General features: G+C 42.8%; 6 protein-coding genes across 16 annotated transcripts; 3 read left to right on the top strand and 3 right to left on the bottom strand.

Annotated features, from left to right (window-relative positions):
* The first annotated feature begins 4568 nt into the window (after positions 1–4568).
* UBXN2A (UBX domain protein 2A) lies at positions 4569–28950 on the top strand. Of its 3 annotated transcripts, none has more exons than XM_081906577.1 (7): positions 4569–4716; positions 14390–14440; positions 19835–19973; positions 21776–21885; positions 23085–23222; positions 25741–25899; positions 27718–28950. In XM_081906577.1, exons 2-7 carry the CDS (start codon positions 14400–14402, stop codon positions 27908–27910), a joined length of 780 nt encoding a protein of 259 aa, XP_081762703.1. In that variant the 5' UTR covers positions 4569–4716; positions 14390–14399; the 3' UTR covers positions 27911–28950. The 3 variants fall into 3 exon arrangements, with proteins under 3 accessions (XP_081762703.1, XP_081762704.1, XP_081762705.1); XM_081906578.1 differs by having other exon boundaries at positions 21776–21889; positions 23089–23222; XM_081906579.1 differs by lacking the exons at positions 4569–4716; positions 14390–14440 and having other exon boundaries at positions 19875–19977.
* Positions 28951–39406: 10456 nt separating this feature from the next.
* MFSD2B (MFSD2 lysolipid transporter B, sphingolipid) lies at positions 39407–67878 on the top strand. 2 transcript variants are annotated; one of them, XM_081906322.1, is made up of 14 exons: positions 39407–39806; positions 43003–43128; positions 45362–45486; positions 51069–51192; positions 53519–53597; positions 54370–54533; positions 57515–57608; positions 57710–57831; positions 59453–59536; positions 60089–60169; positions 62851–62960; positions 64146–64289; positions 66171–66347; positions 67379–67878. In XM_081906322.1, the coding sequence occupies exons 1-14, from the start codon at positions 39738–39740 to the stop codon at positions 67425–67427; spliced, it is 1548 nt and encodes a 515-aa protein (XP_081762448.1). In that variant the 5' UTR covers positions 39407–39737; the 3' UTR covers positions 67428–67878. The 2 variants fall into 2 exon arrangements, with proteins under 2 accessions (XP_081762448.1, XP_081762449.1); XM_081906323.1 differs by lacking the exon at positions 39407–39806 and adding an exon at positions 41055–41143.
* A 3878-nt stretch (positions 67879–71756) lies between these two features.
* On the bottom strand, positions 71757–81503 carry LOC309366997 (WD repeat and coiled-coil-containing protein-like). Of its 2 annotated transcripts, none has more exons than XM_081906173.1 (4): positions 81161–81503; positions 76436–78354; positions 75349–75466; positions 71757–72077 (listed from the first exon to the last, which is right to left on the bottom strand). In XM_081906173.1, the coding sequence occupies exons 2-4, from the start codon at positions 78329–78331 to the stop codon at positions 71782–71784; spliced, it is 2310 nt and encodes a 769-aa protein (XP_081762299.1). In that variant the 5' UTR covers positions 78332–78354; positions 81161–81503; the 3' UTR covers positions 71757–71781. The 2 variants fall into 2 exon arrangements, with proteins under 2 accessions (XP_081762299.1, XP_081762300.1); XM_081906174.1 differs by lacking the exon at positions 81161–81503 and adding an exon at positions 80397–80484.
* Positions 81504–81608: 105 nt separating this feature from the next.
* Positions 81609–132987, top strand: FKBP1B (FKBP prolyl isomerase 1B). 6 transcript variants are annotated; one of them, XM_081906685.1, is made up of 6 exons: positions 81609–81756; positions 82658–82771; positions 110088–110135; positions 129413–129515; positions 130749–130861; positions 132293–132987. In XM_081906685.1, the coding sequence occupies exons 4-6, from the start codon at positions 129509–129511 to the stop codon at positions 132419–132421; spliced, it is 249 nt and encodes an 82-aa protein (XP_081762811.1). In that variant the 5' UTR covers positions 81609–81756; positions 82658–82771; positions 110088–110135; positions 129413–129508; the 3' UTR covers positions 132422–132987. The 6 variants fall into 6 exon arrangements, with proteins under 6 accessions (XP_081762811.1, XP_081762815.1, XP_081762814.1 ...); XM_081906686.1 differs by having other exon boundaries at positions 81621–81661; XM_081906687.1 differs by lacking the exon at positions 81609–81756 and adding an exon at positions 81873–82082.
* On the bottom strand, positions 83560–101789 carry WDCP (WD repeat and coiled coil containing). Of its 2 annotated transcripts, none has more exons than XM_081906210.1 (3): positions 99749–101789; positions 89877–89997; positions 83560–85293 (listed from the first exon to the last, which is right to left on the bottom strand). In XM_081906210.1, the coding sequence occupies exons 1-3, from the start codon at positions 101657–101659 to the stop codon at positions 85127–85129; spliced, it is 2199 nt and encodes a 732-aa protein (XP_081762336.1). In that variant the 5' UTR covers positions 101660–101789; the 3' UTR covers positions 83560–85126. The 2 variants fall into 2 exon arrangements, with proteins under 2 accessions (XP_081762336.1, XP_081762337.1); XM_081906211.1 differs by having other exon boundaries at positions 89877–89994.
* A 3324-nt stretch (positions 132988–136311) lies between the features above and the next one.
* SF3B6 (splicing factor 3b subunit 6) lies at positions 136312–139934 on the bottom strand. Its single transcript, XM_081906676.1, has 5 exons — positions 139876–139934; positions 139781–139842; positions 138407–138525; positions 137722–137860; positions 136312–136423 (listed from the first exon to the last, which is right to left on the bottom strand). The coding sequence occupies exons 2-5, from the start codon at positions 139808–139810 to the stop codon at positions 136334–136336; spliced, it is 378 nt and encodes a 125-aa protein (XP_081762802.1). The 5' UTR covers positions 139811–139842; positions 139876–139934; the 3' UTR covers positions 136312–136333.
* Between the last annotated feature and the right edge of the window lie 2630 nt (positions 139935–142564).

Genomic DNA, 142564 nt, shown 5'->3' with positions numbered 1-142564 from the left:
ATTTGAACAGCCGACCTTCTGATCAGCAAGTCCTAGGCTCTGTGGTTTAACCCACAGCGCCACCCGCGTCCCATAGGTGAGCATAAGCCCCAGTAAACTCTATGTGATACTTATTTCCAATTAAACATATCAGTAGCATAGGGCTACCCAGGACTGATGCCTGAAATGGCTTGGCCAAGAAAACAATTACAACTGCTAATAGGTGGAAGCTGAAGACTGTGAAGTACAGTACTGGGAAAGCAACCAAAAACAACACCCCTACTTTGTCTTCCTTTATCACATATGTACAGTTCAGTTTTTCCCAGGAGGTTCACACAGGCTTGGCCTGGGTTTAGTACAGTTAATCCCCAAGTGTTCCAGAATGAATCTGAGAGGCAATCCCCCTCACTTTACCATCCTTCGTTCGATCTATGAATTATCTGTGAATTAAATCTACAGAATGTGTTCCTCCCCCCACCCCTGGAAACAATAGCACTACATTCAAGGTTACATGGCGTTGTCAGAATAAAGCATTGAAAGGTAATATCTGCAAGGTGACAAAGTCTTTTTATAACCTACACTATAGAAAAATCAGACACATTAAGAGGAATGACGCTGTAATTCTGTGCTGTGCTGGTGTTCACTGTTTGTGAGAGAGTTATTTGATTTGTGTGTGTGTGTGTATCAGTGCTGCTTTGCTTTTGGAAGTGCTTGGAATGGATGTGTTTAGTAGCTGTATAGGGACGCAGGTGGCGTTGTGGTCAAACCACTGAGCCTCTTGGGCTTGCTGATCAGAAGGTCGGTGGTTCGAATCCCCGCGACGGGGTGAGCTCCCATTGCTCGGTCCCTGCTCCTGCCAACCTAGCAGTTTGAAAGCACACCAGTGCAAGTAGATAAATAGGTACTGCTGCGGCGGGAAAGGAAATGGCGTTTCTGTGCGCTCTGGCACTCGTCATGTAATCATGCTGGCCACATGATGCAGAAAACTGTCTGTGGACAAACACCGGCTACCTTGGCCTGAAAGCGAGATGAGTGCCGCACCCCATAGTCTCCTTTGACTGGACCTAACCGTCCAAGGGTCCTTTACCTTTACCTGTAGCTGTAACATTATAGTCAACAGTTTGAATCCCTGTGACGGAGTGCGCTCCTGTTGTGCGGTCCCAGCTCCTGCCAACCTAGCAGTTTGAAAGCACGCCAGTGCAAGTAAATAAATGGTACCACTCCGGCGGGAAGGTAAACAGTGTTTCCGTGCACTGCTCTGGTTCACCAGAAGCGGCTTAGTCATGCTGCCACATGACCCGGAAGCTGTCTGCAGACAAACGCTGGCTCCCTCGGCCTATAAAGCAAGATGAGCGCCACAACCCCAGAGTCGTCCATGACTGGACCTAATGGTCAGGGGTCCCTTTACCTTTGATATTATTGTTGGCTCTGTCAGGTGTAGCCATGACATTCTGCTCATTTCTCAGCTGTGCAAATCCTTGCATAGGGCATGCTAGAACAATTACACGGGTACAGCAGTGCTACATAAGTCCCTTGCACTACTGCGAGCTCAGTAGCCCTTAGTAGCAGCAGTGTACGGTAGTGGCAAAAAACCTTATGCTGGTGATGGTTCACTTGGAATCTTACTACATCAACTTCCAATCTAGCAGTTCGAAAGCACACCAGTGCAAGCAGATAAATAGGTACCTCTGTGGCGGGAAGGTAAACGGTGTTTCCGTGTGCTCTGGTTTCCATCATGGTGTTCCATTACGCCAGAAGCGGTTTAGTCATGCTGGCCACAGGACCTGGAAAGCTGTGTGTGGACGAACGCCGGCTCCTTCGGCCTAAAAGTTAGTTGAGCGCAGCACCCCATAGTCGCCTTTGACTAGATTTAACCATCCAGAGATCCTTTACCTTTTTTACCTTACTAGAGCCTAGCATTGATTTATATTTCTTTCTCTCTCTTTTTTTTTTAAAAAGCACATTAATCTCTTTAACATGTATTCCAAATTCTCAAGCAAGCAGTATGCATTGGAACAGTGCCCAGAGGCCCTTTCAGGATTAGGAATCTGTGTATTAAAGCAGCAGAAACATATGGTGAGGGGGGAAATCATTTTCTGAGCAGTTTGGAAACAAACTGATGGGCCCAGAGTTTAGTGATCTCATAGGCTGTTATAATTGTTTTTTGCCAGTATTTTGTTCTGTTTGACTACAGCCTGTTTTTTTGTTTTAAAACAAAGGAGTCCTTAAAATGTATGCTAGATCATTTTTTCCACATTACTGGATAAGAATCTAGGTTTTTTTTCCACCTTCCCGATGTAGTAAACAAAAAACTTAGCTATGACAATCCCTGCAACTTCGTGCAATTCCTCAGGTGCTTGTGGTTGAACAGATTGTTAGAAGATCCTAATGTTTCCTCTTTACTGGAACACACTTGGTAGGCTCTGGCGGGCATTTTAACCTGCATGGGTATTGACATTGTAGTTAAGATGGATTTAGACAGGACAGGATTAATGGAAACAGAGGTACTGCTGGAGATTCCCCTTATCAGTCTTGGCATAATTGCCAGGGAACTCATTTTAGAAAAGGAGGTTGGCTGATTCTTCTTAATAGCTGGCTTTTCCTCCGGTGTTCTGAATGACTGGGAGACATGTAAAAAAGGACAGGACTTTTTTCTGCACCTTTGCTGATGAGTTCATACAGGTCTGCATGGGTTTGGGGTAGATGCCAGTGGTGGGCAGAGCCAGAGACAAAGGTGGGTGGAGCAACATGTAAAGGTAAAGGGACCCCTGACCATTAGGTCCAGTCGCGGACAATTCTGGGGTTGCGGTGCTCATCTCGCTTTATTGGCCGAGGGAGCGGGTGTACAGCTTCCGGGTCATGTGGCCAGCACGACTAAGCCGCTTCTGGCGAACCAGAGCAACGCATAGAAACGCAACATGTACTCTTACCTTTGTACCATAAGCCACATCCCAGCCACAGCTCGCTACATGCACACACATCTCTTCACACAGGCAAACAAGAGACATGAGCACAGTTCAAGAACGCATTCTTGGCATGCAAGAACATTCAAGGAAGGTGCAATAAAGGCCAGTGGATGGTGTGGCCTAGAGATGGTCATGACTTGGGGGCAGTCCCCACTTATTCCCTGAGTCTGAGGTTCCCAGCTGCTGCTGTAAGCAAACTAGCTACCTAAGAGCATAAGAAGAGCCCTTCTGGATCAGACCAATGACTCACATAAATTGTAGAGTTGGAAGGGACTCCAAGGGTCATCCAGTCCAAGTCCCTGCGATGCAGGAATCTCAGCTAAAGCATCCATGACAGATGACCATCCAACCTCTGCTTTAAAAACCTCCAAGGAAGGAGAAAAAAACTCTCGGAATCTTTTCCGCTGTCAAACAGCTCTTGTTGTCCAAAAGATCTTCCTGATGTTTAATCGCCTTTCTTGTAACTTGAAGGCATTGGTTTGAGTCCTACGCCCCAGAGCAGGAAAAAAACAAGCTTGCTCCATCTTCCATGTGACAGCCCTTAAGCTATTTGAAGATGCCTATCATACCTTCTCTCAGTCTCCTCTTTTCCAGGCTAAACATGCCCGGCTCCTTCAACTGACTTGGTTTCCACACCCTTAATCATCTTGGTTGCCCTCCTCTGTACATGTTCCAGCTTGTCAATATCCTTCTTAAATTGTAGCACCCAGAACTGGACACAGTACTCCAGGTGTGGCCTGAGCTATACTATTACTTCCCTTGATCAGAACACTAGGCTTCTGTTGAAGCAGCATAGAATAGCATTAGCCTTTTTTTGCTGCCGCATCACACTGTTGACACTGTTGAGCCCCATGTTGGGCAAAAGATTCCTGAATCGTGGGGGGGTTGGACTAGATGACTCTATTGGTCCCTTCCAATTCTATGAAAAATCTCAATAGAGTTTGTAATAACTTTCATGTGCAACATAAGCAGCCAAGTGACTGCCAGCACCACACATCTATAAAAATATGTACGGTGTAGAACTTTCCCCACAAACTAGAGAGTTCTTGTGCAGAAACACAGGCGTACATAGGCTCATAATGCTAACTCAATCAATATTCCATTACACTACTAATTTGTCGTCTCTCTTAATCTGAGTTGCATTTAGTCTATTTTACAGTAGTATTTACAAAACATTGTCTAGTCAAAAGTCAAGGCTGCTCATTGTGGCACATAAATGTGCAACTGGGATTTTCATCCCACCCCAATCTCCAGGACAAGCTTCCAACAGAAACCTTGAGCCTTGCACCTTGTTGCTAAATGACTCCTGTGGAAATCCGTGGGGATAATAAACAAGGAAGGACAGGCTCTTTATGGGGCACAGCTCCACCGTTCCTCCGCTGTTTTGCCCACGAGAGCCCTTCCTATGGAAGAATTCGCGATCCTGTGCGTGTTTGCTCACAAATCTCTGCTTGCAAACAACGTGCAGCAGCAGCAGTAGCTGCGCGCGCCGCCGATTGCAGCCAAGGCGCGACCGAGACCGCGTCGCCCCCGCGCCATTGACACCTGAGCAATGACGGGCGCCGCGCCCCCGAGCCCCTGGCGCCGCCTCTCCCGCTCCGCCCCCGCCAGGGCCCTCCTCTTTGGTGGGCGGAAAAAAAGGAGCCGCCGGTGCCGCCCCTGCCCGGCTCGCCGTCCGCCGGCGCTATAGCGCAATCGAAGGGAAACATTGCAGCGTGGCGGCCGCTTCGGTGGGGATCGGGCTGCTCTCCTCCCGCAGAGGGGGCGGCAGGTAAGGGCCAGAGCGAAGGGATGGCGGGCCTCTCGCAGGCAGCGGAGGATACAACCGGGTTTGGGGGGGGAGGTTCCATCCCCTACGGAGCTCCGGAGAATTCTTCCCGGCGGTGCCCTCGGGGGTCAGGGACTTGACGCATCCCGGGGCAACAGCATGACTTGGCACTTCGGGGGTTCGGCCAAGTTGCGCGCAGGCAAGGAAGGCGCGTCTCTTTTCCCCTGGCGGGAAGGGTCGATGTTCCACCGGAGAGGCGGGGTAGGGGCTTCTGGCTTCCGGGGTGGGGTGGGGGAAGAGACTTGGGCCATTTGGGTGGGCACCCACCGGGCCGACGGCGATCTGTCCTTTTTCTGCGCCGGGGACCATGGAGCGGCTTCTTGGGCTGCGCCGAGATCGCCCCGTCGGGTTTGTAGGTTTTGGTGTCTGAAGTTCCAGAAAGTTTATAGCGTCTGCTGCGTTATGCAAGGAGCTGTGTCCCCCCCTCCCCCCAAAAACAAACCCTTACAGGCAGGTCCGGAAGCATGTTTGCTCACGAGTAAGCCCCCTCGCCCCTGTTCAGTGGATCGGTAAATGTGGTTTGGTTGTAGCGTCCCATCCTCCTCGCCTTACGTCTACTTAAAGGTCGTTCCCATTGCGTTAGGTGGCGCTTACTTCCAAGCGCGCATAATAAATAGGATTGCAGGCACCAAACTTCGGATCTGGGTATAAATGCACCTGGCTTTGAACATTTTCGGAGGTTTTATAGCACTCTACACATTCACTTATATTATTGATTGGATTTATATACCGCCCTGTACCCGGAGGTCTCAGGGCGGTTCACAGAACAAAACCAAAATTTAAAACCTCAAAATAAAAACAACGCAATAATCCTGTCTTGTTTGCGCTTCCTTGTTAGGTGCGAAGTTCAAGCATCTGTGGCCTTTTCGCTGTCAGTTTTTATTTTTTATTTTTCAGCTAGATGTTAAGAGCAGCGTGGGGCCCTCCAGATGGTGGTTTCCATCTGCCGTTGGCTCCAGCCAGCATTACTAGTGGTCAGGGATGACGGGAGTTGTAAGGTAAAGGTAAAGGTACCCCTGCCTGTACGGGCCAGTCTTGACAGACTCTGGGGTTGTGCGCCCATCTCACTTAAGAGGCCAGGGGCCAGCGCTGTCTGGAGACACTTCCGGGTCACGTGGCCAGCGTGACATCGCTGCTCTGGCGAGCCAGAGCCGCACACGGAAACGCCGTTTACCTTCCCGCTGGTAAGCGGTCCCTATTTATCTACTTGCACCTGGAGGTGCTTTCGAACTGCTAGGTTGGCAGGCGCTGGGACCGAGCAGCGGGAGCGCACCCCGCCGCAGGGATTCGAACCGCCGACCTTTCGATCGGCAAGTCCTAGGCGCTGAGGCTTTAACCCACAGCGCCACCTGAGTTGTAGTCCCAGATAAAAACCAGCACTGTTAATGGAGCTTGGAAGTGGAGCGGCGGCAGTCACAACAGCTGCTTCAAAACTTCTCAGTTGCCTCTTCCATGCAGATGGCAATATAGCCTGCCGATAAGAGTTATTGCAATTATGTGTGCGGTTTGTTCAGTCGCAGTACTAAAATGTATAGGTAAAGGTGATGGGACCCTTGACCATTAGGTCCAGTCGTGACCAACTCTGGCCTTGCGGCGCTCATCTCACTTTATTGGCCGAGGGAGCCGGCGTACAGCTTCGGGGTCATGTGGCCAGCATGACTAAGCCGCTTCTGGCGAACCAGAGCAGCTCATGGAAATGCTGTTTATCTTCCCGCTTTCGAACTGCTAGGTTGGCAGGAGCAGGGACCGAGCAACGGGAGCTCACTCTGTCACGGGGATTCAAACCGTCAACCTATTGATCGGCAAGTCCTAGGCTCTGTGGTTTAACCCGCAGCACCACCATGCTAAATATTACTATGAAAATTTTTGAGGTGGCAACCAGCAGCATTGTCCTTTATTATAACAATGTGCTGCTGTTTTGAGGATAATCGGTTTAGTTGTAGTATTTACTATATTTACTAAAAATTGTCACAGCCTACTAGTGCTGCATCTCGGAAGGTTGGTGGTTCGATCCCACCTGGGGATGGCTTTGGGCAGGATTCCTGCATTGCAAGGGGTTGGACTAGATTACCTGCGGGGTCCCCTACAACTCAACAATTCTATGATTCAGTAGTTGTAGAGCAGGCACCCCCAAACTCAGCCCTCCAGATGTTTTTGGGACTACAATTCCCATCATCCCTGACCACTGGTCCTGTTAGGTAGGGATGATGGGAGTTGTAGTCCCAAAACATCTGGAGGGCCAAGTTTGGGGGTTCCTTTTGTAGAGCATGGGCTTTGCATGTAGAAGGTTCCTGAATCAAGCCCTGATATCTCCAGGAAAGGCTGGGAAAGACCCCTATCTGAAACCCCGAGGAGCTGTTACTAGTTAGTGTGTAGACATTAACAAGTTAGATTGGTAAATGGAAGTTGGTATCGTGTCCTCATGTCCCTTCTGCCTTTTACCAGAAGGCTCATATAGCCACATCTTTAAAGGGGGTGGCTGGATAACAACCTTAGCGGCAAAGCTATTTCTCTCATGTATCTTGGAAACAGGATTGTTGACATGGCAGTGGGATTTTCCGAGAACCTTTGCACAGATGTAGAAGTAATGCAAATGTGTGGCGAAAGACATATAAGGGAATCATGACAACCTGCTGCTTTTCCCTTCTCTGTTGTTGTTTTGCACCATGATTCATCGTTGTCAGGGTAGCTGCAAACATGACAAGATACAGGAACTGCATGATGCTTTGGTCACACCGTAGCCTGCATTCTGGCCATGCAATGAGTTGCTGGGGGTATTATTGGTCTTTTATTTATATCAGGCATGGCCAAACTTGGCCCTCCAGCTGTTTTGGGGACTACAACTCCCATCATCCCTAGCTAACAGGATCAGTGGTCATGGATGATGGGAATTGTACTCCCAAAATAGCAGGAGGGCCAAGTCTGGCCATGCCTGATTTATATGCGGTTTAAAACAAATTATGGTATCTGCTGCCCAACACTTTGGGGGAACCGTATGACACCAGCCGTGCCGTTGGGAGTTGGTTCATCTGTGATCCAGGGCATGGGTGTAGCCAAGGCTACGCTCATGGATGCAGGCCATTCTCCACTAATGTTCCCTCCTGTTGACAGGCCACATAGTGCTGTTGTGGATGTTGCTGGCTTGCAGCTCCCATTGGTCCCTTCCAAGATTCTTCAGGGGTGATGGGAATTGCACTCTATAGCTTTTGGAGGATGCCCTATAGGCTGCAGGTCATCCTTTGTAGAAGAGGTTAAATGGACTCAAATTAGACAATAAATGCTTATACCTAGAAGCCAGTAGGAGATGGGGGTTGGAGTCCAGCAACACCTGGAGACCTGCAGGTTCCTCATCCCAGCAACAGGATATTCTTAAACCAAAAAATAAGTTTCAAAGGAGGACTTCAATGTGATGCTACCAAACTGGAATTCAGCAAATTTGACAAATTGGTTGCCGCAGGTGCTGGAAATGGATAGAGAAAGTTCTATGGAATGGTTGATCATGCACACATTTGATTTGCATACATCTGCATGTATTTGCGCTCTATCGTTTGACTTTTTTGCCTTGCTTTGTTACAAAAACAAACAAATGCATGCCATTGGGGGAAAGAGACTTCTTTGTACTACTTAACTCATTTCATCTGTCAATAAATGTTGGCTATGGCTCATGGAAACATGTTCTGCAATAATTTGTTTTTGTTGACACCTGGAAGATCTGTCAGTACCTGCTGATGGTAAAGCTGATTGGAAGTAATGTAATGCTGTAGCTCAGAAACTTGAGCTATGAATCGGGAAGATCCCAGCTCAGATCTGGAGTCTGCTATGATTTTGGGAAGTAGGCTAGGTAAGCCAGTCTCTACCTCAGGCCCCACCTGCAGAAGGGGGGGCGGGAGAGGTGATGAATTGCTGAAATAAATGCTGAATAGAATGACATTTTCTAATTTAAATATTTCCCTGTAAAAGTACAGATAGAGCCAAAAGGATATAAACCCATACCATCAAGTATGATCTATAAAAGCCAATTAAGACTGCAATCCTTACCTCGCAATAAGCCTGATTGAATTTAACGAGGCTTACTTCTAAGTAGACAAATATAGGTAGTATAGGCTATCACTCTTAGGTCTTCAGTCTTACTAGCGGGTCAGCCCTACTGAAGGCAGTGTGTCTATGCGCCTGTTAAGTGAGTATCAAAATTCTTAGAGAGCAAGCGTCAAATCCCGACGTGTTTCAGATTAAGCATATTAGGGGTAATGTCAGAAATAAAGTTTGCCATCTCAGTACTTGGGCTTCCACTATCGGTAGCTAACCTGGTGAAGGTGTTATGCTTGAACGTGATTATTTTGAAAATGGAAATGTTTTGATCAGTTATCTGGTAGGGTTGTTCAATACCCAGGTTTATTGGCAGGTGTGCCTTTAAGAGGGCAACTGGCTGGTGTTGCAGTGCTGATGGCATGTCTCTGAACTGCTGCTAAGCATCCTAGCAGCAAAACAGCAAATATAAACTTGGATGGATGAATCTAATTGTAGTGAGAAGGAAATGGAAGGCGGGCGGGGGGGGGGGGGGGAGAAAAGCCCCAAAGTTGTAAGTCTATTTATTTATTTATTTACTCATTTCTTTTTATTGAGTTTCATATAATTAAACAAAAAGGAAAAACAAATCCACAGTTACAAAAAAATAGAAAAAAATAGATAGAAAATGTCTAAACATAACATAAAAATATTGTCCGTTTCCATTACAGTTCTTTGTCTTCACATTTGTTTCTTTATATCTTTAGGAACTTAACTCATTCTTCTACTCCCTATTGACCTCCATCCCTCCCGATTTCAGGCTTCTTGATATACATAATTTATTTTTCCTGCAGCTGGTGATTGTTGATGGTTTGCACATCGTAAGTCTATTTTTTTTAAAAAAAATGGCTTCTTTTAATTCAGAATATTCTTTCGCTAGTTAAAAAAGTCTTGTGTTCCAGGCTCTTTTTATTAAGAGTGCTTAGTTTTCAAACAAGTAGGGAAAAGCAAACATGGTGTGTTTGCCAAAGGGCCAAACCAGGCATTTGTCTTTAGCAATTTCTTCTGATTTTTTTCTGTTTAATACTAAGCAGGGGGGTGATTTTCACTGGGACCACAGCACACAGGATGGAGAGGCTTAACCCTTACCTCCCCAGCGTTGACTTCAACAAAAATCTGCTTCCCCACATTGCAATTAGCCTTGGTGGCGGTGGGACTCGCACTGGTACCAAACTGGCCAAAATGCTGTAACTGCTAGTGGTGGCACTATTTTTAGCAGGTGGAAATCCTGCTCTTTCTTTCCCACGTGGCCCTTCTCTGAATTTTACCCTAATTCAGGCACCCCCAAACTTGGCCCTCCAGCTGTTTTGGGACTACAACTCCCATCATCCCTAGCTAACAGGACCAGTGGTCAGAGATGATGGGAATTGTAGTCCAAAAACAGCTGGAGGGCCGAGTTTGGGGGCACCTGCCCTAATTCTTCTGCGGATCTTTTTTGCTGAACTGATTAGATTTAGAATAAGGATGTTTTTTGCGCTTCGCAGCAACGGAGCCAACCCAAGGAATAGAAGAAGAAGAGTTTGGATTTGATATCCTGCTTTATCACTACCCTAAGAAGTCTCAAAACGGCCAACAATCTCCTTTCCCTTCCTCCCCCACAACATACACTCTGTGAGGTGAGTGGGGCTGAGAGACTTCAGAGAAGTGTGACTGGCCCAAGGTCACCCGGCAGCTGCATGTGGAGGAGCGGAGACACGAACCTGGTTCCCCAGATTACGAGACTACCGCTCTTAGCCACTACACCACACTGGCTCTAGGAAGCTCTTGCTATCTAGGAAGCTGTTGGTCATTTTGTGGGTGTTACATCTGCCAGAGGCTTATCTAGAAGAGTGCTCTAGACCATTCTGGGCTAGGAGAACCAAGTCTAGCTGCATTACATTGCCTATTGGTGCCATGAAAACACATATGGGTTGGGCTAGGGAGATAGATGGGAATTCTGTTTCCCAGCCCCTCATTACAACTGTACATGCAAGCAGTTACCAGTTTCCTTTGACCTGATTTGGATTAATTTCTGCACAGCACCTTTCCCGGTCTACAGGATTCCAGAACACAAAACAGTATTCTGATTAGCTATTGTGCATGTGTTTAGCTTGCTGCTGTTAATTTGTGAAATTTGAAGTGCAGCTGCTTCTTAAGCTCTCCTGGCTTGACATGCTTTGGGCAAAATGTTCTGGAAAGCACAGCAAGCTCCCGTTCGTTTATGGGCCCCGTAGCAGATTTCTCTTATAATTATGGATAACCAAGAATTTTCTTCCTGGCCGTACGAGTACCGATCAGATGAAGATGTAAGCTATTTCTGGCATGGTCCCTGCATGTTTTGGAGAGGTGCCATAGTTTCTTGTTTGGATTGCACTGTTATTTCTGTGTTTGCAATTATATGTACAAGGGATATCCTGCGGTCTCTGTGTTGTATTGTAGCTTTTTTCTGCCTGGAGAGACAGAAAAGACCATTGATGAAATATACGGCCCAAGCCTACTGCCATGCAAACACCGCAGTGTGTGCTCCGGACAATGGCATAAGAAGGCACATGGGTGATAAATCCTAGCGTTGTACCTAGGAGCTAGATGCAAATGTTGCTTCTGTGTGGAAGTGCATTGCTAGAAGAGACAGTAGCCCCCTTGTCCATGGGCATAATCACTGGGGCAAACACACACCTATGCCAGCCATTCCATGTTGGCAGGGAAACAGTTGGTAAATTAGACTTCAGCTGTGGTGGCACAGGACATGGTTTCCACTGTTGTAAGTAATGCCATTGTGGACTCTCATGCTACCAAGGTATTAAATTTTCAGTGGGCCAAAGTACCATGTAGAAGATCTGTTGTTGGATGCCCCAATGTTTTCTTTTTTAATGAAATGGAGCCACAGGGAGCTGACAATATCAGGGTTCTTTTTCCATGTATATTTATATTTTAATGAATGTTTCATTCTTTTTATTGTGTTTTTTGGTGCATGCTACCATTTCCCACCTATGAGGTATAAAATACTTTTATCAATACAGTGGTACCTCGGGTTACATACGCTTCAGGTTACATACGCTTCAGGTTACAGACTCCGCTAACCCAGAAATAGTACCTCAGGTTCAGAACTTTGCTTCAGGATAAGAACAGAAATCGTGCTCCGTCGGCGCGGCAGCAGCAGGAGGCCCCATTAGCTAAAGTGGTGCTTCAGGTTAAGAGCAGTTTCAGGTTAAGAACGGACCTCCGGAACAAATTAAGTACTTAACCCAAGGTACCACTGTATTATGATGGTGATTTATTCCAAATCTGAGCTTCTGTTTGCCACGAGTGGAGATGTATTGTTTTACCTAAAAAATCTTTGAGGGGTGATGGCAGTTTTGATTGAGAAAACTGCACCAAGGAGTGAAACATCCCTTCCTCTTGGTCAAATCAGCAACCACCCATGGCTACTTTTCATTTAAAAGAGAGTTCTGGCCACACACCTCCTATATACCATGTAGCTTGGCACAAAGATTTTAAATAATCTGTCACATATAAGGACACAGTGCCAATTCCAATCTGCTGGTTCTGCTGTTGCAGCTGGCTACACAGACAGACTCTAATTGATGGCTTATCCTTGTGCGACAGCAACTTAACACATATTAATGTTCAAAGAACAAGAAAGACAGGAGCAGTTATCCTATTCATCATAGTGTCACCCTCAAACAAGACACACTTGCACAGAGGATGACACTGATAGTACAGTAATATCATGGCTGTGTGGTTGGCAACTCACTACTTTTACTTCTTGGTCTCTTTGCGGATCCGTGCTTCTCATATGCATAGGGCATCAGTTGCATCAGGGGTCCCCAAACTAAGGCCTGTGGGCTGGATAAGTCCCAAGGGACTCGTTTATCCAGCCTGCAGCGCTGCCCGCTGCCCACTCTTACTGGCGCTGCGCTGTGCAGCTGCCCACTTCCGGGTCGGAGGAGCACCAGAAATAGCTTGTATACATGCGCAAGCATTATTTCCAGTGCACATCCGGGTTGGAAGAGGCTCATGCTCATGCGCACAAGCTATTTCCGGTGCTCCTCTGACCTGGAAGTGCGCCGGAAATAGTGTATGGGCACGCGCTCCTCCGCTCTCCGGCCCGCCGCATAATCGGCGCAGGAGACACTGTTGACCCCTGAATTAGAGGATCTTTATGAGTTGTGGATGGATACTTGCGGGGGGGGGGTGCACATTAATAATGGCACTCAGTGATTTGCACTTGAAAAAGGAATGGTTGTGTTAAGGGGTGTGAGAGAGAGTTGGCTTTGTGCGAACTTCACTCCCTACACTCTTGGTCATATGACCATAGAATCACAGAATTGTAGCTTTGGAAGGGAACCCACGGGCCATCAAGTCCAACCCTCGAAATGCAAAAATCACAGCAACCATCATCTTATTTCTCCTTGTATATGCCCAGTTGCTCGACTGAGATTCGTTTGTCAGGGATGATTATGATGATGATTAATAATAATAATAATAATAATAATAATAATTTTATCATTTATACCCCACTCATCTGGCTGGGTTTCTCCAGCCGCTCTGGGCAGCTCCCAGCAGAATAGTAAAAGCACGATAAAACACCAGACATTAAAAACTTCCCTAAACAGGGCTGCCTTCAGATATCTTCTAAAAGTCAGATACAGTGGTACAAGTACCTTAGTCTCAAACGGCTTGGCTCCCGAACAAAACGGCTCCCGAAAGCCGCAAACGTGGAAGTAAGTGTTCCTGTTTGCAAACGTTTTTCGGAAGCCGAACATCCGACACAGCTTCCACTTGACTGCAGGAAACTCCTGCAGCCAATCGGAAGCCATGTCTTGGTTTTCAAACAGTTTCGGGAGTCAAACAGACTCCTGGAACAGATTAAATTCGAGAACCAAGGTACCATTGTAGTTGTTTATTTCCTCGACATCTGAAGGGATGGTGTCCCACAGGGTGGGAGCCACTACCGAGAGAAACAGTTTTACTGGGTGGAGCAATATATATGTTTTCCATTGGAACATATTTCGGGGAATTTTTGTCTCTAGTCGCGGTTGTCCATCAGTGTCAATGAACCAAACGTGTGGTAATCATGTCGCTTCTTACCTGAGTGCAAAGTGGGAGTTTACTGGGATTTGCCAGTCAGGCAAGCCTCCCTTTTATGGTATGTGCATTGTGTGGGATCTAATGCTTATTGGTTTTATTGGGAGCAAGTTGCCTGGCACCCTCCTCTGCCCCCTACCCAATTTCCACAAGCCCTAAAAGAACACCATGTACCCATTTGTGTTCCAGTCCCTCACATGCCCAGCTATGGTTGGGAATGTTTTTTGGAGGGACGATTGACATTAATAATGAACTTGGTGGTTTGTTAACTATCAGAGTAGTGCCAGTGCATGGACCCATAAGTGTCTTCCTGTTCTTTTTCAAAGTCAGTATCTGTCAAATTACATAAGAATCGGAGACCTTCGTGGGAAAAGCAATCTGTATTTCAAACAAATTACTTCAATGGTTCCAAAGTCTTACTCAGTCAAGAAAATCTGTGTTGCTTGGCTTTTATAGATTTTTCTCTCTCTCACCCCAATGCTAGGTGCAGCACAATGCAAGAAGTCAACAAGTCTGAAACTTTGAAACAAGAATGGTGGGTATTTTTCGGTTACGTTGCATTTTTCCTGTTTGTGATCTCATGCCTTTTAAATACGATCTTACAACGAAACTGATTTTTTGTTAATAGATAAGCCTTTGGTAATGGAGTCGAGATGTGACCCATGGGGCAATTAGGGGTCCATTATTGCTTAGGTTGGAACGAATTCTTGAGGCACATACTTTGAGGGACAAATCCGCTGGGGGCTTCAAATTGCTATCAAGCCAGCTGTTATTGGGAATAATTGTCTGGCAGCCGCAGCCCTGACCCAGGCATTGTTATTGATTTGGTCCGTGTCGTGCTTCCAGAGGAGTGTTGCTTTTTGCCCTGGTGGTGAAAGTCCAGACAGATTCTGACATAGATACATCAGTCATATAGGGGAGTCTCCCTCCCTCCCTCCCTCCCTCCTCTCTCTCTCTCTCTCTCTCTCTCTCTCTCTCTCTCTCTCTCTCTCTCTCTTTATTCCAGGATGGAAGATCTACAGCAGGGCTGTTGAGGGAAGGAGGGATGAGTATAAATTAACTTTACCCAACCTTCCACGAGTGGGAGCAGTCAGTCAGTCAGTTTCATTGCACATAGTTTTACTGCCGCAGTGTACACAGAATCATTCAACAATTAAAAGAAAATATACTGGATTGATACAAAAAACTTAAAACATTTATATTATCAAGACATTACCTACTCTAAACAGAGCTATAAAAGTACCTTAATATACAAGTTAAGACATTAAACAATAACATTTATAAGCTGAAATTATCAGATGGCCACTAATATATTAAAAAATAATGTTAATTAATACAATGCGCAATTATATTTGGAGTTTGGTGATAAAGATAGAATATAGCTTGATGTAGATAGGGTCAAATAAATTCATCTCCTTTACAGTTGGTGGCTACCTTGGCTATATAATTTGCTCTAATTTTCCTAGCGGCAGTTGCAAAGAGTGCTACACGCCAGGTCACACGCTTATCTGTGTCTGCGAGGAGATATAAAATCATGTCAGAGGGGTTCTGGCCAGGGGACCTGGGCATTATAGGTGCTAAAAATCTTTCTCTTGCTTCATTATATAAGGGGCAGCGCAAGATATAATGCATGAGGTCCTCTGCTTCAGGACATCCCCCAACCAGTGGCAGCAACTCATAAGAACTGGGAACTGAAGATCCAGCCCATGCAGGGATGAACCATAGCATAGAGAACTTGGGAACGGACGGCACAATAATTACCATGGAGGGCTAGGCGAGAGGGGTTTTCTGTTGGGGAAGGAGCTTGTGTAAAGAATAAGAGGGAGAGGGGAATTGATACATGCAAGTAATTGGGTGCCTGAATGAAAGATGAAGGTGGTATCCAGTCCTTTTTTTCTTTAAAAAATGTTTGGGGGTACTGTCATTTTGACTCAAGAAAATCACCATTTTATAGTTGAAATCGGGAAAAATAAATACAGTAAATGGACAAAAGTACAAAGATTCACAAAATGTTTAGGGGTATGCGTACCCCTGCGTCCCCCCCAGAAAAAAAGCACTGGTGGTATCCAACTAAGCCCCCCCTGAGAGCAGCAGACCCATTGAAATTAAGTTAGGTCCATTAATTTCAGTAGGCTTACTCTGAGTAAGATTTGACCGCAACACCTGAATTTGGGTATGTGCTTGGGGACTAGTGGACAGATCCAGGCGTGACGCAAGAAGGCCTAGAGGTTCTGTCCGTCTGATCGGCCCGCTGATGTAAATATATCTAGATTCTAGACCAAGGGAAACACTGGCATTTGAATGATTTGGCTACTCTGCCCATACGATGACATCTAAATTTGGGAGACAGGCTGCTAGTAGTGTTAGTCCCAACCCGCCCTGGCTGGAACAAGGCCTTAATCATTAGTTGTTGGATACATTGCGTGTCCTAAAAATCCTTTGTCCTGCGGAGCCTTAAATGCTTTGTCAGGCTAGTTTGCTTCCTGTTCACGGTTTCCTCTCCTCTTGAAGGACACAGCTGCTGCAGCTGCAGGCTGAAGGGAGCGTTATGGCTTCTGTCACGCCACGTTATTAAGCCTTCTCCTTTATAATAAAGTGCCGAGGTAAGCTTGCTGTTAAAGAACAAAGCTGCTCTCTTCTGATCTTTTGCTTTGCAAAAGCAACATTTTCCTTCCAAAACAGCTTTTGTTTGTGGAGCAGATGAATGGGTTTTCCCACCCCACCCCACCCCCACGCACCCAGCACTTGTACCTATACAGTATATTTTAGGAGCGTTAAATGCTCTCTTAAATGTTTTGTGTAATTGTGTGTATATGTTTGCAAGTAAATGTGAAAGATCATGGGTGGTATCCAGTTGCATAATTGGACTTGGAGCTGAACAATGTATGTTCTCTGCCCTCTTCTCTCTCTGCACAACCCCTAAATCTGCTTCAAAGAGTGGGAGGAAATCCCAGAAAATATGTAGCGATGGTGCACAGAAGTCGTTGAAGTAGTGGAACTATTTAGTTGGATACATCACTGCATCGGGCTTCTTTCCCTTTCCTTTGCTTAAATTAATAATAATAATAAAGTGGTACCTTGGGTTACATACGCTTCAGGTTACAAACGCTTCAGGTTACAGACTTCGCTAACCCAGAAATATTACCTCGGGTTAAGAACTTTGCTTCAGGATGAGAACAGAAATCGCACGATGGCAGCGCAACGGCAGTGGGAGGCCCCATTAGCTAAAGTGGTGCTTCCGGTTAAGAACAGTTTCAGGTTAAGTCCTGACCTCCAGAACGAATTAAGTACTTAACCTGAGGTACCACTGTAATAATAAAAATAAAAATAAATAGATAAAACAATAAAACAATTAATTTATTATTTATACCCCACCCATCTGGCTGGGTTTCCCCAGTCACTCTAGGCGGCTTCCAACAAAGTATTAAAATACAGTGGTGTGTTAAACGTTCAAAGCTTCCCTAAACAGGGCTGCCTTCAGATATATTCTAAAAGTCTGGTAGTTGTTCTTCTCTTTGACATCTGGTGGGAGGGCATTCCACAGGGCGGGTGCCACTACCGAGAAGGCCCTCTGCCTGGTTCCCTGTAACTTGCCTGTAATAAATAAAAATAAATAAATAAATTATTGGAAACTTGGGGTCAGTGCAGCTTTGGCCCTTTTAAACTAAACAACAGTCACAGTGATAGGGGTCATGCCCCCAGCCTGCCTCCTCCATCACAACACACAGAACATACAATGCCACAGCATTCCCAGTGGGAATCTACCCGTGGCCCTCCTATCCGCTGTTCTGTGAACCCAATACAGAAATGGGAGGTAGGAGAGCCTACACCAGTGTTTCTCAATCTTGGGTCCCCAGATGTTGTTGGACTACAACTCCCATCACCCCTGAGCTCTGGCCTTGCTAGCTAGGGATGATGGGAGTTGTAGTCCAACAACATCTGAGGACCCAAAGTTGAGAAAGGCTGGCCTACACAATGTGGCACACACAGAGCTCCCAAGGCAGGGGGTCTGCAGAGAGAGCGCAAAGGCCTCCTGGGGCAAGGGTTCAAGATCCACCCCGAGGTGGAAAATGCTCTTTTGAGAAGGAGCCAAAGGAGCAGGCCAGGCAGGACATGCAACTAGGGCAGCCGCAGAGACTCATTGGCAGTGGCTGCTTTTTTTCTGGTGACTCCTTGCAAAAAAAACCATGCAGGTTTGGGAAGCCTCAGTCAAGCTGAGATTATTATTTTTTAAAAAACCAATTTAACCAAATGTCATTCTATAAAAAGTTTATTTTGGAAGAGGGAGAAAGAGAAGGGGCTTCACTCTATTTTCTGCCTGAGGAGAAGAAAAAACCATTTGAAACTGAGAAAACGTATTGGACACAAAATCCAAAACACAGTTTCCTCTGGAGCACTTCTGAATCCCAGATACTCTATAGGTCTGCATCAGAATATAGGGGTTTGTTACAGCCCCGTTGAACATAGTGGAACAGACTTCTGAACACATAAGATTGCAAGGTAAAGTAAAATATCCATAGAGCTGTTAATCAGTATAATGTCTAACTCGCTTTTGCATTGTGGATCTTTGTTTATGCATAAAGTATAAATGGACCACTTCAGACATGCATATTGTATTACCATCTTAAGTTCTTTAATAATTTAGAATTATTAAGATCAATAATTAAATGTGTTCCAGGTTTGTTGTTGTTTTAAAAAATGTGCACATATATATTACATATAAACATAATGACTACCCTTCAGTAATGCTTAGTTTAGGTCTGTTCTTAAGCTAAAGGTGTGCTCTGGTCCATGGGGTCACGAAGAATCGGACACGACTAAACGACTAAACAACAACAACAACAACAACAACAAAACACAGTGTTACTAGATAGTTGACTGTGGAGGATATCTCTACTTGCTAATGTTGTCACCCAAAGAGTATTTTTCGACTGAAGACCAGGGACCATATTTTATAAATAAGAGAGAAGGAGCTGGAGATAAATCTGCAGACTGAAACACGAGAAGAAGTTGAGAAAGGTTGGAGAATTGTCTAGTATAATCTGCAGCAAGGCAGGATCTTAGGGACCATATGTGAACAGTCCTGCTCTCCTCATATATAACATATACACTCCACTTGATTTTCAAAGAAGCACAAGGTGGCTTGCATTTGAAAACATAGAGATAATAAACTAGGGCCCATTAAAATGACACATATTTAGTCCTCTTGTCTTACTACAAGTAATAAGACTGCCACAGTGACCTGAGAGTCGATACACCAGGATAGCTACACTTGCAGTTAACAAAGGAATGTGAAGCACGTCTAGATTGTTCATATCAAAATGAGCCAATTGCCAGGCCACATTAAATCTGGTTCTAAATTGGAAGCAGCCTGTGGACTCCTTTTGCATATGAACTCCCCCACTGCACATCCCACCCTACCAAATTTGGCCTTATACGTGACACTTGGTAGCTGGGTTGAAATATAACCAGAAACACCACTAAGTTTACTTTGAGAACAAAAATTATAAATCTGAACTGGGACATTATAGAATTCAAGGAGACTTGTATTACAGAGCGGGCTATTATAGAGTGCAAGCGCCAAAAGTTAGCTACCTCGTCTGATTTGGAGGATGGAGGTGGTTTTTCTGATTCCAGGTACGTTACTGAGGCTGCCTTGTTAAGCAGAAGATACTTTCAAATAAATATAACTAGCTGTTGCTGGTGTTTAGGGATTTGTGAGCCTCCTGTTCTATGGCTGGCCTGATCTATGATACTCCTATCTTACTGCGCAGTATTTAGGACAAGGTGCCCGCTCATAATATTCTGGAATGCTTACAAGAATGTTTGGTTCAGATTTAACATAACTGACAGGCCAATAGACATGTGGTTTAAGTCAAGCAATGTGTTTCATATGCACCTTCCTTCCCCCCCCCCTTTTTTTTTGCAGGGCTTGCAAACCTAGAACTGATGACCAAATTCATGATGGTGCAGACCAGAAAGGCTGTGATCTTTTTATTGATGACCTTTTTGAAGAAGCACAGAAATTTGGAGCTGTATGCACGCAACAGTCTCAAGTTAAAAATAGAGTATGTGAGTTAAAGTTGTGTACAATTTTGTTTAAGGTTTTTCTTTTAACGTATGCAGTACTACAAGCTGTCTTCTTCTTCATTTCATTCCTATGCCGCATTATAATTTTAGGGGGGGGGGATCAAAGTGGTTTACAACCTACATTAAAATATCAAATAAAACCATCCAGAATAAAACATTATTCTGTACTGAACAAGTTCAAGTATACATTCAAAGCAACATAATTAATGGGAAGTCAGATATAAAATGCACATTTAAAACAGCATACCATATTTTTTGCTCTATAAGACTCACTTTTTCCCTCCTAAAAAGTAAGGGGGAATGTGTGTGCGTCTTATGGAGCGAATGCAGGCTGCGCAGCTATTCCAGAAGCCAGAACAGCAAGAGGGACCGCTGCTTTCACTGCGCAGTTCTGGCTGTTCTGGCTTCTGAGATTCAGAATATTTTTTTTCTTGTTTTCCTCCTCCAAAAACTAGGTGCGTCTTGTGGTCTGGTGCGTCTTATAGAGCGAAAAATACGGTAATTAGCAAGAGGATAAAGTATTATCATAAGCATAGAACATATCTGCTGCTATTGCTGCCAAATCCTGGTTCAGCGCAGCAGTGGCTGTGGAATGTCAGTCTCAATGACTTGAGATGGCACTAAAGGCAAAGGGACCCCTGACTGTTAGGTCCAGTCGCGGACGACTCTGGGGTTGCGGCGCTCATCTCACTTTACTGGCCGAGGGAGCTGGAGTACAGCTTCCAGGTCATGTGGCCAGCATGACTAAGCCGCTTCTGGCGAACCAGAGCAGCGCACGGAAACGCCATTTACCTTCCCGCCAGAGCGGTACCTATGTATCTACTTGCACTGCGTGCTTTCGAACTGCTAGGTTGGCAGGAGCAGGGACTGAGCAACGGGAGCTCACCCCATCACGGGGATTCGAACCGCCGACCCTCTGATTGGCAAGTCCTAGGCTCTGTGGTTTAATCCACAGCGCAACCCACGCCCCTTGAGTCTGCACTAAGACACAGCTAAACTGTTGTCTCCAGAGGACCCACCCTCCACTTGAAATCTACCACCCACCCAGAATGCAAGTAACAAAGATAAGGAAAGGGTGTGTGTGGAATATATATGTGTCCCCATATCCATGCCCTTTATTTTCCAAATCTGCAGATCCAGATGTTCTGGTATGATTTTCTAGTCCCAGTGCATACTAAAAACCAACTCATTCCTTGTTGGTGACAGCACTCGCATAGATTGGTCTAGGTTCAGTTGTTGCAAAGCCAATAGCTGAGCAAATGTTCTGCATACAAATGTTCCCCAGTGCAATTCCTGGTATCTCTGGGAAGGGGTGGGTGGGAAAGGGCCCTGTCTGAATCCCTGGGGAGTCACTGCCTAGTCAGGGGTCAGCAAACTTTGGTAGGCAAACTAAGGTCCGGGGGCCAGATGCGGCCCAATCGCCTTCTAAATCTGGCCCGCCGATGGTCAGGGAATCGGTGTGTTTTTACATGCGTAGAATGTGTGCTTTTATTTAAAATGCATCTCTGGGTTATCTGTGGAGCATAGGAATTTGTTCTTTTCCCCCCTTCAAAATATAGTCCGGCCCACCACATGGTCTGAGGGACGGTGGACTGGCCCACGGCTGAAAAAGGTTGCTGACCCCCTGTTGTAAATAAACCCTGAGCTGGTGGGCTAATGAATGACTTGGCATAAGGCTGTTTCCTATGCCACTCTCTTCTGTTTTATTTGGCTATGTTTAATGAAGCTGATGCTTGCTTGTTGTGACATAATGTTCATTTGAGTTTATTTTGCTTTGCAGGTTGATACAACAATTAAATTATGGAAAAATGGATTCACGGTGAATGATGGCGAGCTCCGAAGCTACACAGATGTTGCAAACCAACGTTTCTTGAACTCGATTAAAAAAGGGCAAGTCAGCTTTGTATGTTGAGCCGAATTGCACAAGCACAGCTTTGTTTCTGCTCTGGTTTAGCACAGGGATGAGGAGGCCTGGGAGGCAAATGCAGATTTCCAAATTTGACCCTTGGGATTTTTCCTAGACCATACCACCTCCCCAGCCACATGCACCCTCTCCCTAGGTCATGCCATTCATTGTCCCGCCTTCACATGCTTTTGCCTTGTTGAAATATGTTATTGAACTCTGAGAATGCCTGCTGTGTGCCTGGACAGTTCCCCACTCCAGGATTAGTGTAGTGTATGAACCTGGGCTTGCTCCAGACAGACCGTGAACTGTGAACCCAAGAATAAGCCATGGTTATAGCTCATAGTTTGTCTGAAGGGGGCAAACCACGAGCCCTTGTTTGCCATAAACCATGGCCTATGTTGTTGCTCTTATGTAACTGTGGTGGTAAAGAAAAATAGGGGTGGTTGGCTTTTGCTGCCCAACTCCCCAAGGGACTGAGTCCTCTAAGTCATAGATGAATAGTTGGAGGCAGGATGCAGTGAAAGCAAAGCAGATCTTTATTTTTCTGTTGCAACAGAGTTCCCTCCCTCCTAGCAAGGAGGCAAGAGAGACCCAGAACCAAGAAGAAACATCTCTTTTAAGGGTTTGCATTTTGGCACGGAGGTCATCCCCTCTACAAACAGTCAGAAATTCCATCACACATAAGGTGGGGTTACTATGGCTCAGGCAGGCCTAGGTGTGATATTCCTGAGGATTTAGCAAGTTTCACATAGTTCCAGACACAATTTACACAAAACATCAGCATTTGATTAGACAATCAGGATGCTAGTCAGACATCCCTCAGTGCAGAGCAAACAATAACAATTAATACAAAAGGGGTTCAAAGATATAAGAGAGGAATCCTTTCAGGAACTTCCCCTGATTGCTATCTGTTCTCAGGCAAGGGAGATTAAGGAGGCAGAGGAAATATTTAGTGTCCTTAGAAGAGCGAAGGTGGCTTTTGTATTGCTCTCCTGTACTATTTTAGATGTGGTTTATATACTTACTTATGTATGTGTGTTTACCTTGTGCAATTATCAACATCTATTCTATATTTGAGACCCTAGAATTCCTATAACAGTGGCTATCATTTTTCCTTTCAACTAAAATCTTTAAAATATCATTTTCCACACGCATAGGAACTTTTTCTATGTTTATTTTACAGGGAGCTGCCTCTTGAGTTGCAGAAGATTTGTGATAAAGAAGAGGTGGACATTAAGGTAGACGATAAGAAGAACGAGGTGTATGCTTTGAGGAAACCACCGTTCCATCCTTTCTCTGGACAAGGCTACAGATTAGGAAGGTGAAGAGCCCGGTATTTCTATAAAACTAAAAAATGGTTTGGGGAAATAATTAAGGTTGTTGCTCTTGCTTCCTTCTTTGAGACTGCAATCCAATACTCACTTTTCTGGGAGCACTCAGCGGGGCTTACTTCAGAGTAGACATGCATAGGATTACAATATCAACAGGGTTTTTTCATAGGTTTAGCCTGCCTCTCAGGATTTTGATTATAACTTGTAAAAGAGAGATAGGCAACTTGCTTTAAGACCTAGCCCTCTTACAGTGGCTACTGCTGCAGTTGGCTTAGACTAGCACAGGGTAGTAGTAGTAGTAGTAGTAGTAGTAGTAACAACAACAACAATTTATACCTCACCTCTCACAACAACAACAACTTATACCTCGTCTATCTGGCTGGGTTTCCCCAGCCACTCTGGGCAGCTCCCAACAGCATATTAAAAACACAATAAAACAACAAACATTAAAAACATCCCTAAACATGGCTGCCTTCAGATATCTTCTAAAAGTCAGATACAGTGGTACCTTGAGTTACAAATGCCTCAGGTTACAAACACTTCAGGTTACAAACTCCGCTAACCTGGAAGAGCTACCTCAAGTTGAGAACTTTGCCCCAGGTTGAGAACGGAAATCGTGTGCTGGCGGCACAGCGGCAGCAAGAGGCCCCATTAGTGAAAGCACGCCTCTGGTTAAGAACAGTTTCAGGTTAAGAATAGACCTCCAGAACAAATTAAGTTCGTAACTAGAGGTACCACTGTAGTTGTTTATTCCCTTGACATCTGATGGGAGGGCGTTCCACAGGGCGGGGTGCCACTACCGAGAAGGTTTTACCTCACCAGCAACTAACAAATCATTAGTAATGATGTTAACTGTCTAATTCTAAACATCTATTCAGAAGCAGGTCCTGCTGAGTCCAATGAGGCATATTCCCAGTAAAGTGTGTACAGGATTGACGCCAAAAAGAACAGTAAATGCAGAAACTGCTATAGCAACAACCGTAGCAACAGAACAGCTCCTTTATCAATCACCACTGTGCTTATTCCCTTTCAAAGTGCAGGGCAAGAGTTCATTAGGATGCCTAATCGGTCCTGCTGTTCTGACAATATTTAATTAGCCGCGTTAACCCAACCTGTTTATCTGACTAGCCATTGTTGTTGGGAAGATATTGAACCCTATCCAGACCAGGTCACTTGGGGGAAAAAATCCCTTATGCTGATCCATTGGGACTGTGTCCCATTGTAAATATGTCGCAGATGTGACCTATAGTGGGGGAGGAGATATCGGCCAAAATGATCTCTGCTTCTGATTAAGAAATAGTCCTCTGCCATTACATGTACAGTGACGTGGGTGGCGCTGTGGGTTAAACCACAGAGCCTAGGACTTGCCGATCAGAAGGTCGGCGGTTTGAATCCCTGTGACGGGGTGAGCTCCCGTTGCTCAGTCCCTGCTCCTGCCAACCTAGCAGTTCGAAAGCACGTCAAACTTCAAGTAGATAAATAGGTACTGCTCTGGCGGGAAGGTAAACTGTGTTTCCGTGTGCTTCTCTGGTTCGCCAGAAGCGGCTTAGTCATGCTGGCCACATGACCCAGAAGCTGTATGTCGGCTCCCTCAGCCAGTAAAGCGAGATGAGTGCCACAACCCCAAAATCGGCCACGACTGGGCCTAATGGTCAGGGGTCCCTTTACCTTTACCTTATTACATGTACAAGGCAACAGGTCGGCTCCACCATACACATGCAAACCTGTCCCATGCTTTCCATTAAAAATGAAGTTTGTATGCTGAGGAAGGAAGGTTGCAATGTTAAAATGCTACTTCTGGGAGCTGTTCTGTACTTGACAATGGCACGGACCCAAGTGTGCTCCTTTTACTGGAAGGGGTTATCAAAAAAATACGCAAGTTCTCCCTTATTTCAAAGTTTCGGGAGGTGTTGATGGGTAGACACAATCTTATTGATTGATAGAGCTTAATCTATTTTCTAGAAATTGTTTTTTCTCATGCATAGTTTTGCCATTCAGATTTCTTGTGTATATTATGATTGATTGATTTAAAATAGTGATATCTCTGTCTTTCCAGTAAAAATACAAATAAAGTCCATGGTAAGGTAGAAAGAGAATCGTATTTCAAACAATAAAGCCACAAAGAGGCAAATTATAAATCATTTCTCCCTTGAAGTGGGAACTGAACTAGTAGAGTGCGTATTAGCTTAAAAGCAGAACACGGATTTTAATGAGATAGAAGTTTTTACATACTTATTCTTGAGGTATTCTGCCAGCCTCAAATGCCCTTTTTTTAACGTTACCAAATAGATTGAAAAATTCTGTCTGCTTTTAATTTAAACATCATTTAAGGATGTAGTGAAAATGCTGTTGTTTAATCTATTTGTTGTTGATGGGATTAAAGCTATCTAGCCTTTAGAAGCATTTTGAAGTCATCAGAAAATAAGAATAGCCAGTGTGTGGCCTGACCCTTCTTGGAGAGGTGATATTACCTTGTTTGAGTTCATGTTGTTTTCTTTTACTTTGCAGTGCCACACCAAGAATAATTTCTAAAGTAAAAAGAGATGTAGAAGAAATTGAAAAGAGAAAACCAACAGTGGTATTAAATCATTCAGAACCCATTACTAGTATCCAGATCTGGCTAGCAGATGGAACAAGGATAGTACAAAACTTTAATATTTCTCATAGGTAAGAACCGATCGTATTAACACACTCCCTTACAAGTGCAATGCAATCCTGTACATGTCTATTTAGAATTATACTCTGTTGAGTTTAAGGCTTACAGAGGAAGAGATTGTAACATGGAAAGAATTCCATGGAAAGAATCTCAGACCTATCTGGGTTTTCAGAATGAAGTCATCAAGACCAGACATTTAGTTTTGACTTAATCCATTTTTCTTAAGTCCCAAACATGATCGTTTTCAAAATGAAAATTTGTAGTACAATACTGTTTTGTTTTCGGCAGTTCGAATCCCCGTGACGGGGTGAGCTCCCATTGCTCGGTCCCTGCTCCTGCCAACCTAGCAGTTTGAAAGCACGTCAAAGTGCAAGTAGATAAATAGGTACCGCTCTGGCGGGAAGGTAAATGGCGTTTCCGTGCGCTGCTCTGGTTTGCCAGAAGTGGCTTAGTCATGCTGGCCACATGACCCGGAAGCTGTATGCCGGCTCCCTCAGCCAATAAAGTGAGATGAGCGCTGAAACCCCAAAGTCGGTCACGACTGGACCTAATGGTCAGGGGTCCCTTTACCTTTACCTTTACTGTTTTGTTTTGTGCTGGCCAGTTAGCACAAAGTCTTTGGATTTGTGACAGCTTAGAATCATATATTTTTCAAGTTCTGGTTATATCCAATGTTGTAAACCCTGCTTTCTTGGTTTCATAACACCAAGAACTTGTTTTTACATAGTTTCACATAAGGGCTAACAGTGCGTTGCCTTGCCATCATCATTTCATCATTTTGTTCAGATCACCAGAACACCTTCTATTGTCATCTTACAAGTATTGCAGGATAAGGAAGGGGGTACTATATGAACAGATATCCCTGATTGCAAGCATGCTTTGTACCAGAAGACATATGTTAACAATGAAAATTCTGGTTGGCAGAATTCTCTTCTCTACTGCAGACAGAACAAAACATTCCCCTTGTCTCCTGTTCCTCTTATTTCTCAGGTTTAGTTACTTTGGTATGAAGTTCTGTGCATGAATACGTAGAGAGTCCTGTTGAACTCACTGGGAATGATTTCTGAATAAACATGCGTAGGATCAGCCTATTTGAAAGTTTGAAGAGGCTCTGAAGAAAAGCACTTCATCTACTTTGGGTTAAACACGTTATTACATTTCCTGTAGGATTGTTGTGCATAAAGCAATGGCAAAATTTAGTTTATATGGGAAGGGCAATCTATAGATTTGAGTGTGATAAAGGATTATCCTTCTTGCTATTAATGGTTGGGTATATTCTCAAAGAGCAACACTAGCAGCTCTGCAGTAAAATCCATCAGAATGCAGCTTAGTTCATTTGGATATTTTATTTATTTTACAAAATTAATAAAGTGAAGAAGAAGAAGAAGAAGAAAGAAGAAATCTCTAAGCTGTTTACATACCAGTTTGGATAGTTTATGAGAATTGCTAAAGATCAGAGCTTCTCTCTTCAGTTGAACCAACTGGCAAATGTTTAATGAATTTATTCTCATAAACATTTTGCACACTTAACCTAGTGGTGAAGGAGGCTGAGTTGACACAAACCAGATTCTGAGTGGACATGCCACTCACTGGGCAATGTAAGCGTTCTGTCAAAAACTTGTTTCCCTGAACCGCCCTTTCCTTACTGTATTTGTACCCTAAATGATTCAAAATAACGGTGGTATACAGCTTGGTTTTTACTGTTGTAGACCTGTTGAAATTTACAGACTTTTTCATGCTCTTTAATTTTAATATGTCAACTCGATGAGTAAGACTTCACTGAATACCACCCCAGACTTTAAAATATATATATTTGCTTCTCTTCCTAGAATATGGCACGTCAGAGATTTCATAGCAAATTACCAAGGACAACAAGGAAGAAGTCATTTCACGCTGACCACATCGCTTCCTTTTCACGAGCTGCTGAACGAATCTCTCACCTTAGAGGAGGCTAATTTAAAAAATGCTGTTGTTGTTCAGAGACTTAAAAAAAATGGCGAGCCTTTTCAGAGTTTGTCCTAGCATCCTTTCTGAAGATTGCCTAAGATACATTAGCGGTGGAGTCTTGGAGAAGAAGCAGATGGTACCCACCAAACAGTTGCTCGGCTGGGTTTGTTTTACCAAAGCCCAGGAGGTTTATGTAACCCCAAAAAGAAATCAATAGCAATATTTGTGGTGTGGTGTATAACATCTGCAGCGCTTGTTGGAAAAGTCATATAGCATGTGCTGTACTGACTCCAGTGCATTCTCTCTCTTTTTCTATTTATCAACCTAAGTGGAATATAACGGGCAATAATTCACCAGGACAGCCATCTTAAGCTGTGTGTTTTGTCAGCTAGATAGCTGTGATAGTCTTGCAGAGGGGCATTCTAGAGAAACTGCTAGGCTTTTGTTTGCACTTTTAGTTACAAACTGGGGGGAAAATGCACCTTGCTTTTCAAAGGTACTGCCGGTTGATACTATTCTTGCTTTCTGCTATAGCCCAATATGCTTTATTGTTTCCTCAGTGCCACAGTGCAGAATTTATGGGAGGCCAATACTAACATTTAAAGCTAAAACTAATTTTAACATCTGAGGCAGCAGTTTCTAAATTTTGAAGTAGTTGCTGCCTTCCTTGCAAACATCTGCCAATTCATGTCTTACAATACGATCCTATACATCTCTACTCAGAAGTAAAAGTTCTGCAGGGCTTACACTTACGTGAGTGTAGGACTGCAGCCTTAATCTCGTATTGTGCCATGAGATCCATACATTATGCTCAGTCTTGAAAAATTTATTTGAAACTGAACTCCACTGATAACAGTGGAACTTCTGCACTTATGTGCTTGGGATAGTAGTTTTAGCTAGTGAGATGGAAGTGTATGAGATGAACAACCAATTGTCTTGAGAAGTATTAATTCAAAAGTTCAGCTGTAAGTTTGGCACAGGTCAGGAAGCTTTGTGGGCACTTTCCCACAACTAATCACACATGCATTATGAAATGGTACGTTCTCATTGTGAGATCATACCATGTCACAACTGAATAGTCTCACTGAATAAAAGGAACATGTTTTCACCTTGAAGCTTGTCTTAAAACCATCCGATGTATTTGGCATGGGCTTATCTGAGCATGTTGCTTTTTAAGAGTTAGAATGCAGGTGTTGCTGGATTACACCCCTCCTCTGGAGGAAATGTTGTTGTTGTTGTTTACCTTGAATGATAGTCAGGAGTGCTGCAGGCAACAATGGCCTCTGTCCCTCTTTCCTTCCCTCCCATTGGTCAGTGTGAAGATGCACCTCTCTTTGGGGCGGGAGGGGCAGCTCAGAGACCAGGGGTGACAGCAGCGGCTGCCCAGAGGACTACCAAGGGGAGAGGGGAGAGGAGGCTGAGGGAACCCTCCACAAGGGAAGGTGTTCAAAAAAGGGTGAGAGGCTGGCAGCTCCGCAGGCAAGGGGTGACCTAACTGGGCTCCTGAGCCCCACAGGGGTGCCGCAGAAAGAATGTAGTTGGTCAAGGGAGCTGCAGACTCAAAAAGGTTGAAAACCTCTCCCCTATGGTAAGGAGATAGAGAGAAATTCAGGTATTAATTCTTCACAGCTGCTTCATGACAGCAGTGGAATGGTCATTGAAGAAGACAGGTCTGGGAAACAAAGAGCCATGTTAGTCCTAGTCAAGCCATGGCGTCTCACCAGAGCCAGTGTGGTGTAGTGGTTAAGAGCGATAGACTCGTAATCTGGGCAACCGGGTTCGCGTCTCCGCTCCTCCACATGCAGCTGCTGGGTGACTTTGGGCCAGTCACACTTCCACACTTCTCTGACGTCTCTCAGCCTCACTCACCTCACAGAGTGTTTGTTGTGGGGGAGGAAGGGAAAGGAGAATGTTAGCCGCTTTGAGACTCCTTCGGGTAGTGATAAAGCGGGATATCAAATCCAAACTCCTCCTCCTCCTCCTCCTCCTCCTCCTCTTCTTCTTCTTCTTCACCTTCACCTTCACCTTCTCCTTCACCTTCACCTTCCCGCCCACAGTGCAGATACAACCAGACGTATTCGGAAGCAGAGGAGAGTTTTAAGGTGTTTTCGGGTTTTTTTAGGCTTATGTATCTTTATAAGATGAATTTGCCTGATTTCCAAAAATAGCAGCTTTTATCCCCATCCCACTCTGTGGCAGGAAGGGCACTGAACAACGAGGACATTAGTTCTCATCTTCTAGTTATAGGAATGTTTGTCAGAAACAGGTGGCAATCGCATTTTGGGGGCACTGCTTATCTGCATCCTGGTTGTTAAGACTGTCGCACATAGATACTACTAGAGGATGGGAAACAGCCTTATCTGTGAGTTGCCATTCTTGGTGGGGCAGTCCACCTGTCAAAGAGTTCTTCAGACATACAGTTCCCCCTCATGACTGTTGGGTACAGTTATTTTATTTTTTTGTTCTCCATGCAACTCTGTTTTAGGTCCATGAAGGCCTATCTACTGTATTGTATTTTTCACCTGTTAAAGTTCTGCTGATGTTAATACTGTTGGGTTGATGATTTATTGTCAGCTGCAGTGGAAGTTTTCTTACAGCTGAGGTGCCATCCTGAATATTGGGCTTGGTCAAAAATAGCTTCTGCCTGATGACCAAGAGAAGGAGCCTAGTGCAGTAGTCAACTGCCTCACGCTGATACCACTGAGCAGAGGAATTGACAGGGAAGTCCTCTGTTGGCTGGAGAAAAAGAGTGCAGTTTTGTTAAGCCATAGCTCAGAACAGATTCATGCATTTCGAAAATGATGTAACCAGACTCCACATCACAATGGCAACGTATGCAAGGGCCAATTGGAGATGTCTTTCCCAGTGGCTTATAAAAACTCTAAATAAGAGTGAGGAGAATGACCTGTGTAATTGTCCCAATTGTTCATGTTCTGCTGAATCCAGCTGTGTAGAAGAGGTTTCACAGCAGATGTTGGTGGCGGATAGAGGGGTAGGAAAGGCAGGAGAAGTTCTGTTGTGCATGCAAGAAGAGATGTTTTAATTTTCACCTGATACTGCAGTTTAGTACTCCAAACTTCAGGATGCATACACAAGGTCACCCTGTAATTTAACCATGTCTTAGCCTCAAAGGATCTCCCCCGACTCCAAATATCTGGTATTATTATTATTATTATTATTATTATTATTATTATTATTATTATTTATTAGAGATATTTGTATACCATTTTTACTAAAACCAGAACATTATTAGGAATGCACATTTTCTGACTTCACTAAGTGAGTCATTCCAGATTATTCAGCTGACTAAACTCTGCTCTTAGTCATTTTTTCTGTAATAAGGAAATAGAACAGGGTTTGATCTGATTACCATAGCCAACATGGAGTTTGCACAGGGAGATGAGTACTTAATTTTTTAGCTCATTTCAGGAAAGCTAACCTGGAATGCTCTAAATGCCATGAATGTAGGTTTATATTGCCTTCAGGTTTGAAAGCCTCTTGGAACATTAAACTGGTTTTTATTTTTTATTTTTATTTATTTATTTAAACACATACCCCAATAATGTTTTTTTCTTTTTAAAAAAAAAAAAAGATTAAACATAACAGAGCCGTAACTAATGGACATTAAGTGTTATTGTCAACACTGTCTCTAAGAGAAATCTCTCTTTGAAAGTCCTCATTTTCTTTTAAACTGTATTTGTCATTTTCTTTTAAACTGTATTTTAGACTGTAATTGTCTGCACTTTTGAAAGAAAATCAAAGAATGAATAGGAGAAATCGCATTTCTGACAGTTTCTCAGTTACGGTACTGTACCTTCTTTGTATAAAAATGGAAATGTGTTTTACTGGAGTGCGTTAATGGGGACTTCCATTATACCTGATGGAACCTCGCACAAGACTTACACACTTTCCTTCTTCCATGTGGAATATTTTGTCTTGTGTTAATCAGCCCTTTATGCACGCAGAGACATTCGTTTTTCATTACAAAAGCTTACCCAAATATGCACGAAACCACTAAAAAGAAATATGCTGGCATGTGTGTGCACACATTTATATTTGCCAGTGCTGTGAGTACACAAGTACCCATGGAGCCCTTCAGTTCTTCTCCCCTTACCTTCTCCCATTGAAATTAGGCTTGAAAGAAGTATTCTATTGTAGCCAATAGTATAAGTTGCAGAGTGTGTGATGCCCAGGATGTTTGCAAGTGTGTTCATGGGCCCTCCTGATATATAGTATGTATGTTTGTGTGTATACACACATACAAACACACATGCACAAAGTTATATATTCAATCTTCTTGTATGTTTACTATGATGCACTTGTACTGTTCGTAGTGTGGGAAAATGATTGCTTGTACATGAGAGCATGAGCAAAGTTCTTATTGTTATAGGGTGATTTCATAGCTAGAAGCATCCTTGGAACATGAACAGCGCGTGGACAGCTCGTGATGTCCTATATGATTGGCTAACGTGGCATGGCCTGATGCTCGCATGGTCTAGTGCGAAGGTTCTTATCTGCTTGCTAGAACAAATTGCTTGGCTTGTACTTTGTATCTTTCTGATTTCACACAATAAAAAGCTGTGCTGCATTAGCCCTAGGAGCAGCCATATTTCGGAACCTACAATGGTGAGAGACTGATTTTTCTTTGGATGCCGAGCTGCAACTCGACAATTGGTGCCCCGTGTGACTGCCTTCGGACTTCACGTTGTTTTTCATTATTCAGCACTCACCAACACGTCGTTCATCCACGTAGTGGATCCCTGGTGAGTGCTCCCGTGTGATTTCTTTCGGACTTCATGCTGTTTTACAACGTTCAGCCTCACCTCGCCCGGCAGGGCTGCAGACGCGTCGTTCATCCACGTAGTGGATCCCCGGTGAGAGCTCCCGTGTGAATGTGATTCTGGACTACGTTACGAACTTATCAGCACTTATCTCCGCCCGGACAGGGCAAAAGGCGCCTCCCTCATCCTCCTAAGGATCCCTCCGGTAAGTGCTCCCTGCTCTTTTTGCAACTCTTGCAATCATGGGAAAGTCTCTCTCTGCACCACAGAAAAAAATTTTTAAAGACCTTAAATTCCTTTTGGCCAGTAACAAACTTGCTGTTCAGAAAGCTGACCTTAAGTCCCTTATAATAGCCCTGGACACTCACTGTCCCTGGTTCCCCCAGGACGGAAATTGGGAGTTAGACGATTGGAAAAAAATTGGACACTTCTTTCAAAATCATCCTCAGATTGATGTCAAGGTTTTGCATGCCTGGTGTAACGTCTACAAAGCTATGTCGTGCTTAACTCCTTCAAACATTCTTCTGGCTGCCGCAACAGCTTCTTCGCCCGCCCTCCCAGCTCCCACTTTGCCTGCCTCAAACCTGCCTCCTAAACCGCCGGACATTTTCCCTTCGGCTCCTCCTGTCACTCCCCTGCATTCTTCAAATTCTGCAGCACCCCCCGCTCTTCCACCTCCTCTGCCCAAGGCATCTGGCACCGTTTCCACCCCACTTCAAGAATCTCTTCGCGCCGCTGCTCCGTTGCTAGCTTTTGATTCTACAACTCCTAATCTTTTTCCTGTGATTGCTCCTGCCCCCCCAGGGGGAGGCCCAGCCCGGCACGAACAGTTTGATTTGAGATTCATAAAGGAACTGTATTCTTCTGTCAAGGACAATGGCCCTGCACCCCCAGCCCCCATCATGCTGAACCAAACTGATGTTCTTGATGGGCTGACGGGAGGAGGCGATTTTCTTATTATTGCCCAACAGTTGGCCCCTGATCCTATGTATTGGGCAACCACCATCGCTGCTGCCCAAGAAGCTTTGTCCTCTGTTCCTGATGACAAGAATGAGCGTGGTGGCAGCATCAGACAGGGCCCTACAGAGCCTAATGGACAATTTGTCAATCGCTTGAATAACACTCTTAAGCGGCAAGTTCAAGACGTAGCAGCCCAAGAAGTGATCGTACACCAGCTTGCGTTTGATAATGCAAATGAGGACTGTAAGCAAGCGCTGCGCCCTTTGATGACAACGCCAAATATAGCCATTGCAGATGTGCTTAAAGCCTGCCAGTCAGTGGGGACTGAGACGTATAAAGCTTGCCTGCTAGCCACGGCTCTGTCCTCCACCGTGTCCAAAAATCCTGCAAAGGATAAAACCTGCTTTGGATGTGGCAAAGTGGACCATTTTCGTGCGCAGTGCAGATCTACCGCACAGCAATGTCACTCCAGCACAAAGTGCCCCATCTTTGATACAGGCCAGGACTTGTCAATTTTCTGAAGCACATCTTAGATCACATATTGGTCACCCTGGTTATTTGGCAACAGGAATTTTACGCCTGCTGAACTTCATTTCTGGAAGGAAGAAATATTGCAGCGTCCTTTAGTGTCATACAGGTTGCTTCCAGATCCACAGTGGAAGGGTCCAACTTCTTTGATTTCTTGCGTTCGACCTTGGCGCTCTTCTGTTGCCTCGTCTTCGCCCAAGGAGACACCAGCACCTTGAAACCGTATTTTACGCTGTTTGCCGGTGATGACCTCTCACCTGACCTCAACCCACATTGCAGTTGGAGACATCGCCATATTGATGTGCCCTGGATTACGTCACCTTCCACAGCGGTTCCAGTGTTTCCTGGCACGTTGAAAGGCCATCTTCAACCCTATCGCGTTGGCCCCCCTTCCCCCTGGGAAGCCACCGTTTCTACCACTTATCGTTACAGTTTTGCCGCCTCTTGTCTGGGAAATGAACCTGGCTTTGAAGGATGCCCTCGTCAGACCGGCATCGCTTGGGTTTTGCCCCCCAATAGCGACCATCCCATCTGTGTCACCACGTTTCGTTGGGTTTGGATTTTTGGCTCCGCAATGCACGGAACAGTACATAAGGCCTATTTACAGCAAATGGGCTCCTGTATCTGCAGAAATGGCTGTGTGGCTTCTCCTGGTTTGTGGTTTTTGCATGCCAATAATCGAGCCACGAAATATCACGCAGGTTGCTCGGAAACAGCTATTGGAATAATTTGCCATTCTCACCCTTATTGCCCCCCCGAGCAACCAATATGGCATCGTCCTGAGTGGCCCCACAATTCCACTTCACACGGATGGAGCCTCTCCGTGAACTTTGTAAAACGCCGCTTTCGTCGTGCTGCTTTTTTGCAGAAGGCCAGGAGGCCTGAACTTTATCATCAGATTTGGACTAACAATACTTACGTTAGAGACATTAATCATTTTGCTTCTATGCTTAACCTTTCTGATTGTTGGATGTGTATGCATATCCCTCCTCAATCAAAAAGATCTGGCATTTTATTACATGGTATTCCTATAAATGCTTCATATAAGATTAGCAATAATATGAAGGACAATCGCATAAGTTTACCTCCTGTATCTCTATCGCTTGTAGAATTAGCTCCTTATTGTTTTCATTTTAATCACAATAGCAAAAAATTTTTAGGTCATTATCCATATTGTAATTGGACACATGAATACATTAATGGATCTTCTTGTTTTCTTAATGTTACAACCATGAGTGGCAGACCAAAGGTTTTAATTAATAATGTCACAACTTACATGACCTATGAACAACAAGCTGCGTGTAGAGACTTTTATGTTTGGTTCGACTGGATGAGAAAGAGCAGCAGAACTGCATGTTTACTTCAATCTGATTTATGGTTATTTTGTGGCACACGTGCCTACAAAGAAATCCCCTCTGCCTTTTCTGGTACCTGCACGTTAGGTATAGTAGTACCCTTGGTATATAAAATAGATAAGCTCCCAGCGGTCCGTTTGCGTAACAGAAGGGAAGTACTATCACCTATTTCTCAATATACAGGGACGGCCATCTCTAGGTCCCTTCTGCCTTCTTTAGGTGCAGCCATGAATTACCGTGATTTGCATAAATTGGCAAACTGGACAGAAAATTTGTTTAATTCCACCATTTTGGCTTTAAAAATGATTAACAAAGAAATATCAGAAATAAGAAATGTAGTTCTTCAACATCATTATGCTTTAGATGTGATCCTTGCTTCTAAAGGTGGAATTTGTGCCTTAATTTATTCTCATTGCTGCATGTATATAACTGATCAATCGACCAATATCTCTGCTACTATTGATCATATGGAACAAATGATAGCCCATAATCCTTTGAATCCACCTGAAGGTTTTGATCCATGGGAGTGGTTGTCTTCTTGGTTACCCAATGGAGTGTGGTTAAGAAAAGTATTATTGATTGTAATTGCATGTATTGTTGGTTTTATTATGGTGTGTTGTTGCATTCAATGCATACCCTCTTTGATTTCCCAATGCACTGCATGGTGGTACCGACCACGGCCCACCACAGGGGTTACAAGAGGAATTTATGTTGCAAGGTGTAGACGCTTCGGCAAGGAAGTGTACGATTTGGACTAATGGTCCCTCTTTTCCTCTAATAATATAAACAAGAAAAGGGGATATGTGGGAAAATGATTGCTTGTACATGAGAGCATGAGCAAAGTTCTTATTGTTATAGGGTGATTTCATAGCTAGAAGCATCCTTGGAACATGAACAGCGCGTGGACAGCTCGTGATGTCCTATATGATTGGCTAACGTGGCATGGCCTGATGCTCGCATGGTCTAGTGCGAAGGTTCTTATCTGCTTGCTAGAACAAATTGCTTGGCTTGTACTTTGTATCTTTCTGATTTCACACAATAAAAAGCTGTGCTGCATTAGCCCTAGGAGCAGCCATATTTCGGAACCTACAATGGTGTGAGACTGATTTTTCTTTGGATGCCGAGCTGCAACTCGACATCGTAGAAACAGCATATTTTGTTAGTGAAGCATGGAACAATATATAGAATTATCCAATCTACTAATTGCTTTAGTGATTAGAAAATCTGGATAGTGTTCTCTGTTCTTTGCTACACGGAATGGTGTATATACTTCTCAAAGCAACTGATTGTTGTGTCTTGTTTACCATAGATCCACAGAAAGCAAGTGCCTGCTAATATTGTTTTTTCTTCATGTGAGAAGGATTTGCTTTTTTGAAGTATTAAAAGAACCAGATGGTATTTTCCCCTGAAAAAAGTTATGTATTGATACCAAATTGTTGACGTTAATTAATATGCATACCTTTACGTAACTATGCGTTGAACTGTAGGACACCCAATCCAGTAACAACATCAACTTTATATACAGTATGTTGAAAATCACACATACAGTATCTGTTTCGTAGTGTTCCAGTGTTATAATACTTGTTTGAACTTAGTGCCTTAATATCGTAATATGCAGCAAAGTCAAAATGACCTGGTAATAAGAGATGAGCAGTGTTGTTTCAAGAAGCTGGGCATTCAATTTTAGATTATAAAGCAAATTAATTAGTGCATTTCTTAAAATTGCTGGAAAATGACTTGGCATAGGCAATAACCTTCCTGTTACAGTTCTTAAAAAGTGGTAGGAGACATAAGGATTGCTTTAACTTGCTGAGCTGAAAAGCAGGCAAACACAATTCTGCAGGCATTACTCTCCTACCACCTTTCAATTTTGGAGGCAACTGTGGTTAGTTGTGTTAACCATGGTTAGCCCAAACCCGTTTACAGACCCATTTGTTCAGATCACCATAGAAATAGCGATGTGCAGTGCTCTCTCATACATGTTGTTTCCAAAGTAAGTTCAATGAGCTCACTGGGACTTGCTCCCAGGTAAGCATGTAGACGCTTGCAGCCAGAGAGAACTGTGATATCCAGAGAGTTGAAGACTGAAAAATGGGATTCTACAGATGCAGGACTCACAGCGAAATCACTATGCATGCCATGACCGAAGCAAGCTTCTCAAAAGGAGCTGCTGTGTGCTTAGGTTGCAGCTGCAATTTTTGGACTGGATGCAGTTTAAACTCTTCATTTGTTATGATTTTGAGCACAATACGAAGATTTTACTTTGAAACATATTTTCAGCACAGTACCGAACTGGAAAGATGAGGCACAATATTGATAGGGGGCTATTTGTAGAACTATTTGTATTTATAAAAGTTGTAGGGTAGTTGGTTTTTTCTGAGGGGGTGGTGGAATGAATACTATTAAAAGCACTGTTTCAAGCCTGAATTGTCTGTGGCTATATTTTGTCCTTGTAATTCACACATGGCTTAAAATTTGATATGTCTTTAAACAAAATAAAAAATTACTAGACATCTTTATTGAAAGTTAAAAGTACATAATTATATGTGCACTAAACATGGTGAGATGTAAATAAAAGAGAGAAAAAGAAAGAGCACCCGTGTAGAAGGGAAAGTAAAAGAGGGGACCCCAAACTCTATACTTTACAATTGTTACTGTACTTAACCAGATCTTAACTTATTACAGTATTTGTAAGAATGGATTCCAAATGTCATTGAATTTGTCCATGGCAAGTCTGCATTTATATGCAAGTCGTTCATATGTTGGGAGTTTGTATAAGTCTTCAGTTCAGTCGTACAAGGGAACCCCATTTTTATTCTTCCAGTCCATCAGTATCAGTCCTTTTTGCCGTGGTAAAATCTGATATGTGCTGCTGGGGAGGTTCAGGAGTTTCTGACGGTAACTTAATGGCACAGCGCTATAAAAAATGGGCTGAATCTTTTCCAATGCAAAAACTTGGCATCCCTGGTATATAGCATTTATGAGATTGCCGGAGCGAGACAGCACAGGCCCATGTCCAAAACCCTCTGACCTCAGCCATGAAGCTTATTGGATGATCTGAAGACTTTGCCCTTTCGGACTAGCCTACTTTGCAGGCTTGTGAGGACAAAATGAGAGGAGAGACGTAACCCTGGAAGATGCCTTGTCTTGGAGGATAGGCAATGCCTTAGAGGATAGCAGGTGTAAATACCCAGTTTAGCCCAGAAAGATTGGCCTCTATGCATCTTTTGCCAGCGATTCTGTTTGAACACCATGCTCAGGCTCCTTAAGTTTCTGTTGTAAACACAAAGCTCAGGGGTTTTATACAACAATATAAATGTGGGCCCTTGCAGTTCAGAATTGTTTGAGAGAGAAAAGGTTTAAAGGAAGCTAACGGATGGAAAGCGAGCCAGGTCCCAACTGAAGAATGGCAATTTAAGTTGACAATAGGCACGACTCGCAGACTTAACATAAGGAATAAGAGAACACAAAGAAAACGTGTTTAAAGAAGATTGGAAAACGTTTATTGAATACGTGGGAAATGTGTTGGCAGCTGAAAACGCTGGCAGCATTAAAATAAATTCAACAGTGTAAACAAGTTTTGATGGATGCAATAATGGCATAGTGTTTGTAAAACATGCTGGGATTTATGATATGTAAAACGAACCATGGAAAGAGAAGGGAAGCCATTGATATTTTGAGGATGTCAAATGAGTATTTTAAACCGTAAAAGAGAAAACTTAATAAAATTATATACAAGAAAATAAAGGAATCCAACGGATGTGACCCAAGTCCACACCAGAGGAACCGAGTTGAGGCAGTTCATCCGTGTAGAAAACACGCAGAGGCGTCCATTCGGACGTTGGGCACAGAACCCACAGCATTCAATGGGTTTCATATTTATTTATTGAACTTATGTACCTCCCTATACCCCGGGATATATACCAACATATATACCTCAGGGCGGTTCACGGAGGCAAGGAGCACTTAGGGGTTGCAGACTGAGTTACACAGAGGCTTTTTTTTTTTTTTTTAAGCACCGGGTGGGCTCTGAGGAACTGGAGGGGGCGGGAAAGGGTCGCGCGCCTCACGGGCCGCGGAGAAGCCAACTTGGCCAGGGCCGGCGGCGGCGGTTCTTCTAGGTCGATGTTGAGCGGCGAGGGGCCACCCCGTGGGCCGCTTCTCTCCCTGCCCGCCCGGGCGAAGGGAGGCTAGAGCGCCGGGCGGGCGGCCCCGCCCCTGGGCGAACCAGCGCCCGCGGGGCTCCGCTGTCGAAGGGCTGCCGTTGCCGCCGCCGCGATGGCCGGCGCGAGAATAAGCGGCACGCTGCTGCCCGAGCCGAGGCTGGAAGGGGCTTGCGACGAACAGGTGAGTCCAGAAAATTCCCTTCTTCCACACGGAGCGGCGTCCCGGCTCCCTCGCCTGGCGCCCCGAGGGGAGAGCTGCCTGCGCTCTCGTCCGTCCCTCGGGGGAAAAAAACACCACGTCGAGGCAGGGAACACCGCGAAGTCTCACCATCAAGTGCTTTTACTTAATTTAACCCGGTGGCAAAACTTGTTTTTGTTTAATCCGTAAACCGCCTGGAGTCCCGTCAATGAGAAAGGCGGGCCTAATAATAACAATAATATAGTAATTCCCCGCATCTCTTTCTTCACAAAAATGTAGCTTCATGTATCATTCTGAAGATCACAACCTCAAGCTTAAATTAAGCCAGAAGAAGTAATTGACTTTCTTGCTGGGTATTCAAAATGCTGTGAACAGCTCTGACATCTAGGTATGAAGGTTAATAATAATAATAATAATAATAATAATAATAATAATAATAATAATAATAAATTTCCCACATCTCTTTCTTCACAAAAATGTAGCTTAATGTGTCATTCTGAAGATCATGACCTCAAGCTTAAATTAAGCCAGAAGAAGCAATTGACTTTTTGGTTGGGTATTCATAATGTTCTGAACCGCTCTGACATCTAGGGATGAAGATTAATAATAATAATAATTTTTTTAAAGAATTCCCACATCTCTTTCTTCACAAAAACGTAGCTTCACATGTCATTCTGAAGATCACAACTTCAAGGTTAAATTAAGCCAGCGGAAGTTATTGACTTTCTTGCTGGGTATTCAAAATGCTTTGAACTACTCTGACATTTATGGATAAAGGGTAATAATAATAATATTATAATAATATAGTTTTTCTTCTCACTCAAAACGCGTAAGGAAAGAGCAGGAGTGGGGAAGCCTTTTTTTACCATCAGTGTGAACCAGCTGATTTATGAAGTGGTAGCTAACCTATTGTAAAGGCTGCGTAAGGTTTTTTCTGAGTATAGAGAGAAGTTTTAAGAATAAGAATGAACAAAACAAAAAGATCACAGGGCGTGAAACTCCAACTGAAATTAAAATACTGCATTCTGTAAATTAAATTAATTGCAAAATATTATAGATAGGTGCCTGTTTTAAAAATGTAAACCTTATTTGATTTTTTGGTTTAACATTGCAATGCAAACAATATGCATCTACAGAATTGCCCATTCTTCTGTGATAAACCATCACACACCCATTATTCAAACCCCTGCAAACTTAGTGAAAAGTAAATGAGAAGTAGAAGAAGAAGAAGAAGAAGTAGAAGAAGAAGAAGAAGAAGAATAATGTGGGGCAAGAAGAGTGAGTGGCTTTTAAATGTCTTGCTTTCATTCAATGAGTAGGTGAGAGAGTGTGAGGAAAAAGTCTTGCAGTACAACAGTACAAAACCTGCACTTTGCGTACAGTGCGATCCTGTACATTTTACTCAGAATAAGCCTCACTGAGTTTATTGGGACAGATAAATGTGCATCAGACTGCAGCCTAAAATATGTTCTGGTTACTTCCAAATGAAGCGAATATTGAACAAACAACTTAATATAAAAAGCTTCGCTCCTTGCAAAATGTACAATTTTTTCAAAAGATATTGTATTCAATTGTTTTCTTGCCAAAAAAATTATTTATTTATTAACTTTACCCCACCTTTTGATTCAAAATAATCCTTAAAGCAAATTACAGTTGTACCTTGCTTCTCGAACAGAATGCGTTCTGGGAGTCCATTTGACTTCCAGAACCATTCAAAAACCAATGCACGGCTTCCAATTGGCTGCAGAAGCATTCTGCAGCCGATTGGAAGCCATTCCGGACATTCAGCTTCCGAAAATCCTTCGAAAACCAGAACACTCACTTCTGGGTTTCGATCGTGCGGGAGCCGATTTGTTCGGGAGCCAAGGCATTTGAAATCCAACGTACGACAGTAAAACTAACTCAGATACAATTATTTCTCCTCCCCTGACAACATTCCTCTTGGCTAGTATGTTTTCTCCCCACCACCAATGGTCCTTCCCACTGTGTCCTGTTGCCTATTACTCCCTCCTGTTTTCACTGTTCAGAGACGGAAGGAGCTGGATACAGCAGGTGTGCTTCAATATTTATTTAGCAGCACTGAATGCTAGGTCTAGTACCTGGAAAAGCGTTGTCCCTGAAATAGTACAATTCAAAGAATAGTACAATGCAGTATTACTGAATGCATCAAGAGCATGATACTGAGGACATTCCTAGTTGTTTCCCAATTTATTTCTTATCAATAAAAAAACTGCAAGCAAATTTTTAATCTAAAAGGGTAGCCCAGAGAAAAAAGTTTGAGCACCACTTAGTTAATCCATCAATAAGCCAGTTTGTTCCTTAGAACAATAAAATAGATAAATAAAGACGAGGAAGGAATGGAACACTGGAAATTCTGTGGGTTCCAACAAGTACTGTACATGCAAAGAGAATGGAAAATGGTTGGATTTTAGAAGGCTGGAAAGCATGAAACCAACTAATGCTCACAAGATAATTTCAGAGAGTTTGTCAAAATTTCCAGTGCTCATTTCTCATTGATGAGGCCAGCCTGTAGCTTTATCTCTGAGTCCCATGTTTTGTAGTTCTTTTTCATTCTTTTCAAACTTCTGCTAGTTCAATCCTGGTCCTTTCTGATAATGAAACAGCAACAACATGGGACTGGGTGGATATTTATTTGACTGGCAGATTTTGAAATCAGTAGCTGAAAATAACCCTGTCTATGTATAGTTCTTTGTTAACAGTGTTTCAAGAATACACAAACTAAATATATGCATTAAGGTTTGCAATTGCCACTATTAATATTATTATTTTAAAAAAAACCCTGTTTGAAAACAGTGCTGCTTCTGTTCACCAAGGGGTGGCACAGAAATGGGTGTGGCGAGATTAGTGACAGTAGGAGAGTCTGGTCTGGCAAATTTATTTTAAACATTTTCTTTACAAACAAAAAAGGGCAGACAAATTCCTTCTTATGGCTAGGAGCTGCAGTGCACAGTTGATCGCCATGGCAACCATATTTGTGGGCTCCTGATTAAAATTGATTCAGACATATTGTTTCTCTGTCAATTATTTTTTAGGTGAGCAGATGCATTCTGTTGAGAGAGAGAGAGCAAGCAAGCGGTTGGAATCTATTCATAACTTTTTGAAATTTGATCGCTACTGTTTCTGTACTTGATCTTGGCCTGTCTTTTCACCTTTTCAGCTCAGCAATGAAGACAAGCTTTCGGTGTGCAGCAAATTGTGCTATGGCATTGGAGGTGCTCCAAACCAGGCTGCTAGCAGTGCCACCTCTTTCTTTCTGCAAATCTTTCTCTTAGATATAGCAATGGTGAGTAGTTATGTAAGCTCCAGGCACAAGTTAGAGAATGTCATCCTTGCCAGTGTCATGTGTGTCAACTTGGTATTCACGAGAGGTCTGGAGGATGGCAACACAAGAAGAGGCCTTTTCTGCAGTGACTCCCCATTTGCAGAATGTTCTCCCCAGGGAGGTTAGGCTGGTGCCTTCATTGTACATTTTTTGCACCAGGTAAAAATGTTCCTCTTTAACCAGACCTTTGGCTGCTTGACATCCGATACCCTTTTAAAATGTGTTGCGGGGGATTATTGGATTGTTGTGGTGGTGGTTTTAATTTTTATTATGTACTTTGTGTTTTTATATAGTGCTTTTATCTTGTGAACCACCCTGATAACTGTGAGTATAAGGTGGTATTAAAAATAAAAAATAATAAAAATTAATAATATTGAGATAATTGAGCTTGTAAACATCTCTCTTTGCTCCAGTTAGGAAGATTTGTGGAAGCACTTGCTGAACTCGTTAGGAGTAAAAAGACTTACTAATGAGTGGGAGCCATCAAATAATTGTTGAATGGGAGGAAAAGAGCGTGAAGGATATTTGCCTCACATCCCACAATAAACTGATTGTTAGAGGGGGAGCCAAATCCCCACTTCCTCCCCCAAAATCATTTAGGTAGCAAAGTGATGGTAAACCAGTCTGTCTCCCTCTATTCCACCCCCTGAACAGTCCCAGGATGCCATTTCTCGTCGGCGCAAACCAAACCTCCAGTAATCTGTTTAGGACTTTGAGTTGGTTCAGCATGCTCAGCTGGCATGGGTCCCCCAAGCCATGTCTCCTGAGTGCAGTTGCACAAATAGCTTGTAGATGGAACTGGATAATTCACGTACCTGTGTGCGGTTTTGTGGATTTTTGTTTAACCCTTTCTATGGACCACTGCTCACCTAACAGCCACGTGGTGGAGGTTCATTTAAGATGTAAAGTTTAAAATGTAAAGTTCAAATCATTTGAAGTGGTGGCTGTCTTCACAGGAGAGCTTGATTCTACTCCCCAGTGCCAGTTCAGACCTTTGGACAAATTTGTGATTAAATGGTCAAATGAGTGATTGACATGTAAACTGCAGTCTACTCCTGGTTTTTTTCCAGTTGCGTGAGCCACATGATTACTGCATATACAGTCATACCTCAGGTTGCGAACGTGATCCATGCGGGAGGCACGTTCACAACCTGCAGCATTCGCAACCCACAGTGCCGCGTCTGCGCACGCGACGCGATTCAGTGCTTCTGTGCATGCGCAAGCATTGAAACCCGGAAGTAACCCCTTCTGGTACTTCCAGGTTCAGCGCAGTCCACAACCCGAAAACGCGCAACCCACAGTGTTTGTAACTCGAGGTATGATGTAGATGCAGCCAGAATTCAGCCTTATAGGAACACCCCTTGCACTGCTATGAAAATGTTTGCATCAGCCCTCAAATGCTGTGTAGTAGTAATTCTTAACAGTGCTATTATAATAGATGAGACTATCCTTTGAAGACCACCGTAATTGCATACATTATGTAGAAAACTTCCTGAAAGTCTTCTGGGCTGTGACACTTCTTTGAAGTGAAGCTGTACATTGGGAGTGGAGAAGAACTTTGAGTTGTAACTTCTTCTCTGACAGAATTTCAGTGACAGAACGTTCATGACTCTATCACTGCTCAGTCACTAGCTAGTAATGCTTAAAAGTATTTGTCGTTGTTTGCTCTGGAAGGCCTTAATTTACCTCTTTATTTTGGGTGCCATTTCACAGACCACCTGAAAGCTATCCATGGAGCACAGTTTATGGATCACTGTGCTATTTTGTTCATTATCAGCATAGTGCTAGCTTGCTGTTCCTCACTGATGATGGAGAGTCATCTATTTGATGCCTTCAGTAGCAACCAGCATGTGGTGTTGTGTCAAACATGGACACAACACCACATGCTGGTTGCTACTGAAGGCATCAAATAGATGACTGAAGGCATCAAATAGATGACTCTCCATTTAATCTTCTATCTCACTTTTCTTAAAATATAATCAAGCTTCCATACAACTAGAATGATGCCAAAATATACAGTAAAACCAACTAGCAGTAGCACAAATGAAACCTCTAGCAACAAAATACAGTAATAGACTGCTTCTCTCATTTTATATAATGCATTGAAATACATTTTTGGAGAGTTATTTTGTGCTCTCTGATTCTTGTAATGGTTACGCCTTTCTTAAGGTAGGTGTCCTTTTTTGTTTTTCAGATTACTCCATTTCATACTTCTTTGGTGCTTTTTATTGGCAAGACATGGGGGGCAGCAGCAGACCCTGTTGCTGGCTATCTTATTAGTAAAAGCAAACGGACCAAAATTGGCCTACTTATGCCTTGGTAAGCAAGCTAGTAGTTTGGCTTATTTTCTTCTTTGCTGATTGCTTATAATAACATATTTTCCTTTGTATTCTACATGCATGCCCGGTCCCTAAGTTGGTTGATTTTTATGAACATGTTCTTGTAAAACCTATCCATTTTCCAGATTTGCAAAAGGAAAAGTACACAGCATAGCAGCAATTGGTAGCCAGGTACTTGCCATCCTTGCTGAAGTTTGGCATTCGTCTACCTTGGCTATGCTCATTCTTATGAGCCTCTTGCAGAACAAACTACGGTAACTCTTGCACATCTCTTTTTGCCCCTGGGGAAATCGTATTAGTTCCAGGTTCTTTTTTAAACAAGCTTGCTCAGATAGAAAGAGGTGCAAGCTTAAAACAAAACTACCCAATTGTGGCCAATGGAAAGGGAAGGAAAAAATAAAAAAACATTTTCTTTATAGATTTCAGACTGAGAATAAGTTAGAAAAGGGACTTGTAGATTAAACGCTGAAACGTCCACATTTGGCTTTCATAGAGCAAAGCATATATGGCCAAGAGACCTGTTGTGGGTAAGGGTGATGGCTTGCCAAAATAGATGTGTCCAGTAGTTTATCTCTGCTTAGACAAATTCACCAGAGCCAAGAGCATGTTAAATGTATGAGGCCCTGACAGGAAACAGATGCTGCAACATTGATACTCTTCTAGCTTACTCAAGGTTTGGAATGGGATAGGGGGGGATTTCTTCCCTTCCTACATTTGTAGGAAGCTTTTCTAGTGCTGGATAAAATTAAATTGTATTAAATATTATATTAAATTGTATTAAAACCATGGCTTTAACTATACGGACCTTTGTTGGCAAGGTGATGTCCCTGCTTTTTAAGATGCTATCTAGGTTTGTCATTGCTTTTCTCCCAAGGAGCAGGCGTCTTTTAATTTCGTGACTGCTGTCACCATCTGCAGTGATCATGGAGCCCAAGAAAGTAAAATCTCTCACTGCCTCCATTTCTTCCCCTTCTATTTGCCAGGAGGTGATGGGCCCAGTGGCCATGATCTTTGTTTTTTTGATGTTGAGCTTCAGACCATATTTTGCACTCTCCTCTTTCACCCTCATTAAAAGGTTCTTTAATTCCTCCTCATTTTCTGCCATCAAGGTTCTGTCATCTGCATATCTGAGGTTGTTGATATTTCTTCCGGCAATCTTAATTCTGGCTTGGAATTCATCCAACCCAGACTTTCTCATGATGAATTATGCATATAAGTTAAATAAGCGGAGAGACAATATGCAGGCTTGTTGTAGAATTTCCCAATTTTGAACCAATCAGTTGTTCCCTATCCAGTTCTAACGGTAGCTTCTTGTCCCACATAGAGATTTCTCAGGAGGCAGATGAGGTGATCAGGCACTCCCATTTCTTTAAGAATGTTCCATAGTTTGCTGTGGTCGACACAGTCAAAGGCTTTTGCATAATCAATGAAGCAGAGGTAAATGTCTTTCTGGAACCGGTCTAGACCAGTTAAATCTGGTCCAAATTGGTTGGAACCGGTTGAAGCTGGTTTGAACCGCTCCAAGCTGGTTGGAACCAATCCAGACTGTTCCAGACCGGTTGAAGCCGGTTTCAGTCGGTCTAGACCGGTTGGAACCAGTCCAAGCTGGTTGGAATGGGTCTAGACCGGTTGAATCTGGTCTAGATCAGTTGGAACCGGCCCAAGCTGGTTGGAACCGCTTTAGACCGGTTTGAACCGGTCCAAGCTGGTTGGAACCGGTCTAGACCGTTTAAATCTGGTCCAAACCAGTCGGAACCGGTTAAAGCCGGTTTCAGCCTGTCCAAGCAGGTTGGAACTGGTGTAGTCCGGTTGGAACCGGTTCCGTCTAGCCCAGTTGGAACCGGTCCAGACGGGTTTGAACCGGTTTCAGGCAGTTTCAGCCAGTTTCAGCCGGACTAGACTGATTGGAACCGGTTCAAGCTGGTTGGAACCCGTCTAGACCAGTTGAAACCGGTCCAGACCGGTTTAAACCGGTTTCAGCCGGTTTCAGCCGGACTAGACCTATTGGAACCGGTCCAAGCTGGTTGGAACCGGTCCAGACCGGTTGGAACTGGTCCAGCCAGGTTTAAACTGGTTGATACCGGTTTCAGCTGGACTAGACCGGTTGGAACCTGTTTCAGCTGGTCTAGACCGGTTCCAACCGGTCCAAGCTGGTGGGAACCAGTCTAGACCGGTTAAATATGGTCCAAACCGGTCGGAACCGGTTAAAGCCGGTTTGAACCTGTCCAAGCAGGTTGGAACCGGTGTAGTCCAGTTGGAACCGGTCCAAGCTGGTTGGAACCAGTCTAGACCGGTTGCATCCGGGTCAGACCAGTTTGAACCGGTTGAAGCCGGTTTGAACCGGTCTACGCCGGTTGGAACCAGTCCAGACCGGTTTGAACCAGTTAAATCCGGTTTCAGCTGGTCTAGACCGGTCCAAGCTGACTTCTGAGGGATGTTAGTATTTCAGTTATTGTCTGCTAATCTTATTTTTCCAATTATCTATTCAACACCACTGAGAAGCTTTGGTTTACACACACACACACACACACACACACACACACACACAGACTGTATGTTTGTGTGTGTGTGTGCGCACACGCATGCACACATCTTGAATAAAATAAAATATGTTTGGCATTTGATGTGTGCTGGGAGTTGTAGTCCCAGTCAAATTGCCACCCTCCCCTAGGCAGTGACTAAAGTGAGGTGTGATAGAACAAACTGAAACAGACAACAATCTGGATTTAAAATGGCCACAACTTTATAGATTACATATGTAGGTGGAATTTTGACTCAGTGTAAAGTTTCAGTGTAAAGTTTTTTATTTAACTGGAAGATGAAGCTGAAAATTAAACTATAACATAGAATGAGTAGTTGTACATGAGTTAAAATAATAAAGTCTGGGTAAAGACTATCAACTTTATCAGAACTCAATGGGGCTTGTCTATGAGTAAACAGATATAGGTCTTTATCTGGATGTCCAGCTGAAACCGGCTTCAACCAGTTTAAACCTGTCTGGACCGGTTCCAACCGGTCTGGACCTGTTCCAACCAGCTTGGACTGGTTCCATTCGGTCTAGTCTGGCTGAAACCGGCTTCAACCGGTTTAAACCGGTCTGGACTGGTTCCAACCGGTCTAGACCAGCTGAAACCAGCTGAAACCGGCTTCATCTGGTTCAAACCGGTCTGGACTGGTTGAAGCTGGTTTGAACCTGCCCAAGCAGGTTGGAACCGGTGTAGTCCGGTTGGAACCAGTCCAGACCGGTTTGAACCAGATGAAGCCGGTTTCAGCTGGTTTCAGCTGGTCTAGACCGGTTGGAACCAGTCCAGACCGGTTTAAACCGGTTGAAGCCGGTTTCAGCCAGACTAGACCGAATGGAACCAGTCCAAGCTGGTTGGAACAGGTCCAGACCGGTTGGAACCGGTCCAGACAGGTTTAAACTGGTTGAAGCCGGTTTCAGCTGGACATCCAGATAAAGACCTATATCTGTTTACTCATAGACAAGCCCCATTGAGTTCAATGGGACTTACTCCTGTTTAGGATTGCAACTTTAGTTTAATTTAGTACTGCTTTCTGCATGATCAGTGTTGATTTGGTATTGGGAGGTTGTTGCTGTTGTTCCATAATCTTATATTGTATTATTTGTTTTATGTGTTGTTTGTTTTAATTCACCAGATAAATGTTGCATTTTATTCCTAAATATAACTTGCATCCAAATAGCTAGTGGCATTTTTCTATGCACACACCTGAGAGGTGCTGGTACTGAGTTCCAGCTGGGAAAAAAAGCTCTGCAAAAATAGCACAAGAAATGTGACCAAAGCAAGGAAGTTCAGTCAATGCCTTGTAAAATGAGTGTGGCATGAGTGTGAGCCTTCAGCAGATGCCACCCATGCTGATCCTTGATGCTGGCCCTTGTCTTAAGGTACTTAACCTGGGCAGACTGGCTCTTCTACTGGAAATGAGAATTAAGCATCCCACAAAGTTCTGGCCTTTTTGCACCTGACCTGGGAGGGCAGGGCCTGAGGCACCTGAGGTGTTGTTGGGGAGGGAGTTGTTGCTCTTGTTCCTGCTTTTTCTTTGGATCTTTTGCTGTGATTTATGTGGAAATTGTTCAGTTTGGTTTTGTATTTTGTATTTTTGTATTTACTATGGATGGCTACTTTTGTCACATTGTAATTACCGTATTTTTCACTCTATAAGACACACCAGACACAACTAGTTTTTGGAGGAGGAAAACAAGAAAAAAAAATCTGAATCTCAGAAGCCAGAACAACAAGAGGGATTGCTGCACAGCGAAAGCAGCGATCCCTCTTGCTGTTCTGGCTTCTGGAATAGCTGCGCAGCCTGCATTCGCTCCATAAGACGCACACACATTTCCCCTTACTTTTTAGGAGGGAAAAAGTGAGTCTTATACAGCAAAAAATACGGTATGTATTTTTTCATGATGTAAGCTGCTTTGAGCATGGATTGAACTGTGGAAATTATGTATGTCTGTAAAATACATGGCCTTCCCTCTGAATTGCTGGGCTGGCAAATCTAGAATGGATACAGTGATGCTGTGTTGTCACACTCTGTTGTGGTGGATTAATGATCCACCCTGACCTAACCTCAGTGCCCTGCTCCACATCATGGCTGCTTTCCTTGCAGTCCATCATGCCAGCCCCTAACAATGCCTTTGTATCCCTTACAACAGAATGGAAGAGCTATTATACTGAATTAGTGCATTCCACCTCTTTCCTCCCCCTCGCCAATCCCCTGCTGCAAATCATCAGCTGACATACCCAGTCCCATTCATGTAATGTATAAGAAAATACTGTGCAGATAGCACTCTTCTGAAAGGATTAATCTGTGTTGTCTGTTCGTTTCAGGGTTTTGTTAATAGTGTCCGTGGTCATCTAATTACATTGTGTAGCGGCTGCTTTACAAGTACACTGGAGAATTCTGCTGTAGTTAGAGGTCACACTCTGCGGAATTAATTGCATCTGCCCATCACTTGCACATAACAAAGCTAGAATATACTAGATTCTGTCTCCCAGCTTTACACAAGCCTTGAATGACATGCAGCTTATCAGCCCTGAGTGTCGCTTTACCGGTTGCCTTTAGAACCATGTTTACTATTGAAGGGCTGGTCTGTGTTTCCTCAGAGTCATTGCCATTTAAATAAATGACAGCTGAATTGCTTCCAGCATCGTAAAACACAGGGATGACTAAAGAGGGACCGTATTTAGGTGACAGTGATAGAGAGGCTTTCATCTCTTGTACGGTTGTTCGTCTACATTAATAGATAATAGAGCAATAGTGAGCCCTTCCTGTGTCTTAAGCAGAGTGAGGTAGTAGTAAAAATAATCATATTGTTTATTAAGCCACTAAATTTGTTAGATGCTGTATAAAATATATTTAAAGAAATAATAACAACCATGCCCATAGAGAATATTAAAAAAATTAGACATGTGAGATGGTGCAGACAATACAGTATTGAATTTGAACCGGACAGATTTTATCCCCCTTTTAGTTTTGCTTTTTAACAATCAAAATGGTACATAGGTATGTTTGGCATTCACCGTATTGTTTTTATTCCAGGTTACTGGGTACTACACCTTTCCTTATTGTGTCCTACTTCTTCCTGTGGTACTGCCCAAGCGTTATAGAAGCAAAAGATGTATGGTATATGGCTTTCTTCTGCCTTTTCCAGGCATTGAGTACAGTAAGTTGATCAATACTGACACCCTTTCCCTCTGCAATTAGATGCTTCTGGACATCGCATCCATCGGATCACAATTATTTCTAATATAGAATGAGACAACTATTTGGTCATATAGGCTAGGAAGTGAGGAACTGCACCTCTACAGTGTAACTTGATTAATTTAGAAAGTACAGAGGGATTTCAACAGGCCAGTTAATGAAAGCTGCTGTACATCATATTTTAATGTAGATCTGCTACCACATCACAAAGGCTTTTTTGCATATCTTGGAAAGATACAAACAGTACTCTAGATCCCATTGCATCAGTGAGACAACATTCGTGAAATAATATGTCACAAAGACAAAGAAATATTTGCTGGGAGCCACCAGTGATTGTTTGGCTTTCTTAGTTAACATATAAGCATGTATGCCTGAGGTTCAGTACAGCTGTTAAATTCTATAAAATTCCCATGCCTTTATACTGCAACAATGGGCTTTTAGAAGTAAGAGATGAGTTTGTGTTTCTTTATTCAACTGAGATATTTACTCAGTTGCCTTGTTATAAATCTATTTGGAAATAGGTCAACAAACAACAATGCCCTCCATTAGAGTGACTTTTTGTTGTTCTTTTAAGATGAAGGTGCACTCCACCCTCGCGAAATGCTATTCATCGCACAGTACAAATATGCCTCACAGCTTATTATACTTTCTGTATTCATATTTGTGCTCAGTTGTACTCATTTCCTTAATGCCTCCAAAGAACCTATTCAGGCTTTGGAAACTTTGTACTTTCACAAGGGGGTGCCACAGCCTGACTGCTATCTAAGAGGACTCTGGGATATTGCTCTGGGCCTTTTAATCTCAGTAATTAACACTTCTGCCAATCCTGAAGCTTCCTTCTTTGATCCCTTCATGGGGGGCGGGGGAATCTGCTGGAACAGAAAAGTCATCCAGGGTAAAATATTAATCTTTACAAAAAAGACTTAAGAAGAAGAAACTTCCTCATACCCTTTTGCCAGGCAATGCGTGGACATTTCCGGATATATACCAACAGCACCCCTGTATTTTATCTCATCATTTTTGTTCATGCTTGATCAGGATAGAAAGGGGAAGGCCAAATTTTAATTTGAATGGGTACATAGTTCTAGCTAGTGCAGGTTTTCTATTAGCATTATAGTCTCTGCCACACAATGCCTCAGCTGAGCCATGCAGAACAGCTGGGGGGGTATCATTCTGTCCACACTTACAAAATGATTTCCTTGATGACCAGGGTGGGGGTAATCTACCTCCCCATCAGTGCACTGGACTGTGCACAGTGCGCTGTGTCTATTTATTTATTTACCTTGCCACTGTTGGTTGGGAAAGGAAAAGATAGGTATAAAAAGGAGAATTCCTGGATGTCCAGATCCAGGTTTGGGGCAAGTACTCTTTGGTGTGATTTAAAATCACAAAACGTGCAGCAAGGTAAAGCACGGAAATACAGGCCATTATACCTTTAAAATATGTCATTCTCAGTTCCTTCCAAATTTTCCCACTTCCCTTAGACTAGAAAAATACCATCCATTAGTAAGTTAACATGTTTACTTACAAACTCTTCAAAGGTCAGAATCATGTGTTTTTCCATACAGCATTCAGAAAACACAGGCAGTAAAGACTTAGGTTAGTTCCCAAGTGGCGGAAGTTCCTAAATAATTTGTAGAGATACAAAACGATGGCTTTGTAGGAACCAAGCTCAGACCTCTTTACACACCAGAGTTCGCATGGTAGACTGAGGGAACAATAGACTAGACTTCCTTTCTGCCAAAGTAGGGTGTATGTGACCTAGCTAAGCTTGGCAGGACAGCTTATTCTGGCACTAACCCTTTCGTGCATTAATTACACTTAAGAATTTTGGTTATATGAGGCTGATTCCTACAGTCACAACTGTCAAAACGAGTGAGGTCTTTGTGGACCAGAAAAAAATTGCCGGGGAGTTAAGCGAAAAAACTCCTGCCTCCAAGGATGGCTAAGGCTCTTTTCACTTCCTTTTTGAGCTATTGCACATTTGAAGGTTGGAGGGAAAAGGTACAGCATGCCTCATAAAGAGCAGGATTCCTGGGTCTAACTATATAGCAAGCCTTCTGGTTACGATGAAAAGCAGCATGCTCAAGTGATACATTCTTCCAGTGCTTTTTTCCCTAAAAAAATGTTTAGGGGTACTCTCATTTTTCTACTTGTATTGAAATACTACCCCTCAATGAAGCCAAACTTAGAGTCACAAAATGTTTAGGGCTATGCGTGCCCCTGCGTACCCCCAGAAAAAAGCACTGCGTTTTCCTAACTGGTGTGTGTGTGTACTTTCGTTACAGCTATTCCATGTACCATATACAGCTCTCGTCATGTTTTTGAGCGCAGACCAGAAGGAACGAGATTCAGCAACGGCATACCGTGAGTCTTACTGAGCATGCTGCATGTAGCATGCTGCTCTGGAGACTCCCCTCCCCCTAAACATATTGGGGGAGCTGTGGCAAAGGGGTTGGGACTAGTATTGAAAAACAGAAAAGCTCAGTTCTCTTGTGTTGCCAAACTATGGGTTGACATTTTGTAAGCAAGCCTCAGAATTGCATGATTCCCCATCCCCTTTCTTCCTGTCCTTCCACACCCTGATTCTCTCCCTGCCTTAACGTTTCAGGCAAACCACAGTTGCTACTATTATATCCAAATTAGTAAATTTCTTTTACACTTGCCCTCCAAATGAGAACTGGAAGTCACTGTTTGAAGTTGGTTTCAGTTTTGTTTCCCCGTTTCAGTTGCAGTGAAAGAATTGAAGATGGAGGGAGGTGAGGGATCATGGCTCAATGTAACCTCTAGTAACATAGTTTGAACTATATTGGAAGACAGGTGACTCCAGAAAGTCTGTTCTTGTCTAAAGGAGCTCATAATCTTTAAGGGAGGGGTGGGTAGCTTCTTATTTTTTGAGCTAAGGGTCACATTGAAACATGGCCAACCCTCCTGGTCCCCAAGTTTAAAAGTGGGTGTCGCCAAGCAAGAATAGTTGGAGGCAGTTTTATTTCTTTATTTAAAAGGCAATATTTGTGGCGGGGGTCACAAAAACCTTTCGACATCACAACAGGGGAGTGCTCAGTTATTTCTGAGCCTTCTTGGCAGCTGCTCCACCATTTCAGGTTTAAAAAGAAGTGGGCTTTCCCCCCTACTTTAGGAATGGGATTTGAAGGTCTTGGAACATTGCTTGGAGCTACACTCCAGGTCAGTATGGTCTCCGATGCTCACAGCTCTGACCACTGTAACCATAGTGTGGATAACATGGACTCCCCCACCAATCTGTACGGAAACAGTTCCAGTGTTCCAGACATGTCTGAGGCAGTAAGTTGAAAAGCTTTCAAAAGATTTGGGCAGGGGGGAAGGAGCATACTGTATTTCACCATCCTACTGTCTAGATATGTTATTGATTTTGTTAATAGCAATGGCAATAGAATTGGGACAGGAACTTTCCTACAATTAGGGTTGCCATACATCTGGAATTCCCTGGACGTACCCGGAATACTGTAGTAGGAAGCAGTGTCTGGGCGGAAATTGGAAAAATGTCTGGGAGAATCCAGACGTATGGCAACCTATGTCAGCAGCGTTGTTTTTGCTGATTTTCCTTAAGAATAGCTCAAGATTGTCTTTTGGGGGGGGGGGCAGTTTTGCCAAAAAAGCTCAACCACTTTGGCAAAAAGGAAGAGGCTCAACATCTTTGTCAACCACTTTTTGAAACATGGTAACCCTACTAAAATGAACTTTGAGCCTAAACATGATAGTGGTATTCATTACTTCTGAGGGATGTTAGTATTTCAGTTATTGTCTGCTAATCTTATTTTTCCAATTATCTATTCAACACCACTGAGAAGCTTTGGTTTACACACACACACACACACACACACACACACAGACTGTATGTTTGTGTGTGTGTGTGCGCACACGCATGCACACATCTTGAATAAAATAAAATATGTTTGGCATTTGATGTGTGCTGGGAGTTGTAGTCCCAGTCAAATTGCCACCCTCCCCTAGGCAGTGACTAAAGTGAGGTGTGATAGAACAAACTGAAACAGACAACAATCTGGATTTAAAATGGCCACAACTTTATAGATTACATATGTAGGTGGAATTTTGGCTCAGTGTAAAGTTTCAGTGTAAAGTTTTTTATTTAACTGGAAGATGAAGCTGAAAATTAAACTATAACATAGAATGAGTAGTTGTACATGAGTTAAAATAATAAAGTCTGGGTAAAGACTATCAACTTTATCAGATCAAGTATAATTCCAGATTTGCTGGTTTGTGACAAGGATTGTATTTCAAATGATGGTTCCGTTGTACTGTATATGTCATAAAGGAATGCCAAATCATATAAAATGTTTCTTAAGATTCTAGTCCTTGTCAAAACCTCAGATTCTGCATGATTTTCTCTATTATAGCTATATTCCAGAGTGATCAGTACGAAGTGTCCAGTGTTAAGATTTGGGGTTGTTTTCCATTCAGTTACAATTACTATTCATGCTCCCAAGATGATATATAAGACCAATTCTTTTGACAATATATTTACATTGTTATCATAAAAAATACTCAGTAATATTAATTTGGACAGCAAACAACAATTTCTTTAGTAATGTTTATCATTTCTATCAAATTTATGTTCCAAAAATCTTGCACCAATTGACATTCCCACTATAAATGATAATATGTGCCAAGTTTATTGCAACCTCTCCAACCGTTAAGTGATACAGAAGAAAACATTTTTGACATTTGGAAAGGAGTATGATGCCATCTGTGTAACAATTTTAAGGTGTTTACCCTGAGAAAACTGGAAACAGATTTTAAGGGTTGTGAATCCCAAATTTTATTCTAATCTTTGGGGAAAATTTATGTACCAGTATCTAGTTCCCATATCTTTTTAAGAGGTTCCATAGATCCGTAAATTACATTAAGCAATACAGAGTACAATTTAGAAACTAATCCTTTCGCCCCTCTACCCATTGTGCTTCATTGATTTTCATATATATATATATATATATATATATATATATATATATATATATGCAGGTTTTGGTGTCCTCGGGTGTCTTCCCGTGTAAAAGTTGGGGTGTCTAGGCGACGTTTCGACGAGGTCTCACTCGTCATCTTCAGGCTGGTGCTTTCGGCTTCTTGTTACTGGAACAGAGCTCTGTTCCAGCCTGAAGATGACGAGTGAGACCTCGTCGAAACGTCGCCTAGACACCCCAACTTTTACACGGGAAGACACCCGAGGACACCAAAACCTGCATTCCTGTACCCGTTAAAATCTACGAAAGCAAATATATATATATATATATATATATATATATATATATATATATATATATGCAGGTTTTGGTGTCCTCGGGTGTCTTCCCGTGTAAAAGTTGGGGTGTCTAGGCGACGTTTCGACGAGGTCTCACTCGTCATCTTCAGGCTGGTGCTTTCGGCTTCTTGTTACTGGAACAGAGCAGGATCTCAGTGTTTGAGTTCCTATAAATACTGTTGAGGGGGTGTGGTGTATAGCCTCCAATGTTCTGGGCAGAGAGGAAGTTCCCAGGCTAGTGTGCCTTTTCTTCTTTTGTTCCTTAATTACTTGAGGGATATCTTGAGTGATTTCTTGAGTGATATCCTGAGTACCACTTAGGTGGGTCATTAGGTGTGGATTAGTTGCTAAAGTCTTTGTGTCTTGACCTCTTGAACTTTGTGAAGAGTTTTTCTGAGAAGATGGCTGTACTGCACTTAGTTGTGCTCTGGCTTGGCTTCGTGTATAGGGGCGAGCTGTGGTTTTGTGGCCTGTGTCAGCCAGATCTGTGTAGGGATTGCAGGGGGGTGCAGCATCCGGAGGTGCCACCATGGTTTGGCTACTGGATGGTGTCTGTAATTTATCTGTGGAGAGGGTCTGGGTTTGGGTCTGGTGTGGTTGATTGGTGATGGCGTTCTGTGTGCCTCTGGATCTGGTGTCAGTTTTTGTGGGGAGGGCTAATTTCCAGATGTCTGGCAAGCGGGATGTGTCGTCACGCTTGTTCATGTTGTGAGGGTGTTTCTCTATCTCGATGGCTTCCTAGACACCCCAACTTTTACACGTCGCCTAGACACCCCAACTTTTACACGGGAAGACACCCGAGGACACCAAAACCTGCATTCCTGTACCCGTGAAAATCTACGAAAGCATATATATATATATATATATATATATATATTCATTCATTTTGTTTGTATCAAGCATTTTCTCACCTATATAGTCTTAGTGAAATTTGATTCCCTTTTTCCACCCCACATCACTACTACCACCTATTTTTATTTTTTAGAACAAAAAACTCTACATGATTGCAGGAGGAACAATATCAGTATTATACCTCATTGGCATTATTGCCCTTTGCACTGGAGTGAGAGAAAAAGTAGGTGAGTTATTTAATCACAACAAACATTCCTAATACATTTCTTTCCTACTTTAAAAACAAGGTATCATATATGCATTTATATATTTATTCCACTCGTTATAGATCCTTATGCCTTAAAATCAGATCAACAAATTCCCTTCCTTAAGGGACACAAACTTGCACTGATGTGTGGACCATATGTGAAACTTGCAGCATCATTTCTCCTGATTTCAACAGCTGTTCAGGTAATTCTAGTTCATAAGAGGATTTGCAGCAGCATAGATTGTACCTGAACTATGAAAGAACCCACATCAACTGTGAAACAGAAATATGGTCATATATATATATATATATATATATATATATATATAGTTGTTAGTTAGTTAGTTACAAACCACCAGCGTTAAGTTGGAAGCTGTAGTGGATTTCCCCCCACTTCAAGATGGTTGGACCATCTCAAGAGTTCCTTCTACCAAACTCATTCTTTGGCTCTTCAACAAATACAAATACCATTTTAAAATATAACAATAATTGAACAACAGCTTATCCAAAAGCAGTCCAAAAGCAGTCAGCAATGGATGATGATGCAGAAGGTCCAAGGTTCAATACCTGGCATCTCCCTGTGGGGCTGGAAATGTCCACTGCCTGAAACCCTTGTTAAGTATAATTGTTCAATTCACACTGAAATGGAGAATGCCTATGTATATTACTGAACGCTTTAACTTGGGGATTTTCCATGGGGCTATATTAAGCTCTCTAAGCTCCTAGATGGGTTGATAATTTACTGTTACTCTTCTCTTGCTAGCTAACACCTGGTATTTAACCTTAGATCACATGAGAGGTATTGAATTGCAAATCACCATTTTGAAAAGGAGTGGCCTTTGGTCTTTGTTCCCAGACTCCTTGGGATAGGAATACGTAAATGAGCTCAACAGCCTTGGGGCTGGAATACAGGCTAATGGAGTCTTTGAGAGAGAGCTATGTTTGTCAGCTCTGATTATGTTATTTTATTTCTAAGAAGCTGAGCCTGTGCTGGCCATTGCACGTGACCTTATGGATATTTTGGATGTATCATTTACTGTGCTTTGTTCTGTTTTGAATAAAGTTCTGCAAGTAAAGCTTTGAATCAAACTTATGGGTCTGGACAATGGCTCATTCCAAAATGAACCAGTTGTTATGCATCCAATTGCTTCAAGCTGTGCAATCTGCAATAACCCTGGCGAGACACTGCCAGTCATTGTGGACTGACTTTGAGGGGTCTGTCATACTTTTATAGTGGATCCTGTCCAGTTCATTGGTGGCACTGGAAATGATCTCCCACATAAATATGTCCTCATTGGAGTAAAAGATGTTGATTATCAGGGGTATAAATTGAGAAGCCTCTGCCTGGAAGACACAGGTATCCACCTCTTCACCATGCTGTATTTCTTCGGGCATTTTGATGAAAGTTGGGAGATAAGCCGTGATAACCCTCTGTTTGCTGCACACATGAAGGGTTATTTATCTGATGTTAGCGAACTAATTCACTACCACCTATAGAGGAAACTCCCTATAAGACCATTACGTAGATAGTCTAAAATTACCTAACTGCACCACTGCTAGTTTATGTTAGATGTACCTGTAATTGAACAAATTTTGTTGTTTTTAATATATTCAAAAAGTGCATGTATAGCAGCTTTGTCTTGTTGCCAGCCAGCATGTGTTTAATTGTTATAGCAATCAGTTCACATGCGCTCTTGTTCAGCATTTGTAAATGGGAAGTCTGGTTTTAAACCATTTAAATGGCCTCGATTAATCAACCCTGCTCCACATTTGCTTTGTGACTAATTTATCGTTTTGTTCCTCCTCTTGTCTTCAACTCTCCAGGTTGTACAAAACAACTTTGTCCTCTTTTGTTCTGCTGCAACTAATCTTCACAACCACATTGATTATTTAGTGATGCTTGTCTTGGTAAGCATGTGGACAAAGCGGAGCCTCCTTGCAAAGTATGCTGCTCTTAAGCTCTTACTGTATTTTCATAATATGGTATGCATATCACTATTTAGACCCTGGATAATGCCACACCCTGGGTTAATTTCATGTCATCAGGCAAGTAAATGATCTGGATTGCAGCTAGGAAGTTGGGTAGGATGTAAAATTCATTGAGTTTGATTTGCGTTTTAAAAACATTATTTGCTAACTCTCTGACCAGCTTTTTGACCCATGTTTATCGAGTTCACATGATAGAGATGGTGCAGTGGGTTAGTGTGTCTGGCTTTTAACCAGAAGGTTGGTGGTTCGAGTCCACCCAGGGATTGTTTTGGGCAGGATTCTTGCATTGCAAGGGGGTTGGATTAGATAACAGTTCTATGATTCTATGAGAACTGCTTTGCGGTGAACCCATATGGCCTAGTTTGTGCCCTTCCCTTTTTGTGATGTGTGCAATTATTCATATGGTGCTTCCTTGATCCCCTTGATATGAAGCATACTTTCTCCTGTAATGGTTTTTCTCATCATTCATAGATATCTGCAGCACTGAGCGTTCCATGCTGGCAATGGTTTCTGAACAAGTTCGGCAAAAAGACTACAGCGGGTGGGATATCAGTAAGTAAGCAACTGAGGCACTAAATGCAAGCTGAAGCTGGCATTTTTGTACTTTAGAAATAGCCTTTTTGGGATTGCACCAAACATTTTTAACAATGCTTTTGAAACTTGAGACACCTTCCCCCTTTTGGCCTTTGTGCTTCTTTTCCTAGCCAGGCCAACATGGGCTCCCAATTTCTGGTTATCGTTCCGATTTGTCTTCATTTTTGCTGCATTTCCTCCTACTTTGGATTGAATCATTCTCTCCTTCACACTATGGGCTATACTCTGCCTTTATAGGTAGGATGCAGATTATATAATGCAAGGTTAATTAAAGGCTACTTCTGGTAACATTGCATTCTTTCCTGCAGTCTTCAAGAGACTAGCCAGTGTTTCCCTTGAAGCCATTGTTTAATCCAGTATAAGGGAAATCTTGATTAATTTTAACTACAGGGTATGTTGACGATGGCAAACTGCTTGATTTTGGCTGGTATAGTATAAAGCAGGCTTAGAACATTCTTAAATGGGTCAACCTGGTACTTTTATCTTTCTGAAATTTATAACATGCAGTCTTAGAGCATTTTATTTTCCTAAGGGCTTATTCTCTCATGCCTTTAATCAAGGTTCTCTGTCACCACTCTGGTTTAGAATATCATAGAATTGCTTACCCAAATGAGCTGATTATAAAATCTGTGCATATCAGGAGTTCCTGAACTGTGTCAGGGAGGAAGATACTTTGTAAGTGCAGATTTTCTGTTACAATTAATGAGAAGGCTAAGAGCAAGCACTACCTACAATCATTTGTCTGCAAAGAGCAGAGATACATCAGCCGTGAATTTATTTCCTGCTTCTCTGCTTATGCTAGCAAAGCTTTTAAGAATATTAGTGTGAGCCTCTGGAATGCTGGGTCATACTCCTTCTTTACAAGAAAATCCCATTTTATGGCACTATTGGTTTATAAATATCTGGGTGCTTTGGATTCCAAGTGGGTAAACACTGCTGCTGTGCTTAATCTGTGCACATGACAATCTTGTATTGTTTGAGTGCTCTCTTGTGGTGAAACAAGGTCTATTGCTGAGTATTACAGACTAATTCAAGTGTGTGTATTTCTCATTCAGAGTTCTGTTGATTGTTGACTCTTTTGTTTTAGAAACACTGGTTATTATAGGCAGAGCTGTCTAGCTGAGTGTCTGCTTATGAATGATTAGGCAGCGCTTCTAAGCAGAGCTTGCTCAGCTATGTACAGTCATACCTTGGAAGTTAAACAGAATCCATTCCGGAAGTCCGCTTGACTTCCAAAATGTTTGGGAACCAAAGTGCAGCTTCTGATTGGCTACAGGAAGCTCCTGCAGCCAATTGGAAGCTGTGTTGGATGTTTGGCTTCTGAAAATGTTTCGGAAACCGGAACACTAACTACTGGGTTTTGATCGTTTGGGAGCCAAGGCGTTTGAGATCCAAGGTACGACTGTATATATTTGATGCTTGCATAGCATGGGGAGCTGAGCCAGAAATGTCTGCCCCATGCACACCTGTAAGAAATTATAAAATTAGAAAGATATGGTGTCAGCATGGATTGGCAGATATTTTCCTCACAGAGCAAACTGGGTGTGTTCTATACTGTGGTGGATACGAGACGCACTGTGTGAGGCAGAGGCAGGAAGTTCATGATTTCCCCTGCAGCAAACACAGCCTGCATCTTTAACCTCTTGAGTGGATGACCACATGTTGCATATAGGAAGCACAGGTGTGTCTGTTGTGTGCAGATTTCTAGCTTCTGCAGGTGGGGCAGAGGGCCCCAAAATAAATCAGGGCCCACACACACGTAATAAGAGGCTTGACTTCAGAGTGTCAACAGGTGAAGCTCTCCCCGTAATTGTCTTTCCAAATGACAAAAGGCTTAAGCAGGTCATATTTCTACCTGCATACAGACGCAAAAATCAGGGTCTTCCCCGAATGCCCACCCTGTTCCATGAAAAAAACACAAGCTTCATGAGCAGCAAAGCAAATGCATTATTTTCATCAACTGATCTTAGGCTTACAATACTGCATTTGGTGCAAGACTGGGCTTAGTAATTCTGGATGTTGTTTGCGGGGAAGATAGTCAACCTTTCGATTTAGAGTAGTTAAAGTCCAGGTGCCCATGCTTGGATAAATTTAAGACTAAATGGTTAAAAAGCAAGCAGTTGTCACGATCCAAGGGACGTCCTCAGGGACAGGGGATCCACTAACTGATGATATAAGCCTCCACCAAAGCACCCATGCCACCACCGAGGGCAGGGTTGCAGGTACAAGGGAAGCGGTTTGGATTCAGAGCACTGGAAGAAGCCTTTTGGACCCAGACTGCATCCTCCAGCCTCCTCAGGCTCTCTCCTAGGGAGTTCCCAACAGGGAACGTCTTAGCACACCCGATCTCAGCAGAGTTCCCTGTCGGCATTGCTCAGCTGATGGGAACTAGCAGGGAGCCCTGCTTGCAAAGGAACAAATCAGAGCCCCCTTTAAGCTGTCAGCTGTTCCTTTATAACAAAGTCCGTACCTGATCCACATCTGACATAGCAGGTATGAGGCAGGTGAGCACCATTTGTAGGATACAGCATTGCAGGCCAAATGGGAGCCAGGTCCCCCACTCCTGCACTCCTGTTTCTCAACTCCACAGTAACGCTGATCTAACCATACACATTTCTCCCGATTTCCATTTCTTCCAGTTGATGATTCCTGCTTCGACCATGCTGGTGTTCTTTCCAGAACCGGCTGTTGCCTACCTTTCGGCTGGTGTTTCAGGGATTAGCATTGCAGCCTCTTTGCTGTTGCCATGGTAGGACAGTCTTATAGGTGTGTGTGCATATGTGTACCAGGTACAAAATCAACTGTTATCGGCATTTAAAAGGAAATATCTGTTACACAGTAGGATGTGCAGGGCATCAGACTTTGTAGTATCTGTAAGGTATACGCTTATGCCCTACCTGTGCCCTGTATCAGGGCACTAAGAAAAAGAGCAGTGTATCACAGTAGACTTTTGACTTGCCCAAACTCACAGGCCAGCTCTTTTTTCGCCTGCACGCAGTGAAAGCAGCTTCCTAAGCTGAAGTTAGAAGCCACTTTTCATGTTATTTCCCCCCTAGCATAGATAAGAGATTGGGTGTGGAAATATGCAAAAGGGGATGTGAGAAGAGTTGCACAAATGTCTTGTTTCTCTCTTTAACCCTCACCTTAGGAGAAGCAGCCTCTGCCATATTAATACTTCCTTGAAATGTGAGGCATCACTAAGAAGGACTTACACTTACATTTATTCATCTCCTATAGAGAGCACAGCCAGGCACCTTAAGATGGCTATTGCATTTGTAAAAAGGTTTATGGGAACATAATAATAAACGTACAACATAATTTGTATTGGTTGAGAGCAGATCAAAGAGCTGTTCAAACAGAAGAATGAATTTTCTTGAGAGTCGCACTGGTGTTTTCAGCCAGTACAATACCCGCAGATGCTTTGAAAATCTGCTATCTTGTTAGGAGCATAGATATTTGGGATCTCTCTTGCTCTGTCTCTCTCGTAATGGCTTGAGAGGTTTTACAAATGTCTCTTACTGTAACTCATTACAAAAGTCCTCCTGGGGAATATGCTACACTCATCCAGTTTTATTCTCTGGTGTTCTAGACATCACTAACCTATCAGCAGAAGTAATTAAATTTTATGTTAATCAAGAGTGCAGTCCCAGTCTCCCTCCCTCATGCTTATTCCAGAATAGCAAACCTCTGCCAGTGTTAAATTTCTATCCATTAACCTGCGAGATCATTAATTGCTTCAGGATTCCTACCTGACCTGACCTAATTAGTTTGTAAACCCTCCATGTTTTACATAAGTGGTATAATATTTATTAATTGTGCCACAAAAGATGAAAATGTCTTTCTTTTAAAGTACTGTATGCTGCTCATTAAAATGTCACATCTTTTCCCAGAAATATCTAATGGATGTGTAATTATTTTCATTGGTTGGTTAAAGGTCCATGCTGCCTGATGTAGTCGACTACTTTCGGGTGCAGAATCCTAATTCAGTAGGACATGAAACCATCTTTTATGCTTCATATACCTTTTTTCATAAGATGTCAGCTGGGATTGGACTAGGAATTTCTGCAGCTAGTCTGAAGTGAGTAAAACACGCACACACACACACACACACACACACACATGGTTGCTCCAGACATAGATATAGGACCACATTATAAATATCCATGTGTCAGGATCTGGGTTCTTTTAGGTACATAGGAACCCAGGGCATGGTAATGTGGGGTTTGTTCAGTTAAACTCTCAGTATCACTTATAGTTCAAGGCTCTTATTACCACTAGAACCAGCATCCACGCCCAGGAGTATCAGTAAGCAGGAAGTGGTGAATCTCTGAGTATCAAACCTAATGAGAGCCAGTCAAGTGAGGTGGCTAAAGGGTCAAACTAGGTCTGAGGAGCATCCAAGTTAAAATCCTCACCATGAGGTTTGCTGGGCAAAAAGAAAAACAAACAAATACAAAAAAAGAGAGGTTCTCTAGATGACCTTAGGCGAGTCTCGATTTCTCAGATTGCAAACCTGCCATGTTGTAAAAATAGGCAGCAGGAGACCCTCGAATGACATTCCAAGCGGAATCTAAATGTGTAAATTTATATTTGTTTACCTGATACAAAAAGCCATTTTGAAATCCAAAGCCAGCCCTGCTTAGTTTTCAACCTACTTGGAATATACAAGCTGTGGATTGTGGCTCTTTCCTAATGAGGGTTAAAAACAACAACACTCATTTAACAGCTTGGAAGCAGTGTGTGGAGACAAATTCCTACATGTCAAATTACATTTATTTCATAAAATCTATATGCTGCTCGATTGTAGAAAACCTCAAAGCAGTTCACATGTACAAATTGTTGTTGGGGGTGTTGTGCAAACCCGCACAGATGTACAATTCCACTTTCCATGGCTAGTATGATGAGTCTCGCCTTTCCCTACTGACCTTGAAAGTGGGGAAAGGGGTTGGGTATCATCCCCACAGTTATACTGGGCTTATGAAGCACAAACTACAAGCCTCAGTCCTCTTTATCAAATGGATCCGCTCCCAAGTGTGTAGGAATCGTTCCAACAGTGATGTTGTGCCCCAGAGCTGGTCAGAGGCCTCCAGAAGCTCTGTGTAACTGCAAATGTGATTCCTTACACCTTCCTTATGCCCAAGCTTAGAGAGGGAGGAGGGAAATAGGACTGTCCTTAATCCTGCACTGTGTTTTTCCGAGATGCAGTTTGAAGTTGGGTAAAGACTCTGCTCTTTTTGGTTGCTACCACAGCCATCTGAAGTTTGTGGACCCCTGTGCATTTATATTGCAAATTTCATCAGAGCTCCATTGAACTGCCTGAATGTGCATTTTGATGTGAAATAGGAAGTGCATCAGTTAAAAAGTCACAAAATCCAGCTAGTGTTTGAGTGAGTAGCAAAGACTCCACATGCAATTTTTAGTGCAAGACAATTTAAAATTAAGTCTTGCCTCAATGCAGTGAACATGCTCTACTCCTGCTTTAGTGTCTGCAGACAGGGAACTTATAGTTCACAGAATTTCTAGCAGATAATGAATTCTACTGCATTCTGCTTACTTAAAAATGTCAAAAAAAGTTTCATAGGATACAAAGGTTAATAAATACATGTCCTTGTACAGGGTGAAATAAATTAATTCCACAATGTGAAACTGGTTTGCCGAAGATTTCGGCTACAGAATGTAGGTAATAATTGCCTCATTGCTTCAGTCTTGACCACAGCGAGAGGTAAAAACGTGACTGTTTCATCTGTAAGCCCCTACCTTCTTCATTACTCAGATCTAGCATTAGCAAGAAAAAAAATCTCCAAGGAAGCTGAGATGATATCAAGGAGCCAGTGAAACCCCAGGGAAAAAAAATTATGGGGAAGGCTCTACATTGTGGGTGGGAGAGGCTACACACACACACACACTAAATAGTAGTATGAAGATATGACTGTAACATCTGTATTTATTTTTTTAATAGTCTTGCAGGCTTCAAATCAGGAGTGTGCAAACAGTCTCACAGTGTTGTTATCATGCTGAAAGTCTTGGTTGGAGCAGTCCCATCTCTTCTCGTGCCATTAGGCTTGTTTATACTCACTTTCTATCCAATCAATGAAAAAACTCGACAGGAAACAAAACATGCCCTTGAAAGACGAAGGTAAGTATGTACCTACAACAGATTCTCTTAGTGCTCACTATGGAAGAGATAGGCAATTCCAAAACAAACACCTTGTATTATGCTGCATACAGAGAACCCCTTTACTGACCTAGAAAACAAAGTCTTTTACTTTGAAAATCATACTGCGTTGCTTGACTACCAGTATTTTCTGGCTTCATTTCAGCAGAGGCTCTATAGGCTTTCTATATGGTATGATGTAATGCCCTGCTATTGCATTTTTGCATTGTTAATAATGTCAGTGCAAAGCTGCAAAGGAAAGTGATTTTTGTTGACTGCCCCTTCACCCTGCACTTCTCAGGGCCACCTCCTACAGTGTTCTGGAGGGTCCATCAACACTCTAAAGCAGCAGTAGGGGAGAGGCCCCACCAGGCCAAAAGCATTCCCCACCTTTGAGCTACAAGCTGCCACTTCAAATACTACTAAGGGGCAGGACCATGTAACCACCCTGAAAGTTACAAAAGCATGGAAGAATAGTTGCCAGGTTCCCAATGCCTCAGGAACAATTTCAGATGATGCATAACTGAAATGAAACACTTCAAAAAGGCTGGGTCCAGGGGATGCAGGTGGTGCTGTGGTCTAAACCACTGAGCCTCTTGAACTTGCCATTTGGTAGGTCAGCAATTCGAATCCATGTGACAGAGTGAGCTCCTGTTGCTCTGTCCCGGCTTCTGCCAACCTAACAGTTTGAAAGCACACCAGTACAAGTAGGTAAATAGGTACCACTATGGCAGGAAGGTAAACAGTGTCTCTGTGCGCTCTGGCACTTGTCACAGTGTTCCATTGTACCAGAAGCGGTTTAGTCATGCTGTCTGTGGGCAAATGCCAGCTTCCTTAGCCTGAAAAGCGAGATGAGCATCGCATCCCATAGTCACCTTTGATTGGACTTAACCATCCAGGAGTCCTTTACCTTTTACCTTTATTAGATGTCATTGTCTTAGCACCTATGTTACAACGTCAACCACAGAAACCACATTTCTTCATGTGTGGTTCTTTTGCATTTTTTCAAACAGGCGTCGTTCAAGCATTCTCTGTAAGAATGAAGAAATCACTCCTCTTTGAAATAGCTTGGAATAGCTTGTGGTAACGAAAACCTAACCAGGCAGCAGTGCTTTGTGGGATAAAAGGCTGTTCCTTATTCCACCGAAGCTTTATTTCACGGATGGTACACACATCTATTTATCAAGGCTAAATGAATTCAGAACACATTGTAACTTGGAGCATAGTTTGGAGAGGAATGCTTAGAACCTGTATGTATAGAACACTGGGGAAACTGCTTGCTGCTCTTTCCACTGTTCCACAGCTATACTGAGGATTGGAAAACAAGCTGCCTTCTAAGCATCGCCCGACGGTCTGTCTCCAAGGATGGGTAGTCCTCAAAATTTCAACTAAGAGGTCATGTTATCCATGCCTACAGACTCTCTGTTCGTCAAACAATCCCCTTTCACAATTTGTTATAAATAACCGATGAGAGCAAAAATAAAAATGGGGGGAATCTTCTTTTCTTCATCAACCCTTCAAAGTGTCGGCATGTTTTCATGATGTTAAAATGTAATGTTTTGCACCTTCTACTTATCTAAATCAAGACTTTTTTTTATAGACACTTGGTTATGTCCCATTAAAAGTGGCTCTGTGCAAAAACATAATGCCAAATAGAAAGGCTTGCTTTTCATGTGCTTTTTAAATTCAAGCCCATATTTAAACTATCAAATTAAGGCTGTGACAAAGCAAGAGCATCTGTAATCCAGCACGATGCTTCAAAAGAAAAGAAAAGAGCAAAACCTTTGTGTCTTTGCTGCTGTAAAATGTTGGAGATTTGCTATTCTAAGTGAACAGCTAGCTCTGTGATTATTTACCTGGAGATAATAATATTGAGTGTGGCTCTTCAAAATCAAGGGTTCAAACAATTGCCACTCCGTTGCATTACTACTTTTGGCATTTCTTGGTATGACAGTGTGCACAAGAGGGTTGGAGGTAGTTTATTTAAAAAATAGCTATTCAGGTGAAAACCATATTTTTTCCAGGTATATTATTGGGAGAACCCTTTTGATTGCTACATTCTGAAAGTCAAGACTTTCAGAGGTTATTGCACCAAATAGTTGACACCCTTCAGGAGTACCACACGGTCCACCACTGATTTTGTAGTCAGATGTTCATGTGGAGGTTCTGTTGTCATGTGGAGGTTCTGTTGTTGTTGTTTTGAACTGGCACCTTCATATTGGAGTCACAATTTGGGTAATTTCTATGGTGCTTTTCTGAGCTCCTAGGACTCTAATTGCAGCAGAGGTGCATACAGTCTTCAGATGGAGGCACCAGTTCCTATTAACAGCATCTGCAAATGAACACCACCTGCTCATGAGCTCCGCGGCCGATTCCACAGAACTTTCCAGATAATGTAAATAATTATCCGTTCAGGTGCAAAATGCTTGGGACAGGAGTGATTAGTCAGTGTTGTGTCTGCCTGTGCACACAGAATATTGGCATTCTCTTTCACAATGTGCTAAGTTATTGTCTCCCAATGTCACACTGTAACTGCCATCCAGTGCTATTTCACTCATTTCTCCCAGGTCATGTTTTGATCCTGTGTTGAGAGTACAGATTAATGAAACTTTCAACTTGAAGCCAGTCCATACACAGAAAGAGATACAAAAGCAGAGCACACGGCTACATGTGTTGTCTTCCTCTGCTTGCAAGTAAATTGACTCTCCAGGTAGGTTCTTAGTGAGCTAAAAATATCCAATGCAGCATGTAGCATTGCTAGGAAATCTAAGTGGGGGGCAGATTATATGGTACATGGCAGGCTTTGTGACCAGTGTTGGCTGGATATGATGAAGTATAAAACTCCCATTATCACACTTAGCTGTCGGCAGAGAAATTTTGCTATTTTTACAGTGAAGAGCAGGTTCTCTTAGTCTGACCTGGTACATGTTGGACTTTTAATGGCTAGAGTGTATAGCTGAATATATTTGGAAATGGAGAATGTATTTTTGTTAATGAACTGTAGTGTTTCTAAGTTTAAGTTTAAAAGCTTTCACAGGGTTGGGGAAAATTCTGAACACATAGAATGGGCGCATTTAAGTTATTTTGGAACACAACCCATTGGAAGCAGATCATCAGCTGGGCCCAATGAATGAGTAGATTTGAGGATTTAAATGTTAAAAGTATGCTATTTGGCATTGCTTGCCGTGACACCTCACAACAAAGCAAAAAAGTTGCTTTTGTATCTAATCCTGAAGCCTAAGATGACACAGTAACCCAAGGAATTTCAATCTTTCTGCTCCCAAGAAAGCTTGTCCTCCTTTACAGTCTCTGTAAGGGATGTCAGAGAATTCTGGCAGAAGTTGAAGGGGAAAACCAACATCATGTTTGCTTATTTGCCCCATGTCCCGAACGGTATGTCACTGTTTTAGTCTTCAACCAATGTGTATTTGATTATATTCCCCCCTGTTTGCATTATGTTTGCTTTGCATTAAAATGAATGGGATGGAATAACAATGACAAAGTAATTTATGCCAGAAATCACATAGGCTCTGTATTTTTGCTGCAGCAGACAGCAAGATGAGTAATGTTTTTGGTGCAAGGCAAGCTGCGGTGGATACCACAAATACAAGACACAACAGAGAACGATGCCTTAATACATCCCTAGCAGCCACATACCAGTTTTAAACCTGTGAAAACCCTTTTGGAACTGAAAGCACACCCTAGTATGCATTCAACACTCCCCTGTAGGTGAACATTGCAAGGGAAGATAAATTACTGAACTGCCTTTCAGGCACGTTTTTTTTTAACCTTTAAAACTTCACATGCCTGCTGTTTCCAGGAAGTCTTGGAATTGTGAGACTTTTGTTGTTGAGCTGAGAGTTTGTTCGGACCCTGGGTGAGAACCCAAAGGCTGAAAGGTGTGTCAGAAGGAAAATGAATTGATACTGATTTATAGATATATTCACAACTTTGTATTTATGTAACATTTTTATATGTAATTGTGTATTTTTGCAATATTTTAAGTTGTTCTTCAGATTTTTGTACACCGCTTAGAGAAAATTCTAATCTATTAAGCAGTATAGAAATTAAATAAATAATCAAATCATCTCAAACTGCTGATAGACCTGCAAAAGCCACAGAGGATAATTTGGACAATTACTATTTTAATATAATATGCCATATTCCAGAACAAAAACATGCTGTTCAGCTGACTATGCTGACTAGCACAGGAGAGATAGCAGCTGCTGCTTTTTGGAGAAGCTGAATCAGTTTATTAAAAATATTTTGGTATATGTAAGATAATAGCTAGCAGTGCAATGAAAATGTATAATGGCAATATTAGCTGTCAGGTGATTTTAACAGTTTCTCCATTATTATTTTAACATCTTATTTTAACCAGGATTTTATAAAAATGGATTAGGGTTTTTAATATGTTCTATATGCCCCTTTCCCATTCTTCTTTTTTGAAACATCCACCAACCCACTCACCTGTAAGGTCTAAACAGCATTGCAAGGCAGCGAAACATCATGTTTGAGATCTCCAGTTCCCAAATATTAACTCTGCCCCTCACCTCCTAGGGTATGTGATATCACTTTAGAATACCTAGCAATCAGTCTCCATAGCAGTTATGAATTAAACAAATCTACTTTTTATTATAGCTTAGAATTGTTTATCTTCGATACATGCATACTCTTAGACATTTTGAAGGAAGACTTCAGTTGAGATACATTAAGGTTAGATGCAGTTACTCTTACCATGATTCTAATTAGTGACTAGTTCTGTAAGTGGATTTAAATAATCACTTGTTCAAGTGCATAGGAATTTCCAGGCACTGGTAAAATACAAATACATTAGTATAACAATACAGAAACTGTAGCAGGAGGAGTGTGTTATATGGCACAGCAATAAATATGAGCCAGTTTTGATTTCCGCTTCTAGAATCATAAATACCATCAGTAACATAGTTTTCAGTGTGTTCATGACACTGAGATGTCTCCTGAGTAAATTCTAATGACAAAACCCCCTGAAGACCAATGCTCTGGATAAAATTTGACTTTTGTGTTTAGTAGAGAAACATAATTGGTGAGGAAATCTGAAAATATAAATTTGTTAATAAATAGGGTTGTTGCTGTACACTGCCCTGGCAATTTATACTTTTTATAAATAAATAAAATAAGAGACTGAATAAACATGTGGATGTGGTCTACAGAACTATACCAGGATCCATTACTAAAATAACCTGAAGTTTGCAGAGCTGTAAATAATATTTTTTAAAAGACCGACAAGGTAAGATGTACAAAATGGTGAAACACCATAGGAGTGTAAAAGCAGGGGACCCCCACCCCCATGAAAATGCAACTTTTAATTATGGGCAGTAAAAACTTTCAGTCTTAAGTGACAACAAACTGTCCTGATGGAACGACTTTAATTTGGTTATGAAGCCGTACTGGTTTGGCCTGAAGAATTGCTCTGTACCAGACACTGAGAAGAATGTTCTCCTATTACTTCCATAGAACTGTTATCACGATCCAAGCTTTGGGAGGAAATCTTCCTGTATCCACCACCTGTGGAACTGATAGTTTTCAGTGTTTTGGAAGAATCAGTGCTGCTATCGTTACAGCTGGCAATATCACTAGAGTGGGCATCCCTTATGACTATCTCCTGCAGGGCATCAAATGTTAATGGAATAAAACCTTCGTTGTCTGAAGTGAGCACAATCCAGGACAAACCTGTTGAAGACATTAGATACATACAATTTTTCAAGAGCATAATAGAAAAACAGTGATCTTTGTTACACTGTTTGCGATATAAAACAACAGTAGCTGGCTGGCTGGCCTAAATTCAGAACTTAGCTTAACGGTATCAGACCCAACAGTTATGGCCATAGGTGCCAACTTTCCGGGGCCCTGGGTGCCCGAGCACCCACAAAATTCCCCATGAAGGGCACCCACAGGCCCGGGCATCCATGGTCGTGGGACCAAGCTGGAACTCCTGCTTCTAGCTAGCAATGTTAGATTAATTTTTACGTACACAGAAAACAGCAAGAAATACATCTTGACGTGACTTCCAAGTCACAGACAACTTTTAAAATGAGATTGTATCAAAATGACACTTGGGCAATTCTTGGCTGGAAGCATTTAATTCAAACAATTCTTGCATTGCAGCTTCTACCTTGTACATTGAAAATGGTGGTTTTTCAATACAGTGATTATACTCTCTGAATGGCTGGTCCAAGCTTAGTAAGACACGAAAACTCCCAAGAGAAGGAATAGTACTAGCAAACCAAACAGAAATTGGGGGTGACCACTCCACTCTGACAGCCATCCATGTCTTGGTTCAGCTTGTAGCCCAGTGAACAGAGAAGCATGCAGCACCTCAGTACTGGAGAATTAAGCAGCAACAAAGGTTGGATTCTATGACTTAGCCAGGGTCCCTCCTGTTGCCAAGCAAGGCCACAGACCCCACTGTTCTGTAGCTTGGCTGCCAATGACTTCAGATGTTTCTTGCTGAGCAGCAAAAGCAAACTCCCATTTTTTTTTCTTGTAGTCCTGATGGCACTACAATTTTGCTAAGTCTGAAAATGCAGTGCTACAGATGCTCAAGAGTATTTTTCTCTAAAAAAAATCAGGATAACCAAACTGCTTTTGGTTTGGGCCCCCCCCTTCTTCCAACATAGCAGGAATGATGAAAGTAAAGAATGGTGGAGGGTGTGTGTGAAATGACTGTTAAGCCCAAGGTGCAGCTCTCTCTACCTAGCTGCACCGTTCAGGACCCTCTTCCCTTTCATCTCAGTTTCAGCCCATTGATACAGCAATGTTAGTGAGCTGCCTAAAGATTGTGGAGGGTGTTCTTCCTGGAATGTGCATGGAAACACTGTGGGGATGATCTTAGCCTTGATAGAACTAAGAACGTTTGGCCTGCCTCTGCTTTCCTAAAGCAGGTACAGTGGTACCTCTGGATGCGAAGGGGATCTGTTCCGGAGCCCCGTTCGCATCATGAGTAGAACGTAACACACGACTGCATGTCTGTGCATGCGTGGGTCACGTTTCGCCGCTTCTGTGCATGACATCATTTTGAGCGTCTGCGCGAGCGGCGAAACCCGGAAGTAACGCGTTCAGTTACTTCCGGGTTGCAGCGGAGCGTAACCTGAAAACACTCAACCTGAAGCATATTCAACCTGAAGTATGACTGTAAAAGCAGCCATTTCCACCAATGCCATTCCAAAGTATTTATACCCTAGATGGGTGGGGTATAAATAATATATTATTATTATCATCATGATCATTATTATTATTAAAGAGGCATTTGGAGGCTTCCTTTTTTCAGGTCACAGGCTTAAAAAGCAGGAGGTGAAGTAGGGAAGGGGAGTAAAACCAGACAGTATATGCCAGCTTGAGTTTGGGTAGGGCATGGATAGAATAATACCAGCATCAGCAAAGCAGTTCAGGAGAAACAGGGAGGCAGACTCGCAGACATGCAAGGGGGGCATTATTGTAAAAGATGTCAGGAAGGGCAGCAAACAGCTTTCCCAAACCACCTCCTCCTGAAAGGACTGCAGCACAACCAGGGCGAAAACTGGCAGGTCCAAATGTCTAGTTCTGCCAGCACCTCGTGAAGCAGCCTTTCCAAAGGAACTTGGTTCCAAACTGTAAAACTGTTCCTGGATTACAGGTGTAGTCAGCTTTTAGCAGTCATGCAGTACTTCTCAAATTTGATATCGACATGGCGACGTCATTCACTTCCCGTAATTTTAGGAACTGCTAGAAATGCAATTCTTACTGGCAGCTCCATTTGTCGGTTATGTAACACTCTGCGGCAAGTGACATCATGAGAAGATTGAGGCTTTACAGTCATGTGAACTTTTAATCTTTCTGCTTAATGCTTTATCTGGACTCAACTTAAGGCCAATACCGCACAAGACTTTCAAAATATCTCTGCGGGCACAGTTAAACAAGCCAGTATATGTAACACTTTGTAGACATGTTAATAACCCACCCTGAAATTGTGCACGTAAAATCAGGGCAAGTCGCAATTTATAAGATTTACTTTCATAATTGAGTAAGGGGAATCAATCTGAAAATCACTATTGATAACAAGAATGTAACTGCCTATTTGAACGGAACGGTGGCGATTTTCTTAAATTATTCCAAATGCCATTTGGGAGTTCTTGCAGCAGCTTGCAAAAAAATGAAGCATGCTGAAGCCACTGGGTACAGAGCGGGGTGTTACTAAATTGGGCACACTCTGGTTTTTTCCTGGGCTTTGATAGTGCTGTTAACTTGTAAAATGTCTGCAATTAGGCAACTGCACTTGGGATGCTGAGTATAATTCTGGTCAAGCACCTCAAAATGGATACTGTAGAGCTGGAAAAGGGTAATCAAAATGAAATTCCCTATGAGGAAAAGCAGAGCTAATGCTCAGAAATATCTCTACACTTGCTACTGAAATACAGTGGACTCTCGGGTTGCAAACGTGATCCGTGTGGGATGCACATTCGCAACCCGCAGCATTTGCAACCTGCAGTGGTGCGTCTGCGCACATACGGGTTGCGATTCGGCGCTTCTGCGCATGCGCAACTGCCGAAACCCGGAAGTAACCTGTTCCAGTACTTCCGGGTTTTGGCGCGTCCATAACCCGAAAAAACGCAACCTGAAGCGTCTGTAACCCAAGGTATAATTGTAAACATTACCCTAAAGCATAGGTGATATTGTGAGAAATGACACAGAAGATACAAGTTATGCAGAAGAAATCACTATTCCTTCTCTGATTTCCCAAATGGTCTTCTAATAAGCACAAACCCTAGCTGAAAATAAAGGGCTCTGGCACCCTCGCCTCTTATAAAGAAAAATGTAAAGCAACTTCCGTTTCTGAATTCTAAATTAGACCAAATGTAACACACACAATAAAAGGCACAACTGTTTTCCCACTGGCACACTGCCTTCCTTCCAGATCAATCAAATATTTTCACTAAATACCATATTTCTGACAAACAGAACTTACCATGCTGCATTTCAACAAGAGTCAGGTTGAAAATCTGCTGAATTAGACTTAGACGAAGTTTGCCATCGCAGAGGATAACAGCTCGCTTCTCAGGTGTCACAGTTCCGGAACAATCCTTCTGTAAATTAACAACAAACTACTAGCGTGATCAAGACTTATTTCACCCCGTTCCCAGGCACCTTGCAACAAATCTGATCTGCATGTATCTAAATTTGCTGAATGTTCCAACTCAGCCTGTGCTGATCACCTCCTTGGCCCAGGAGCGGGGGAACTATAGCCAGGCCACCTCTTTGCTGATTTGCCCTTAACAGGTAATTAGCAGAAGCACTCAAATTGGACAGCACTTGCCAAAATCAAACAGATGCCAGAGTCTGGAACTGCATTCAAGGATCTGCAGGCCAGTGCAACAGATATGCATTGTTTGTGCACACAAGAATTCCAAGCAGTCTCAACTGATGAATGCCCAGTGGAGAATTTCCAGAGGTCTCCTTCCCAGCTGTTGCTCTATGGATGTGGATCTCCAGATTTGTTGCACTCCCAAACCTCATCAGCCCCAGGCAGAATAGCCAATTGCCAGGGATGATGGGAGTTGTAGTCCAGCAATGTCTGGAAGGCCACAGGCTCCCATCCCTAGATGCTCTTAGTGTCACACAGCTAAATTTGGACAGTAAAATAGTTTGCCTCCCTTCAGTGAGTTTGTCTTAGCCCATGCTGCTATACAAAAGTTGCTTCTCTCCAGAGATAGGAAGCAAGATTGCTAGTACCGTATTTTTCGCTCTATAAGACGCACCAGACCACAAGACGCACCTAGTTTTTGGAGGAGGAAAACAAGAAAAAAAATATTCTGAATCTCAGAAGCCAGAACAGCAAGAGAGATCGCTGTGCAGTGAAAGCAGCATTCCCTCTCACTGTTCTGGCTTCTGGGATAGCTGCGCAGCCTGCATTCGCTCCATAAGGCGCACACACATTTCCCCTTACTTTTTAGGAGGGGAAAAATGAGTCTTATAGAGCAAAAAATACGGTATTTTTAAGCATAGCTGGTAACCATAAAGCAGATGAATACATATACTTTTTGTTCGAAAGGTACCTGATAAATGATGTTAACAAAAGAGGGAGCACGCGAAGATGGATATCCCAGCAGAGGTTTTTTCCCCGATTTCAAAAGCTCAGTTAGTTCAAAAAGCTGATGCTGCAATTCTGCAAACCTGCAGCACAGCCTTTCCAGATGCTTAGAGGTGTAAGAGGGTTCTTTTTCAATTTGCAGCAAGTTTGTTTTTGAGGAATTCGACATATCCGTAGAACTATGCACATGCTTGTTTGGTGAAATGGATACGTTTGACAATCCTGAAGAGGTTTCGATTCCTTGAAGAACAAGTGAACGATTTGTTGGTTCAGCATCCAAACATCCCAGAACTTGAGGGAAGTCCCTGGAAATCTTTTTCTCCTGGAAGTCAACTGCATTGGTCAGCACGCTTTGCTCATTAGCAGGGCTCTTAATTTCTTCTATGAGTTTTCTTCTGTTTCTAGGAGACTGGATTGCTGTGCAACTTGGCAGTACCAATCCATCACATAGTATATGAGGCTCTGAAGAATGAATTTCTATGCCTTCTTTTTTTACCGGTACGTTTGCAAAGCAAACCTGGGTAGTCCCCGAAAAGGCAGAAGAGTCTTCTTTGCACACAATTTCTTTGACCATCAAACGGAGAATGTACTTGTCTGAGCGTGACGATGGAAGAAAAGCCGGGTCTGTTAATTTCTGTTTTCCAACCAGTATCAGCAATAGCTTTTCTGTCAGAAAACACAATCCCTTTGGCCTTTCGCTTTTCTCCAGTTGAATTTGTTGAATGTTAGGCAAGTGAGATGAAGATAAAGAGTAAGCCAAAATTATATTACAAGTGTTGGACGCCACTGCCACAGTTTGAGTTTTAGAATCAAAAGTCATTATGTCTGGGACCAGAATCCCTGAGATGCTGACTTTTTTGGTAGCTGTCACTTTTCTTTCAAAAGTCACCAAGATCAGGTGTGAGGCATCTTGGCCGCTTCCTGTTAAGTAATCCTTAGTTCTCAGATGAAGGAGAGAATTGTTATCAGTCTGCTGCTTGCTTGCAGTGAGGTGGGTTAGATCCACCGACGAAGATGTAGAAGTTACAATGGACCCAGGTTTTTCTTGGTCTGTTAACTTTTTCCCACTGTCTACAGAGAGCTCTTCTTTGCAGGCCGATGAGGAAGTTTGTGAGGGAACAGAGTTTCCAACAGCCTCAGATGGCATTTCAAACGAAATGCCCGCGTTTAAGCTACATATCTTATCTAGTGGAAGTTCGGTAGCAACCGCCACTTGAGAACCTAATGTCGCTTCGATTGCACAGATGTAGCCTCCCACGTCAAATATCGGGCAAAAAGAGCATGCATTCAAAGTTTTCTGTTCATCATCCCAAATATAGGAATGGAGGGCACTGCCTATCCCAACCACCAAGCGGTTGCCTTCCTCAGTCCAGCAAGCACAGTGGATGAGCGCACTGCTTTTAATATCTGCTTTTATTCTGGAGTTGTTGATCCGAACCGAGTGTAGCACAGAGGTGTCCCGCGTAGTAAGCACAGCCAAGATTTCCTTTTTCGGATGCCACACACAGCCCTGAGGAAGGATGGGAAACAGCTCGCCAATTTCGCTGATTTGATAAACCATCAGTTTGTTTCTTTCAGAAACACTGTAACATAGCTGCCACATGGTGATGTGTTTTTTATGCTGGATAGCAAGGAGGGCAGGGAGATCTGGGGCACAAGATGGAGCCCAGTAAAGTCCGTGAACGTGTTCAAACTGGCCAACAACATTCGAGTTGCCAAATTTAGGTTCTCCATTATGCTGATACAACGAAGTCAGGATCACTTGCTTTCCATCAGTCCAAGCAATCCCATGCACAGGATGGATGGCCTGGTATAAGGCATTGAGGCCAGTTCTCAGCAATTTTCCTTTCCCCAACTCCATTTTTATGTTCTGAAGGAATACATCTATAAAGCAAGCAAACAAAAAACATTATTTGAAACATTTTCGCTGTTGCTAATTTGACTTTATGCCATATAATGATGCAAATACGAAAGGTAAATTCCCAGGAACATTTTGTGGCTCACGGTTGAAAAAAGCATGCTGGATGAATTTCTGCCTTGATCCATCAAGGCTTCTTGTTTTCTTCTAGCATTCATCTTTTTTAAAAAAATTATTTAGTGATTTGAAACAATAAGCAAAAAGGGTAGTAAAGTAAACACAGTATACAACTGATGTTCATGTATCCTTTTTCCATAGAGTTTTTTAAATTTCATTTTACAATGTATATAATAGAAGAAAGAACAATGAATAAAAATAAAAAGATGAAAAACAAAACAATAAAATAGGCACATGGAATGAGTATAGTTGCACATGGGTTAAAATAACAAAGTCCAAGAATATAGGTGCCCATATATCAGTAGGTATAATTTGCATTTTTAAAAAACTATTTATATTATTTTGTTACAATACTGTAATAGGCAAAAACAACTTTAACAAATGCTAGAATATTGATGTTCTTTTCACATTACCCATTTTTATCTCTAAGGTTGCATACACACTATAGCTTTAAAGCCCATTTGAAACACATTCCTTCACTCAAAAGAATTCTGGGTACTGCAGTTTATCCCTCAAAGGTACAAATCCCAGCAACTCTTGACAAAACTACGGTATCCATAATTCTTTGGGAGGGGGTGGGATGTGTTTTCTGACATCTATGTCAGACAGATACTCTCACCACAGTCATGATTGGTAGCAGCTCCCTGCCAAGTGTATACTTCGTGTCAAACCCAAATCTGCCTTGCATAAGGCAAATATAAGAAGCTGGGGAGAAGAGGGGGCACTTTGTACTAAGTTTACCATCAGAGTGAAAAATAATCAGCCCTACTGCTTGGGGTACAGCTGCTTTCCCATTTCTTTTTTTTTTTAAGTGTTTGTAGTGGCTGGGAGAAGTGTGCAACAGAAAAATATCTGCTAAAAGCTTAAAACCTTGACTATATAATGCAGATTATGCCTTTCCTGCCATTGGCTTGGATTAGTTTCAATGCTCTGCATGTGTTCTGTATTCCCTGTACTATAGATATTCACTAAAGGTGATTAAGTGAGTTAGAGAATTCAGAACACATGCAGAGCACTCAAAATAATCCAAGCCAGTGATACGTCCCAAGTCTGCCTTAGCGATCCCATCTGTGAAATGGGTATGTTTTCTAGTATGTCTTCTACATGCATGGTTGGCATCCGTCTGTCCTGGGAGTGATTACTTGACAATACGCTCCACATATAACAAACAGTCTTGGGGTACCTTATGAAGTAATAAATTGTGGCATAAACTCTTGTGGCCCAGAACCCGTTTTGTCAGCTATCAGGCAGCAAACTAAACTAGTGCTGCATGTGTGAGACTTGATGTATAGTCCACAGCAGGTATGTCTGCACATAGTTCTTGCTTCCAGCTTGATTTGTTATGCTACTCTGCGCTGGCCTTGGTTATCATTGTTAAGTCTTTCAAAAACCCAGTTGCTTGGCGGCAGGTAACTTGTAAAGTGCATACAATAGCCAAACAAAACATTTTTTCCGAACAGAGCAAGCAAGGTGTTTTCTGTAGGCTTTGCCAGTCTTCGGGGAGTTCAGAAACATACAAGCATATATAATTGTTGGAACCCGCATGCCTCCTTCTTCACTAGTTCAGTTGGCAGAGCATAAGACTCTTAAATCTCAGGGTCACAGACTCAAGCCCCACACACCAGGCAAAATGTGGACCAGATGGGGTCCCTGCCAATTTGACAATTTTTAATGTGCTTGGAGCAACCGCAGTCGCGCTTAACTCTGCTGCATGAGAGCAGAAATCTCTCTCCCAGCGCAATAGTAGCCTAGTCAGGTAGAGCACGAAACCCTTCATCCCAGGGTTGTGGGTTCGAACCCTGCGTCGAAAGATTCCTGCATTGAAGGGTGTTGGACTAGATGACCCTCAGGGGTCCCTTCCGACCCCAAAATTCTACGATTTTATACAAACCATAGTGTGAAGGGCCCCCAAGGCCTAGACTGAGGACTGTTCTGTGATTCACAGCTCCAGCTAGTTAGGAGCAGGTTGCCAATAACCATAGCTGTCAACCTTCCCTTTGTGGGAAATTCCCTTATTCCAGCGCTGTTTCCCACTGCTATCCCGGATTTTTAGATATCCCGTAGACTGTCCTCGGGACAGTTGAGCCTGCTGATCGCTTATTTTCGAGGCTCCCCAGGACAGGTGAGGCTGCTGATCCCTTAATTTCGAGGCTCCCAGGGACAGGTGATGCTGCTGATCCCTTATTTTCGAAGCTCCCTGGGACAGGTGAGGCTCCTGGTCCCTTATTTTCGAGGCTCCCCGGGGACAGATGAGGCTGCTGATCCCTTATTTTCAAGGCTGGCTGATCCCTTATTTTCAAATCTGAAAGTTGACAGCTATGCCGATAACCCCAAGGTCGCAGGTTCGAGCCCCGTATGGGACCGGCGCTGCCTTATTCCTGAATTGCAGGGGGTTGGACTAGATGATCCTCAGGATCCCTTCCGATCCCATGAAAGGAGAACAGTCCGTGTGGGTTTGCTTTTCCTTAAACTGAAGTTCAACGGGACTCTTCCCCAAGCAGGGGGAATTGGACTGCGGCCTAAATCGTGCTACACACCCACCCACTATAAAACCGCAGCGCCTCGGGGTTTTTCCCTCGGGCCGTTGGCCCCGCCCCCTCCTCCATCGCCCCCGCCTACCTGCCCGCCCCCGCCCCCGCCGCGGGAGGCTCTTACCTTATAAGGGAACGCGGTTCGGTCGCCAATCGGGATAACGACATCGGCCTCTTCTCGCACCCGCTCGGCGCTCTGTTCATTCCTGTTAGTTCGCGAGCGGAGGAGGAGGAGCTGCTCGGCTCCCGAGCCGCCACAAGGGGCGCTGGCTGGCCTTCGGGAGGCCTTCGGTGGTGGCAGTAGGCGGGAAAAGGGGCGGGGCCTTAAGCCGGCGCCTCGCGTCAGCTCCCCTTGTCTACGCTCCTCAGTCGACGGCGCTCTACTTACCACCAACGGGTCTCTCTATGATCTAACAAACGCCCTCTCGCGACAAGGGAGCTGCTTTCCCCTCCCCCCCTTTTTTTGAGGCCTCGCTCACGTGGCTTAAGCTTCTATGCGGTTGGGTGGCAGGCGGCGCGTGCGGTTCGTGAGGAGCATTTCTGACAGGGAGGCGGGGCCAGGAGACGCGCTGGTCCCGCCTCGTCCTCGGGGCTTCAGTTGGCCGTTATGAGGCAACTTTCCCCAGTTTGTTCATTAGGAGCTCATAAGCTTCTCAATACATTTTATGTGCCTGACAATAAAAACAGGTGCTCTGTGTTTATACTCACATACATATAAAGGTAAAGGGACCCCCTGACCATTAGGTCCATATACATACGTATATATATGTACTGGCTTTTTCCCTCACAGGCGACCACGGCTTGAAAGCCTGCCTCAAACGCCCATTCGGCCACGAAGCGCGCCAGGCTGAGGTTGCCCACACGCACCAAACACCAGCACCAAGAATGTCAGAAGCTATAGTTCACCCCCTTCCAGAGCTACAGTTCCCAATATCCTTACTTAACACACCAGAGTTCTCACGTTTCTGGGTCGGGGGTAAAGTCCTGGACTTTATATGCACATGGCACGCAGGCCGCTAGTCTCTGTCCTAGCGCGTAAAGTTGCTGTGAATATAACCCGACCTCTTCGTAGAAATAGCAGGTTACATGTGTAGGTAGCTAGCTCTGCCTCTGAAAGTCTCGTCCTGGTAAAAAACAACCGCTGAATTTAATAAACAAATGTATAGCAAATAAGAAGACACATATGTGCAGTCTTTAGGTTTCTGGGAGGTGTTTTTCCTGTTTGTCTTGGCCCATTTTTTGGTAAGCTATGAAGGTCTCCTCTCACCTTTTTGCTATTATTAAGAACGGGTTCAGATGAATTGACTTTCCCTGTGCGTTTATGAATCCCCGTGGTTTATTGCTGTCTGTGCTTTTTCAGTACTTCTGAGCTCTTTTCACACATGTACCATGTATACATTTTCATACATTACCATGTATGTTGTGTTACCTGTAACAAGGGGATAACAATCTGATGGTGAACATTTTATGTCATAAGATATTTGCTAGTCTTTAAGAGGCTGCAGGACTCTTGCTCTTGCGGCAAAAGACTAAACACATCTCTCCCTGTTTAGAAATGATTAGAAATAATATAAAATCAATGTCAGAATGAAACCCCCTGTCATTTTTGTTTTGTGAAAAGGTACAGCCTTATTCCAAGGACTCTTGGAGCCTTGCGGTGGAGCAAAGACATGGTGGCGGAAGGAAGGACAGTATTCCGAGCAAATATTGAATAAGCCACAATGAGGGAGAAGAGGTAAGACTTAGAATTACAGTTAAAGGAGAAAGGGCTAGTTTCTTCCCCTATATGTATCCCAAACTATATGGATGAACCATCACAGGTATATACTAGATCATATTTTTAAAAGCAGCAATCCACTACTTAAGGAAATGAGTAAGTCCCTCCTTCCAAATAACGAGCATAATAACTCCATGGCATGAATTAGACACATTTAATAATCTTCATATTTGTCTGTCGATACATCTCTCGTGTTTATAAAAATATATATATTTGCTGGCACAGATGCAGCATTACTTCTTGAAAATTCTGCTTTAACTATGTAAGTATAATACAAGTAGAGAAAATATATATATGCTAGCGAATGTCACATTGCACAATATATGTAAAGTCTCTCATAAATTATGGCAGTTCCTTCATAATCAGGCTGGTAGTGCCACCTTTGCGCCTCATCTTCAGTAATCGAAAGCAAGCTGCCTTCATATCAAAAGTCCAAAAATAGAAGCTTTGGAAAAAATAATAAGCTAAAGTTACTTCTTTTTAATTTCAAGATCCACAGAATTCTTGTTTTACAGTATAATGCTACAGGTAGAAAGAAATTGGTTGATTGCTTTTAGCTGTCCTTACTTTGGCCACAGAACTCTAGAAATGTTCTTCCAAGGGTTCAGGCATTCTGTGGCAGCCTTCACAGCAACACAGAACTACAATTTCCAATGTTCTGGGGAGGGAAGCTTGTCACTGAAACCAATTTAAGCTTGTAATGTAAGCATACCTTTGTACTGAACCCTGGAGAAAATATTCCTCCCCCCCCATCTGTTGGGGGGGATATTAGTTTAGACTAAGAGCCAAACTAGATGCAATGTAAGAGAGATGATAATAGGATATTCCATCTTTTTTCCTAATTAAAAGCAGTAAATCCCACCCTCGCCCCAGATTGGGCTGTGGTTGTGGTGCTAGGAGAAGGGTTTTACTTTTTAATCCTTCTCCACACATCATTTTACTAATTTAAATCACTCAAAGTGTTTATTTGTCTCATGTGGAAAAGCATACAAGTATCAAAGGAGATCTTCCATGTCACATTCAGTTTGGCTCATAGACAGAGTGGAAATATAGGCCAGTTAGTCTTACATATGGGAGAAACTTGAAATGCTAGAATAAGAACCGGAAGAAGATTCTCAGCAATAATTTACATTCTGCCATATGAGTTTCATCGTATGTGTAGACTGTATGAATGCGGTTGTCAGGAATAAAGAAAAGGTTTACAGAAACCATTATGCATTATGTAAAAAAATAATTAATTAATTAACACTGTACAGTCTAATAATTGCTTCATAATTCGGTTTCATGTAGGAAAAGGTAGAACACATACATTTTGTTATGTCATGTATAATAAATGCACATGTGTCAATCTCACTGCATTTGTGGCAAAATAAACACATATGGACTGGATCTAGAGTTGCCTAGAGCAGAACTAACAGGCCAAAGGGGGAGGTTTTTTGCCAGTTCTCCTTTTCCTCTGCAGCCCAAATTGCCGCCTGTATGTCAGAAGGTCCCACAATTTTTTAATGCTACCATTATATCCCACCTTTCCTCAAAGGTGCTCATGTTTCTTCTAGGTCAGAAACAGTGATTGGTTCAAGGGCAACCAGGTAGGTTCATGGCTAAGTGGATATTTGATCCCTGGTTTTCCTAGGTCCTAGTCCAGCGCTCTAGCCACTACACCACAGAGGGCACAGGAGGCTGCTGTGGGAAGGGGATATTGGTGAAATCTGCTTCCATTTCTTTCTGCCAATGGGCATTTCCTGTGAATGAGTTGTACTCACTGGAAGTTAGTAAACACACCATTGTATTTTCTTCTTCTTCGCTTTGTTGTTTCATGGTGTTCTTTAGTATAATCTAGGGAGAAGCTTTGCCACATGAAAAATTAAAACAGACCAAACCATTCTGCACCAGTATTTTGGCATTGTATAGACTCCAAACTAATGCATGTTTTTCACACACCCAGAATCCTTAGGGCCAATTAGTCAGCCAACCAAACTTAGCCTTTCTTTAGCAAACATGAACTTCATTAATGCTAACTTTTCATGCACAGAATATATACCAAATCTGAATATGGCAATATTTACCCATTGTCGTGACATTACTTTTAGTTCAGTATTCTCCTTTTCAGTGCCAGGAATCTCAGTCTGTAGCCTCAGTGGATACAAACATGACATACTAGATCTGATCCAGTAGATTACTGTGAGGAGGACTAGCTACCATGGAACACAAGCCACATGAGTTATAGTTTAAAATGCAGTCAAAAATCCTGCTGATCATTTTCTACTCATGCAGTTATTTATGTTGAAGAACATATTTTTTTGGTTTGCCTCATTATGTCACGCTGCTCGGTGGTTGTGAAGAAATGTTTCTTTTGAAGGAGTGACTTCCACAGGCTTCCAAACTATCACTCCCCTCCCTTATGATGATCTCTTGCTTTGCCTTAAATGTTAATGGTATAAAACCTTCACCATCTGCAGTAAGAACAATCCAAGAAGAACCTAGAGGAAAGGGAAAAGCAAAGCATCAGTGTGTACATATGTATAATCATTATTATGTTGGTAATGCAATTGCCTACGTAAATGTTAGCATTCACCCTAAATTCATGCTTTGTTCATGTTTTTTTCATAGGTTCTTCTTCCTACAGTGTTGCAAAGCTTAATGGGTTACCATGCTGATGTAGGTTTTGAACCAAGTTGGACAAACCATTTATCAGTAATTTTCTTTCCTTTTTGGTATTTTCATTTGGCTCCACTATCTCTGGCATGGTAATGGGGAAGGGGGCAGGAGAAGAAACAACTAAACCTCATAACTGGAAAATGTGTACACCAAGGGCCTGGGGAAAACTGACAATGAAGCACCAGTTTATTATGTTTTTTATTTACCATGATTTCAACTCACATATCAAGACTTTCCTAGGATTAACTAAAAATTTTAACATTCAAGGATGATTTCCTAGTAAAAATATTGAACATGTATAGTTTACCCTCTTTGTTCCACTAGCTTTGCATGGAGAATTGGTGTGGGGGGGGTAGATTGAACTCATAAGTCTGTTCAAAGGCTCCTTGTACACTTTCTCAAGTTAAAACTCTCAGAAACCTCTGTGGCACGTGGAATTTTTTCTCATGCAGGAATATGCATGTGAAGTCAAATTGTGTTTAGAGAAACTTCTGCATGTGAAATCATAATTATGTACAGGTAATTCAAGAACAAACTTTGGCTGCCACCTGTGGATTGTTTGGAGATAAACAAACAATGAGTGCTGCTTTGCATGTAATGCTAGGGCATTGCTGTTATTTTTGTACTCCTGGCTTTGCAAAGGGAGCACCTGAGTGGGCAAAAATTGAAGTGTTTGCACCAGCACATTGTCACGGTAATAAGGGCTCGTCTACACTTTGCTTGTCCCACTCCTAAAAAGCAAGGGCCAGAGAAGTTTTCTGCTTGTCCTGTGCTTTCTGTGCACGGCTTTCCATTTGCCTCACTGCTTTCCCTGAGAAAACCTGCTCTTTACCACTGAATTGGAGCAAATGTCAATCCATGGAAAACCCTATTGACGTTTGCTCTGATTCAGCTGTAGAGAGTGGGTTTCCCAGAGGAAAGTGGCAGGACAAGCAGAAGTGTGGGTGAGCCCTAAGACATTGTTTGTTTCAGGCCATGGCTTACCATAACGTGCAAACCAAGCCAATTGATCTGCTTTATTCATGGGTCAAATCTATCCAATTCACAGTTCAAGTTAATTTCTGAATTTAAAACAAAGGAGCTAAGACATTTGTGTTTTAGAACTTCATTAGCTTTAATTTCTACCAAGAGCAGGTGTGTTTTTAATGTGCATGCCTATAATCAGAACAGCTACCTTTTATAGATGATGGTATCTTGTACCCAATAAGGTTTGGTGGGAAATAAAAAACTGTGCACTCCAATTTGACCAATTAAAGCAAAACAAATGTGCTGTTTCCTTATAATACTGTATCTGAAAGTACAGAAAGTTCTTTTTATTAAATCTATTAATTAAACACCTACACATGTTGCTTTGCTGTTTCGTGTTGTCTGTCGCGTCATAAGAAGATTACTGTTACCAAGCATGAACTTTTAATCTTTTGCACTTAATGCTTTCTTTCTAATTCTGGACAGACTTTTGATTCTATAAACTACCCTGTGCTTGGGTGTTTGTGTGTGTCATGTAAACCTACGCAATTACATTGCTAACCTTATATGTAAAACGGGGGGGGGGGGGGGGTTACTTCCAGAATAGTTTATTTAACACTCTGCAATGGGTGCAGATAAATGTTATTATGCCTGCAATGCAGTCAACTTACTTGAGAGTAAACCATGTTTTTCTAAACTTACTAGAGAAAAACAAACCTATATACCTTTTCCTGGGAGTAAGTCCTATTGAACTGTGTACAGCTGCCTTCTGAGTTGGCATGTACAGAATTCATTTAGCAGGGAGAAAGCATTTAACAAATCTAGATTGTAAATTGAAGTATATCTGGATAGACGAGGATATGACTGAAGGGTTAAAAGCTCTAGTAATTTCTAAACATGGTTGGCCTAATAAGAATATAATATCAATAATTATTTTTTATTTCAGAGTATAACTAAAGAGCTAGATTTATTAGTTGTCCGAGTTGGACAACTGTGGCTTTTACCAGGTTTTGCCCAGTTTGGGGCAATTCCACTCCTCCAGCAACCCTGCCACTCTCAACATTGTTAAGAACAACCCTTCTCCTTCAGAGAGGCTTGTTATAGGGTAAAGAAAGTTGAATGAAAGTTAATCTTACTATCTAAGCCAGGCATAGCCAAACCTGGCCCTCCAGATGTTTTGGGACTACAACTCCCATCATCCCTGACCACTGGTCCTGTTAGCTAGGGATGGTGGGAGTTGTAGTCCTGAAACATCTGGAGGGCTGAGTTTGCCTATGCCTGATCTAAGCCATAGTATATTAAAATATGGGTGATTGAGTGCTCACATAACTCTTTAAAAAGGAGGAAAGAACAGTTTTCCTTAATGAATTAAAATTCTACATTCAACTACATTCAAAATGATATGTTCAATTTCACATTGTGTTTTGTATGGGACTTGGGCAGTGTTTCCTAAAGATACATACTTTTTCTTAATTAAAGTTGGACTCTCACTTGCATTCAAAAATCAAAGCTATGAAAACACTCAAAAGTTACCTAATCTTAAAAGTGTCTGCCCCTATGTTTCCCTTCAAGTTGTTGTTGTTGTTATTATTATTATTTAGATTTCTATACTGTCCATTGAGGATCGCAGGGTGGTTTATGATATAAAAACACAAAAATACATAACATAGTAACAAACAAAACAAAAAACCCACACACAGTTTAAAAGGCCACATAGATTGTATAATTAGCCAAACGCCTGAGAGAATGTTTTTGTCCAATGCTTATTACTATTGTAAGCATGATGCTTCGTGACTTCATCAGAGGTAAGCCAAGAGCAACTACTCATTCCAAGACAGAAAGGGCAGGCTCCTCTGAGAGTGGGTAATTTTACTGTATCTCTTGAGTATACTAAATAAATAAATGATGTGGCAAAAACTAGTGATGTTAACCCCTTCCTATATGCCCTACCGTTTAGTTCCACTTTCTCCTCTTTCTGTCTTTTCTCGCTTGGGGGTTATCCATTGGCAAAGCCAGGATTTATTTGCGGGGGGGTGCAGGACTGAGTTATTTGCGACACAATTGGTCTGTCAATTATTCTTATTTATTTACTTGATTGGGGAGCAGCTGCCCCCTCCCTGCTGTGCTCATGGGTTTTCCATGCCTCCATCTGCCCCACCTCTTTTGCGATCTTTAGTGCTGATTTGGAACAAACAGCTATACATTTATCTGTGGATTGCCTTTTGTTCCAATTTAATGCTAAACAGTGGGTTTTCTGGGGGAAAGTGGTGGTGCAAAGGCAAGGCAAAACTGCTTGGACCCGTGCTAGAAAGCATGGGGCAAGTAGAAAACCGCTCAGACCCATTCTAGGTATGGAACAAGCAAAAGTGTGGACAAATCCCTGTGTCCTCAATTTATTGTGTATATATTTACAGTATATGATAAAGCTACTTTACAGTATATTTACAGTATATTTTTACAGTATATTTACAGTATATATTTACAGTATATGATAAAGCAGAAAACATTATAGGCTGAAAATGGTTGAGCTGCTGCTGAAGTTGTTAAATCATTGAATACATAGAGGCATGAACAAAGAAGCAGTGTATCTTTACTTTCCTGACTGCTCCCTACCTTCACAAGTAAATCAAAGGTGGGAGTTTGGAAGATTATGCTGGTGAGCTCCTTCTGTTCTCAGCATAGATTAAACTAATCCAGAGCATAACAATTTGATACACCTGTTTTAAGTATCACTGAGTATATGGCGTCTGTATCTGATAGAGAAAGGCATTCAATTGTCAGCAAACCTGTTAGGAAATCTTTCCTATGAGTTTTGTTTTTCGACTTACTTAATCCAGTAAGCAAAGGCAGCCACCAGCCTTCTTTGGTTGTGGGATTGCTGAACAATCATGCTGAATATTAAATTTCCCCATTTATGCTACATAACTTTAGATCCAGGTGAGAATTAGTAGCTTGATTGGGTGCTCTGCTGCAAGAAGGGAAGCCTACTAATATGTAGCATATTTCTGGACATAGTCAACTAATATATGACTAAGGACAGACATTGAGACAAAACAAGAAGGTCTCTATCAATGGTAGAAACAACATTCTGCTGAAAAAACATGAGGATTAAACTGACCATCTATTGTAGATATAGGTCATGATACCTGTGAACCAACTGAGTAGGGCTTGGTCAGGCAAGTGTTGAGATTCACTCAGGAGAATAAGCTTGCCAGGAAAGGGAATAGAACTCAGTTAAACCTACATCACATTGGAGGATGTACATGTAAACAATCCCTTAATAGCACAACTTATGTTCCCCAAAAGTACTGCCTACTATAATAAACACTTGCATTTTTTAAGAGAGAGAGAGTGTGTGTGTGAGTGGCTGGGGCAACCCAGCTAGATGGGTGGGATATAAATAATAAAATTATTATTATTATAGTAATAGAGAACTTACCATGTTTCATTTCAACAATAGGCAGATCAAAAAGTCGTTGGACTAAATTCAGATGAACCTTGCCATCACACAGGAGAACAGTTCTTGTTTCTTCAGCTATAGCTCCGTTCGAAAAATGCTTCTTCAGGCACATAAACATAGAGATAAATACCTTGTTAGAATACTGGTCACATTTACATTAATTATTGTTAATTAGTCCTATGAATCAGCAGTTTTCATGAATTCTGCTTTCCATATTTTCACACGCCCAAAAGTAGGGGGTGGGGACAGCACAAAAACAACTTGTTTGTAAGAGACTTCTTAAAAAATATATATGAAAGGTTCACCATTTCCCAAAGTATGGGGCTACAACCCTGCTAGGACCACTCAGATGTTGTTGTGAGTCTCTGAATGCTGTTGGCTCAGTCATCTCAGGCTAGAGATGGTGACTTCAAGAGCATGTGTGTAAATGTAGTGATGTTCTGGGCCAGTAGTGTGGAGGGTTTGAAACCTATTGGCTACCCTCCTCACCTGGTTTAGCCAGACAAAGTAATTTCTGCGGTGTTGCCACTGTTGCATACTGACAGCTTCCAGGAGCCATAGGTGAGAGCTGAGTGCAGGGTGGGTAAAGTACTCCAGAAGTAGCATGACCTATTCTCCACCAGAAGTACTTCCCCTTCCCTAACACCCCACACATTCCTGCTTGGAAATAAAGAGAATGGTTTTGTTATTAAATCTTCCCCTCCTTTCTTTACTCATTTTGGCTTCAGCATTAAATACACAAGGTAGTCCCCAGTCAACATGCTATGATTCTCAATAAACGTGCTGAGGATCACACTGTTTGAAGTTCACTCCATTACTTCCTAACCAATCCAGGGCTCATCCTATTCCCTCACCACTAAGTAATTGGTATTTGTTTGCAACACTTCTCAATTTAGCACCAACCGTAAATCACATCAACATCCTATTTAGTTCTCCAGATACTAAACAAGAAATAAAATGCAGTGTCACAGGCATTTTAACGGGAAAATAATCAAGACCATCAAAGTAATATAGATCTCATTCTGCTGTGGTTCTGCAGTGTTTCCATTCTGATTCTGAAAACTTATACCAACATTCCCTTTCAGCAGACTCACAGCTGCATCTTCTGTTTCTGTTTTTAGTAATCTGTTCCTCATCTTAATTAACCTTCAGTACAAATAAATGTCTCCTAATCTCCTTTAGTGCACAGATGCTGGTTTCTTCTCAGGTTCACTTGCTCTGTCAGCGTCTTAGATAGTTTTGCTGCATCAATGGGCACCTATGCACCATGCAAAATCCTATAAGCACCCTCCTCTTATGTGCATTTGCTTTCAGTTAAAGGCCATTTTTATATTTTCTGATATACAGCATCACAGTGGTCTAGTTCTCACAAACAGCAGGAAAATGTGGTAAATCTGTGTCTGGTTTATACTACTTCATAAGCAGGTAGGGTCTCGCATGGTTGAATGCTCCTTTGTACAATAAATATTGTGTACATAGCGAAGGAACCTGAGATCAAAAGCCTATCCTTCATTGCATGCTAGTTTTTCATGTGGGAATACGCCATTATGTTGTTACCCTTACCAACAGCTTCACCACCTCATCAGAAGCTCGCTTTATGCTTCTGCAAACAGAATCCAAATCTTTTCTAGTAGTCCAGACTGAAACCTTAACCACATACTATACATTCTGAATAGAAATATTGTAAAGGAAAGGGGAGGTAGGCACCATGAATGGTTGAAGATTTTACTTTCTGTGAGAGGATGTGACAGGTAATAACCGTTACCTTAGCACAGATTCTCATTTTTTCTTACGTGATAGACTGTGCATTTATAGAGGAGGAAAACCCCATTAAGCTTGGGCTTTCTTAACATGCAAAATGTTGTATAAGTTACCAAAAGCAACTGATTAAAAGAGGTTGGTTGTATTTGCAAATGGGGTACCTGAATTTTGATTTTCCTCTTCTCTCCCTTTCCCCTAGGGTTGCCATGTTTCAAAAAGTAAAAACCAGGATACCCTGAAAGTTGTTGAGTGGCTGTTTTTTTTTAGGAAGATCCCAAAATTGTTGAGGGTTTTTTTTTTAGGAAAACTCACATGATTTTTCAATTGATTGGCCAAAGATCCAGGACAAAGCTCCACCTCTCGGAAATTCCCCCTGGATATCAATGCCGTATTGAAATCCCGGTAATGTCTGGGAAAATCCAGACGTATGGCAGCCCTACTTTCCACTTGTGTGTTAGCTTCCCCCCCTTCCCCCAAGCCTGCGGGTAGGGACTGTCTTGTTTTTGTTTTATGTAAGCTGCTCTGGGAGACTTTTTGGACAAAGCACACAAATGGTCTAAATAAATAAATAACCTTTGCTGGTGCAAATGCTGTTGACAGCGGGATCATGTATGACTGCCCCAATAGCTTGAGGAGCACAAGCCATCAAGAATGAGCAATCAAAGGATATCTTGATGTACCATCAGTACAATCACCCAGAAACACTATGAGAGTTCAGTAATACTGTGTTTTCTTACTTATGATAGTACACTTTTTCCTTATTTATTTCATAAAATTTATACACTGCTTGACTGTAAAAAACCTCAAAGCAGTTTACAAAAAGAATAAAACAACAAAATTATCAGTAAACACAGTAGCAACTATTTAAAACATTTAAAGAAATTCAGATAAGCGACAAACTGAAAACAGATAAAAATACAAATCAACATATCTGGGTAGGCTTGTTTACACAGAAATGTTCTTAGCAGTGACCAAAAAGAGTACAGTGATGGCATCTTCTGATGTTAACATGGATGGAAATTCCAAAGTGTCAGTGCTGCAACACTAAAAGGTTGCTCTTACAAATGTGGAATGGGTATTATGTGTGGCACCTTAAATTTCTCCCCTCACTTCCTTTTTATATCAACATAACCTCGTGAATAACAAGAGTAAAAGTAACCACTTTGGAGTTCACTTGCAAAAAAAGAATGCCATTTCTATCATATCCTATGCAATTTTATCATAATTTTTATAAAAATATTTTTATACCACTTTTCTTTCAAAAGAAAATATCATGGTGGTGTGCAATATCAATATGAAACAATTCAACCAAACCGCATTAAACAAAATGCAATGTACAGATACAGCAGACAAAACTATAACTGATCAGAAAATGCTTGGCAAATAAATATAATTGGTGTCGTAGCATGGGGGGGGGCGGGCAGCAGGGGCTGTTGGCCCAGGCACAGCTGGGCTGCAGAAGTCCCGAAGGTGCCATGAGACTGGGAGGGAGGTGGTTCCCTTTTCTGGTCTGGTATTGCACAGTGTGTGCAGCATGCACGGCCAATGGGTGGCTGGATGGGTTGCGCATGGAGAGCAGGCATCTGGTCAGGCCCTCCTCTGATGGGGTGAAGCACCCTCTTGCTTCCCGCCCCTTTCGGTGCCTTGGCACGGCTCGCCACATGTTTCTTGCACTATGGTGCCACCACCATGTGTGTCAGGTCTCAGCTGCGCTGGGCGGCCCCCCTCTCAAATCTACCCACTGTAACATTCTTTAAAGATCTCTCCTGCTTCACTCTACTTGTTTAGCTTCAAAGACAAGACTCTTCCCTCATTTGCAAAAGTTAGCAAGCTATCAACACCATAAATCACAGTAATGGGGATCTTTACCAAACAGAACACTATTATCCCCTGAAGAGAGTCTAGTTGAATGATTAATCAGGTTACCAGCTAGAGAGGAAGGAACTTTTATAGAACATCATAGAATTAGTAACCAGGACCTTCACAGAAGTAAGACGTCTGTGCTTCTAATTTCGAAATACACAGTACTGTTTTTCATTCAGAATTTCTATTTGTGGGTTCTCAGCCTCATCAGAACGTTATTAGAATGTGCCCTTTCTTCACCCCGTCCTCTTGGGCTTTAATGCCTCCAGGCATTAATCCCCTGTTTTGACTACTGCATTTCCACTTCTTAACAGGCTTTTTAAATCTTGCGTTCAAAACTGTCTGACTAGTCTATCACACTATAAAGCTGAGCCATATCGCCCTCATCTTTCATCAGTTTTCACGACTCCTTTTATGTTTTCAATCTAGTTCAAAATTGCCTTCCCGATTATAAGAATGGTTTGTGGATTTATTAAAGATGACCTCTGTGATGATTCACCTGCTCCTTGGCTCAGTTTATTGACTTCTCCAGTCTCTCCTTCCTCTCTGTCCTCTACCCTCTCACTGTTTATCACAAGTTTGCCTCTTATCTTTCTCAACTTTATTGTGTACATTTAACACGCTTCCCTAAATTTACCTTCCTATTCTGCTTCATTTACTGTTGATGGAGCAAATGATCACTGACAGCAAAAAGATGGTTCGATGCTGTACATTAAACATCTTCAGCTTCTCAGTGTCTCTTAAATAGGACATTGTAATAGCTGTTTATACCAAATATCTTCTTCCTTACCGACTTAGAGATGTGCATTATTACAATAATTTCCCTCAGTTGCTTATGGCATACACACTTATTCCCAACTCTGTCAACGTTGTCCAAACCACAACTGTTTCTTCTTCTTTTAAATTAATTCATCACACACACTGATTTTTGTTTATTTCCCTAAAGAAAGCCTTGCACTCTACAAGACACAGCAAAGCATGAAATAAAGGTGCACCAGCAAGGGTGGTTAAGCACTCCTCTGCTATAGATCCCCCCATCCTGTGGCTGGGTCCATTATAAGGAAGAAGCAGTAATCAGGCTAACATAATGTGCAGTCTGAATTGTGTGCTTGCACTTTTTGCTTGGACCTCTGTGCTTATTGTTGTGTTTAGCATGTGTTGTTTGCACCAGTGCTTCTCAAGCTATTTGACGTTGTGAACCAGCAATTCCCCTCACCGCATCCCAATGTACCAGGGATCAGTACCGTATTTGGTCCCTGAAACATCCCACCCAGGCTGTGGTGTATTCACCAGGGACCAGCAGCCAATAGCCTGCAGACTGGGGCCGGTCCACGGACCACTACTTTGAGTAGCACTGGTTTGCCCTACATTTTGTGTCCAGTTCTGATTCCCCACATCCTTTGGGAATGGCCACAGCTTAGCAACAGAGCACATGCTTTGCAAGCAAAAGGTCTCAGATCCAGTACCGGAGCAGGTTGCTTCACCTCTGATTCCCTCCCCTGGTTCTTTTGTATCATCTTGTATTATACATGTCTATAAGTAAGTAAAGGATTTTATTTTAATTTTCAAAATACAGTGGTACCTTGGGTTAAGAACTTAATTCGTTCTGGAGGTCTGTTTTTAACCTGAAACTGTTTTTAACCTGAAGCACCACTTTAGCTAATGGGGCCTCCAGCTGCTGCCGCACTGCCGGAGCACAATTTCTGTTCTCATCCTGAAGCAAAGTTCTTAACCTGAAGCACTATTTCTGCATTAGCGGAGTCTGTAACCTGAAGCATATGTAACCTGAAGTGTATGTAACCCGAGGTACCACTGTAGTGCCAAACCACTGTGCACCTCTGATGATGCAAGGCTCTCATAAGCTATGTATGAACTTCTCACCTTCCATATGCAAAATTTCTTACTTTTATATATTAATATATTCTAGTTGAAAAACACTGAACTACATAGCCCAGTGCTGACTCTATCTAAGTTTGCTTCCTATGTTTCAGGCTTAGATACAAGGTGTGGGAGAGGACTATACTTCCATGTTAACTGAACTGCACAATGAGAATAAAGATTTCTATAGTGATTGCACACATAGCTTCAGCAACCCTTAACATTGCAGGAACAAGGCAGGCCAGCCGATTTATCCTAGGATTGCAGATTGGGGAGGAGGCTGCTAAGGTCCGTAGAGGATAGTAGGAAACAAATTTTCACAAAATAGTTAGCTATTTTCATTCAGATGCTTTGGTTAAAAGAATATGTTTGTAGAAATGTTGCTTTATTTCTAAAGTAGACTGCAAAATGTTGTGAGTGGGAATTGCCCTCTGAGGGTATACAGGAGAGGAGATCCAGCCACCATCACAGTTGCCTAGTTTGTTTGCAGTCTCTGTCCTTGTAAGGTGCACAGTGTTTCCTGCAGCGGAGAAGAGCGTAAGCTACCTAGGTGGCAGCCCTTTCAAGATGAAACTTCAGGGTAGCAGCAGGTCACCTTAGAGGTGAATGTCAAGCAGTGGGAAAATGGTGAGGAGTTGTAATGAACCTTGCATAATGGGAATGGGTACTATTTGGAGGATGGGAGAAATGCTGGATTTGTGAAAGAGTGCTTTCTTCCAGCTTCAGCTGGTATGCCAGCTACGTTTGTTCCTAGACAGAGATAGTTTGGCTACAGTGGTGCAGCCACTGGTAACCTTTAGAATGCAGTATAGCAATGCATGCTACGTAGGGCTGCCCTTGAGTCTGGTTCAAAAATTGCAGCTAGTATAGAATGATGTGCCCTGGCTTTTGGCCAGTGCAGCTTCGTATCAGGTAGTCTTGGTGGCTAGAAGCACCTTTTATCAGCTGCAGCTATTCCTGGACCAGGATAGCTTGACCACTGCAGACCAGACACTGGTAACTTCAAGACTGGATTACTGCAATACAGTGTATGTGGGACTTCCCTTGTTGGTCCAGAAACCTGAGTTAGTGCAGAATGCTGAAGCACAATTTCTGGTAAGGGTAAGATCCTGCCCTGCAGGGCAAACAGCATCCCCCCTCCCTTTCTGTATTTTAACTGGGAAAACAGAAAATATGTGTATGTGTGTTTGTGTGCGCACCTTAAAGAGTCCCAATCTGATTCAGGGGCCATTGTGACTGCTATTACACCTTAAATTAAGTGAAAGAAAATTGGACAGCAAGTGGGCAAGTTATGTTTTTTAATGCTTCCCTGCAGTAAACAAGCACAATCGTCATCATTCTGCACAATATGTAAAATGACTCTTGAATGTTACATTGGGAGGCAAAGTAATGGTACAGAAGAGATGCCATATATGTTTCACATTTGCACCACTGCTTGTGCATGCAGGTCTACCCTAAGGGGTCAGCATGGTCAGAAACAGTGCTATTTTTCTAGAGGTGCCTTGTTCTCTTATAATAGCAATGTCGTCCACCTGAGAGGTGCCAGAACTGAGTTCTGGTGCGTTCCGGCTTGGAAAAAAAAAATCTGGTCAGAAGAACCGATTGCTTAATGGTGTGACCCTGACAACTCATGCTTCTGACACTAGTCACTCACCTGGGCCTTTGGGTTGGCCATTGCAGTTGGTTAACATGGGGCAGGATTGGAGCCAAGCATTGCCACCCAACCCACCTGCAAAGCATGCCCAAGGGTCCATCAAGGAGTGAGATGAGTGGGTTAACAGGGTCAAGGTAGTCAGCAGTGGGTAACAGGGTTTTGCTGCTTCGATGGGCACCTACGCAGCCCTTCCACAGCAACCCATCTTAGAAGCTGCACGTGATAGTGGGTTCACTGAAGTTTAATGTCACGTGGGAACATACTAGTCCATTTGGACTAACAGCATGCTCCCACTATATATATATTGCTTTTAAGAGCCAAATTTGAAGGGATGTTAACTGCATGAAGGCAATTAACATATGCAACCACTGCAAAGCAGGCTTGGGACCATTAGTAGAAGAGAGGAGGAATTTAGCTCTTTCTCTCCCACAATATTGCTTCCCACAAAATTGCTGAACTGTGTCAGGCAGATTCTTGGCTGCTATTTACATACAAAAAATTACATATCTGTTGCATTCAGGGCCCTCCATGAATGAGCATTCTCATACTTTGCAAGTCTTCATCAAAAAGCATTAAGTATTATCATCTGTATTGCAGGCTTCTGTATTTTAGATTGGAGAAAAAACTTATTGCAGTTCCCTTCATTTCATTTCAGCCATTGCTTCAGCCCTCCTCCTTGACTATCAGGCACACTCCACAATTTATTTTGTTCACATCCAACCCATTCAGGAATCCTCACTAACTTGTAAAGCTGTGTCAGAGAGAGGGGGGGGGGGGGTCTTGTACAACCATGACTCCTAGAGATCCCCAAGGCCTCTCCTTTTTTACCATCAGCAAAGCGTTAATTTGTATTAGACTACAGCTATGTATTCATTTATTTATTTTTAAGTTACTTGAGCCAAAAGACAACCCACAACTCAGAGTGGGGAAAGCATGTTAGAGATTACTGACACGACAATCTGCATCAAAGAGCCATCAGTGCAGACCAGCCCAATGTATCTAGGTTCCTGCTTATACCTATCCCAGGTGCAAGGTCCATAGCTGTCAACTTTTCCCTTTTCTTAAGGGAAATTCCCTTATTCCGAATAGGATTCCTCGCAAGAAAAAGGAAAAATTAACAGCTGTGGCAAGGTCAGGGGTGCCAACTTAAATAAAATATTGTGGGGGCCCAGGTAAGCCCCACTCTACATAATCACATGACGCAGTGCACACACCCACACCATTTGAATGGGAATGCCCATCAACTTTGTGGGGGTTTGGCCCCCTCAAAAAAGTTTTGTGGGTTTTTGGCTTCTATGTGCAAGGCTGAGCCTGCTCACTGGGAAACAGAGGCATAGTGGGGGGGGGAGCCAGGGGGCATGGTCCCTTCTGCATATTTTTGAGGGGCCGCAATAAGGCACCCCCATGACAGGTACAGAGCCCTACTCTTTGAGTAGCTTCTGCTTTAAAAGCAGCTGTGCTTAAAGGCTGGCAAAGTGACTTTATCCAGGCCTGAAAAATGCACCCCTGGAGTGGTTGTGTGGGTGGAACGGGGTGGAATGAAAGAGGAAGGCAACAACAGTAGTTGAAAAGTCAACCATGAGTTGGGAGGATTAATGGCAGCGAAAGCAGCAGCAGCAGCTCCCAGAGCAAATATCTCATTTACGCTCTGGATGGAGTGGTTTAGATAAAATTAACTCACAGCAAAACAAAAAGCGTAAAATAATTCCACTGCTATACCTCTAATCAAAAAGCATCCCCAAAATCCTCAGCACACCATAATTTTCTGCCTGGGTCATCGGAATAAGAGAGTGCAGAGTCAAGCTTCATATCATAGAGGGTTTTTTTTACAAAAAACTATTGCTTCATAATAATAATAAAATTTGTTAGGAAAAACCCAATAGCAACTCTACAGAAGTTTCTTAGAAAAGAGTGGAAGGAGGAAGATAGATATCTGCCTTGCTACTACACTATATTTTATATATTAATGGAAGTTACTCTGAATTATTAAAGAAATACAAATAATGGTTTTTATGCTCCAGCTTGCTTAATGCAGCACATCTAAATTATTGACTATTTTTTGTTGCCATTAGTGTTGTACCACAAAACACTACAACATTGACTAGCAATCAAATTAATAAAATAGTGACAATTATTTCATGAAAAAGCAAGGGAGGAAAAAAGCATTGCTGTTGAGGAAACAGGAACCTTGATCCATGGATTTTGATTTTCTTAAATTGCTTCATTATGTAATCAAATATTAATATCCCATATTTCCTGAATGCTTTTATGCTGTGAGACCCATGATCCTTTGAAGCTTATATATTCTTATCTACAGAAGTTGGTCTGATATCTTCTCTCTCTAAAAAGATTCAAAGCATTTCAAAAGCCACATATAGAGCTGCCAGTTATCTCTTGTAGTAAAAAAAAAATATGCCTTAAGATTTGGAAACAGATGACTTAGAACAAATGGACATATATAATACATCAATGACAATTAAGCTGAACATTAAAGGAAGCATAGGTCTGGATTTTCCTGTGCAGAATATCAGACATAACCATTGCTCCTAATAACTATCATTTCACCATTTAAATCAAGCACAGCATGAAGCTCATGTGAAACTTACTAATTAAGCAAAATCCTGTAATGAAGTTTCTAAGAACTGTAATGAAGTTTCTAAGAACAAACTACTTTGGAGAATGGTATATAAATTACCTGGTAGGTGATGTGAACAAAAGGTGGTTCTTGAGAAGAGGGGTAAGCTACAGATAGTCTCTTTCCATTTTTTGCGAAATCTACTAGTTCCAGAAGTCTCAACTGTAAGTCATTGAAGCTGCCACACAATTTTTCCAAATTCCTGGATATTTGACTGGCTCCTTTTTCATTAGCCAAGCTGCTGTTTTTAGGAGAATTCAAAGTTTCTTGCATCACTTTAGAAGAAACTGATCTATTGGAAAACCTGGTAGGCGTTCCAAGACCAAACAGGGCTACTGACCGATTAATTGGTTCTGCATCCAAAGTTTCCAGTGCAATGGATGGGTCACCTAAGACTCTTTTCTCATCAAAATCGCTCACACTTGATGATGAACTTTGCTCATAACTAGGGCTCTTCACTTCTTCCAGCATTCGTCTCCTGCCACTAGGTGACTGAATAATCGTTCTGCCAGGGATTAAGAGCTCCCGCCCTACAATGTGATCCTCCGCAGCAAGATTCTCAAAATACTTTCTTTTCCCAGGAATGTTCACAGAGGACTCAAAACTGAATGGCAGACTGTGGGCGGTATCAGATTTTGCTGATGGCTCTTCCTCAAATATTAATTCTTTGATCATCAGTCGGATGATATATCTATCAGAATTAGATGATGGGATAAGTGAAGGGTCAGTGAACTTCTGCTTCCCTATCAGAACTAGTAAGAGTTTCTCTGTCAAAAAGGACAGACCCTTGGGTCGTTCGCTTTTCTCTAGTTGGATTTGCTGAATGTTGGGCATGCAGGATGAGGTGACTGAGTAGACCAAAACAATGTTACAAGTGTTAGAAGCTATTGCCACAATCTGAGCTCTAAGGTCAAAAGCAATTATATCAGGGACCAAAATTCCTGGAATGCTGACTTTCCTGGTTGTGGTTACCTTTCCTTCAAAAGTCACTAAGATCAAGTGTGACGAATCTTGGCCAGTTCCTGAAGGGTAATCCTTCCTTCTCAAAGGAATGAGAGGACTGGGGTCAGATCTCCGATGATTTGAAAGGATGTGGGTTAAATCAACTGGGCCCGAGGAAGATGAAGCTACTGAATCAACGGCTACTGATTTGTCTGAATCTATAGACTTCCTTCGCAGATCCATAGAGTATTCCTCATCCCCAAGCACCAGTGTAGACTGCGAAGTTAAAGAACCCGTTTCCGTTCCTACAGGCAATTCAAATGTGATGCCTGCATTTAAGCCACAAATCTTATCAAGGGGGAGTTCGGTAGCCACAGCAATTTGAAAATCCAACGTGGCTTCAATAGCACAAATGTAGCTTCCAACATCAAATATTGGGCAAAAGGAGCAAGCGTTTAATGTTTTCTGGGCATCGTCCCATATATAGGAGTGAAGAGCGCTCCCTATAGCAACGACTAAGCGATGGCCATCCTTAGTCCAGCAAGCACAGTGGATGAGACCACTGCTTTTGATATCTGCTTTAATCCTGGAGTTGTCTGAACGAACGGCATATAAAACAGAAGCATCCCTTTTGGTAAGTACAGACAAAATGTCCCTCTTTGGGTGCCACACACATCCCTGAGGAAGCAACTGGAAAGGCTCGCCAATTTCACAGGTCTGAGAAACCAGGAGCTTATTCTTTTCCGAGGCAACGTGGCTCAGTTGCCAAATGCTGACATGCTTCTTATGCTGAACAGCTAGCAGGGCTGGCGTGTCAGACGAGTAACTCGGGCTCCAGTAAAGTCCATGGACGTGTTCAAACTGACCAATAACAGTTGAGTCGCCAAACCGCAGTTCTTTGTTGTGAAAGTGCAGGCCAGTCAGTGCCACCTGCTTGCCATCTGTCCACGCAATCCCATGCACAGGGTGTATGGCCTGGTGCAAAGCATTAAGGCCTGTTCTCAGCAGCTTCGCTTTCCCCAGTTCCATTATTCAACCCTCCTTGCTAATGTGGTTGGCTCCAAAGTTGATTTTCCACAGGATTCATCAGAACAGCTTGACAAAGCAAATGCTCCTTGGCCGAAGACCGATTTCCCTATGGCAATGCCCTTTCTTTCAAGCGTCTTCTGCGATGTAGCTCTGCTGATGTATAGATCTACATCAAAGCTGCTCTAACCATACTCTTTTCTGGGGAGGCGCTCTCTCTGTGTGTGTCTCTCACAGACACATGTGACATCTAATAAGGTTTAGCTAATTACTGTTCTCTGAGATGACATGTTCTTGGAAGCCTATTTTTAACTCTTTAAGGGCTGGGCCTGTGTTTTAAAATAGCAGTTTAATACCTTCAGTGAATAACGGTCTCTTCACTGAATGGAGGAAAGCTCTTACGCACTAGCAAGCAATGCAGCTGCAGCATGAAATAATGATCTGACACTTTTTCTTTCACAGCCCCTGAAGGGAACACCAAGAATATTTAATCACATTCTTGAAGTGTAAGGAAAGAAGGGTAGTATTCAGTTTTGCCAGTAGTTCCAACCAAGTAATGGGAGTGACAGGAAACAAAAGCAAGAGCAACAGAAATAAGGTGTTGGTTTCTGTGAGTGGCAGACCAATTGATTCCAGACTTTTCTTCTTCTGCATATACTCTTTTCTCACTTTATTATGTAATCCAAACCAAAGGGTCATAAAAAGAGAAAATCTGGGCCTCAAGCCTGAGCCATACTATCTTGAAGCACTGATGGTAATTAAAGATGCTTATGGGCTACCTGTGATTACTTTCTGGTGAAGGAAATGTGCTCTGCACATGCCCAGAAGCACTGTTATCTTTCTTAGTTTTATTTCATGCATTTGAGTGCTGAATCCCAGCATTTAGGAGTACGAGAAATAAATGTTCACAATACTGTAGATGCAAGGCTTTGCAATGAATTTCTTTCTTGCTGTGAATAAGATATTGCAGAAGCCAGCTCAAAGCAGTGCATGTTGTCCATGTTTTACTTTACTCCCTTGTCTCAACTGCCTCCCATCTTGCTGACCTTATTTAGAATAGTAGATTCATAGAATCATAGAGCTGAAAGTAACCACTAACTGACACAAAAGGCACCCAGTGCAGCAATTAGGCTGTTCTTTCCCACAACAGAGCAGAAGGAATTCCAAATGAAATGCACTTCATCCGAGATCCCATTATGGCTTGTACATCAATTCTGTATCTTTGGCTGGAGCAGTACATCAAATCACAAAAGTAAAAGCAGCCACCAGATGGCGCCTCTGACAGTTTCACAGGCACAATTAAAGCAGCCTTTTAACAGACATGTCTGCAAAAGTTCCTTGTTCCCAAAATACTTGAATGGTTTTAGTTACTTGTGGCATACACCGATGACCTGAAAGGGGGGGGGGCAGGTTTCCTCCAATTCACAATGGTTCCCCTGGCTAAGCTGGGCTCAGATCTCATAAACCTTGTTGCGACTTCAAATTTAATACTACCTATACATTGGGCTGCTTGTCAGTAAATCATGTATCAGACTACAGCCTTGACTTGTAAATTAAGCTGGACGCTTTCCTTTTTATCAAGGGCTATTACAATGATTTCCATAGCTTGGCCTTGATCTCTTTGTGAAGTTACAAAAAGAACTTGAAAGCAGACACATTTTGTTCAGGCACCCTACTTCCTGCACAATACTTTGTGTGTGTATGTCTGTGCATTGTGGGCCATCAAAAGTATATCACTTTGTAGAAGGTTACATATTGCAATGCAATACTTGAGAGAACATTCTCACATCCAAATTCTTTTCTCAGCATTTTTACCCTTGGAGGGTGTGTGTGTGTGTGTGTGTGTGTGTGTGTGTCTGTCTGTCTGTCTGTCTGTCACAGACTGGACATGCTGAAAGAAATCCAAATGCACCAATAAATGACTCAGTGCTTGTAAGTTGATTCAGACATTAAGGAAGGCATATGGTGCTGTAGTCCTCTACATAACTTGTTGGCATAGTGCGCCTTGAGGGCAAAGTCAAACTTGAAAGGTTACAGGGCCTTCTGTGGCTGTACAGACCGATACAGGGGAGACATGCTTTGTTGCAGCTGGGGTGGATGAAGCTCCTCCCAGTGGTCATTCCTCCTCTGATCACTGCTATGGATATATGACCTGACTGTCTACAGGCATCATAGAGTTGATGTTGCCAGCCTTCATGCCACATTTGATAGATAGATAAACTTTATTCGCATTAGCCAACAGCCATAGCAACATAAAACAAGCAATATATACAATTAAAAATACAACAATGGGTAAAAAGGGCAATAAAATGACCAAGATTATTGTTCAGATAGTGGCCCTTAATCTCATTGCACCCTCGATAAACCTGGCAACCTTTGCTGTTGTCTGATCATTTTGATCTGATAAAAGAAAGGACAATGTGGCCGCAGATGGGCAGCCTAGGATGGTAAGTAAGAGTGAGGTAATGATCTCATTCCTCATGCCACATTTGCAGAAATCTTTGTAATACAGAGTTGGTCTGCCAGCGGGCGTGGTGGCTGAAGTCAGTTCCCCATAAAGAGCTACATCATCTAAATAAGGGAGAGGGGGATTGCTTGTCAAAAACTGCTCCCATGCCAGTTCATTCTGCATGTGTGGAGCCAACAGCTCCTGGAGGAATGGAGGGCTTCCATCCTATCTAATCTCCTTCCTTGCACTGTCTCTTAAAGCACTCTACCATTGGGTAGAGTGAAGCATCTGCCTCAAGTGGCAGGTGGGGATGGGCAGGCGGCAACAGTGAGGTGAAGAACATAGCTATTTGTGCTATGTGACCTGCTCTCCAGCCCCTAAGCTAGCCTGCTGCCCTCATGTAGTGATAGATACTGTCCTATCACCAGGGCAGAAGGAATATTAAAATGCCAGTCTAGCGGGCTTCAGTACATGGAAGGGCAAGGGAGTGAGCTGTCATCTTGTCCTTCACCCCGGCAGCAAAATGTATTGGGCTGGATCTGTCTCAAAGCTTTCTACCACTTAAGAGTGCCAGGGGCAGACCCCGAGAGGACCTCAAAACCTTACAGTACTGAATTACTTAATGGGGGGGGGGGGAGAGACTTGGATGGAGGAATGAAAGTATTTGTTTCCCAACCTTTTTTTGCAAGTAAACAGTATATATTAAAGTAAATCATCCTGGAAAGTGATTTAAAAGAAATAAGAATAAAACAAAGTGATTTTATGGGCTGTTTCTTTAATTGATTTAATGAAAATTAAATTAAACTAGCAAGAGAAGGGTTGGGAAAATTTCCAGCATTAATTTTTTTGTAAATAGTGAAGGCAGAAATCTCAGTCACTTATTATATATGTCACTTGCATTATACAGTTGTCATAGTCCTATTGTGCTTAGGAATTGTATGAAGCCTGATATTGCCATAGGATTATGTGCATTTTGCTTTCTTATATATATGGCAATTCTAATCTTGAAAAACCTTTGGTTAGAGAACATAAGCGCATACAAAAAGTGTAGCTGGATCAGACCAAAGACCTGAGATTCAGTATCCTGTTTTCCTTAATAGCCAGTCAGATGCTCTGTCTAGCTGTTGTCCCCCAGCAAATGGCATCTAGAGGTGCAGTACATCTGATCATGGAGGCAGTATATTGCATTTAGGATTATCAGCCATTGATAGCCTCCTCTTTTAAAAAAAGAAATCATGAATAGTGTGCACCAATACTTCAAACAAGGATTGTGAAATGCATCCAAGCTACATCCCTTACCCAAATTCCACGACACTTGTGGTTAGCTGCTTTGGGATGCAGGACTAAATGAACCCTGGTTTTGCTCCAGCAAAGCTCCTTTCTCAGTTTCTTAGGAAACTGCTTTACACTTAGGGCTCATCTGCACTTCTGCTTGCCCTGTGCCTAGAAAGCATGGATCTGAGCAGTTTTCCACTCCTGTGCTTTCTAGGTATGGGTCTGTTTGAGTTGCTTTGCCTTTCCCCCACTGCTTTCCCCCAGAAAACCTGCTCTTTAGTGCTAAATCGGAACAAACAGCAATTTGTTGCCATTTGTTCCAATTTGGCGCTATACTGATTGGCAGTGACTCATGAGGGCTTCAGACCGGAAGCCTCTCCCAGCCCTACCTGGAGATGCCCTTGGAGATTGAACCTGGTACCTTCTGCATGCAAAACAAATGCTCCACCGCTGAGCTAAGGCTTTTCCTCACCAAGCATGCTCTTTGGGCCTTAGGCAGAGGATTAGAGGCAGTTGTAGGGGAATGCAACTGATTCAATTGCACTGGGCATGAAGCCTTGGGGACTCCGCCAGAGACGCAAACTATGCTTTAGAATTGAGTGTGTGGGGGGCGCTGCTGAAATTTAGACCCCAAGTTCTGCAACTGGAAGGATCTTTCCCAGGGACCTTCTGCAGTCAAAGCTGCCGCCTTTACTGCTGAGCAATGGTGCCTTATTATTAAAAACAACATCAACAACAACACACCCTTGCTTTCTACATGTTCATTTCTATTCTTGTCCACTATAATGATAGCTGCAGGGTCCTTGTTGCTTTATTTCCTGAGGCTGCAGGCAGGACTGCAGAGAGGGTTTCTGTGGAAATGAGTCTCGCGCTTGCAGCTTTTTTGAATTCTGTTTGGTAGGCCTGGATCCTTACTCTGTGGTATTTTTATTTATTTTTTAAATTTGTATAGCGCCCTTCATCCAAAGATCACAGGGCAGTCCACAACATAAAAATAGAGAATGGAAACACAAAATACATAATAAAACAAAAGCAAGAAATGTTTTCACCTGGCGCCTAAATATATTTAATGTAGGTGTCAGGTGAGCCTCCTTGGAGAGAGCATTTCACAGGGGAGGGGGGGCACTGCAGAAAATGGCAATTCTTGTTTTACCACTCCAGAACTCTTGTGGAGGAAGCACACGAGGAAGATCGCAGGGTCTGGATTGGTTCATATCGGGAGATGGGGCCCTTGAGTAGAACCAGCCTTGTACAGGAGCAGCTTCGCACCTTAGCGCTCTGCCTCTGAAACGGGGCTTGATACTCAGCATGGAACGGAGCAAAGTAAAGTTTTTTAAAAGTGCATAAAAGCCCTAGATTGGAATCATAGGCTCACGGAGTTGGAAGGGATCCCGAGGATCATCTAGCCCTACCCCCTGCAATGCAGGGATCTCGCATAACATATGGCCACCCAATCTCCACCTAAAATGCCGAGCCGTTTCCACGCCCGCGTTTGGCAAGCCGGGCTCTGCGCTGCCAAAGGAGCAGCGCCTGCTTCCCGCCAGGAAACAGGACTGCATTCATTCCGCAAGCTGCGCGCCCTGCCTGCCTGTCTTATCTTTTTGCAGCGCGGTCCCCCGCCCTCTTACTCCGCCGCCCAGCTCCTCCCCACGGGAGGCTTTTCGCCCTGCCTTCCCCTCCGCCACCTCGCGGGGGGATTGGGCGACGGCGGCGCCTGCAGCCCCCCTCCCCACTTTCCCATTGGCCGGGTGGGCTGATGGGCAGCTCCGGAGGCGCTTGTCCGTCAGCTGCGGAGAGGGGCGGGGAGCTATGCGCCGGCTGGAGGGTCTCGCTAAGCCGGGACCTGCCGAGGAGGACGGCGGCGCGTGGTGCGGGGAGCAGGTTGCCAAGCGGGAGCGCGCCGCGTCGGGAGCACGGCGGCCATGGGGGTGGAAGTGGAGACCATCACGCCGGGAGACGGTGCGGTGCCCCCCTCGCCGCGGGTTCGGGCTGAGGGGCGCGGGGAAGAGAGGGGCGGCAGGGCAAAGCAGCTGCAGGCGGAGCTGGGTGCCTATGGGGGAAAGGAGGGTGGTGGTGGTGAAGCCTCTGGCTGCTCAGAAGAGGAGAGATTTGGTTGGGAGAAGGCGATGAATGAACTGGAAGGGGAGTTTTTTTGGCCAGGGAATGGTACCAAGTAGGGGTGCTCCTGGTAACGGTGGAGCAACGTCGGTTCTGGAATTGTCCAGTTGGAAGGGACCCCAACGATCATCTTAGTCCAGCCCCCTGCAATGCAGGAATCTTTTGCCCACCATGGGACTCGAACCCACGACTCTGAGATTTAAGAGCTTCAGGCTCCACCGACGGAGCTGTTGAGGGCCAGCTCAGTGCAATGCAGGTGCGTGTTCAGGGTTTCTGGGTACCTTATTTGAGGTGCAGCGCGTCCTCCTGCTCTCCACACCCTGGTCAGTACCCTGTGGTTCTTTGGCTCTCTCCTGCCTTGGCCATCACTCTTGTCCACCTTGCCAAGCTTGTAAAGTATATTTCAGCTCATCTGCGGCTGACGAAGGGATCGGATTTCCTATCATTTCAGAGGGATATTTGAGGTCAGAGGGCTGAATGGGTAGGTGACTGTCTCTTTCTCTGGCTGTCTCAGGAGGTTGAATCAGGGAGGATCGGAGAAAGTGGAACCTACAGGATGTTTGGAACAGGAATTTTAAAATGCAAAATGCGTGAAAAAATGCTAAATGCAAATATACATACATATATATATGGTGGGGGATGGGAGCGGTGTTTTCCTGCTGTCAGGTGGGGGGAAACTTGAGACTCCCTGGCTTAGAATATGGTGGAGGGTGCCTGTCCTGAGCAATATAATGAGGGAAAATGCCCAGAGGGCTCTGTGGATCGGTGGGCTGCAGTCTTCTGCTTCTTTGGCAGCAGCATCGGCAGCCACAAGCGATTAGGGATATTTAAATGGCATTTGCTGACAGCTGCATAAATCCAAGCGCAGTGAAGTAATTTAGTAACAAGAGCAAATTATAGTACGCTGTACTTCCCTGTTTAAAATGTGAGCCTCTCCATTCAGGAGAGAGACAAGGCTTCAGGCTTGCTCCTCTGTGAAAACCTGGAGAAGGCTCTTATTGAACAGACCACTGCTGCAACTGCAGAGCTAGCAAAGCAAAGAACTCCTGTTGTAACGGGGTGGGGGTGATCAGTGAATGGGAATTAGCAGGGGTTTGTGGCTGACAGTAACATGTGGAGATAGCTTTTTGCCATGAAGGAAATGTGTGCCACTTAGCCATTAGCCAGACATTGACTTTGAAGAAGTCTTCGTCGTGGGTGCAGCTTGGTTTGAGAACATACAATAGAACGATGGCAATTTAGCCCAGCTCACAGCACAGAGGAAGAATCCTGTAAAACCTCAAATGCTCTGCTCACTCTAAAATGGTACAGCGTGTTCAGCCAGCCATAACTCTTCAGTTTCACCAGATTTACAGCCCCTGACTGGTGAATACAATTATTGTGGACAATAGTCTACAGATTTTGGCAGGTGAATAAGTGCCCTTTTGTCTTGCCTGTGGGCTTCCCTGGGACATCTGATTGGCCACCATGGGAAAAGGATGCTTGACTAGATAGCTCAGTCAGTAGAGCATGAGACTCTTAATCTCAGGATTGTGGATTCAAGTAGGGTTGCCATACCTCTGGAATTTCCTGGACATAGCCGGAATACCACATTCGGAAACAGTGTCTGTTGCAGAAATCGCTAAAAATGTCCGGGGAAATCCGGACGCATGGCAAGTCATGTCGGCAGTGTCATTGCTGATGATTTACCTGAAAAAATAGCTCCAATTTATTTATTTTTGCTCAACAACTTTGGAACTTTTTGAAATATCTTCCAGTCCTACGTTGGGCAAAATATTCCTACATTGCAGGGGACTAGATGACTCTCAGGTCTCCTTCCAACTCTAAAATTCTATTATTCTAGGTCTTTGGTCTGAATGAGCAGGGCTGCTCTTTCATTCTCAAGGTAGCCGATCAAAACTAAGCTGTCTCATTTCCTACTTACAAAGTAAGTGTATCCCCTGTGGACCAGATGCTCAGCAAAAGGGCAAAGTGGAAGGCATCATGATCCCAGTATGAGGCACATTCTAGTGCCGTTTGCCTCCCTGTGTCACTAATAACTTTGTTGAAAATGGTCCTGTGATGAAGCAAACTAGAAGCTGGGGCCGAAATCAAGCTTTTGGTCACTGCTCTTTGAAATCATATTTGTGGGCCTTCTTTAGGCATGGTTGTCATTTAGTTAAAAAACCACACTATTTATTTTAGACTGTCCCATGTCTGAGGCTTCATAGGGTCAGTAGTAAAGGAATGATCCCAATTGTATTGTCTAAATTGATGGTCACTGAAAATTGAAATCTGTTCCCCCTGCTTTCCAAATGGCACATATAAGCCACTCTGTGGGAGGGTGAGACCAGCATAAGCTACAGGTATGTGATTACAATGTCATCCACACTACATGACACCATCTCTGCCTCTGCACCTTTTTTTCCCTTACACTGGTCGGTGTTTTTAACACAGAAAACCCAAATTATTCAATTTCCATTTTATCTTGTATTTAATGTAGATTTCGATATGAATGAGTTTATTCTGCTTTGACTCTTTTTAAACATCCACTTTTCTAAAAGGATGTTCAACAGCATAACGTATGCGTTTGTTCATGTTTTTAAACAGGAAGGACATTTCCAAAGAAAGGCCAGACATGTGTGGTCCATTATACAGGTAAGTTCCATTATGAATAGACTATTTTGTGTTTTCAGATTGTTATTTTCCGTTTGCAGTCCAACCATATTCATTTCTCCATACTGATTCGTGATGTCCTACATCTTTGTATAACGGCATTCAGGTTATCCAAAATGCTATTGATTTACATGAATTTGGATAATTGTTGCTCAGGTTATTTAACTAAAAGAAGTACCCTGACCCTTCTAGCTTTTCTCTCCCTCTCCCCACCCATTTCATAAAAAGGACCAGAGGTTGTAGTCTAGCTATTCATGTTGTCATCACTACAGAAAGCAAAGCAGAAGATTGATTTCTTCAGTACAGCACAAATGACTCCACTCCTGCCTTGCTGTTTTTTACCCTTTCCTCTACTGCTCAGTACATACTGAACACTTATGATGTTATTTGTGGAGAGCAGCTAGAAAGCCTATCAGTGTTCGGGTGCAGTGGTCTTCAGCTTACTAAGAGCTGGGACTCACCTGTAATCCCAACCTGAAATATGGGACTCTCTTTCAAATGACCATAGGCTACAGGGCAGATCCCAGCATTAAAAAGGGTAGAACCCAAGAATCTGGGGTGTGGTTGAGGCAGTCCGAAGAAGCAGAATGTTAAAAGAAAATCAGCATGAAGAAGTGGAGTGTCATGTTACCGTATTTTTCGCCCTATAGGACACACTTTTCCCCCTCCAAAAATGAAGGGGAAATGTGTGTGCATCCTATGGGGCGAATGCAGGCTTTCGCTGAAGCCTGGAGAGCGAGAGGCGTCGGTGCGCACCGACACCTCTCGCTCTCCAGGCTCCAGGAAGCTATCCGCAAGCCTTGCGTGCCCGGGGGAAGCTCTGCATGTGTGGTTGTGAACTGTGATTGTTGCAATGGCAGGAAACAGGAAGCTGCATTGTGCTGAATGTACGCCAGTGGTTTTTTGGGGAAAAGGTGCAAAATTCAAAACCGCAGGTAGATCCAGATGATTGGGGGGGGGGTTTCTGCTGTTATAATGTGGCACACAGAGAAAAGCACCCCACCCCCAGACAGTTGCTTCGGAGAAAGATCTTGTGGAACATTACTTGGCAGAAGACAATACGATGGTGGTGAAGTTTGCTCAGTTCTGAAGCCCAATTCTGCAAGTGTGTCCTTGTGAGACAACTGAAAATTACCATGTCACTAAGAGAAGAACAGGAATTCTGTCATGTAAAGCCACTGCAAACCATATCTCACGTTTGACAAATACTGACATAAAGAGGAGTATTTTTAAGAATTGCTTCTTCTTTTTAACAACCTCGAGTTGTTAGGTTCTTAATGAAATTGGGTTTTTTAAAGTAGGTGAGCCCCCCTCCATTTTTATATTGTGTGCCTTTAACTGTTTGTTCTTATTACCCAAAATCACTGACTCAGCACAGAATGAAATCAGGATGTAGAAATGATCCATAGATTATTGTTGTATTTACTGGGTTCATTCAGAGTCAGTAAAGAGTAAGAACTGCTCTCCAAAAAGGTATCTGAGTGCTGTCTCCATGCAGCAGAAGTCCTGATGATCTGGGAGGAGATGCCTTGCTTCTGACATAACTGGAGAATAGTATGTGTGTGATGCTGAGATGTCATTACTGATGGAGTTATACAAAGACCCAACTCTTGTACTATGATCCTATAATCCTTCTTTAGCCGGCTTTTTTCTTGATTCTGAGAACCACTGTAAAGCAAGCTAAACTTGGCTGCTGTGGCCATTAATATAATTGCAATAACTGGCAGAAACTTGCAAGAAGTGGCAAAAAATAACTCTCCCTTGAGATGACTATGATGATATATTTATCACCATTCTGGTAATGGAAAGAAGGAGCAGACTAGAAGACTTCAGGCTACATGGCTAGCATCCTAGAATTTCCTTAAAGTGGGACAGGGAAACCAACCCAAAATGCAGAGATACCAATTTATTATTAACCACATATTTAAGCCACATTACTCTGAACATCTTTATAGAAATGTGGCAGCATGGGTGAATTTGTTCAGTTCCATGGTGCTCTTTACCACTTCTTTTGTGACTCACACTTTGACAGGTGAACAATTACTTGGATAAGTAAAACTCAACTTGATTTTTTTTTAATCTGCTGCCATGTTAATCCAGTGACCTTTGTATTCAGCAGCTTGCTGTGTTTATTCAGCATACTTGAGTTCACAGAAATCTTCTGGATAAATAACCTTTTTCTTCTTTCATGTTTAGGTATCTAGGATTAGGATTTTAATCGTAAAGTCCAATACAGGAAACTGTGTTGATGGTGATGGAGTGTGTGCTTTTCAAAAACCCTTTGGCTGTAAACACACATAACTCCATAGTAAGACACATAGGCGCAGCAGAACTTCTGAGTAGGGATGAAGTGGAAATGCATTCCATTTAAGCCCACCTAAATTGTAGTCCCTGAACCCACATAAGAATGGAATTGCTGCTGTGAAATTGCCAAGCCTGGCACTGACTTGGTACCAGACACCGAGTCATGAAAGGATGGCTCAGACTCCACACAGGTCAAGGGTGTTGAGGAGCAGGCAGGGTCCCTTGGAAACAGTGCTAAGGGTCTCCTTGAGGGGCCTCCTGGTGGTGGGGAGACCTGCCGATGAGCAGAGGAAGAGGTGGAGTCACCCTCCACAGTTCTCGAGAATGCCCAAACCAAAAGATTTGAGACAAAGAGTAGCAACATAGCATACATCTATGGACCTTGGGTTGTGAGTGCGGGTGTCTCCCTGTGAGTAAATAATCCCCCAAACTGCTTCATTGTCAGCTGCTGAGGTTAAGATGTAGTTTAGGAGACTGTAGTATTAAAGGTCTCCCTCTTGAGCCATCCAATTGCTGGAGGAAAGGCTCTTCGTTCCTAAACCTAGTCTTCTATGATTGCTGAGCTACATGGTGCTGGGACACCCTGTGTTAACTGATCTTGGAAGGGTTGTTTCTGGATCATGTTTTGAACCTTGTGTTTGTCCCCAGTTTCTTTGCACTGCACTACACTGCACCCCCTCAATGGTATCCTTAGTGAATGCTTTGGTGAAAGACTTATATCTCCTGGCACCCATGGGAGTGTGACAGGAATTCACATTTTTTCCTGAATTTTGCAATGCAGCTAACCAGCCAAACATTAAAAATGCCAAATCTTTATTTGAGAGGAAAGGGTGCACACACACACAAAAGCATATATTACTTGATACTGTGCAAAAATAAGTGTTGTTAAAAATTCTGTGCAAAAATGTATTTACGAGGCAAAATTGCATACAAAAATGTGTGGGAGAAACGTACATCAAAATACATACAGGCGGCTACCATTTTGCGTGGGGGTTCTGTTCCCAGACCCTGTGTGCATTGGTGGAGCGCACATAAGTATGCCCTACCCTGTTACACCCCAGTCTGTATATATTTTTGTCCAGAGTTTAAAAAGGATTGCTGCAAGCTGACGTGGAAATGGGACGGTGCACTTAAGATTGGAAAAAAAGGAGCCACCAAGCATAGACATTGACTTTAATGGGGGAAAATTGCTCATCAATTGCAACCAATTAGGAATTGTAAGGAAGGCAACTTTATTAGAAAACGTTACTGTTTATTGATTGTGCCACCAAAAAAGAAAGTAATTGCAGACCACTGTCTGTGAACGGTTCATTATGGAAAGGCACCTTGGGCTAAATTGATTTTGTTCAAAATAGACAACTCTGGCAATATTTTGTAAGTGAGAGTGCTCATTGATTGTTCACTGGCTGCTGTTGTTGTGGGTTTCTTTTCCTTGTTGTTTCTTTTCCTCCAGTTCCTGTTCTGTATTCCTGAAATAATGTAAGTTATTTCTGCACTGCATTAAGTACAGATGAGTATGTCTTTCACTCCATAAATGTCTTCTGATTCTAACCAAGTATTTTCTGAATATTCCGAGCAGCAACTGTGTCTCAGGCTTCCTCTCCCTCATCACAGTGTAGCAAAACTTTCCCTGTCTCAGCAATAATTTCCCCTCCCACCAATAATAGGGTAGGAAGGTGGGGAAATATGCAGCATGATAAACCATGTGGAGCAGCATCCCTAATAAGATATGACAGGCATCCATTCACCGTATCTTCCGGAAATAGTTGAAGACATTTTTGTTTTGACAAGCTTTTCCAGCTGGATGAAAAGGGCTCTGCCTTAGGTGTTCATTTTGAACTGTTTTTCCAACCTCTCTTCAGTTGTCTTTTGTACTGTTTCTAAACTGGTTGGATTTGGATTTGGATTTGATATCCCGCCTTTCACTCCCTTTTAAGGAGTCTCAAAGCGGCTAACATTCTCCTTTTCCTTCCTCCCCCACAACAAACACTCTGTGAGGTGAGTGGGGCTGAGAGACTTCAAAGAAGTGTGACTGGCCCAAGGTCACCCAGCGGCTGCATGTGGAGGAGCGGAGATGCGAACCCGGTTACCCAGATTACGAGACTACTGCTCTTAACCACTACACCACACTGGCTCTCTGGTTATATGGTATGCTTGTAAATTGCCATATAACCAGTAAATTTATTTACTGTAAACCAATTTACAGGCACACTGGTTATATGGTATGCTTGTAAATTGCCTTGAGACGCATGCAGAGCTGACCCCACCCATGAGGGAAGGTGAGGTCATCACCATGGGTGGCAGGATTCGCAGTGGCAGCAGATCCAGCCTCCAAGGAAGGCCCCGCCCACGGCTGCCACCACTGCTACAGTGTCAGCGACAGCTGTGATACACTTCCTGGAGGCCAGATCTGCCTCTTCCTTGGTACCCCCCACCCATCAATGCTGCCTCTAGAGCGGCCCCTGAAGCGTATGTAACGCGAGGTACCACTGTAATTTGGTTAATTAAAATGAAATATTGCTCCAGAATCACTGGCAGATTTTATAAATTCTTATGGTTCTACTTGCTCTATACAAGTGGTGAATAGGAGGCACTCCTGGTCTTCTCCCACCCTTTCCCCCCAAAGTAGGCCTTCCCCCACTTCTCGTACCTAAAGTAGATCCTTATTCCGACATCTTTCTCAGTGTAGATTTTTATTATCACCTTGTTCCTGATGTAGATCATCACTCACTCTTTCTTCCCTGGTGGAGGGAAGCATTTTGTGGTCTTGAGCCAGCCCTGGATGTATATATGTGGGATTGAGCCATGTTATTGAGCTTCTGCAACTATAAGCATGATTGTGCCTGAATCAACTACCAAGAAACTAATTTCTTTGGTGAAGATTAGGTCTAGTTGTCTTCTATGGAAGGTGAAGGCTGAAGTTTTTCTCATAGGGCCAAACCCTACCATGAGGTAGAGTGGAGCGGCCACTAAGGCAGCTCATTTTAGGTGTCATGAAGGTACAGATTCAGTCAAGGTTAGAGAGATGTGGAGACAACTGGGCAGTGACCCATAAAAGCTTTATCATTCCCACCAGGAGGTCAGTCCATCTGGGAACTGGATGGGAGGGTTTATACTTGGTGTTGGGAGGCAAGTCTTGTTGGTATACTGTCCTCCCTACTGCCCAACCACCTCCCTGACTAAGCTGTCTGAAGTAATCTGGTGAGGAGTTGGAGAATCTCCCGACTTTAGTTCTGCAGGTGTGCCTGGAAGAAGTGTATTATCAAGATCCTTTCCGGTTTGGATGCTGAATCAGCCTTAGTCACCCTTATAAATGACCTTCAAATGGAGTAAAACAGGGTAGTGTGAACCTGTTAGTTTTCCTTGACATCTCAGTGGTTTTTGACACCAAGCAACCCAAGCAGGTGGAAACTGGAGGTAACGTATCACTGTAATTCTGCTGCTACCCATAGGATTGCTACCAGAAAGTAGTAATCAGAGATTGTTGTTCGGCTCAGTGGCTTTGGGATTCTGATGTCTCACAAGTGTCTGTTCTGTCTCCTGAGCTATTTAAAATCTACATGAAACCGTTGGGAGCTGTCACCTGGGGATTTGGAACACAGTGTCACCCATGTGCTGATGACACAAAGCTTTATCTCCATTCCATCACAATCAGGAGGGACTATGAAGGTGTTCCACAGGTGTCTGGAAGCAGTGAAGGGCTGGATCGGGGCCAATTAATTACGGCTGAATCCCAATAAGGCAGAAGCGCTGCGGGTGGGTTCGCAGCTCGCCACTGAAGAAACAAGTACTTCTGGGAGTACTTCCGGATTCCAACTTGTCAGTAGGGTCTCAAGTGACTTCTGTAACTAGGAGTGCTTATGCCTAACTTAAGCTGATTCTCCAGCTACTGTGATAGCTCAGTTGCTCATGCTCTGGTGAGCTCCCATCTTGGCTACTGGCTATATGTAGGGCTGCCCTTGAAGAGGGCCCAGAGGCTGCAGCTCTTGCAGATGATATGTGGGGCAGCCCAGTGGAACCTGTGTCACCAGTCCTGAAAGCTGCACTGGCTGCCAATGAGGTCCAATTCAGAGCGTTAGTACTAGTATACAAAGCCCTAAATAGCTTGGAACCTACATAACGCTGAACCCCCAGCATCAACCATCTTGGACGCTTGCACTACCGGCAGCTCCCTGGCAGGCATTGACCTGTAACACAGCCTTTTCAGTGGCAGTTCTCCATTTGTGGAGTGTCTTCTCTGGTGACATGTGTCTCATTATTGACTTTCAGGAGAAATTAAAAAAGATTCTTGTTTACCCAGGCATTTGATGGCTAAAGTACAGCCTTCCTGTGCACTCTGGGATAACTGTTATCATCATCATCATCATCATCATCAATATATTTGTGACTCTGGGCTCTTTCAGGAGGAAGGGTAGGATAGAAATTGAATAAACAAATGAATGAATGGATGAATAAAAGAGTTGTGTTTTTACTCCTGAAATGTGGGATTTTCTACCACTGGTGCCAAATGACTTGGCAAGCCTTTGGTGCTGTGCCCCTCGAGCTGGCGGGGGGGGGGGCGAGGAGAGAAGCAGCACATGCCATTACATCCCGGGCAGCAAAATGTCTGGGGCCAGCCCTGCACCAACTGTGTTTGGTTTGATTAACCACATCACATCCAAGTTCTATTTTAGACCTGGATACTGTATCAGACATTGTAAGTGCGAAAGACAGTGTTAAGCAATCAGCCCTGATGCTGCTGTAACATTTGAGATACTGGGGGCGAGCTGCGGATAAGGTTGCAACGTTGTCAGGGGGGCTTGAACAGCAGCATGCGAGGCACAGTTCAGTGGCTGTCGATTCCCCTTTCACTATGTCTCCTTGCCGGGTAAAACTGTACCTGCTGGACTTCTGCCTGTCTGTGCAGCTGTTTCAGTGTACAGGAACCCTGCCAGAAGACAGACGGCCTCTCTAGCTGTGGACCTGGCAGCTGTCCCTTATGCTCTTTCCATCGGGGCAGCCTATGTGTGAAAAATATATCACAGCGTGAAATGTATCTATGTGTGATTGGAAATAAGTCACAGAGGTGATAACATGTGAATAATTACTGGTGCGATTAAGTATCTCCTGGTGCATCAATCTGTCTCTCATCCTGAAGAGCTAGCATGGACAGCTGTTAATATGGCACACAGAACTACTGAGTCAGTAGAACAAGGGAAGTTAATACTGGCCAACGGGAATGAGACAGAGTCGTTCTGATCCTGCCGTCATTTTCACTTTCTTAGCTGTGTTTGGGGTTGGGGATTTTTTTAAAAAAATGAATGGAACATTTTTTTTGTTTCTGAGCATGGACAATCAACATGGCAGATAGTGGAAATTATTCATTGCCGTTTTTTCTGTGAAGTGTAGATTAACCAGAGTTTCCTAAACATAGGTTTCGAGCTGTTGTTGGACTACAACTCCCATCATCCCTGGCTAGCGGGACCAGTGGTTGGGGATGATGGGAATTGTAGTCCAAAAGCAGCTGGAGACCCAAGTTTGGGAAACCCTGGATTAAACAAACAATAAAAAGGAATAGGCTTTATTGTCCTTCTGTCTATGATGTGGTGTAGTGGTTAGAATGATGGATTGTGGGAGCTGGGAGTCTTGGGGTACCCTCCCTTCTGATCCACTAAGATCACTGGATTATCCTGGGCCAAAAACTTTTTTTTTTAAACCCAAATAATTTTTATGGCTTTTCATGTAAATACAAGAACAACATATAGCTCCAGTAACTTGTCCAGTGGTACATTCTTATTAGGTTTGATATGCAGTATACTATACAAGCAATACGTTTATTTATGCATTGTCAATTCAAGTATCCTCTCCACAGAGATTTTTGTAGTAACTTTCAACTTAACCTACCTGACTGGGATTTGTTGCGAGGAGGATAAAATGGGTGGGTGGGGATTGTGTTCCTATATAACCAGTTTTGAAAAGCAATATTGTATTTTTAGTGGGAATCATATTTTGCATGGACCTCCGAGGCGGTTCCTTGTATTTGATGCTGTGCTTTGCTGAAGAACAATGTATTACATAATATGTCTTCAGGGCTTTTGCAGTTTTAAAGGTAGCTAGTGCTTTTATGGAATTTGTGGTCACCATGCATTTCTCATGGTGCAGAAACTGAGCAAAATTCCGTGTCGGCTAAGCTTATCTTGCAATACTTGTATATGTATATTAGGAATGTATGTATATATTAGGGTCCTGTGAAACACACATTTATATAATTTGGCTAATTAAAATGAAATACTGCTCCAGAATCACTGTCAGATTTTATAAATTCTTATGGTTCTACTTGCTCTATATTGCTTTTAGCATCATGATAACCAGCATTCTGCATTCTTGCGGTATAGTTATCCTTGAGTTGCTTTAATCCAGTGCTTTTTCTGGGGGTCCTCAAGGGTATGCACTACCCACACCTTTTTTTCTGGAAGAAAAGCACTGCTTCAGCCCGTTTGCAACATACCACCTCTTGTTGAATCCCCCCCATCTTTAATATTTTGTTTTTAATCCCCTGTTTTTACAGCAGCATTACATGACTAACTTGTTAAAAGTGTGATCTTAGCTTTTAAAACTGGCACCTGCTGACTTGACAGATTTCTCTGTTTTAAAAGTTGCAGTCCTAATTTTGTGCATGTGTTGCTGTTGTTTTAATAAGTTTTAATAAGTGGCATTTATTGCTGTTTGTGTGGGATGCAGGTGGCGCTGTGGTCAAAACCACAGAGCCTAGGGCTTGCCGATCAGAAGGTCAGTGGTTCGAATCCCCGCAATGGGGTGAGCTCCCGTTGCTCGGTCCCTGCTCCTGCCAACCTGGCAGTTTGAAAGCACGTCAAAGTGCAAGTAGATAAATAGGTACCACTCCGGCGGGAAGGTAAATCGCGTTTCCGTGCGCTGCTTTGGTTCGCCAGAAGCAGCTTAGTCATGCTGGCCACATCACCCGGAAGCTGTACACTGGCTTCCTCGGCCAATAAAGCGAGACAAGCGCCGCAACCCCAGAGTCGTCTGCGACTGGACTTAACGGTCAGGGGTCCCTTTACCTTTTATTGCTGTTTGTACATCGGTTCACTTGCAGGGAAATTTGAGGCCAGAATTTGACTGTGTGGCTTTAACCCTTATAGTCAGCACTGCATAACTCTGGGCATGACCCATTCTCCTCTACGTGTAGAAGAGGGGATCTCCCCCAACTTCAGTCTTTCCTCTTCCCTTTTCTCATAGCCCTCATGCAGCTACATTCACACTGCAGTGCTTGGCTGCTATGGCCTTAAAAATACACTGTAGATCCATGTAGCCTTCTCTTTCCCATAGAGGTACAAGAAGGCTACTCTTCAGTGGACTAGTCCTTGCACATGTCCTTAGTCATAGAGGAATCTGCTTATGTGAAGCATTGGAAACTGCCATCTATAGAGTGACACTGACTGACAATGGTTTTCCGGTTACTAACCCACAAGGTCTACCAGAGATTATTCATTCATTGATTTTATGTGTCTGCAGCTTTTTTGCCCCCACCCCCCAAAATAAATCATGCTCACAGCAGCTTACAGCAAAGCAAAGAGGGAAATAGTTCAAGCAAGCACTACAAATCAATTTCATAATAATATATGAAATACAATGCAATACAGTGGTACCTCGGGTTAAGTACTTAATTCGTTCCGGAGGTCCGTTCTTAACCTGAAACTGTTCTTAACCTGAAGCACCACTTTAGCTAATGGGGCCTCCTGCTGCCGCCGCGCCGCCGGAGCACGATTTCTGTTCTCATCCTGAAGCAAAGTTCTTAACCTGAGGTACTATTTCTGGGTTAGCAGAGTCTGTAACCTGAAGCATATGTAACCTGAAGCGTATGTAACCCGAGGTACCACTGTATACTGTAATATACTGCAAAACAACACAGTAACGATTTCATAATTACGTAGCAAAACAATTGTTTTGTTGTTGGCATCCATCTGTCTCAAGAGAGAATGGAGTGTGTCTCTGGGGGTGAAGTCAAACTGCTGTGATAGTAGCATCAAAGTGACGTCCCCGGGGTACAAGGCTAGGCAGTGTGCATGGAGGTCCTGAGCTGCCCAGATGACAAGACTCCTATCTCGGCCTTGCTAATGTGGTTCAAAGGAAAGCGGAGCAATACGTTCAGCACCAGCTTGGCTGCAGGAGTTGCCCGAAGGAGGCATACAGGGCACCATCCAACCAGGGCAGATGGGGCTCTTCAACCTAGGAAGGTAGCCCATCTAGGAGAAGGAAAACTCTGACCCTAAACCTCAGCTGCCTTGTGGGATATTTTCAGGAGAAGAGAGCCCTACACAAATCTGGAGTGGAATCCCTATAGCAATTATAACACACAAAACCCCACATTTCAATGCTTTAAATGTAGCAAGATTACAACATGCAGCATCCAATAGCAAAAACAACAGGAGCTTCAGTTTCTCCTGGGGACCTTTTACATGCAAGGCATGTGCTCTGTCACTGAATCAAGGCCCTTTTCCTCCATAGGCCTCCCATTGTAGGTATTGACTGGCACATTGTGATACGTGTTTGAACAAAAAAAAAAAAAATCAACAAAGATTAAGAGAGAATAGCATGCCAAATAGACAGGGTTCGAAATTAGCAGGGCGCCAGGCGCATTTTGTGCCTAAAGAGTCTTCATTTGCAAGAACCTCAGAAAGTCTGGCTGCCTTTTTTTGCACCTGGCCGATACTCAAGTGTTACTGAAATATATGTGCTTTGAAGCCTCGAAGTATATGTTAAGGATAAACAATATGTTAAGGAGTTTAACAATAAAGAGTAGAATGATTTGAAAACTGAAGCATGGTACCAATATTTTTATTTTAAACACCAAATTCAACATGTATTAACAATTTCTGCTAAAAATGTGATATTAACAATGTGTCACTTATGTGAATTGGGTATTAATTCATGCTTATCAAAATAATAAATAAAAAGTGTTGCTGACACCCCACCCCCAGTGGTGACTAGACATTATGCTTTGGCACCCACAGCTCAGGTCCCAGAAGCCATTTGGCCCCTAGCTTTTCTGTCCCAGCTTCTAACACTACATATAGACATTTCTAGTGTTGCTTGCTGTACAGCTGCCTCCAGGCCTGCTTGATCCAAAAGCAAAACATTATTGAGTTTTTTGGATTTCCTTTCCATGCAAAGCCATCTTTGAGAAAGCACTGGATTGCACATCAAAAGGTTGGGGTGGGAGATTCTAATGGAGGATGTTCGTGCCATTTAAAAAATGGTTTGCTTTAGTTTTTACAGCTCTGACTTCACCCTTCCTATGGAAGTGCTTGCATTCCTACAGTATGTACAGTATGAACATGTTGCTATTAATATATCCCTTGTGGCAAGGGGTGGCCTGGGCAGAACAGCATGTGTGAAAAGAGATCTTGTGCTAGGAGGTGACATGAATTTTGGATTGAGTCATTCTTCCCCATCTGTCGGGGCTCCCTGTGCAGACGCTCCCCGCGGGTTGAGGTAAGCCAACATGGGTCACAACTAGGCCCTCTAATGGTGCGCTTGTGTTTATATTAAGCGCCAGCACGACTTCCCACCTTCTGGGCTCATCCCACTTTAGTTCTGTAAATATTTTTGCTGCTCATATCTATTGTTGGCACAGAGACACCAGCTGAAAGTTCTCTTAAGCCTTTCATTGCATATATGGCTCTGTGCCAGTGAAAGCTAGACTTAAGCATCTTGGCCTCTTTCGCTGCCTGGGGCAGATTCTCCCCTACCCCGTCCCCAGTAATAACTGATGTTTTTCTTTAAGCTAGGCAGGAATTTCCACAAGGCAGGCTTTTGCCACTGCTGTAAACCAGAGGGTACTTTGTTTTCTGCCATTTTAGCACACGCCATCCTGTCCCCCCGCCCTGCTCCAGCATGCCTCTTCAGCTAATCCATACAGGATGCACATTTCTGTCGTGGTGCTGTTGATTGTCTTCAACAGCCATGCCAAGTTTCCCAGCATGAAGTGGCTGCTGTTAAAATATTTATCTGCCATTTAGTTGGCAGGTGGCATTTCAGAGTTCTGTGGTTACATCTCTCCCCCCCCCCTTCCGAATCAAGCAAAGCTTGAAATGATGATTTGCACATGAGCTGAAATTGTGTATAATTTAGACGCACCAGGAAGGGTGGCAGCTGCGATAGAGATTGCTAATTGAGAATTATAGGAGTAGCTCTGATCCACAGATTTAACATCTCCATGTCAAGTCTAGAGTATTTTTGTGAATGAGACAAATGCAACACAACACCTTCTGCTTGTGAATTTCTGGATTGAATGTCACCCCCAAATGTGAATCAATTATTATAAGAAAATTAGTATTTCACTACCCACAGTGTGTACTGTTGTTGTCTTCTCCCGCAAATGTGTATGCAGCCATTTTGGGAAGCCTAGTCATTTGAAAATGTCTTTGTATTCCTGTTGTGTTCAGGAAGCTGCCAATCTTCAAATGTTGCATTGGTGTTATTATGAAGCAGAAGTTGTATTGGTGATCTATCAGTTGATGACATTCAAGCAGCCTCTGAATAGACTCGCCCAGTAAGGGCCAGCATTGACCCATGACCGCCTAACAGTAGTCCTATGGTTCATTCCTTCTCTTAACCAGGCCAGCAGCATAACCCGAATATATTTTACTGAAGCTAAGCAGGTTTGGGTCTGTTCAGTGCCTGGATGAAATTGCCCAGTCAACCTTTGAGTGACACCTTTAGCTCCCCATTCAAACCATTGCAAGTAGTATTCCCTATTAGCAAGCCTAAAAGACAATGGTAATTCCTAGCACAAAAACCCTTGTCTCATTCTTGGGTAAACCGTTGTCTGTGAGACGGATGCAATTCACAGTGTTGAGAAATCCAGTCACAGATCTCCCACACAACATGCCTTTTTCTTCCTGTGTGAATTGAATCAAAGCAATTGTTTCATTAACAAATCAGGGGGGTTATTTTCTTTACCAATGCTTGCTTGTGAAAGGATAGCTCTGGAAATGGCTATATATCTTTGGCTAACTTTACTACTTCACAAGTTTGTATGGAGGTCTAATCTTCCTTGGGGTGAGAAGTAAGATACAAAAGTGATAGTTTGGCTCCCCTTTGCCTCCCTCCTGCCTTACTAATGTCTCTGGCTGAGATACAGTCCAGCAATTCTGGTTATGTAGTCTGCCTTGCCCTTCCCTGCATTTTTCAGGTGGGCTGTTGTCCTTTTAATATTATTATTAAAATGACACACCTGTACATCTTAAAGCAACAACAAAAATCATCTGTCATCTTATTTGTAAAAATAAAGAAAGAAAGAAAATAATGAAAACACATTTTTAAATGCTACAAAATTGCTCTGGTGAAAGGGCCATCTAGAGTAGCAGAAGCTGTTTCCCAAAGTTCATCCCTGGAGAGGATTGTCTGTCTGTCAAGAACATAAAAAATGCTTCCAAAACACAAACTCCCCTCTTTTTACGTACCTTTTAGGCATACTCACAGATGACCAGGACCCCCTCCCCTTGTGAGCTTGCTAACCTCAGGATAGCATGCTTGCCTCTGTTATCATGCCAAATAGTTAGGGGGATTGGAAGCCCTCATCAGGTGCATGCGTATGTGTGGTGAAATTACTATATACCCACCCAGAGATTTCATTAAAGCTAGGAAACAATAGACCACCTAGGACTCTGATATGTGGCTTTGACTGACATTATTATCTAGAGAAATGGAAAAGACTGAACTTTCTAATTTTGACAGGTTCAAATAAAAGTGTAGCTCCTTCTTTGCATATTTGCAAAACATGGTCTATAACATCATGTTTTCTGGCAGTGCAGATTAGGATTTCCTGAAACCCTAAAGTGTGTCTCTTGCATGGCTTTGTAACTGTCTCCTACACGTCTAGGAATCCATTAGGCTAATAAATAAATAACCGAGCAGCAGCTGCTCATAACCACAAAAATGAAAATACAGATTGCAGCAAGGCAAAATGTCGCAAGGGTTAAATCACATTTCTGAATCATGCCACAAGCAGTATTCAGTAACAATAATTCATACCTCACATTAATATAGTCCTGAGTTTTCAAAACATTCTCCATACATTATTTCAATATTTCTTACAACAACATTTTCAGGTAGGATCATATTATCCCCTTCTTGCAGAAGACAGTAGGGGCTATGGCTTAGATACCATGGTTTACCTGAGACCCTTGGGTGAGTTGATTGTGACTAAACTCTTTCCCAGATTGTGCTTTTTAGGTAGTTATCTTGCATCAGTGCTCAAGGTGGAATAGCCTCATAATTTGCTTAACCACCAAACTACTACTCTGTGTTCACGCTGCAATAGAAGGTGTCATTCATTTAACTGGTCTCATCAGCTGTGCATACCACATGTGCATTTTAAAGTGCCCAGTTGCTTGTTCGCTGTGTACAACAAATCAAGACTGTCGGTCAACAACTTTTGTTGATATGTTAAATAGATATCAGACTAGAGGACTATCAGTCCAGCTGGTTATTGATATTGTTTTCTGTATGTGGTCTAGAGAGAATTGGCGACTGTCATAGTCTGGGAGGATCAATAAAATACTGTTACTATTACTGTGGGTTTGATTGCAGACATGGTACTCAGGCCTGATTTGCCCAGACAAACCTGCTGTAAAAGAGCATCTCAGCTCTGTTGATCAGACTGTAGGCATTATCAGTGCCAAGAGAAAAGATGGCAGCTCCCTCCATTGTCACCATACTCACATCCTCTTCCCAGCCCCAACCCAATGGCCTCATAGATGAGTGAGCAAAGGGCCAGTTGGCAGGTGAAATAACAAATACTTTCCCTTTAAAATCTGGTATTGCCTTTCAGCTATCTCAGTTTTCAGCTCATTGCTATGTGGCTTATTCATGCTGCTTGATAGTGGTCAAAGGAACTTTACTTCTCTGCCACTACTTGTCATTTCATGGCAGCTATGCATGAACAAAACAGTGCCACATATAGTTAAATAGGCCTGTCCCTGATTCAGTAGTGGAAGGGGAGTGTAACTGAGTTAAACTCTCCCGGCTCCAACAAGGGATCAGCACCATCACTAAAATTTAAATGGCAGCTGTGTGCAGGGTGGGTAGGGCTTCCTAGTCCTTGCACGATCAGTTCCGGCCCAGGATATGGAGATGTCAACACAACCATCTTTATATAGCAGGCAGAGGTTCTGATGAGCCCATTCACGTTTTAAAAGCACATGTGAAAGAAGGGCTCTGGAGCTGTGTGTTAACTTTGCCCGTTGTTGATGCGTTCTCTGGCTGTGTTCCCCACTAGGCATTCAGCCAACGTGAGAAGAGACCTAAAGTAAGCAGCTACCAATGTGTGTGCAATATGTTCTCTTCCATGTGAAAGAACCCAGAATCCCCTTACCTTGAGGACTCCATGCATAAATGTAGGCATGTATATAGGGCCTCCTCTGCACCCTAGCTAAATGCAAATGGAGCAGAATGGGCCGTGAGGGGCATGATTCTGCAGACTTCTCACATGTGTTGTTGACATGCTAGGGGTTTCTCTGAACTCCTCCTTCTCTATATGATCAGTTTCTGGTTTTACATGTCTCCTGATTTTTCATAATCCAGCTTGATTCCCCCCCCCCATGGGGGAAAATAATGTATAAAAACAATTTAAGTCAAGGATTATGTAATCTGTCAAATGTGTCCTATCTTGGGCTAAATGCAAGAATAGTTCAAAGAAAGCATACCTGAGTCTTCCTGGGATGCTTGGCAACATGTTGTCATCTGATCGAGACCTGCAACCTGTCTCTTATTTCTTCTCCCCCTGCCTCACTTATTTGCTTGGGGTAGTGGGACGTCCACAGTTTATATTTACATTTACTGCTTATATTAAATCTTCTTACCAATGATACTAGCACACAATAACCCATTCTAAGTATGACTGTGAATGTGTGACAATGCACACACATATCCTTCTCTTTTGCTATGTTGTTAATTTCTAATATTCTTATATTGACTGGTAAATTGCAATTTATAATCATATTTGTTTGACTGTAACTTAGTGGCTGATAAGTGATAATTATAATGATTGGGTTGGATTGTTTATGCATATATGAACACAATATAATCAACTGAGGAGAATAAAATCTTTTTTTAGCAAATAAAGGGCAGGTGACATCAAATGGACTGGAAACACAGCAATGTTAAGCATATTTTAACCATCCTGGTGAATTATTTGAAACCCTGTTCTGCAAAGTGAGCTCTGTCGCCACCCGATTTCATCATATTCCTGTTTCAGCACCTAAATGTCCCAAGGCCTCTCGTAATGTTAATTACAGACACATTATCCAGTGCTGCAGGATTGCTGGTTGATGTCTCTGAAGCAAAGTTGTCAAAGCAGCCAAAGGCACAGGCTCCATGCAAAGTCCCTACGTGCTGCATGGATCAAAAGAGGACATGAGCAGGAGCATTTAACTTGCAAGCCTTGCAAAAACTTGCACTCAGTGACTGTCTGTGCTGGAGATGACAAGCAACTCAGAAGTCGAAGCCATATTGGGTTATTAAAATGCTGATTGGCTCGCAGCAAGGACTATTAATAGCAAGTGGCAGAATAGTCATTCCCAAAATCACAACCGATAATGTATTCTTATTGCAATTGAGATTCGCAAAAATGAGAATCTTACCTGGAAACAGCATGAGTGAATAACTTCCCCTGACCAGGTAAAGCACATATGTATTCAGAATAGAAGCAAAAAGGTCTGTCTTCCTGCATTCCTTTAGACTGTGGTTCAAAACAGCTGCAGCTATATTTGGATTTTTGGCAGATGTTCATACTGTCTCTTTGCAGATAATTTTTTTTCAAGTATCCTTGAGCTTATGAGTTTCTGGGATGAGTCAGCATGTCACCAGTGCAGCTGTATCTGGTACAGTTAAGCATCTCAGCCTTAATTGAGGTGTGACTGCCCTTCAGCCATATTATCAGTAGACAGTATTAGCTAAGGAATTAGTCATATGCTGAGCAAGGTGTGATGGGGGGGGGGCTGCTGTGTTTGATATTAAGCATGCTCCATTCACTTACAAGGAAGGGATATGTGGATAAGTGGAGTTGAAACTTTCCTGTTTTACTACTTCACATTCTGTCATCCCAGATGCTTTTTTTCCAAGGCCAGCTTAAGTCTAGCACTGGAACCATGTTTGAGAAAAAGTTTATTGAATGACATTAGCCAGGAAGGTAAGATGAGGGAGTGTTTGGCTCCCTCAGCCACAGATCTCTTTCAAAGTAGAATGGACCAGTGAGGTGTCATGGTTAAAGTGTTGGACTAGGGACTGGGAGACCAGGATTCAAATTCCTGCTATGCCATAAAGCTCACTGGGTGACTTAGTGGTACTGTAGTCTGGTAATCACAGTCTCACCCTAAACTAACTCTCAGTGTAGTTCTGAGGCTAAAATGGGGAGAAGGAGAACTATGTATGCCCTTTGAGCTCCTTGGTGGAAAGGTGGGCTATGAATGAACTGAGAGACATTACCCCTCTCTTTAGGCACCAGTGGGGCAGATACATAATTAAACGAGAAAAAGCTACCATGTCACATCTGTTAAAGGTAAAGGGACCCCTGATCATTAGGTCCAGTCGTGACTGACTCTGGGGTTGCGGCGCTCATCTCGCTTTATTGGCCGAGGGAGCTGGCGTACAGCTTCCGGGTCATGTGGCCAGCATGACTAAGCCGCTTCTGGCGAACCAGAGCAGCGCACAGAAACGCTGTTTACCTTCCCACCAGAGTGGTACCTATTTATCTACTTGCACTTGGACGTGCTTTCGAACTGCAAGGTGGGCAGGAGCAGGGACCGAGCAACGGGAGCTCACCCTGTCGCGGGTATTCGAACCACCGACCTTCTGATCAGCAAGTCCTAGGCTCTATGGTTTAACCCACAGCGCCACCCGCGTCCCTTATTTTGACTCTTAAGTTCCACTTAATTTTGGAAGCTCTTGGTGAGGTATATTTACCTATGGTTCTTCTAGTCTCTTGCCATGACATTTATTTGAAGGGGGGGTGAAAAGGGCGGGGAATAGGCTCCAGCAGAGCCTCTGGGCTTCTACTTCATTCAGACAAATCCAAGTATGGATCTCAAATGTCCAAATGTTTGTTCTGTTTATGCCACCTGCTAAGGATAGCTTTTTCAGGTGGGAGAGGACAGAGAACATTAGGTTGCCCCTTCGTTAAGGCCCACAGCATTGGAATATAATTGAGTAAAGTATGAGCAACTGAGAAATTTAAGGATTTCCCCAGGACCAGGTTAATATGTACTATGATACCCATCCAGAACAGGGCCACTACAGGGCATCACCCGATATCTCCCACAGCAAAGTTTTCCACTATGCAGCTGGGGAACCCTCTGTTTCCATGCCTTTATGTTGGGCATGGGGAAGCTGGAATCTGAACGTGGCCCTTCAGGCCTTTCTGCCTGGCCCTCAGGACTCCCCTTAGGCCACACAATTACCCTTGCTCTGATCATGCCTCTTGCTTTCCTGGATGGAGGATAGAATATGTGTAGAAACTACCCTAATATACAAAGGTAAAGTTTACATTCATTGCTCAACCCACTTTTGCCTCTGGCCCCACCCACCACTGATATGTGGCCCCTGGAAAGTTGCCCACAAGGGAATGCGGCCCCTTTGGACTGAACATACTTCCCCACTTAAATGATGATCTCCCTTAAGTGATGGCAGATTATCTTGGATATGATTCATTTTATGCTTAGATACAAAGACTTTTATTGGCTCCACTGGGCACAGAGGCACACCTGGCACTCATTTTGGCTGGCAGAAACACCCCATATATTTTGGGAATGCTAATGAAAGCCTTAATCCTTTTCCTTTTTTTTTTCTGTCGCTTTGTGTGTGTTTGCTATGCTGTGTATATATGTGTGTGCCATTTCAACTAACGTTTTTTCGTGTTTCCACTGGTTTCTCTTGCACATTTCTTTTGTTTCTAGTGATGCTGAGTGTGGTCACACTGGCCTTTAGTAGAAAAAGTTTATACATTAAGCAGCTGTCCACTGAAGTTTCTAGGCTTTGTTTCAACCTGCATAATGCAAGGTCAGACTTTACAGAGTGTATTCTGGCTTGCCAATTTCTATTTGTTCTTGATTTCAGGAACATGTGCTATTTGAAAGGGAAACATACTGGTATTGCTGTGCAATCAATTTGATTAAAATGTACGCACACGTTAGTTTAGAACAAAGGCAAGCGAGGGAGGGACATGACAGCAGTCTATAAAATTATTATTTATCATTGTTTTCTCTCTTGGCTGATGCCTAGAATTTTAACTCTTTTCACATTAGAAAGTCCATCATGGCTCCCAAGCGTTTTGGCATAAATATACAAAATTCATATTCCAGTGTTTTTATTGGTAGCAGTAATATTGAGAACTTCTGTTTTTTTGTTTACTTATTTGCTTGTGTCATCTTTTCTCTTGAATATATAAAGTGCAGCTTGTTTGTCTGTAACCAGATAGTCTTGTGTCGGCTGCCCTAGTTGCCAATTTGTCTGGATGACTCTAGGGGGTCTTCGCAGGCAACAGCATTGCTGGGAGCATTGTAAGAAACTGGTCACTCATTCATAGTCTGGAATTTGAAGGATAAATGCAGTCCTGTTATAGTGCAGCTGGAACTGTCTTGCAACACACCAGCACCAAGGGAGCAAAATATTGCTTTTTTTGTGTCCAGCATTCGGGTGGTGCTGTGGGTTAAACCACAGAGCCTAGGACTTGCCGATCAGAAGGTCGGCGGTTCAAATCCCCGGGGTGAGCTCCTGTTGCTCGGTCCCTGCTCCTGCCAACCTAGCAGTTTGAAAGCACGTCAAAGTGCAAGTAGATAAATAGGTACCACTCCGGTGGGAAGGTAAACGGCGTTTCCGTGCGCTGCTCTGGTTCGCCAGAAGTGGCTTAGTCATGCTGGCCACATGACCCGGAAGCTGTACGCCAGCTCCCTCGGCCAATAAAGCGAAATGAGCGCCACAACCTCAGAGTCGGTCACGACTGGACCTAATGGTCATGGGTCCCCTTACCTTTATTAGGTGACCCAAGGCTTGGTAGTGACCTCTAGGCCTGAATTACCACCATCCAGATAACTACAGTAACAAACCACTGTCATGGGGATATTGCAGTTAACTCTTAGCGGCCTCCGTATGTGGGTTTCCTAGCCTTGCCTTTAAAGACCAACAGAGCATACCTGTTTTGTTCAGACTTTGGCAGCCATTTTTCAAATGTGCCACCATCTCAGAAACTCAGCAGGCTTGACTGGAACAGGAGCTGTTTTTGTGTTCTGGCAGGAATGCTACAGAATGGAAAGAAGTTTGATTCGTCCCGAGATCGAAACAAGCCTTTCAGGTTCAAGATCGGCAGGCAAGAGGTCATTAAAGGATTTGAGGAAGGTACTGCACAGGTATGCAGGATTATGCTGATGCTCTTTTCAGAACTGATAGAACAAGTACAATAATGAGGGGTTAACATCATAGGAAGGGTGGGAAGAGTGTCATATTTATATTCTCGGAGCGGAGCGTAATGTGCATGAACTTGTATGCTGCTTTGAATATAAACAGCATTCAGCAGGATATGTCTGCAATCCTATGTACACGCTTACCTGATAGGAAGTCCAGTTTAACTCAGTGGGATTTGATTCTGAGTAGACATGCCTAGGATTGCCCTTTAAAGTTTTGGAACCCAGGGGCATTACTTCAGCACTTCCTGTTTCAGCCTGTTGGAGCATCAATTGGCTATGTTCCCGCTATCACCATGAATTCAGCAGAGATCAACTTTTGCTGCACATCTGAAAATGCTCCAGAACCTACATTTGCAGTAATTTAAGGAATGAATCAAATAGCACCTTTTAAAATTAATCAACCAGTGATTTAGGTTCACAGTAGTGCATCGTAAATTCAGTCTAAGCAACATGCTTGACAACTGCCTTCTTGCAGGCTCAGTCAGCTGGGAGTCCATACAGCCAATGTGAATAGGCCTTAAACATCCTGGGCAAAGTCTGAATTTAGTGCAGTGAATTTGTTCATGACTGCATCTTCCTCAGGTGTATGATCAACTGAGTGCCTCTGCAGCTGCTTCTGCTCTTCCTGGAGCAGAGCTTTACCTTTTAGATTCCTGAAGCTGCTATATTACCAAATATACAACCTCCAGGTGGAGTGTGGCAGAGAAAATTATTCAGTGTGTGTGAGGAATACCTTACTTTTAAGACTGCACTTTTCCACCCTCATGTGTTTTACTCAGAGGTTCATTCCATTATGTTCAGTCATGCTTACACCAAAGAAATTGTTTCTAGGAGTGCAGTTTCTTCCATCCTAAGACATCCAACCTCTCATTGATATCCCGCAATTAATTGCTTGCCTTGGTCAAGTGTCTGTTGGCTCCACCTAGTGGATTGTTGCATTGGGAATTACTGTGATGCCATTAATATATAATTCCCACCTGTTGGCAGATTGGCCAAAGTACCATTCTGCATAGCACTACTGCAAATTCCTGCGTTCTTCTGGTGGTGTTTGGTTGCTAGATGGCAAGCATGAGGAACCTTTGGCTCTCCAGAGGTTGTTGGACTCCATTTCCTAGCAGCCCAGTAGTCGGGGATGATGGGACTTGTAGTCCAACAGCACCTAGAGAGCCACAGGTTAGTCACCCCTCCGGCATGGTATCTTGACCCCTATTACTTAAAAGATGGAGATTATGACCTGTGACTTCCTCACTGTAACCACTCTTTTTTTAACATACAGCACATCTTGAAATGCTTGCATTGCTGACATGTTCTGATCTTTTCTTTTGCTTCTCGTTTTCTCTCTCCCATTTGCTATCGTTTTTAAAAAAATGCCAGATGAGCCTAGGACAAAGAGCAAAGTTGACCTGTACACCTGACATGGCGTATGGACCCATGGGGCATCCCGGAGTCATCCCTCCCAACGCTACTCTGATTTTTGACGTGGAGCTACTTAGGATAGAGTAAAGAGGGGCAACTGACTGAAAGCACCTGTTGATAACCACCCTTCTTTTCCCTTCCTCTGAATGGGAGGCATCTTCACTAGAATTTCCATCGTTTTCACTCAAGCTCTCATGCCTACCATGCCTCGTCTGAGGGTTGTTTTCCCCACTTCTTCCTCCCTTTTTTACTGTTATTAGTGTTGGAATTTGTCCCCGATTAGATGCTTCTTTGCTGTAGAGACAGGAAAAAAAGATGGCTGTTACATCTGAGTTGTACATTTTATTTTAATTTGCATGTGAAGCTCCAAAATTGTGATTGAAACTATATATAATATATAAATATATATATATAAACTTATAAATATATAAAGTTTACTTACTGAAAAACCACTGCCTTATACACTTAAAGAAAAACACACACAAGGGTCTCAGAAATCCAGTGTACATTTCGTACACGAGTGGGCATTAGCCAAACCTAGTTACCTGCGCTGCCACTTTTCCCTCAGTTTGTATGTTCTGCTTGCTGCTGTTTTGAAGAAAACATCTCACGTGATAACTTTCCAAGAAGAAAAATAAAATCTTGATACTTTATGGATTTCTGTGCTTTCTCGTTTTTTTAAGCAGTTAAAAAACCTAAGCGCAAGAATTCTTTCTCACTCCACTGGTAATATTGCTGCAGTTTTTGGATAATCGGATCTAATAACCAAAATCTTACTATAGGCACATAGGCAGCTTCCTTCTACTGATTCAGACCATTGGTCTATCTGAATATTGTCTACACTATTCCCAGGCAGGACTCCTTCCTAGCCCTACCTGGAGATGCCAGGGACTGAGTCTGTGACCTTCTGCATGCCAGGCAGGTGTCCTGCCACTGAGCTTTGGTGCTGTAGTTGAAGTCCAGAAACAAGTGCTTTTCATGTATTACAGGCAACGACCGACTGATGTTCGTCCAATCGCACATGCACACCTAGTGCCAAACCTGGAAGTGACACAAAAACGTCACTAAAAGGGCCAAACCCTTTACGCGGGCCCTGCCAATGCGAGCAAAACAAGGATTGCCTGTATTTGAATAATTAAAACTCTGTACAAAATGTATTTAAGAAAGGATACCGTGTTCTACACTCAATATATACTCTGTAAATAATGGGCGACGTCCAGTGTCAAGTCGTCAGATTTCTTTCTGGACAGCGAGACTTTATTTTCTCCTAGCTGTGGGCCCTTGTATGTCCCCAGAAGATTTGGGGGAGGTGTGCATGTAGGGGGTACTGAAAGGGAAAGGACAGGATAGCTCAATTTGCCTAGCGCATCATCCTCTGTTCTTGCCTAGCGCATCATCATCTGTTCTGACAAGCTGTGTTTTTTTTTGAGGTTTCAGCCAGAGTCCTTTCCCATTACTTGCTATCTGGTTCTTTTGATTGATGAGATGCCTGATTGTACCCTGGGCCTTCTTATACCATTGAGTTACAATTCCTCCCATAAGAATTTATATGTCTGCTCTTTTTTTTTTGGAACTCATATGCCATACAAGCCCAGCTAGGCGATCTGGAAGTGATGAAACCCATTCAGGCTGACCAAAATGATACCCGCTTAGCTTTCACACTTGAGGTTAGTAGAAACACAGAAGCTAGAGTGGAATCAATGTGCAGGATTTGGGGCGGGTTTTTTCTCTTGGAAAATTAAATTACAAGCACCTTAACATGGGGGCAGTAAATCTTAAAAACCACCTGATCCTTTATATCCTGGCCTGATCACAAAGATCTTGTGGGGGGAGTCTGTGTTGTTGATCCCCCCCTTGCTCAGATTAACAGTCCGTAACTATTACCTATGCATTCAGCATAGTGGGGTCAAGGCTGTGAAATGCTCTCCTGAGATGAGACAGGCACCCCCCACCTTGCTAAACTTAAGGTTTTAACAGCATTTTAATGTAGTGTTGTGTGATCATTTTTGTATTTGTCCCATTTTCTGTGGATTGCTTTGATGCACACCACTTAGAAATGTGAATAATTAAGAAGTATATGTTGTTTAGTCGTGTCCGACTCTTCGTGACCCCATGGACCAGAGAACACCAGGCACCTCTGTCCTCCACTGCCTCCCGCAGTTTGGTCAAACTCATGCTGGTAACCTCGAAAACACTAACCATCTCGTCCTCTGCCTCAAATAAGCAGGAGGCAATAAAATGACAGGAGCCAGGCATGGAGGAAGAAGGCTTAAGACTAGCATACAAGCTTTGGCTTGCTTTCTCAATAAAAATTAGCTTTCTTCAGGAACTTTCTGGTTTCAGCATTCTGCCCCTACAACCGAGGGTCAGGAGCCACTCTTTAAGTTCTTGATCTGAGGTTTGTCTAAATGCTAAGCTTAGGCAACTAGCACAGTTATATCAGTGCACCCCATTCCACGTACTGTCACAAGTTGCAGATATATATAAGGGTTATGATATTCATCAAGACAACCAAAGCATTAATTTGTGCTCTCTTTCTCTCAGCTTTGTTGTAGAATTATGTCAGTGTAATTTTCAAATAAGGGAATTCTGTTTCCTTCCATTATTAACATAAAAGCATTTTAGAAGGCTAAGCTACTTTCTGGGCACAATTTCTGGTGTAGCCTAAAAAAACCCCAAAAGACATAAATTCAACTGCATCAACAGAAGTGTACAAGGACATTAATACCTTGGCAAGCCACCCTTTCCCCCATTCCTTTTAAATTGGTCTCATTCCTTGTATTCTGTTGCCTCACAAGGAAAATACTGAAGAGATTTCATCCAAATAAGCCTCTAGGCACTTGCTTTCCATATCCTTGTGCGGAAAGCAAAAACTGTTTACTTTGTGTGCACAGAGAGTAACAGGGCCCCTAAAATAAGCTCTAGAAGAGCAATCTGTGACTCTCCTCTGTCAATGAAACCCCAAAGACACTGCTTTGCTGAGTAATCAGCACTAAGAACAGTTGGTTTTATATTCTCAGAGCCAAAGAAACATTAAAATCTGAATAAACACATAGTAACAGAAATTAAAAGGAAAATGGCATACTATTTTTATTTGTCAAATGAACAAAGTTAAAACTTAAAGTTATGTCTGTCACTTAGAAGAGCAAGCAATATTAACAGCAAAACGAAAAGCCAGACCAGAAAAACATTGTCAAAAAAAACTGACAGTCTTTGGATAGACACAATAAGCCTAGAACTCCTTTCATCTTTTGAATAGCTTCACTACAGAGATGAGTTTGTCGTTTTAGTTGTCCTTGCGGATGAACCATTGATTCAAAACCCAAGATAGTAGGACAGGCGGCCAGGCAAATAGACCACTGCAGCAAATGCCAAATGAACTCTGCTATTCTCTGTAACAAAGCTCTTTAAAATACATCTTGGAGCCAGTTCACTACCCTAATTGCACCAGTCTTTATTAAGCTGAATTTCCCCCTAAGGTTAGATGAACACTAGGCATAGTATCTCACTTGCAAACCTCATTCCCTACTTGCAGCTCTTTTCTAAAGCATATCTTCATGCCACGGCTAAAGACAAATTGTGAAAATACATTTATGAAACCAAAACGCAAAATAAGTGTACTTTCCTAACAGATTAAATACAACATTTTATCCCAGAATGTTTTACATGTTCTCACAACTGTAATGATTATATTGATTAAGTATTCAAAAAGCTTTTTATAAGGCTCTGAGCTGTAGGATATTTCTACAAAAGTGTACCAAATTCTATGGCTAACCTTAATTTCAAAGTGCCAAGTATCATAACGATAGGGCAGTCACGAGTCTTTCCAAAACTGGGATTAAAAAGCTTTATTTGCACTAAATCTAGCATCCCAAAATGTCCTTGCTCCAAACTAATCATGCATATTTTGTGGGGCACTTAGTTTAGAAACACCAATAGGATTTTTTAAAAGAAAAAAAAAAGTCCAAAAGAGCCAGTTCCTCATAGAGGTTATAATTTTTATTTTGGTGGGTCTGTATTTATTCCGTATTTCTCCTTCAGAAGTTTGAGCTGCTCTTCCTTCTTCTTTGTATCCATCTTTTGGAATGCCTGTAATAAAACAAAAAATATTATTAACAAAAGAACACGCTTTAGTCAAAACAACTTCATCCCATCTATTTATTTCAAAGCAATCTAACTTTTTTATCTTATGAATTTAAATGATAAACAGGCAATTTGCCTTGCTACCAAGAAAAGCAGACACCTTACAGTAACTATGTTCCAAAACACATTTATTTAATTCCTCAGGAAAGGTATTTGGGAAAGAACAGCTTGACCCATAAGCAGCCTCATGTTGTGCCCATGCTGCTCTAAGATTTTCACAAATCAGGAGGTGGAACAGAGGAGAAATTGCTGGGTGTCCCCAGGCACATCTATTAACAGGCTTTTATAAGGCATCTCCTCCCATCACCTGTGGAAAGATTCACTTCCAAGTAACCAAGCAAAGAAGCTTTGTGAACTGGGTGAAAGAAAGGTGATCCCTTGCTTTGTTTTAAGGCATCAATGTGGTACAAGCAACTAAACTAACCCCCATTCCGACCCCACCCCCTTTTTGCTGGCATTTTAACTTCTGTGGGGAAAAAACACATTTGTCCCATAGACAAGACAGATGCAGAGCTTCTAAGAGACCTATCAAGATCTGCACAGATTCAGTCAATCAATCAATGCACAGATTAAAAACCCTGACGTCTTTGTACCTGTTCTGAGCCTCAAGAGAGATTTGAACATAAATGCCAGTTATGTTAGTAGCCAAAGCAGCTCAAATCCAAGATGCTAGACTGAGGAGTCAAACCATTCAAATCGTTTGCTCATTTTCTTTCTGTGGTACACAGAAATCCAGACCTTTCCCACAAGGTTATTTCAGAGTCTGCAACAGTGAGTTAAAGCATTGAAACAACAAGCCTCTATCCTGCCTGCTGGTTCCTTGTCCACACAGTGGGCTGGACAAACCTAACAGGTATGGAAATCCTGTGAGATTGTGCTTTTTCCCGTCCATTCAGTCAATACCTTGCTCTGAATACGCAGCCTGTATTGAACTTGCTCCGTTCCGAGTTTGATAAACACTTTTAAAGATTCAGGTTTTTTGATTTACACAAAATACAATTGTCAGCTGAAGAAGTTTAGAGGATATTTGCTTTAGAGAATCTTAAAGGACACACAATCTGATTAGGAATAAACAGGACTGGATGAGTCCCGTTTCCTTTATACAAGCCCCTGCTATTGAGGGTAAATAAAGAAGAAACACGCCAATTCATTTAAATTGAATTATTCCAGAACTGTTTTCACAATGATCTTATAAAAAAGTTAATCTCATGTTCAAATGTTTTAAGAAAAGCTCTTGTACTTGCCCTGTTTGCATTATAGTACAAGACAACAAGGTATCTGTTGCACACGTTGAATCCTGACAGATGGTCACAAGCATTCTTGGCATCAAAGATATCTTCATAGACAACGTAGGCTGTACCTCTAGTCTCAGGAGTATTTCCTCTGTAACAAAAAACAAAACAAAAAATTAATGTTAGCAAAAGATAAGAAAAAAATCATGTTAATATTTACACCTCTTTGTTGTAGTCACTGTTACATTCTGACCCTAGGAAAGGCAATGACATCAATTCTATGCTGTCTCACTTGGAGGTGAACTGTGCATTAGATTGGGCTGCGTAAGATATGCCTATACGGTAACAATTTTCTCACAACAAATTGCTCCCTTTTGGGTCTATTAATTATCCCCCCTGTAAAAAATCAAAACAAAAAAACCCAACCCAAACTCACACACAACCAAAACTCTCTACATAATTCTAATATTTTCACTCACGGAATATCCCCCATATTATCTATGTCTCTATGTGCATTGCCTATATTGGTTTGTTCCCCAGACAGAATTCAAATCAAGTGGGCTGGTATATTTAGACTCCCAACTGCTTTATTTTACACCGAAAGCTGCAATAATGATCTGTCAGTCAACTAGAAAGCTACTTGACATAAGAAAATTCTAATTTCTATGCTTTGTTTGGCAACGTACAACAGACTTACACTCTGATTTGTCGAATCGGTCCATATTTTCCAAAAATGTCATACATTTCTTCTGCTGTGATCTTATACGGTAAGTTTCTGATATATAAAATTCGATTCACTTCAGGGGGCAGACGGATCTAGAGTCGGTAAAAATTACAAACCAGAAACAAATTAGCAACATGATTTCTTTGTATGGTATGTAATATGTAATCAGAGAATAATTTTAACTTTGGCACTGCAGAGGGTTGGACTAAATGACCCTCAGGGGTCCTTCCAACTCTATGCAATTCTATGACTCTGCCTTGTTCCGAGTGCTATCCAGGTCATCCCCAGCCAGCTTTGCTAACAGAAAAAGCACGACTCCTGGTCTCTACATCGAAGAAAGTTTGGAGGGTGTGTAGTTATGTGACTCCTGATCCAAGGAAAAGAACAACTATACAACCTTTAGAACACATTCCAAGGCAGCCCTGTATGGGGAAGTTTTTAGATGTTTTATTTCAATCAATCAATCAACATTTACTGGCATACAGAGAGGACAGGACCATACAAGTCGACGAATAAAAATTGGCATCTGTTCACAAGAGGAGATGCTCGGGGAGAAAAACCATAGAGACCTAGTGGGGGTTTAATCTTTTATTGTGTTTTTATATATGTTGGAAGCCACCCAGAGTGGCTGGGGCAAACATGTCAGGTGGGTGAAGAATAACAATAATGGCAGCCCCACAATATATGGGGGTGCTTCCCCAGAGTCCAAAGTAGGCTAATAATAATAATGGTAGCCCCACAACATATAGGGGTGCCCCCAGAGCCCAAAGGCTAATTAATAATAACAATAATAATGGCAGCCCCACAGCATATAGGGGAACCCCCTGAACCCAAAGACTAATAATAATAATGGCAACCCCACAATATATGGGGGTGCCCCCCGAGCCCGAAGGCTAATAAATAATAATAATAACAACGACAGCCCCACAACATATGGGGTGCCCCGCAAAGCCCAAAGAAGGCTAATAATAATAATAATAATAATAATAATAATAATAATAATGGCAGCCCCACAACATATGGGGTACCCCCCAAAGCCCGAAGGCGGCTAATAATAATAATAATAATAATAATAATAATAATAATAATAATAATGGCAGCCCCGCAACATATGGGAGTGCACCCCCCAGCGGACCCGCTTCACGCCCTTTCCCACGTGACGCGCCCTCCTGAATGTCCCGAAGGTGGAGGAGCAAGAGGCGCAGAACCAGACGCGGAAGGCGGCGAGAGAGAGAGAGGGGGGGGGGGCAGAAAGGAGAAGAGGAGTCGGAAGCGAGGAAAGGGCAGCCGACGTGCAAAATGGCCCCGCCACGCACAGGAGAAAGGGAAAGGGGGGTCCCAGCTTACATTGGCGCGTTTCGCCGCTTGCATCGCCATGGCGGCGGCCTTGTGTGGGAAGCTGCTGCCGCCGCTGAGGGAAACGGGAGCGTCGTCGGCGCCGCGACTGACCGAGCGAGAGGGCCGCGAAGCCTCAGTACAGCCACAACCGCGTTCTGCGCCTGCGCCGGAAGAAGGCGCGCGGGGAACATCCGCTTGGCTTCGCCTCTCTCCCGGATATGACGTCTGACTTCCGACACTCCGCCATAAGAGTAGCTGGCGATGGGGTGGATAATCTGGAGCGCATCCAGTTGCTGCTGATTCTCCCCCCTCCCTTCTTCTTCTTCTTTTGAAAAAGCTGCTTAAGTCCAAAGCTCAGCAGCCAAAGGAGGCAATTTACTGCAGGAGAAAAAAAGTTAACCTATAAAGGGGAGGGAATAAGTCCATGGGAACTTATGTAATTCTTGTTTTGTTTTGTTTTTGATGTAAAAATTGAGGTTTCGTCGATATCTGATCATTGTCTCTGATTGCATTACCTGGGCAGCCTGGCCATTCTTTTGTGTTTCAGTTAAAAAAATAAATAAAGCGATACAGAAAAAGAAGGAGGAAATGGGAGAGGGAGAAAAACAACAATAACACATATAAAAACGAAAATATACAAAAAAGGGAGCAATATATTTTTTGTATAAATTCGTGTAGTGTTATTGCCCAAGTGCAGAAATAGGCAAACTCGGCCTGCCAGGTGTTTTCAGACTACAATTCCCATCATCCCTGACCACTGGTCCTGTTAGCTAGGGGTGATGGGAGTTGTAGTCCCAAAACATCTGGAGGGCCGAGTTTCCCTATGCCTGCCCTAGTGCTTATTTAAATGCTAATAGTCTACTAAATTTTGCATAAATTCATTCCAAATGCTATCGTATTTATCCATACAGAGTCTGCGCCTTAAGCAGTCTGTTCATAAATTGCCACTGATGTCATATCGTCAGTCTATTGATTGAAGGGTATAGCATATCTTTATTTTTCCAATTTCTCAGTATCAATCTTTCGGTCACCATTAAGGCATGAAATATCCATTTCCGTTGCCCCGTTGATAATTCCCATACTGCAGGTATATAGTTCAATAAAATATTATCCGCTGAAAGATTTAACTTTTTCTGCACAGTCATATAGTTACACAGTCCAGCACTTTCTCCCAAAGCTTGTTCAGTAAAGAGCACTGTGCAAACAATGTGTTTCAGAGAGACATGTTTCAGAAAGCCTGAAATGATATGGTTTAGCCACAAGAGGGTAGCGGCAAAGTGTATTGTCGATTAAATGCTTTGGAAGTATTATTCCGCCAGGTGGCGCTGGCCCACGCCTGCACAGGAAATTTTGGATTTCCGCCTAAAGTCAGCAGCACAGACTTACAATAGCATAATGATAGACTGATAACTCCATTGGTTGAAGATGAGATAGCCTGGTTCCTTAGATGCACAGGAAGCAGAAGATGCCACAGATGTTTTATCCCTGCCCGCCTCTCAGCCTTACATGTCTGAAACACAAAAGCAGCAGAAATAATCCACAACGAGCCTCTGTTGCCCAGTATGAGTCAGGGGTCTACATACCCTCAACACTGACTTATATTTCTTCACATGTGGCTTGAGGACCATGGGACAATATGTCCATAGATCTCCTTCCCATAGGTGATTGAATGTGAAAATTATTGTTACTGTGTTCATTAGTCAGAATCTTTATTTGTTTGCAGCAATGGGATTACTATTACAATCAAACCAGCCTTTTACCCAATTTTATTTTATGAATCTGAAATAAATAGGGAAGGGAGCAAATTGAGACCCCCCCACACACATTACTAATAACCCCATGTAGTATTTATGGGTTTTGTTTTTTAAAACTTTTTATTAACACATACTGCACTACTTCATGAATTTAGACTCATGGGCTTAATATTTTCTGTACGGTTTTTGCATGCTTGAAAAACAAGGTACTGCTTATTAATGAACAGATAGATTGCTTTTCAAAATTCCTCCATCAAATGAGCATTTAAAAACTTTGTGATTTAAAACTTTTATCCTACGATAAAATAATTGCTTGGAATGACATAAATCTTCAACACATGTCTAGAAATAATAATTATTACTAAACATTTAGAAAAATCTAAAATTTTGAAAGCACTGCACACATATTGATAGTGAAAATGGCCCTTGCCCCCAAGCTTGCAATGATACACATGATACAAAAGGGAAAAGGAATGGGGAGGGAAGAGGAAAGCAAACATTTGAAGCCAATGGATGGGGCCAGGCCCAGTGGTGGAGAAACCCTCCATGGCACCTGGGGCGGCACAGCCCGTGCAAACTGCGCATGTGCAGCATCTCGCATGTGTGCACTCCTTATGGAATGCCACACATGTGCAGTCCATACGGGCTGCTGCACAAGCGGTATCCCGTACGGACAGCACACGAGAGCGGCAGCCCATATGGATTGGCACACGCCCTCTGCTGCTCTACAGCTGGGGGGAGGCAGGGGCCATCTTGTCACCCCTCCCAGAGTGGCACCTGGGGCGGCCTACCCCCTCTACCCCCCTTCCCACACCCCTGGCCACCCCTGGTCTTCTTCTCCAATATGTGAACTGCATTTTTGTGTAAGTCCATCTATGTTAGAAGTGCTTCTTGTTTTTCAATCTAGGACTTCAAGGCAAGAGTAAGCAACATCTCCACAATTAAGAAATTCTTGGAGCCAGGCAGCCAGAGGAAATTTGAATTAGAAGACAAGGCTCTTCAAGAGATCAGGAAGATTTTCAACATCTGAGAACATCTG

This window comes from Podarcis melisellensis, assembly GCF_964234715.1.
Source record: "Podarcis melisellensis genome assembly, chromosome: 3".
Classification (NCBI taxonomy): Eukaryota; Metazoa; Chordata; class Lepidosauria; order Squamata; family Lacertidae; genus Podarcis; species Podarcis melisellensis.
Note: the sequence above shows the minus strand (reverse complement) of the source record. Positions and strands in the feature narration are given on the sequence as shown.

Bases quoted from the DNA above. Each gene is read 5' to 3' on its own strand.
- UBXN2A (XM_081906577.1), top strand. From the start codon at position 14,400: ATGCAAGAAGTCAACAAGTCTGAAACTTTGAAACAAGAATG. The intron at 21,886-23,084 runs GCAAGTCAGCTT...TTTATTTTACAG, and splicing joins TTGAACTCGATTAAAAAAGG to GGAGCTGCCTCTTGAGTTGC. The intron at 23,223-25,740 runs GTGAAGAGCCCG...TTTACTTTGCAG, and splicing joins CAAGGCTACAGATTAGGAAG to TGCCACACCAAGAATAATTT.
- MFSD2B (XM_081906322.1), top strand. From the start codon at position 39,738: ATGGCCGGCGCGAGAATAAGCGGCACGCTGCTGCCCGAGCCGAGGCTG. The intron at 54,534-57,514 runs GTAAGTTGAAAA...TTTATTTTTTAG, and splicing joins TTCCAGACATGTCTGAGGCA to AACAAAAAACTCTACATGAT. The intron at 64,290-66,170 runs GTGAGTAAAACA...TTTTTTTAATAG, and splicing joins ATTTCTGCAGCTAGTCTGAA to TCTTGCAGGCTTCAAATCAG.
- LOC309366997 (XM_081906173.1), bottom strand. From the start codon at position 78,331: ATGGAGTTGGGGAAAGGAAAATTGCTGAGAACTGGCCTCAATGCCTTA. The intron at 75,467-76,435 runs GTACCTTTCGAA...GTTAATTTACAG, and splicing joins TTGTTAACATCATTTATCAG to AAGGATTGTTCCGGAACTGT. The intron at 72,078-75,348 runs GTAAGTTCTGTT...TGTCTTCAACAG, and splicing joins TCTTGTTGAAATGCAGCATG to GTTTGTCCTGGATTGTGCTC.
- WDCP (XM_081906210.1), bottom strand. From the start codon at position 101,659: ATGGAACTGGGGAAAGCGAAGCTGCTGAGAACAGGCCTTAATGCTTTG. The intron at 89,998-99,748 runs GTAATTTATATA...ATGTGCCTGAAG, and splicing joins TTGTTCACATCACCTACCAG to AAGCATTTTTCGAACGGAGC. The intron at 85,294-89,876 runs GTAAGTTCTCTA...CCTTTCCTCTAG, and splicing joins TATTGTTGAAATGAAACATG to GTTCTTCTTGGATTGTTCTT.
- FKBP1B (XM_081906684.1), top strand. From the start codon at position 107,303: ATGGGGGTGGAAGTGGAGACCATCACGCCGGGAGACG. The intron at 110,136-130,748 runs GTAAGTTCCATT...GTGTTCTGGCAG, and splicing joins ATGTGTGGTCCATTATACAG to GAATGCTACAGAATGGAAAG. The intron at 130,862-132,292 runs GTATGCAGGATT...AAAAAATGCCAG, and splicing joins TTGAGGAAGGTACTGCACAG to ATGAGCCTAGGACAAAGAGC.
- SF3B6 (XM_081906676.1), bottom strand. From the start codon at position 139,810: ATGGCGATGCAAGCGGCGAAACGCGCCAAT. The intron at 137,861-138,406 runs GTAAGTCTGTTG...TTTTTGTTACAG, and splicing joins CCGATTCGACAAATCAGAGT to AGGAAATACTCCTGAGACTA. The intron at 136,424-137,721 runs GCAAGTACAAGA...GTTTTATTACAG, and splicing joins TGTACTATAATGCAAACAGG to GCATTCCAAAAGATGGATAC.